General features: G+C 43.2%; 2 protein-coding genes and 1 long non-coding RNA gene across 3 annotated transcripts; 2 read left to right on the top strand and 1 right to left on the bottom strand.

The window, feature by feature from the left end:
• The first annotated feature begins 10,912 nt into the window (after nucleotides 1–10,912).
• On the top strand, nucleotides 10,913–42,557 carry C1H14orf180 (chromosome 1 C14orf180 homolog). Its single transcript, XM_072986735.2, has 6 exons — nucleotides 10,913–15,658; nucleotides 16,927–17,102; nucleotides 20,185–20,275; nucleotides 22,896–23,003; nucleotides 27,524–27,650; nucleotides 42,277–42,557. Exons 4-6 carry the CDS (start codon nucleotides 22,986–22,988, stop codon nucleotides 42,477–42,479), a joined length of 348 nt encoding a protein of 115 aa, XP_072842836.1. The 5' UTR covers nucleotides 10,913–15,658; nucleotides 16,927–17,102; nucleotides 20,185–20,275; nucleotides 22,896–22,985; the 3' UTR covers nucleotides 42,480–42,557.
• Nucleotides 42,558–46,065: 3,508 nt separating this feature from the next.
• On the bottom strand, nucleotides 46,066–69,435 carry TMEM179 (transmembrane protein 179). Its single transcript, XM_072986736.2, has 4 exons — nucleotides 68,887–69,435; nucleotides 62,706–62,843; nucleotides 56,738–56,816; nucleotides 46,066–54,031 (listed from the first exon to the last, which is right to left on the bottom strand). The coding sequence occupies exons 1-4, from the start codon at nucleotides 69,186–69,188 to the stop codon at nucleotides 53,852–53,854; spliced, it is 699 nt and encodes a 232-aa protein (XP_072842837.1). The 5' UTR covers nucleotides 69,189–69,435; the 3' UTR covers nucleotides 46,066–53,851.
• Nucleotides 69,436–96,774: 27,339 nt separating this feature from the next.
• LOC144589160 (uncharacterized) lies at nucleotides 96,775–99,567 on the top strand. Its single transcript, XR_013545093.1, has 2 exons — nucleotides 96,775–96,882; nucleotides 99,372–99,567. It is a non-coding gene; the product is annotated as an uncharacterized LOC144589160 (long non-coding RNA).
• Nucleotides 99,568–144,179: the final 44,612 nt, after the last annotated feature.

Below are 144,179 nucleotides of genomic sequence, written 5' to 3' on the forward strand. Positions count from 1 at the left end.
CAGGAGAAGGAGGAGTCAGATAGGGCTGGTTAGTCAGAGAAAGAGGGAACAGATACTGAGAGAGATAAATTGGTTAAGAAATTAGGTAGAGAAGATGGTAATGATATAGCAAGAGAAAAAAAGTATGTACTAAGAGAACTGTTGATGAATTGCTTAGGTACAATGTGTATCTGAAGAATTTCGGTTATTATTCAATCTGCTTCACTTCAATAAATAAGTTCTGTTCCTGTTTACAAGACAAGCGTTCTGATATACGTCATTTGTATTGTGGATTGAAGTAATTCAGTGGTGGCAACAAGAAGAGAAAGCGACTTGAGCCTTCATGAAGGAAAAAACAAGCAGGGGCCACAAGGGCAAAGTTTTCTCATTTTTCAGGGTTTTCCAAATCTTATCAGGGCAGAATTCTGTACGGAGACATCAGATACGTCTCCTGTGTTGTCATCTTTGTCTTTTTTTTTCACTCCTTTCCTCATGGGATAGGAGTCGGGAGAAAGTTCATGATCCCCCTAAAAGCAAAACATAGTTGTCTGTGTCTGTTTGTGTGTATATGTGTGTGACCTTTGTATTACCATCACATCAGCACCTTGGCTTCTGTTGGCCTTTAAAAATAAGCTAGCGAAGGTCGAGAGGACGTTGGGGAGAACAGATGGTTGAACAAGTGGGACAATAAAGTAAGTGTTTTTAAACTCTGAACTTTTCTAAGATGAACAGACATTAATCTCAGAGAGACTTTGGCAGTAATAGATGGGAGTACATGCTTTGTACCTCAGTGGTACATGCTTTGAGTTCCAACTTACCAGCTGGTGAAGTCAATTGCTAATCCCTTCTTAAGTTAGAGGGTAGCCATGTCATCCTGACAGAGCATATATTTTCCACTCACAGGAAGCTTTGATCCCAGGCATTTCCTGTTAAAAGCATCTTTCAAAGAAGGTGCCGATAAGGACCTTTCTCCATGACCCGAAAGAGCCGATAGGAAGAATGTGGTCAACTCTAAGGGTGATCGATAATCCTCCGAAAATAGCAAAAATCTCCCCACATGACCATTAAGAGCACAGGAAGGACTTTTTCAACATTTTTAAAAAGCAAATAAAAAATGGAATGTGTGAGGCTGCTGAAAGCGTTATATGTTGCTCCCCTGGTATCATTTTTAAGTAACCATCTTGGATCGTGCAAGGGAGAAAAATAGGCGTCTGGAAACCTCACTTTGAAAAGGATGTCAACAAACTGGAGCAAGTTCAAAGGAGGGCAACAAAGATAGTCAGGGGGCTGGAAACCAGCCCTATGAGGAAAGACTGAAAGAAGTGGGCATGTTTAGCCTTGAGAAAAGAGGACTGAGGAGAGATAAGACAGCACACTTCCAATATTTGAAAGGCTGTCATACAGAGGAGGGTCAGGATCTGTCCTCCATCATCCCAGAGTACAGGAAATGGAATAGCGAGCTCAAGCTATAGGAAGGAAGATTTAGGCTGAATATCAAGAACAACCTTCTAACTGTTAGAGCAGTACGACAATGGAACCAATGACCTCAGGTGGTGTTGAGTGCTCCAGCACTGGAGGCGTTCAATAGAAAACTGGACAACCATGTCAGGTCTGCTTTGATTTGGATTGCTGCCTTGAGCAGGTGGTTGGACTCCATGGCCTCATAGGCCCCTTCCAGCTCAATTATTTTACATTCTGGGGGGGGGGGATGAACATATTTAGAAATAAATTGCTGGTGGTTATTTCTGAGCTCTGGCTCTCTGCAAATGTCAGTAGCATTTTATGATAGAAGTAGAAAATGTATGTCCCTCTGCAGGTTGCTGGATTGCAGCTTTCAACAGTACAGTCAATACTGAGTGATGATCAAAGTATAGCCAATACTGAGTGATGATGGAAGTTACAATTCAACAATTTCTAGGTCTCAGATTTCCCTATCTTTTGTCTTAGAGATTGATTTCTGCTAAGTTCCACAAGAATTCTTACCTCAACTGCTATGAGATATTTAAAGACCTGATTTTGCACAGCATTTTCAGCACAAAATACATTTTTGTGTGTGCAAAATTCAAGGTTTTATTTTAAAGAAAACACCTTCACAAATATTTCACCAAAAAGTGCCAACACATGAAAAATACCCCCCAAAAAGCATAATCTTATCTTTCCCAAAGAAATGTTTGAATTCTCTTATTACTTTTTAATAAAGGTGGCTTTACATCAATAAAAACACAATATTCAAAGCTAAAAACAGTAAGTTATTCAAATATTTTAAAAGAATCAATAACATTATATTTTTTAAAATGTTAGGTAAAAGTATTACCAAAAACAGATTTAGAAGCAACAAAATACAAACCATCCCATTTAAAAAACCTCTCCTAGACAGCCAGTCACTAAGGGGAAGCCTATCTGAAGAGAAAGGTCTTTGTCTGTTTGCGGAAGGACAGCAGAGATGGGGCCAGTCTGGCCTCCTGTGGGAGGGAGTTCCAGATGCACCTGTGACGATGGTTGGATCAAGGCCTCCTCTGAAGATGTTAAAACCTGAGCAGGCTCATAGAGTGAGAATGATCTAAGCAAAGATTCACTGTATGGCCCCACTGCAACACAGTTTTTGTTAAATTATTCTCATAAATGAAGGGATGGGCATGAAGCAATTTGTATGGAGCTGGCAGTTCATCACCATAGGTGTCACATGGACCCATCTACAACCCACCCTGGCCAACTGGCCCGCTAACCATTCTTCACACGACAACAGGGTATGTCTTCTCCAGCTGTGCTCTAATATGGGCAGGAGCTCTGTTGGCCCATCCCCACCTCCTCCACCATCCAACCACTCATTAGCAGTACAGGGAGAATCCCCATCCTGCCTCCTTGTCAGAGTTTTCAGCTGCTGGAGGAGACAAAGATTGGGGGGGGGAGGGGAATGGGCCCGTGTGGCAGCTGTGGTGATTCATACAAAACTCTTCCTAGCGCTTCGTGCCCATGTAGAGACTTGAGTCAAAGTGAATCAAGACCATCTCTTGAGGTGAAAATGAAGGGAAAATATGAGGGGAGGGGAATGGTTTCTTATTCTGTCATGTGAGAACAAAACAGGCAACGATTTACCTGACACCTCTTTTATCATAGCTTCTATTAGAGATGGGGACGAAGTGCCAAAACCTGACAACCCACAAACCACGAATTGCCCCCCTGTGACCCAATGAACAACAAATCAATTCGTCATTCTTTGGGTCATTTCTTTTTTGCTTTCCTTCCTCTTACTTTGCCCCATGGGGCATAGCAAGAGGAGGGGGAAAGGGATCAAAGGGATCCCTCACCCACACTGTTCCCCCCCGTGACCCAACAAACGACGAATCAATTCATCAGGTCTTCATTGGGTCACGGGGGGGGCAATTTGTGGGTCGTCAAGTTTGGCGCTTCGTCCCCATCACTAGTGTAGAGAATTGAACGAAAGAATATTCCTTCAGCAGAGCAATGAAATCTCCTGGGAGATATGCTTCCTTCCTCGCTCCTAATCAGATTGTGGCCATTTTACGTTTTATAATCCGCACCAACTACATCCTTATGGCTAATCATACTTGTTTGCTTTGATATGCCACTTCTGCCCTTCTTACAATGACAATAATCATCATCATTATAAAACAGCAGCATCCCTAAGAATTCCATGTAAGATTATTATACTTATTATAACCACTACACTATTTTAGTAGCAATTAACTCATAATGGGAACGGATATTAAATTTGAAGCAGTAAGGCTATAAACCCTGGAGCATAATAGAAACCACATCGTTTCACAGGCCATTTTCACAAGTGAGGCTTCAATCGCTTTTTTAAAAAAAATATTCACAGTGGTAAATAGTGCGAAACCCTTCATTGGATAAAATGCACATTCAAAGCGAAAACCACTTTCCTACATTCCATACTACACTATTAATTAAAAAGCATTGAAACCTCATTCAAGTCAGTTGATGCCCTAGATTTATGATCATCAGCTGCCTTTCCAACCCAACTGTAGAACCATGACCCTATAAGCCACTATCATCACCCCGCTTCGGTCATGCACGCAGTTCTGTCTGGTGATACTCCATCCATGAGCCTGTGTTTCTGGCATTTGATAATATCAAAGATAATACAATATCTCCATGCTGTGTCTGATTTGTGGCCCTGTCAGTAGGAGGTGTCACTCGCACGAGTCAGGAGGTGAGGCTGAGGAGCCTAACGCCGAGGGAGCCCTGGAAAGAAAAGACAAGAAATCGGGCCTTCTCAGCGGTGGCTCCTCGCCTCTGGAATAACCTTCCCCCTGACATCCGCGCGGCTCCCTAGCTGGGTATTTTTTAAAATCAATTAAAAACACTGATGTTTTGGCAGGCCTTCCCCGCCAATTCCTGATCTTTCCTCTTTTTTCTCTCCCCTCGTCTTTGTCCCACCTTGTCTAAGTTTTTCCCCTTATTTAAAATTGTTTTATTCATATTGTAATTACGCTTGTTGTAAGCCACCTAGAGTGGTCTTAAGTGGCTAGATAGGCGGGATATAAATAAAATAAAATAAAATAAAATAAAATAAAATAAAATAAAATAAAATAAATAAATAAACAAAGTTCTCTGCATAGCCTGAAATATGGGTTTGAGTTTTGGGAGCTCCCTCTCTTTGGACCCCAAGATTCAAAGCCCATTACCCCGAGATTCAAAAAACATTGGTATGTTCGCCTACAACTTTCTCACCCCTTTGTATAAATGAAGGCCTGCTGAGGCTCGCATTCCCACCTAATATTCGTCTGATATTCCCACCTCCTATTTCTCTACTTGGTGTTTTGCAGTCAGACACTAAAAGCTAATGCTGTTCACCACTTGGCTATAACAGCCTCTTGCTGAACATAAACCATTTCCAACTCTATTATTCTATTATGATATTGTGAACGCTCCTCTTGATAGCTTGCGAAGCAAAATTATATTTCCTTCCTTGCACATAGCCTAGGAGTGGGCTAAGTATTTGTTTCAGTTCTGCTGTAAAAAATAGTTTTCCAGGATTTGCACATTTCTCGAGATGTGGAATGGAAAGAATACAAAAGTTTTGGGTAGAGATGGGGGTATTAATATACAAATGTCCCCAGATAACAAGGTGCAGATAACGAGGGTCCAGCCCCCTAGAGCCCGACCGACCACTCGCGATTCCACCGCTGCCATGAGCTCCATGGTCTCTTCCTATTGCTCCGTTGCTCGTGATGGATTAGCCACTCTGCGACTTAGCAGAGAGGCTCATCTTCCCGTGTCCTGTACCCTAATCCATCGTGAGCAACAGAGAGATAAGAAGGGACTGCAGAGCTCACAGCAGCGGCAGAATCGTGAGTGGTCGGTCTGGCCTCAGGAGGCCAGACCCTCGTTATCTGCACCTGTTGGGGGATATTCGTATTTGTATATCTATCTATCTATCTATCTATCTATCTATCTATCTATCTATCTATCTATCTATCTATCTATCTACCTATCTATCTATCTATCTATCTATCTATCTATCTATCTATCTATCTATCTATCTATCTATCTATCTATCTATCTATCTATCTATCTATCTATCTATCTATCTATCTATCTATCTATCTATCTATCTATCTAGTTGCTGAATGAGGACACTTTCCCCCTAAAAGGCTCATTATTTTTTATCTAATATCTGACAGGCAGATATGGTACAGTCCTCTTATGGGAACAGCTGTACCTATGGAATACTGTACAGTGGTGCCTCACTTGACGACGTTAATCCATTCCAGCGAAATCGATGTAGAGCGAAATTGTCGTCAAGCGGGGGGAAAACCCACTGAAATGCATTGAAAACCACTCGATGCGTTCCAATGGGCTAAATGTCTAATTGTCCAGCAAAGATCTTTCATAGGGTGGCCATTTTCCGGTGCCTGTCTTGCGAAAAATCAGTTCTAAAAACAGCAGGGAGCCATTTTGCACAGCGGGCGGCCATTTTGAAAGCTGCCGATCAGTTGTTTTAAAATCGTCATTTAGTGAAAAAACGGTTCCCGAAGCAGGGAACCAATCATCGTAAAGCGTTTTTTCCCATAAAAACATCGTTTTCAGAACGCAAAAACCTCATCATCAAGCGGATTCATTGTTTAACAAGGTAATTGTTAAGCGAGGCACCATTGTGCAAGTGGATATACAGTACTCAGTTCATTTTTGAAGGATTTGCCAAAAATTTTAAATCATATATTCAGGTTGGGAAGACCTCTGGATTTAAAACATTTCAGTGTAAGGGAAACAGATTGTACTTGTCTTCAGTGTGGAAGGGATGGTCACTCTTGAATTGGCCTTCTCAGCCACACTAGATGCTGTTCCAAGACCTTCATACAGAGCACGTTACCATAGTCTCTCAAGACTGAAGGATGCTGAATCTAATCTACGGGAAAGCATACGTGATTTTCTCATTCCCAGTGTAAGATTACAAGGGCCTCTTCTGGTTGATTCTAAAGGTTAATAATTAACTATACACAAAATACAAAAGATCAGTTTTTACATAGCTGACGGTCTCGTCATGGTGGCTAAGAGGGCTTCCATGAGCCACTACCATAGTCACATTTCAACTTGTCATGTGGCCAATCCATCCAAATATATGGAGGCATCAATGGTGTGATTTGCTCTCTTTCCTTCCCTTATAGTCGCAATAGTAAGAAGATCTTAAGTCCGGTAAGTTCCTGATTCAGAACTGTGTTCATACAGGCCAAAGTTCTACTGAAGATTTCAATATGTATTCCTGGAGGGTTTTCATCGTGTCCCGGGATGTCTTAAGAATATCTGGACATACAACTAAACACATTTGAGGGAAGACTGGCCATGCAACAGTCTCTGAAACACCATCACCACTTGTGTGATTGTAGGGTGACAAGATTCTGACCACTGGGTATAGGTTGTAGAGGGCTGTATATAGTTTCACCAGCAGTATTTCTTTCTGTTTAAAGTTGGGCTGAAATGTCTCTATCCTTCAATTTATGTCTTGGCACTTAATCCATATTCCTCCCTTTTAAGGGTTAAAGATCTGTGGTTCGATTTATGGCTGTGTTTCCCCTTCACCTACTCCTCAAGGCTGCAGTGATTGAGCCAGGGACTTGTAAAGCTGCTCCCTATATTTCTTGTGTCATTACACAGTCAGATGTTGGTGATTCCCTAATGCCTTCAAAGCATCCATCATCGGAGCTGGGAAATAACCATCAATTTGGATATTTTTTATTAAAGACTTGCATGACCTGACATTGCAATTATAGGGGCCAATGAAAGGGATTTTGGTTATTTGTCAGGTGGGTGAGAGGAGATGGACACAGAAATGTCCTCGCTCACCATGCAGGATTATTAAGCTGTCAAAGCTAAACCGAGGTTGGCAAATCATGGTGAGTGGTATTGTGGTGCATATCCTCCATTTTTTTTTAAGTGTGTTGAAAAAACTTATTCCGGTAGTACATAAATCTTGCCACACAACAGTTTTGCTATGTGCAAAAGTTTATCTTTCTTCAATCCCACTTAGCGTGTTGACTATGCAAAATCCCATCCCTCAGCTGTGACAGTGGAGGATGGCAGGGACAAAGATCCGTCATGGTTTTTCAGTCCAAACTTTAAAGGAACTGTCTAAGGTGCTGAACCTATTATGGGGGTGAAGTGGACAGCTCCTGTAAAATGAGGACTAAAAGCTGGAGAACATTCAGTTCCCCCTGCGAAATGAGTCACCATCAATCTCCACTTTTTTTCTTGACATATATTACACAGGTAATCTCAGACAAGGGGAATTCTATACTAAGCAGGATGGCACTGTGATGCTACAGCACTGACCAGACTTGTCTATCTAACCATGCTATGAAGGCAAATGGGGTATAGCAGCAATATGGGATTAGCCAATCAGGGATCCAATCAGGAGAAGGATAATAGAATACAGTGGTGCCTCGCTAGACGATGATAATCCATTCTACTGAAATTGCTGTTTAGCGGAATCATTGTCTAGTGAAAAGCATTTCCCTATTGGAATGCATTTAAACCTGTTTAATGTGTTCCAATGGGGAAGAATCGTCATTGTCTAGTGAAGATCGGCCACAGGAAAGCTGCTTTGCGAACCGCTGATCAGCTCTTTAAATCACTGTCTTGCGAAGCTTAGGTCCCGAAAACACCTGTTTTGCGAGCGCGGAGGGAGCTGTCAAAATTGTTGTCTAGTGAAAATTGGTTTGCAAAGCAGGGACCAAACATTGTCCAGCGAAATTCCCCCATAGGAATCACTGTTTTGCGAATCGCTATAGCGATCGCAAAAAGTCAATGTCAAGCGAAAAAACTGTCATGCAGGGTAACTGTCTAATGAGGCACCACTGTATAGCCTATCAGGCCCGGCAATGCAATTACATGACAGAAAGCTAATGAAAACATTTAAAAATAAGAACAACTGATGGCAATGAATTGTGGGGAATAGAAAAAATAATTTTCTGAATGCCCCAGATGTTTTCAAGACTATTGAAAATTTCCCTCCCCGTACCAACATTTAAGGCTGAACTTGGAAGAGAACAAAAAGGGGGAAATACATAGAGAACAACTGTGCAGACTCTGTTGCTAGGGATGCATAACGTGCAAAAATCCTGCAGAAGGAAACTACTTGACCATCATTCAATGCAATGGATCTCGTAGCTCGGAATCGCATCAGTCAGAAGCATTACAATCCATTACAGTTTTAGAACCACTGGGAAATAACTGTAGCGAGGGAGAAACAGGCTTAGTAAATAAAATTTGACGAAGTCCTCAGGACTGTAAATGGCTTTCCCCCCTGTGGAATTTCACAGGGTGGGGCCTAGTTGCACCAGCTGACTCATCATCTTGATTAAGCATCATCAGGGGTAGCAGTGGTTGCCTTTTATCTGCTGCTCATAGCCTAGCAAACTTGACTTACTGGCTTAAAAAACCCTGTGATTGCATCAATTATGCAGTTCATTATATTACGTTTTATAGGAGATGGAGGGAAACAGCCACCAGACAAGTTAGCAATCAAATTCGTTCAGCCTGTCTCCTCTCCACTGTGCTCCTTCTGCATCAACAGCTTCTAATACATTTACATTTACATTGAATTATTTTGATGGTTCTACCAGGAGCCTTGTGGTGCAGTGGTTAAACTGCAGTACTGCACTGAAGAGTCTGCTCACAACCTGAGTTCAATCCTAATAGGCTCAGATTACTGGCTCAAGATTGAATCAGCCTTCTATCCTTCCAAGGTCAGTAAAATAAGTACCCAGCTCACTGGAGGAGAAGGGAAGGAAGGAGGGAGGCCAATTGTAGCCTGCAAAATAAAATTGCAAGCCACCCAGGGAGAGCTTGAAGCGCTATGGGATTCTTCAGTGGTATATAGCAGCATGCTTTCCTTTACCATATTAGTGATTTGGTTTAGGCCAATATCACTTCCTCCCAGCAACTCACCATGGCAATTAATGGTGATAACCAGTACCTTGAAGGGTAATTAGGCAAACAGTATCAATTCTAAAGGAAATCAACCCTGAGTGCTCACTGGAAGGACAGATCCTGAAGCTGAGGCTCCAATACTTTGGCCATCTCATGAGAAGAGATGACTCCCTGGAAAAGACCTTAATGTTGGGAAAGTGTGAAGGCAAGAGGAGAAGGGGACGACAGAGGATGAGATGGTTGGACAGTGTCACCGAAGCAACCAACATGAATCTGACCCAACTCCGGGAGGCAGTGGAAGATAGGGGGGCCTGGCGTGCTCTGGTCCATGGGGTCACGAAGAGTCGGACACGACTAAATGACTAAACGAACGACCATGGAAGACCTCGCCACCTATGACCACCAGCCACACCAACTATCACCTATATCTTAGATCCTGTTTTGTTGTTCCCCAAACCCTAGGGGCAAATCAATGGTGACAGTGGGCGGGTGTCTATGCCTGCATATTTTCTCAAAAGCATCCAGCCTTCTCTGGCATTTCAACATTTAGATCAGTGCATCTTCAAAATTATATCAATAGGAGACAGGCAAATTGTATCATTGCAGTAGCCATCCTTCCCCAGTAAGGGGAGTTGAGGCCCCTCGTAAAGCATTTCTCCGTGAGCTCCTCAAACCAGTTTTGACAAGGTCACGTCAAAGGCTGTCCCTTCAAAAAGAGAAAGAAAGAAAGAAAGTCAGGAATTAAATACTGTTGGATACACAAAGACATTTTTCCTGCACGGTCAATCAAGCAGCATCTCTCCGTCTGAGGGAGGCGAGGTGGAGCGAGAGGGAATTTCTGCCTCTGTGATCATTAGGTCCTCCTGCTCTGTTTAGAAGCAAAGCAAATGAGGCGGGCTTTTTGGAGTCAGAAGGTCTCCTGCCCTTTTCCACCTGACTGGCGCATCTTTAGAGACGAGTTGCCTCTAATGGACATCTCGGCTTGGCTTCACACACTCACAGGCCTCCTCCCCGCCCATTAGTACCGGATGGCAGGAGCAGAGATTGCTTGAAAGAGAGAAAGTGATAAAAAGGTTGGAACAGAGAGAATGGACTCTTAAGTCTTTGCAGTGCACGATGGTCACAATCATCACAACGCACTGACCTCAGGGACCAGGAGAAAGGCCCCCAGCTAAGATAATCATGAAACTCTCAGACAACGATAGACGTGTACAAGGCAAAAGTCTGTGAGGCCTGAGCATATGCTATGCAACTTTAGCATTAACAGGCATAATCAGGTTCATGACCATGAAACAATTATTGTTGAGGGAATTTTTATTTCTTATTTCTCAGGCAGGAGATTTAAATTTAGAATCATCACCATCGCTACCATCATCGCCTTAGAACTGCAGAGCTGGAAGGGCCCCTATGGTTCATCAAGTCCAGCCCCATCAAGGAGGCACAGTGGGGAATTGAACTCCCAACCTCTGGTTCCACAGCCAGATGCCTAAACCAGTGAGCTATCCAGCAGTGGGGTGTTGCATGTCTCATGCTCACAGATAAGAAGTCACAAAAGTATTCTCCCCCACATGGTATTCTGTAGTATTCTCAGTGATAGAAAAGGGTGGAAATGAAAGCTTCTCTTTTCTTTCTTTCTTTTTTTCAAATTGAGGGAAATTGGGCAAAATTGCGCTGTAGCGCACATAACGCTTTAGCACAAGCAATGCAATTTGTGCAAAATGAGGATGGTTGCTGTTTTATTGTACTTAAAGGGTACTTTTTCTTTTCAAAAAACACTATTAGCCAGTCTTCCTGTATTTGTTTCCTCTCTCTCTCTCTCTCTCTCTCTGTGTGTGTGTGTGTTTGCGTGTGTTTATGTTGTGTGTGCATTGTGCGTGTGTGTGTGCATGTGTTTCTCCAAGACAGAGGACTCTAGACTTGCACAGAGATAATTTATGCAAATTACAGAGACTTGCAAACATCTTTTTCTTGCTTGTAGACATGGATGTTTATAGGGGTTGAAAATTCCAGTAGAGGTGTTTCCTGACATCTGTACATCCTAAAATGATGAGAAAGAAAAATTAAGCAGCTTTTTTTTAAAAAAAAAGAAATCTCTAGTGTTGTGAAAGGCAAATAAACAGTTACATGCTTGTAACTTCAGATTTTTGTGGAGTTTTCTGACTCAGGTACCACAATTACTTTGGTTGCTATGCACCTTGATTTCAGTGGGAAGCAAGTAATACTTGTTATTCTCCCTCAGGTGGCAAAAACATCTTAGGATGCGGGCAGTGATTTCACTTTTGAAGCTCCTGTGAGTCCCAGGACTTGTGCTGTTTCATGTTTTTGGACTCCACCTCCCAGAATTCTCCAATAATTCCCCAACCAGAATTCTGGGGATTCTAACCACAAACACAAATCAGCAGACCCCTAGATTTTGCCCCCAGAGAGAAGGGCTTGCTTTCAATGCTGCATCAGCTTTTCAGACCTTTTAAAAACAAGAAAGCTGTCACAGTGCTTCCTGGGAGTCACAGTTCTTCGGTAGGCACCTTCTACTGAGCCTGATGGGCAGCTTAAATGGAGAAAGCAGCGTTCTGGTATCTGGGTGAATTTCGTTGTATGGGTATACTATCTATATACTTACAATGACAATACATTTATATGATTTGATTTGATTCTCCTTGCTCACGAGGTCAACCACCCTGCTGTCACATGTGGAGGATGCCGGGAGTGGTAGTTTTGCTACTTCGATAGAGGGCACCTCTGAAAGAAGTATGATGCTCAAGAAGTACAGTGGTGCCTTGCTTAACGACAATAGTTTGTTCCAGGAAAATTGCCATTAAGCGAAAACATTATAAAGCGAAAATAAAAACCCAACTGAAACGCATTGAAACCCGTTCCAATGGGGTAAAAACTCACTGTCCAGCGAAGATCCTCCATATAGCAGCCATTTTCGCTGCCTGTATAGCGAAGAATCCGTCCCTAAACACAGCGGGGAGCCATTTTAATCACCCGGCAGCCATTTTGAAACCGCCGATCAGCTGTTCAAAAAACATCATTTTGCGAAGAATCGGTTCCTGAAGCAGGGAACCGATCATCGCAAAGTGAAATTCCCCTATTTAGACCATCATTTTGCCATCGCAATTGCGATCACAAAAAGATCGCCGTAAAGTGGTTTCGTCGTAATGCGGGGCAATCGTTAAGTGACACACCACTGTACTGCAGCAGCTTGCTTATGCTTTTTCACTGAACACAGTAGGCAAAGGCTGGAGATGTTGATACAGAATCTGAAGTATGTTCTTCCTGGATGGGTGGAGGAGGACAAAAATGTAAGGATCTGCCCATTTGCATTTGTGAGCTGCTAATCCCAGAATTCTAGGTGGGGAATTCTTGGAGAATTCCGGAGATTGGAGTCCAAAACATGAAAGAACCCATCCTGGGCTTTAGGTTACACTTTACAATAGTGTTCCAACATGCTGAACCCGTTTTGGGCAGAGGACCCAGCAGTTGGATAAGACTCCTAAAATACAAAATGGCTACACAGCACCCCAAAGGAGAGTCACCAGCTACTTCTGCCTGGGGCTTGAAAAAAATCCTCCACAGCAGTGGTTCCCAACCTTGAGATGTTCCGATGTAGCCCAGATGTTCTTGGACTACAGCTGACATAAATTCTGGCCAGCACAGCTAGTGATGAAGACTTCTGGGAGTTTTCGTCCAAGAACATCTGGGCAGCCAGTGTTGGAAACCATGCTAGAGTATTATTCTCTTATGGTACCCAACATTGGTCCATGTATATCAACAGTGTGGGTTATTGTATTGCACCTTGAGATCAGTCACTCCCTTTTGTAATTTGACTTTATGGACACATTCACAGTCTTCCATGCACGAGAAATCCAGCCGCTTCCTTGCTTGAGGCGAGGTGGTAGAGAGAATGGAGATGAGGAGGCATGCAAAAAAGACGCTATATGCCCACATACAGAAGTTCTGTCTTTGAGGTTTATATATAGATAGATAGATAATTCCTTCAAATTTCTATCCAGCTGTTCACATTTATGATTTTTTTTCCAGCACAGGGACTCCACGGAGTTCTCCATATATTCCCTATCTGCAAATAGCAGCACAGAACAATTTACACTACACAGACCTGCGTGGAATTTCGAGGAAGTTGTTAATATCACCATTTCTGTGTGGGCCTGATAGAGTTCGGACTTCAAACTTCCCAGAGGAACAATAACAACAGACTCCCTGTGTTGCCCGCTCACTATCTGTACTCACAGCCAACCGGCTGCCCGCTGTTTCATGTTTATTAATCGAGGGGGGGGGAACATGGGCAAATCGCCACAAGAACGAGTGCCTCTGAAAAAATCAGCAGGTGCAACTGCCTCGGGAATGTGGAGAAGAAGCTGCAGCATGTCAGTTACCACATCAGTGCCTGCTTTCATGCCCCAAGGTAGACTGGGAGGTTTGTCTCTCCAATAGACTTCTAAGCCTTAATTTATTAGGTACAGCTCTAAAATGACAACAACCAGCCAGGGAAAGTACAGGGATTTGTAAAACAAAGACAATGGCATTTCCAAAATGCCATCTCTCTTTTATGGAAGTCGCACATGACATCTGGAGTTTGGCAAAGTATTATCCTCCAGATGTTGCTGGACTACAGATCCCAAGATTCCTCGCCATTAGCTATGTTGAGTTTAGGCTAAAGGGAGTGGCAGTTCAAGACACCTGGAAGTCTCCACCTCATAGGTTCCTGCATTGAAGAGACGGAACAAGTGGCATGAGGTGCCTTCTGTGGAGGGACATGCCTAGTTATGCCCAGCTGTGTGACTATGTGTGACATAGGCATTAGTAAGAGTCTCAGTCAGTCATGAAACTCATTGGGTGGTTTATGCTAGTCATTTTTGCTAAGACAAAAGTATATTTGTATTGTTTTACAAATTCATTGGTTTTCTTCTGATTTCTTTTATATTTTGCTTCCATTTCATGGATCTTATTCCTTGTGTATCTGCTGTGATTTAAATAAATCTTTAAATTAATGGCACCTATGAATAGCCTGAGATCATCTCTGGTTACCCCTTGGGGCAAATAAAAGACCACGTTTTCAACCTTGGGCAAATCACTGTTTCTCAGGCTGCCCTGATTCATAAGGTTGTTGTCAAGCTGGAGAGGAAAAGAACCACATATGCCACTTTGACCTCACTGGAGGAAAGGTGGGATAAAAAAAATGTAACATATAAATAGGAGTTGATGTGCATTTTCAAGAACTCCCTTCTGTTTATCTTTCTGATAATTCTTCATTTTTAATGAAGACCTGGATGGGACAATCCTTCACATAGAGCAGTGGTTCCCAGCCTTGGGTCCCTAGATGTTCTTGGACTAAAACTCCCAGAAGCCTTCACCACTAGGTGTGCTGATCAGGATTTCTGATAGTTGTAGGGATGCAGTGTATTTTTCCATGTATAAGACTATACTTTTGTCTAAAATCTTTAGACTAAAAATTGACGGTCGTCTTATACATGGAAGTAAGCTGACGAGAGAACAAAAACAAATGGAGGGGAAAGCAGGGATCCCTTTCCCCCTACACTTGCTAAGCCCCACTTAGATTTCTTAATTTTGGATTAGAAAAATGGGGGGGGCTCCTTATACATGGAAAAATATGGTTCTGATGTAGAGGATGCCTTCAGAAAAAGGACTGTCCAACTACATAACAGAGACAGCTTATAACCAGAGCAAAATAACACCTCTCTAAAATATTGTGGTATTGAGGTAGCCCCTCCAAAGCCACAAGCTAGATAATACTGTGGGCACCTTAGAGAAATCCTTCTACCCCTTCATTGTGTTTATAATACTGTTCGAAAAGCCTATATGTTGTTGGCTTGGACACCACAATCATTCATTTATGGCCAAATATAGAAGCCAGCCTTTTAAAAGAGCATCAGAAGAGTGGCTTTGATTGTTCAAATCTTCCACATAGACCTCTTTCAAGGCATGAGGGCTGTGGGTTCAAAAAGCAAAACTCCATTTCAGGAGCTGTGAGAGGAAGAGAGGAAGCTATCCATTCGGAACACAAATCAATTAAAGCTTCCACCAGTTGAGAGAAGCCAGCATTTATTCCACCAGCTATAGCACTGTTTTGCTTCTTGGCACAGACGCTAACCTCACTTGATCTTCAGACAAAAGACAGGAACATTAAACATCCTTCTGCAGTATAAACACATGGGAAGGCTCAGCCTACAGCTTACTTGCCGATGGGGCCTCGAGCAAGCAGCAACACCGAGAGAATCTCAGGCAAGTAAGTGCCTTTATAGATGCGTAGATGACTTTTGCTCCACTTCTTGTGTTGTTTGCTTCGACACACTGGAAGTAAAAAATATGCATGCTAAACTAGCCCGCCATGGTGTGAGCCTCTTCTGAATCTCTCTCTCTGCTCTCTGGATCCAGATGAACTGGGACTGACATTTCCTCCTTGGCTCTGTTTGCCTATTTCTTGTTTATTTTTTTTAACCCTTGTTATTACAATACCCCGTCTTTTCCCTACCAAGCTCCAAGTGGCATACGTGCTTCTCCTCCTCCTTTCCTGTTATCTTCATGGCCATCTGTGAAATAGGAGGGCAGAAAGAAAGCCATGGACCCAACCCTACCCAGTGAGTTTCAAGGTTCACTGGGACTGGGACTCTTGAGTTCCAGTTCAACACACTGGCCATTGCACCCTGCTGGTAGTGGCCTCTCCTACTGCTCCTCCACCACGCTGGTCACCAGAAGACTCCATGTGGCCCACAGGCCTTAAATCAACAGTGGCTTTCCACCAACAGGCTACAGAAACTCCATCCCATTTTGCCAAGAACAGCATTCTCTCTTACGGTATACATACTCTCACCCAGATGGAAGACTGATTTCAGCCTTGATCCTGATTAGTACGTAGATAAGTGTAGCCTGTATTTCATTGTCCATTAATAGACATCTGTTTTCAGGAGCCAAGCCACAAAACGAGACTCATTCCAATATGGTTACAAGAATTGGAGCCCTTTCTAGACTCTACAGATCAAATATCCTAGGCTCCTCTTTTGGAATACACTCCCTGAAGAAAGAAAGAAAAAACGAAAAGCCGTAAGGCTTGTCACTTCCTGATCCGTTCAGCTTATTTCAGTGGCATTCGCATGTTCAGATTTGGCAAGCTGAAAAGAAGAATCACTTTCTCCGTTTCTTTGCCACTTCTTTTTCTCCTTAATTTGATCCCATAACAAAACTACTCAACCGTAGGAAGAAAATCTAGATTTGCCAGGAAAATTGTATCCCACTAAATGCTCCAGCCATTTTGCAAAGCCTGCTTCCCTAAGTGAGTGTTCTGTTCTGCTATCAGATTCTATTATGACCCGCAGAGCGGCTTGTGCCTCATCAATTCAAGTGGCGGCCCAAAGCTCTTGGCCTGCTGGTCTTACTGAAGCTTTCGCTTCTCACTCTCCAAGCAATTCAAGACTCTTTGTTTAATTTCAATGGAAACTTCAGTGTTTCGGTCTGATCCCTCTTGCAGCTGAACAACTCTCTGGATCTTATTTCCAGGTCTCAGGATGACTCATCTGATCACCACGTCTGATTGCAACATCTTTTGACAGCTTTCAAGAATTTGCACCAAGAGGACGGAGAGAAGCAGCTGTTCTTCTGAAGGATTTCCAAGCTTCTCGAGTTAGTTGTATCTCTGCAAGACTTCGGAGTATGCCTTTCGTCACAAAGAGCAGGTATGTGTTGATCGAATTTGCCGCCCTTGTCTGGAGTCAACCAGTCAGTCTGTTCTGTGTTTCTGCTACAGTATTCATCTTCATACCTTGCCTTGAAAAAAATGTGGGGTGGAGAGCTTACAGTAGAAACCTCAGGTCTCTGAGATGCTTCAGTACTGTAGATCAGATCCAGCTTCAGCCTAAACTCTTGCCTTTTATATAATAAAGCATATGCTGGTATTTTTATGAATACCTATAATCTTACTGAAAATCTGTTGGAAGGTATGCTTTGCTCACCTGCTCTAAGGTACCAAATCTTAACAAGCCACTCTCTTGTTTGCAAGCATGCCCCATGCCCCCAAGCCTCAATCCTTTGCACACATCCTAGCTTTGTGCATCTGATTTTTCCTGCTGAAAGGCAGAACTTCGAGTTTGTGTTTGAAGACAGCGGGACTTATTGAACTGCACATTTAAATCAGTGCAATAGATATGCTTTCAAAGTGAGGAGGCCACCTCACACAGAAGAGGCCAGAGACAGCGGTGGCAAATTCCCAGTTGTTGGCCCTGGGCTCTCTGTGTCATTCCTGGAAATCACCAAATGAGACTGAAAACGTAGACATAATAAAACAAAAAGAGGTGACCAGATGCAAACTTTTAGCATTGACGTTTGGCATGTATTCATTCATTCATTCATGCTTGCTTCCTTGCTTGTTTTGCTTTGCTTTTTTGGAGTAGGGAGACTTGAGGGACCCATTGTGATCAAAAAGCAGCTGCTTCATGAGTCTTCCGGGAATAGAAAAAACCCTTGATACTATAGAGGCATAGGTATAGATAAAAATACAGATATAATGCCATAACAAGGAGCTCTGTGGCGGCTTTGTGGGCTTTAATAATATCCCTTGGGGCCACATGTAGCCGGTCCTAAACTGTCTTGTTGCTGTCAGAGGCAGTAGAGGATGCCGGCTTTTTGCTGGCGCTGAAGTATGATTCAACTGCAATCCTTTGCCTCAGGCAGCAGAATGTCTTGGACTATCCCTGCCTCATACTGTAGCTGTCACAGCTAGACTAGAGAGCACAATGGCCAGCTTCAATATGAAATGCCTGGACATCTTAGAATCATAGAATAATAGAGTTGGAAAGGGCCTATAAGGCCATCAAGTCCAACCCCCTGCTCAATGCAGGAATACAAATCATAGCAGATCTGCCAGGTGGTTGTCCGATTTGCTCTTTAATGCTTCCTGTGTTGGAATGCTCACCACCACCCAACCATACCAGTTTGCTTAACAAAGAGATACTCTCTGTGAGATGCCTCAGAGAACAATAAAATCCTCCACATGGTCTCCAGTTCAGTGCCCACCCATCCCACCCAACTGTGAATCTGTCGGTGGAAAATCATGTTCCGCTTACCCAGAACTAGATTGTTTGCCATTCCCTGCTACTCAGGTTGCTATGGGACATGGTGTTTGTGATTGTTTTACACGGCTGTGAATAATTGTACTTGAGAAAGGGGAACCCCATCTCTCTCTCTCTCTCTGGTTGCAAACGGATGTTCTACCCTATTATTTACCAAACATGTCCCGAACAGAAAAGCTGGGAAGTTGAATGGAGGATCGGTTGATGCGTGGGAAGCCAAAGGAACGGTGCAAGTTCCTTCCTGATTTATTCATTATCCGTCTGTTCTGTAAGCCCGAGATGCTAGCTTCCAGTTACACCGGCACGCTTGGCGGCCTGCTATTACATGATTTTGTTTTCAGATTGCACGGGATAAGGTTTCTTCATTATTAATATATGCGCAACCGCCCACATATATATATACATAAATGTTGTATCTATGCAGGCACGCACAGCCTCTGGAAGTGTTAATAGTTAAGATAAACTAAGTCCATTATCACCGGGAATGACTATTTCTATGACCCTATTTGCAATAAAACCAGATTCAATGATATGAGAAAATTGCTAGGTTTTGGAATAATTGAACCAGGCAGTAAGAAGCTATACAAAAGCATCATTTACAAAGTACTTTGCTTGTCTTGAGTATTTATTCCTGCAGAAGGAACGGAGGGGGTGGAGAGTTCATAGCCACTTTTTTTGTGTGCATAAAAGAATGTATATTGCATAATGTTTACTGCTCAGCTTCCCTGCAGTCAGGAAGCGTAAGAAGGAATGGAGGACTTCTGTGTATTCACAGTCCTTTTTTTTCCCCCTGCAAAATTATTGTTAGTGATTTGTGAATACTGCAGTGGTTAGTGAATAACAGATTATGCATAAGAAGATTCCAGGTCTCCTCTTCTGTGGCAGAACTGTGGGAAGAGTTGATCCGTGTTAATATTTCAGTGAATTGCCCTGCATGCATAGCTGCTGATCCAGAATCCTGAACCAGCCCAGTCTGATCAAGATGAGATCTGGATTGAAATAGAAGAGGCAGATTCTGTTCCTGTCAAAAAGCAAAAGCTACTTGAGCAGATTCAGTAATATGTACATCTAAAACAAGGAGATAAAAGCCAGACCAGATTCCTGAGTTTCCTAGGTATATGAGGACTCAGAAGCGGTTTACCATTCCCTTCTTCAGGGAGCACTCTGGCCCTGTGCAGCTTGCCTGGATTTCCCCCTAGAAGGCCCAGGGGCAATTGAACTGCCATCCGGTCCCACCGGTAGATGCTCCAACTTACTGAGTTATACAAACAGTAATGTATGTGCAAAAAACCTGAATCAAACTCACTGCCCCTACAGAATAGGAGCCAAGAGCTCTCTCCAGAAACGTCTTGAGTCCTATTCTTGTCTCCATTTCGTCCCGGTTTATCCTTAACAGATCTGCTCGAGAGCTCAGTGGCTTGGGCAGAATACTGTGCATGGAGAATACTTTTGTGGTTTCTCGTTCTTTTATTTGAGGATGAGACATGCAACAGCCTATTGCTGGATAGCTCAGTGTTTTAGACATCAGAGGTTGGGCGTTGGATTCCCCACTGGGCCAGCAGCTGGCCTTGAGGATCCATAGGATTCCTTCCAGTATTGCAGTTCTAAGATGTTTATTAGATCACTGCTGCATAGTCTTTCTGATCCATCACAAGTCTTACTTGATTATTAGAACTCGCTCTTCCTTCAGGTTTGCTCAAGTCCATTAAGCAGTGAAATGTGGCTGTGACAGCTGTGATGAAACATCGTTTTCTTTGCCCACGGAGTCAGGAAGAGCCAAGGTAAGTCCCGAAAATTCAGAATTTTGGTATAGTGAGATTTCCAGCATCTGTGTATATAGTTGTAAATAAAGCATGTAACAATCGTCTTTGAATACATGTTCACGGCAGGTTAAGAAGTGCTTCTTTCCCTAAATCCAGATCTTAAAACCCCTACAGAACTCACACATTCTCCATATGATGCTTTAGTTTTGTGTCAGAATTCTGGGCTGTGTTACTCGATAAATTATATGTTCCATATTGTCAAAGCTTATTCAAAATAGGTAATTCCAGAATGTATTCGCGAAGGCTTTCACGGCCGGGATCTAATGGTTGTTGTGGGTTTTTCGGGCTTCTTGGCCGTGTTCTGAAAGTGGTTCTTCCTAATGTTTCGCCAGTCTCTGTGGCCAGCATCTTCAGAGGACAGCATCTTCAGAGGACAGTTTGCTGTCCTCTGAAGATGCTGGCCACAGAGACTGGCGAAACGTTAGGAAGAACCACTTTCAGAACACAGCCAAGAAGCCCGAAAAACCCACAACAACCAATTCCAGAATGATCACTGAAAACCAACAGTGGAACTCTTGGGTCAGCCAGATGGCTAACTGGGGTTTGGTCATGGGAATCACATAACTCCCCTGTTACAGAAGCTTCCCTGGCTGCCAATCCATTTCTGGGCACAATTCAACATGTGGATCCTAACTTATAAAGCCCTAAGCAGCCTGGGTCCAAAACTGTCTTGAGGACCACATCTGCCTCTATGAGCCTACACGGCTGTTAAGATCATCGGGAGAGGCCTTTCTCTCAGTCCCACCACCTTTACAGGTGTGTTTGCTGAGGTGGGAGAAGGTCTTCTCTGTCGCTGCTCTCAGACTCTGGAACTCCCTCCCACTGGAGGCCAAGTTCGCCCCATCTTGGCTGTCCTTCCTCAAGCAGGCAAAGATCTTTCTCTTCAGGCAGGCTTTCCCTGAGGGACTGGCTGCCTGAATAAAGTTTTTGAAATGGATTGTTCTACCTTACCTCTTTGAGTGTGGTTTTGGTGTGGCCTTTGTTTACATTTTTTTGGAGTGGCATTTGTTTGATCCTTTTCAGTATGTGTATACTTACTGCTTTTCATTTTAAATATTGACTTTAAATGACGTAAGCTGCCTCAGATTTTTTTTTTTCAAAGGAGGAAGGCGGGATGAAAATATTTTTAATGAATTAATGCCATGTCAGGCTCATGACATCATCAACTGCAGAGGTTTTTTGAGCATTAAAAATTTCCTATCTCCCCTCCTTCCTGGGCCCCAAATGTCTCGCAATCCCTTTCATTGTGGAGAAGACAGTGGAGGCTGTCTTGCTGGCACTTAATTTTACCATTATTTTTATCATTGGCCATGATGTTCAGATATTCTAGAATTCCCCCAGCAGCTTCTCCATGGTAAAAGGGATCCCAAGGAGCTGGCGGGAGGAATTGGAATGTTTTTTATTTTTTAAAAAAAACACCACAGCTAATCTCATCACCCTTAAATGGCATAAGTGCCCTTACTAGGTTTCAGTTTTCTTTTTTGCAATAGCCAGAACTTGGAAAAGTCTACATTTGTGAAGTACAACTCCTAAAATGAAGCCGCTGATATTATCTGTCATTCAAACAAAAAGAGCTCAGTATCCACAGCTCTGTGCAACAGGAATGACATCACAGTCAACAGCAGATTGACGCTGATTACAGAGTTCAGATTTGGAGTGTGCATAACTCACATACAATGAGACAAAGTTGTACGTGCCCTGAAACTCAAAAATGAAGTCTCTAATTAGCAGAAATCTACCAGCAACAATGTTGCCATCCCTGTTATGCAGGCGGAGCTACACAACAGAATACTGGCCCATGTTTCAAAGCTCTTGAATAATTCTCTGGAACTCCCTCCCACGAGAGGTTAGACTGACTCCATCTTTACTATCCTTCCTCAACCAGGTGAAGACCTTCCTCTTCAGGCAAGCTTTCCTTGATTGAATGGCTGCCGAGTGGGGTTTTAAAATGGGTAGTTGTACCTTAATGCACTGAATGTGTTTTGGCTTTGCTTATGTTTTTTGGTACTGTATTTATTGATCCTTTTAGTATTGTATACTCATTATAACTAACTTAAATACAGTCTTTTAATTGTTGTAAACTGCCCTGGGTCCTTTTTAAGGAGAACGGCGGGTTAAAGGTATTTAAAATAAATAAAATAATAGTTGTTCTGGGTTTTTCGGGCTCTTTGGCCGTGTTCTGAAGGTTGTTCTTCCTGACGTTTCGCCAGTCTCTGTGGCCGGCATCTTCAGAGGACAGCAACCTCTGCTCTGGTTGCTGTCCTCTGTTCTGGTAAATGGTCACCAGAGCACAGGTTGCTGTCCTCTGAAGATGCCGGCCACAGAGAATGGCAAACGTCAGGAAGAACAACCTTCAGAACACGTCCAAAGAGCCCGAAAAACCCAGAACAACCATTAGATCCCGGCCGTGAAAGCCTTCACAAATAAATAAAATAATAATTCAGACTTGACTAAGTCATGTTCTTGTAATGTTGGGATGTGTGCAGTGGAAGATCTTCATGGCTTTGACTGTTCAGTTTGTATTTCAGGAGTTATTTTCCCTCTGCCATTCTCTGACTGCATTGTGTCATCACTACAGGCACCATGAAAAGCCAGTGTTCCCAAGGCTTTCAGAAATCCTTCAAATGTCCACTTTTTGCAGCATGAAGACGTTCCTTCAGATTTTCCAATGTACATGAAAGAGAAGGTAAGACTGAATACAGGGATGCTTCTAGCAGAGATATGACCATGGTGGCTGGGTGGATCTGGGAGCTGCAGTCCATTTGCCATCCATGCAGAAATTCTACCACTCATTCCCTAGCATGGTCACCACCCACTGTGACTCTGAGTGTAATAGGACAGTTCTGGTAAATGGTGAATTTGGTTTGGTGATCCAGGGCGTGCATTCCCTGTATGATTGGCTTGACTGCAGTGACATCACAGAAGAGGTGGGCAACCTAGAATGCAGGGAGCAGGGAATGCACCTGCAGATCTTACTATGTGGATCCCAAAGAGGGTCACAAACAGGTTGTGTAGGCAACGATTTGTTTCTGTTGTTATTGTCTTCTCACTATTCTTGTGTGTGGTCAAAAGTAGAGATTCTGTGGCCCTTCAGATGCTGGGAATGATGGCCCAAATGAAATCCTCAGGTGTTCTGGTGTAGAAGCACCTAACCCCTATTTCGAAAGCCTCTTAAATGCTTTGATGCTAAAGGGCTGTGGCCAATTAACTTTGGAGGAGACCCTGTAGAGTTACAGAGATCTCGAAAAACAGTGGTGCCATTAAAGGTTGGCATGAACTGGTTTGTCCTGTTTTGTAAAGGAGGCAGAACAAATGGTGATGCTCCCCTCCCCCAGCTCCTCCACCTCGCCAGGCCCAACTTGCTTGTTTTTTCCATCTCAAATGATCTTCCACTCCTGGCAAGAGCTCAGGCTTCTCTGCCCCGCCTTCTTGGCTGATCTGTCACTCAGAGAAAAGGGCGGGGCAGAGATGTCTGAGCTCCTGCTCCTGACTGGGGGATCAGCTGAGGAGGTGGACAAAGGAAGCAAACTGGGCCTGATGAGTAGCTGTTTGAGTAAGAAGAGGCAGGGAGAAAGAGCAGCACCTGTGCTGCCATCTTTACGAACTGGGATGAACTAGGATGAACTGGGATGAACCAGTTCGTGCCCATTTCTAACTACCATCTTTAGGTCTATAGTCCCTGAGGACTACCTTGCAACCCTTTTTTGTCCAGATTAGTACCTGTTTCCCTGAAAATAAGCCTTAGCCTGAAAATAAGGCCTAGTATGATTTTTTAGGATGCTCGTAATATAAGCCCTGCCCCAAAAATAAGCTCCAGTTAAGTGAAACCCCGCCCTCCACCATTGTGCAGCAACCAGAGGAAGATGACATGACTGTATTTGAATAAATGTAGATTGTTGTACATGAAAAAAAAATAAAACATCCCCTGAAAATAAGCCCTAAAGCATTTTTGGAGCAAAAATTAATATAAGACCCTGTCTTATTTTTGGGGAAACAGGGTATATCCCATAAATAGGAGGCTTTGTGTTAATTATTAAGGACAGCATTAGCCTTCTTCATCCCACAGAACCATAAAAAGGCCTCTCGTACCCGAGAAGCCTTTATAGGGCTCAGTTTTCTTCTACATCCAAAAAGATGTACAACAAGAACTTGATCTACAAATAGCCCTAGGAAAACAAAGGAATAAACTCTTCCTCATGCTATTGACATGGCAGGGACAATAAAAAAACCACATATTTCAGCTATCCATGCTGAGCCGTCTTGACTGAAATATCTATATTTAATGATGGCAAGTCTCCAGAGTTTTACCATTGCCTTTAAACTGCTACGGAACAGTAAATCTTGGCTCTTCCCAACTAAAATTCTATCAATAATTTCATTGTAATATCAGTAAGAAATTCTAATGTTCAGATCCCGCTTTATTACTCTAATAATGGATCTAATTTGTAAAACATATAAAATATGGCCATAACGATATTGGCATGGGAGAGATATACGATTGCTCCACAGCCAGATTGTTTTCTGAGGGCTTTAATCCACCCAATAAAAGTCACATGGCGTGGCCAACAGAAGTTATGTGCCTCAGAGCACTGGACAGTGAAATAATGTTGTGAACTTGGATCCCTAGAGTTGAACTAACTTCTCTGTTCACTCAAAAACACTCATTATGTGGCTTTGGGCCTTTACCTATCTGTTGGTAAAAGGGAAGCTGCAGTCCGTTCTCATCTAAAACGAGAAGCTGAGGTTCATGGATTCCCTCATGTTTCCACAAAAAGCTTCCCCAGGGAAAGCTTGAGATGTTTAAATTTAATTTTATTTAACTTTTTGCAGCTGCTGAAAGAATGTAGGGGACACATGACTTCTCTCACAGCAGTTAGGGTTCTAAGGTTTCAGGAGGCCAGTCAGACTCGGGGAATAGCTATCCTTCTTTGGTTCTCCAGACGGGGACACGCATCTCCAGGCGAGTGGAGGAGGAAAATAAAATCTTTGTTTTGTTGCATGAAATGGATTTAAAGCCAGTGCACTTACCTTCTTGCTCTAAGTTGGCTCCATCTTTCATGGCCTCAGCACTAAAGCATTTGTATGCAAGGGACTAAATAGAGATCCAGGCTTCCCTAGTGCATCACGCACATTAATAACCAAGGTTTCACTAATGTCCTAAAGGAGTAAAATAGTTATCTTGCTTGACAGACTCAAACATCTCTGCCACTAACAACTCTTAGCATTCCTGTAACAGCCAAATCTACTTGGCATATGGCTTGCTACCCTGCCTAGGATCTGCTGATTAACAACTTGATAATTAACTAATTAACACAACCATTCTGGTGCCAACAAACACAAGAATTGCGTTTGTCACTGTGTCTGTTATCTGTATCCCCACCTAGAAATTATTTCACCACAACAAGAATAAATACATGGGACATGTATTTGCTTTCACTGTGTCTGAAGAAGTGAATTTTTAATCCACAATAGCTCGCACTGAATTAAATCTGTTTGCTAAAAATATTTTGCCTTTTCTCCCCTTTCCTTTTTCTCCTTTATGTTTGCCAACAGGGTGCATACATAGCCAGCTTGAATCCTTTTTTAGGAGAAAGGCGGGATGGAACTATTTTTGAATGAATGAATGAATGAATGAATGAATGAATGAATGAATGAATGAATGAATGAATGAATGAATGAATGAATGAATGAATGAATGAATGAACAACTGTTTAGGAGACAGCAGGGATCTTAGCAAATCTTTCTGCCTGAGTCCCAAGTCTGAGTCTGAGTCCCCAAGTCCCAATTAAAAACAAACTTTTCCACAGAAAAAAAGTGAGGGTGGGTGTGTTCTGAGTTGCGATTCAAGTCTGAGTAACTGAAAAACAACATATTGAGTCTGAGTTGAGTCTCCAGTGAGTCCCACGTCTTGAGTCTCCATTCCTGGGAGGTAGTGCAGGAGATGTATACTGTCCATCTCTCTTACAGTCTGTTACTCATGCAAGTGTGCATGTTATAATTTGTTGTACAAGAACCGACCCTCTTGTCACACCACGAGGGCCTCTCTTGTGGCCTCAGATTTGGGGTCCAAAATGTCAGGGAAAGGAAAGCAGTTAACCTAATGTCAAGATCACATCTCCCTAAATCCATCTTACACAGAACCTAATAGACTCCATCTTTGTATGACTACAAATCCCAGTGTCCTCCTATTTTCTCACATCTAACAATGCTACACACCTTCCAAGATGATGGCAATGGGACTACTTCACTTAACTCCCAAGTCACGTTACCAGATACCCAGATTAGATTGGCTATACTGTGACATGAAATTCACTATGTAGACATTGGCTGGTTGGGATCACACAGCAGTGAGAAAGGACCCTTAACACAGGGAACAAAACTATTGTAAAGGAAAGAACATTTTCACCCTTCACAGATACAATTTTCCCTAAACAATGGTAAAGATATGCTGCACATCACGTAGCTCTCACAAAGACAGCATCTCCCTTTAGATGCCTGCCTGGGTGTTAAGATCATCAAGAGAGGCCTTTTCTCGGTCCCACCACCTTCACAAGTGTGTCTGATGGGGACACAGGGGAGGGCCTTCTCTGCTGCTGCTCCAAGACTCTGGAACTCCCTCCCACAGGAGGCCAGGCTGGCCCCATCTTTGCTTTCTTTCCACAAGCAGGCAAAGACCTTCATCTTCAGGCAGGCCTTTTCTCAGTGACTGGCCGCCTACCGGTAAGAGGAGGTTCTTAAAACAGGACTCTTGTGTTTTTCTTGTTTTTAATGTGTTTTTAGAATTGTTTTTACCTACAGTTTTAATATTATATTTGTGTTATGTTTTTTTAGGCTTGTAATACCATACTGGTTTTAGCTTTAGTATTGTTTGTTTTTAATACTGCAAGCTGCCTTGGGCACTTTTTAGGAGAGACTACATACTGACATAATCTTCACCATCATCATCATCATTGCATTCTCACTCATGGTTATCCTTTACAGAGTTTTCTAGGTAAAGAGTACTCAGAAGTCGTTGGCTATTCCCTTATTCTAGGGGCATCCTGAGACTGTATAGCTTGCCCAAAGCCATACACGTTGTTTCTTCTCCCAAGAATTGAACTTCCAATCTCTGGCTCAGCAGGCAGATACCTAAAACCAATGAGCTATCCAGCCTGGGTACCTCTGCAGGAGAAAATAAACATTTAAGATCTTTTTATCCCTCTCTAGACTCACTATGCCAAATGCCCTCCTTCCATACTGAGAAAAAGACCACCCTTCAACCAAGATCTCAGCAAAACACGAAAAGCAGAGCGGCGTGTTCGGTTCCAGGAACCAGAAGAGATCATTAGACGTGGTATGTTTGGGATATGACACTAATGATCCAAAATACCTTCTGTCTGTCGCATGCTGTCTCACAACCAATCTTTTGGAGGGGGTTCTTCTCACATTTCTTCCACCAGGTGTCCATCTATGTCCGAGTAACTTTTCCAAAGTTCTCAGAGTTATGTAGCCATCGGAGCCTTTCTAAAAAACCTTCCAGGATTATTGTTTCAGTGCATGGAACCCTCCGTCATTCAAATCTAGTCTGGCCTGAACACCGTTTCCCTCAGAATCATTCTGTGTAAAAATGGATGTGTAAAAATACAGTGTGTTGGTCTGTTAGAGCAACAGGACTGCCTACTAGGTGCATTTCCAGTTTTCAAAAAACCTTAATTTTTATGGGATTTTGCCCTCCCACTTTGTGGACCCCAAACTCCCCCACCCCACCCCACCCCAGCCCCAATTTAGGGAAAGAAGACTGGATGCCTCAACTTCCTTCTCCAAAGTCCTGATCACCTGTCATTCTGGCGGCTGTCCACACTTCTAAACCTTGTTTGTGTTGTGCAGGGAGGCAGATGTCAGACCGAGAGGCCATGAGGGGGAAAACGTGTGGCTTGACTGTTGGCCACCCTCTGTGGCGGATCGGTCTTACATTCTGAGGTTGCACAAAGGAATAGAGCCAGACAGGGGACACCGTCTGCCTATGCTATCACTTTGGTGATACCATTGCTTTGTTCAGAGGCTGGAAATTTGCTCTCCCCCGACCTCAGCTTGGACCACAGATTCCAGACTTCCACGGCCAGCACAGTCAGTGTCCATGTTTGCCAAAAGGTTCCCAGCTACATTAAAAAAAACTTTTGGAAACTCTGAGTTTCAACCTCTGAGCCCAACAACTTCAGCACACAAACTCTCCTGCAGATGTATCTTAGTAATAGAACATGAGCTTTGTAGGCTAAAGTTCCCAAATTTGGCAGTAGCATTTCTGTAAGAAGCTGATAAAAATGCTCCCTCCAGAGATGCATTCTTCAAAGCCCTTGTGTTGGAAGATCAACACAGAAATGAAAAATATTGCTCACATCCTAATCACCAGACAAAAACTAACCTGAAAGGTCTGGAGGGTTTTTCTTTTAAAAAAATTGCACATCTTGTTGGAGGATGTGCAGATATCCTTTAGTTCTTAAGGCAGTTCTGCTGCTAAATGCAAAACTACCATCTTGTTTAGTTTGGCTGCAAGAGATGAGCTTCTAACAGCTCTAGAGGGATTAACTCAGGATTCAGTAATCTAAAACAAATGCTTCTTTGGAGATGAGAAAGCAGGATATTGCAAGAATAGCACTGAGCTCAGGGGCCAAGCCGTAGTCCTGTAGATTACTACAGAGGGTGACTTTTTGCCAAAAGTATGTTTTATGACCCATAAATGCTATTTAAGTCAGAGGAGCTCCCACATCCACAGTATCTTGGGCACAGATATGGCTGTCACTTTACCCCTGAATCCAGAGACTCCTGTTGAAAAATAATTCCCTGCCACTGTGAAAATTAAAAGGGATGCTGAGTTTGGAATGCTTTTTGGATTACAATTACCAATACGGTTACTGGAATTCCAAATGTTGTTTATCTTCAAGGTCTGGTCATGACGTGTCCGGTTCATGAGTCTCGTCCTATAAAAGGTGCAAAAAGAGGTAAAAACCCACTGAATTTCATGAAACATAGCTCCTGGCCCCTGGCCCCTGGATCTGATGGAGATAATATTTGCACTCATGCCTTCTCTCCCATTTACACCAGTTGTTATAGCAGGCTCTCTATCCCAAAGTCAAAAATGAAAACTTATTATTGGAATATCCCCGAAAGGACCTGAAATAGGCAGAAGGGAGGGGATCTGAAAAGACAAGGAGTCTTCGTTTCCCACTGTTAGCTCGGCCGCCTGTATCCTATCAAGTGGCCTCTGAAAAATTCTGTTTTGCCAAGTGTCAAAACAAACCGTCAACGGGGCTCAGCCTGAGAAATGAAAAAGCTTTCTGGCAGGGTAGACATTTTTCCATTCGCTGAAAATTTCTCCCTGAGACAAGGTCTGAATCTTTTGTGAGTTTTTTTTTTAAATCAAACAAATACCATTCCAAGACATTATTGGATATTATTCCCACTGTGCAATAAGAGTGGCTTAAAAGGGGAGAAAAAGTTTTGCTCTTCCTCAGCATTTTATTGTGTGCATTTTCTTTTGGGAAATAATGCAGAAGCATGGTTATTCGGGAAGATCCCTGTTCCCTTACTGTGGACTTTATTTCTGCAATAAACACATATATGCCCTCATTCGTCCTAGAGCTGAAAAATACATATATATTAAGCCTTCAGGCCAGCATATTGTGTAAGCCCCTCTATTCCATGCATCAGGTACAGCAGGGGTCTCAAATTCAATTTACCTGGGGGCTGCTAGAGGCAGAGTCTGGGTGAGTCTGGGCCGCATCAGATTTTCCACCAAGCAGAGCAAGAGCCCGAGGAAGCTGCCCAGGAGTTTCCTTACCTCGGCTGGGGCTCGGAGGAGGAGCGCATGAGCCCTCATCGCCGGCCACGACCCTCTCCAGCTCCTTCTTCACTATCACCACCAGCAGCAGCAGGACGAAGAAGCAGAGAAGGGAGGGAGCTTTGGCGACCGCCTAGTGGGGGGGAGGAGGGCACGACATAAAAAAATTTTTTAAGCCTCCCATAATCGCGTTGCCAAAGGAGAAAAGCCCCCATCGGTTCCCATGAAATTAAACAGAACAGGGGCGGGCCCCCCACAGGTGCGTGCACGCACATACACACACACACATACATGCATGGAGGTCCAGCAACCTTCCTCTGAAGACCCCCCTCAAAAAAAAGGCACACTCAGGTGGGCGGGCTGGCAGGCTGCAGTTCCAGATGGAGGGTGCAAGAGGCACTATCTTCAAAGACAGCCGGCGAGCGAGGCGAGGCTTTTTTTTACTCTTGACAGCAGAGGACGCGTGGGCGCTTCAGGGGGGCAGGCAAGGCGGGGGCCACAAACTATCATCCGGCGGGCCGCAAATGGCCCCCGGGCTGCATGTTTGAGACCCCTGAGGTACAGTCAGATTGTTTTAAACACTGGGACCCAGTTTCAAGTGAAACCATGTAGATATGTCCGATTGAAGTCGACGTGTCCATGAAAGCTCACGTTAAAAAATATAAAGGTCAGTCATGAAAGTGCCACCCTATTTTTGTCTTTTTTTACTTCTTATTTCTATCCTCTTCAAATTTGAAGAGACCCTTGTCCAGCAGGCTGAGGCAAAGAGGCCGTCACGAAAGCAGCAAAATCAGGGAGCTGGACGGGGTACAGATTGTATTTGTCTTCAGTGTGGAAGGGATGGTCCCTCTCGAATTGGCCTCCTCAGCCACACTAGATGCTGTTCCAAGTCCTCCATACAGAGCACGTTACCATAGTCTCTCAGGACTGAAGGATGCCTAATCGAAATTTCTATCCTTCTAGTCTTCTTTTTCCTATAATGCTTGCACAGACTGACATGGCCTATATCCCTCCTACAACCATGGAAATACATATAACCTAGGCACTACAGCTAGAGTGAAGAAATCAGAAGAAGATTGAGATTTGGAAGGGCAAGAATGGAGGAAATAGAAAAGTTCATCCAATGTAAGGATGTGTCACTGGAGACCAAGATCAGCTGCACTCTTGTATTCTCAATCAACATGTATGGGTGTGAAAGTTGGACAGTAAATAAAGCTGACAGGTAAAAAATTGATTCGTTTGGAATGTAGTGCTGAAGGAGAACATTGTGGATACCCTGGACTGCCAGAAGGACGAACAAATGGGTCTTAAATCAAATCAACCCTAAACTATCTCTGGAAACAAAAATGATGAAATTGAGGCTGTCCTCAGGACATGAGAACGTAGGATTGATTCTCTGAGAATCATGAGAAGGCAGGACTCTCTGGGAAAGACAACAATGCTGGGAAAGGTGGAAGGCAGCAGGAAATGAGGAAGAACAGATATGAAATGGACTGACTCGCTAAAGGAACCACAGGTTTAATTTTGTAAGAGTTTAGCAGATGCAGTTGGGGACAAGGATATTTTGGAGGTCACTCATTCATTGGGTCGCCCAATGGATTACTGTTGCCCATACAGTTTTTCTCAGCAGAAGTCTGTCCTTTAGGGTCTGTGTCGCTGCTGTGTGCTGTCAAAACACCTCTGATATCAGAGATGTTTTGACAGCACACAACAGCAACACAGACCATAAAGGACAGACTCCTGCTGAGAAAAACTGTATGGGCAACAGTAATCCATTGCGTGTCGCCACCCTTTTTCCATTGTGTCCGTCACACAATTGGTCATGCAAATAATACTGTAACCAATCTGGCAAAGAAAAGAGGGCACTTCTGCATGATTTCCTCAGAAGAATTCTCAGTTCACCTATGAGTTAAAATCATGTAATTTATTTGCATGGGGAAAAAACACACACAAATTCTCTTGTCAAATCAGTCAGTCAATCCATCTTATATTGTCTGATATTCCCAGTACCAGAAATGGTTAATTCATTTGACGAATATTCTGCTTTCCAGAACAATCCAGATTAATTTAGATTACAGAGGATTGTATGCCACATTTATTATTTTATAAAAAACACAATTCATTATATTTTTATCCCACCTTCCTACCAAAAATGGCCCCTCAGAACAGCAAAGCAAAATTAGCGCCAATGCAAACAAACCTTTGTTATGAAACAATCCATTTAAAACACAATCAGGGAGAGAAAGAAAGAGCATTAAATAAAGGCATGTTCTTAGAAGTCAGTCAATGGCTTGACATTTGGAGAACCCTCATAATGCCCCTCAAAGCATTTCGCCCCCCCAAAAGTAAGTCATGAGTTACACGAAAAGATAACAGCTGGAAAAGAGATTCAGATATCACATCATTCTGCAGAAACAATTACAAATTCACAAATACACACATACAAGTAGAGTTTACCTTTTTGGCATTCTGGAAAAATAAACTGCTAGCCACCTTAAACAATCAGGAAAATCCGCTCTGCTCTGGCTCCCAATGGTAGCAAAATCAGTAATAACTGCTGTGGTCATGAGAACAATATGGGAATGATGTTGCCAATGTGAGTACCCCCAAATAAATTATGGAAAGGGGGGATCTAAGGAAGTGGGACTCTGATGGTGCTGAAGAAGTGAGCTGTAGTTCTTGAAAGCGAAGGCCGAATGAAACTGGTTAGCTGCTGGTCAGTACATGGCTCCTTTGTGAGAATCCTGTTATGGGGGAAACCCTGTATGCAGGCATAAGCACACAAAACAGCCCTCACCCAATTGGTTATGCCTTGGTTGTAAAGAAGAAGAGAAATACTTCTTTGATAGAATCATAGAATATTTGCATTAGAAGGGCCATCAAGTCCATTCCCCCTGTTCAAGGCAGGAATACAAAATCATAGTAGAACTGACAGATGGTTGTCTGATTTTCTCTTGAATACCCCCAGCATTAGAGTGCTCACCACCTCCCGAGGTCATTGATTCCATTGTTGTACTGCTCTAACAGTTAATAAGTTTTTCTGATATCCAGACTAAATTTGACTTCCTATAGCTTGAGCCCATTAATTTGTGTCCTGCACTCTGGGATGATAGAGAACAGATCCTACCCCTCTTCTGTAGGACTACTTTCCATATATTTGAAAAAATGCTATCATTTCTCCCTCAGTCTTCTTTTTTCAAGGCTAAACATACCCAGTTCTTTCAGTCTTTCCCTCTAGGGCTTGGTTTCCCATCCCCTGATCATCCTTGTTGCCCTCCTCTGAACTTTCTGAGGCACAAACTGGTTGGGGGGGCAGGATCCGTGAGAGGGGGCGGGGCACCCCTGCACTCACGGATGGGCGGGGCTCGTGCGCACGCGTGGATGGGCGGGGCATGCTCACAAATGGGTGGGGTGCGCTTGCAGGTGGGCAGGCCGGGTGTGCCAGTGGCATGCGTGGGGGGAGTGCATGCAGGGCGGGACAGGAGAGCTGTCTCCATGTCCCAGTCCTGCTAAGGCTACAGACTGGCACTGGGCTATGGACCAGAGGTTGGGGACCCCTCCTCTAGATAAGGCCTAACCAGTGCTAAATAGAGAGGGACTAGTACCTCACGTCCCACAGGAACGTGGTGACGCTGCATTTTAAACCACAGAAGCCTCTGTGATGCAAGGTCGGAAGACCAGCAGTCGTAAGATCAAATCCACGTGATGGAATGAGCTCCCGTCGCTTGTCCGAGCTCCTGCCAACCTAGCAGTTCGAAAGCATGCAAATGCAAGTAGATAAATAGGTACCACTTCGGTAGGAAGGTAACAGCATTCCGTGTCTAGTCGCACTGGCCACGTGAACACAGAAACTGTCATCAGACAAACACTGGTTCTATGGCTTGGAAACGGGGATGAGCGCCGTGCCCTAGAGTTCAACACAACTGGACTAAATGTCAAGGGGAACCTTTATCTTTAGTAACTCATAGGATTTGGAGACTATAATTCTGTTAATGCAGTCTAAAATCACAAATCAAAATTTACCACTGCATGCATGATTTATTCCTAGAGGATTCTGGACTCAGTGGTTTTGGCTTCAAGTCTGATAGGACTACCTCAAGAAATATATGGAAATGTATAGTTTATAACAAAACAAAGGCACTTTTTCAAGTTTCGCCCTAAGTGGATCAGTGCCATAGCCACTATTTGGGTTCTGCACCTCACAGTCATCAAGTTTGAGCTACGTCCGTATGTGGATAAATGCAGACCACCTTCATCAAGAACCTGGCGCCCTCTAGAGGAGCCGGACTACCACTCCCATCCGCTCTAAATGACGCTGGCCAAGGTAAATGGCATTTGTAATCCAACACATCTGGAGAGCGCCAGGTTCTTGGCGAAGGCTGAACTGGGGTGGCTTAACAGAAAGAAAGCCAGATCGCCTGAAACGAGCATGCATTGCTTTCTCAGTCAAAAAAAATCTACCTTATTATTTTTGTAATTGAACCATGTGCATTAGCATTTGCCTGGGAACTGCAGTTTCCAAGCTGCAGCTCGGTTCTCTGCCAAATGTCCCCTTTTCTTATTATTGTTATTAAGCAAGAGAGGTCATTCGTAGCAATGTTATTAATGGAATCCTTTTCATTCCGTCTCCTAGACGTCTCCTGCTGTGACTACATAGTTGGCGAGTTTAAATCTCTGACTTGTTACTGCGGGGCCGTTTTGGAACTGGCTGATGATGGCTTAGAGCTACAATTACTGATCGCACAGATTTGTTATTGGAATAAAGATTAATGCAAATGAGGGCATGGCGTACTAGCCACGGAGCTACGAATCTGGAAATCTCTTGCTTGCTTGCCACTCTGACATGAATTCATTGGATGGCGGCCTCACGCAACCAAACATTAGAACTTAGCCGGGCTCCCGCTCTGCCTGTTGTGTCCCTGGGGCTTGGAAACATTGGCCAAAATCCTGTCACTCATTTATACAAAGGGTACACCTTTTGGAAGCAAACGGCCAGGAGTTCAGAAACCTGAATAGACATTATTTGTTGCATATAGTTATCTGCTGTCAGGTTGCCCCCAACTTACAGCCATCCCATGAAAGCGTGATCTGCAAAATGTCCTGCCCTCAACAGCCCTGCCCATCTCTTGTAAACTCAAACTTGTGGCTTCCTTTAGGAAGGCAGTCCATCTCATATTTGGTCTTCCTCTTTTCCTGCCGCCTTCTCTCACTCCAAGCATTATTGTCTTTTCCAGAGAACCTTGCCTTCACGTGAGGTGCCCAAAGTAGGACAACCTCGTTTTCAACAATTTTGCCTCCAGAGCCAGTTCAGGCTTGATTTGACCTAGGATCCACTTGTTCGTCTTTCTGGAACTCCAAGTTATCCACAAAGTTCTCCTCCAGCACCACATTTGCTTTTAACTTTTGAGGACAGTTAGGACGTTTTCTAACTTGCAGCAATTTGCCTCTTAAAATTAGGTCTTCGTGGATCATGACGCAACAGGATTTTGGCCCTTACCCTCTGGGGTTACAATTCCCAAAATCCCCCAGGCAAGCTTTTCAAACTCTGAGCATTCCCTCGCATGCCATTTTGATACGGCTACTCTAGGAGGGGGAACAGTATGGCTTTTCTTTGCTCGGTTAAAAGACAGAAGCAATTTCACGCCTGTTTGTGGTGAGACGCTCCCAGAGCCCAGAACAAAAAAGATCAGACCGTACAAATGGAATAACATGTGAATCAGCTGTCACAGGGAGGCGTTAGCGAGCGCAAGCCACCGGTTGACATTTATTCACAGAAGGCACAAAGAGAGTAATTTTAAATCGCAATCGATTTAACAAAGAAAATGGAAGCCTGTTCAGAGATAATTTGGAAACGGAAAGAAAGGCTTCATTCAAGATGAATAAATCATTGCCTGCAAATAGTTCCTCCTGACTCTATTAGAGAACATTGATTCAGTTTCTCGGCTGCTTTAAAATGATTTGCTCTTAGCATTCTGCCTTTTTTCCCTTGCAGGTTTTTTTTGTGGGTTTTTTGATACATTGTTATGGGTTGGTTGCTGGCCTTTATGACTACTACTTTCCTCCATGTTCCTTTAGTATGACAGCTTAATTGTTTACCATGAAAACCCAGCACTAGTAATAGCAACTAATTTAAATAAGCCCAGAGTGAGCGGTGGACCTTCACCCATAATGATACAGGCCACGGCATTCCCGTTCCGTTGCTTTGTGGTGTTTTAACATCTTTTCCCGAGTAGACATATACGAGACAAACGGTGACACTCTGCACTGTATTTTTTAAAAAATAGTTATTATCCAAGGCAGGCGTCAGGCATTCGGGAGTGCTTTCCATACTGAAATAGCTTTATATATTTAAAAGATTGTTGTTATAAAATAATAACAAAGGGACTTGCACAAAAATTGCCACGCTGGTTCAGCCCAGCAGTCTGTCACACTCAGCAAGCTGTCAGAAGACACTGACTCAATCGTGCGTCTCATGTAAATTCACTCAGTGGACATTTCCTCTATTTATTTGTTTGTTTTTTAGCATGACGGGAACCTACAGAGCTGCTTTATAAACAGCCAGACTGTCACGGGCTACCTAACGCATTGCTGTCCCTACCAGTTGTTATCTGCCTTGAATTCCAAAATATGGGAAGATCACACAATCTGGACATCAAGTCTGTAACTAGGATAGGGGAACCTGGGCTTTGCCCCAGGGCACCAACATTTAGAGGGCACCAAACTCTAAAGCTGGCTGGATAGCTCTACAGTATGAGTTGGGCATCTGGCCGCAGAGCCAGCGGTTGGGCGTTTGATTCCCCACTGTGCCTTCCGGGAGAAGAGCCAACCTATGTGGCCTTGGGCAAACTGTATAGTCCCAGGATATCCCCAGAAGAAGGGAATGGTAAACCTAAGTAGGTTTTCTACCTAGAAAATCTTGGAAATTGTTGCCATAAATCAGGGATGTTGGGCCCAAGTCCCAAGTCTGTGGTACCAAGTCCGAGTCTGAGTCTTTGGTATCAAGACCTACTGTAAGTCCCAAGTCCAAGAACTAGCATTTTTCCTAGAAAAAAAGAGAGAGGTGGGTGGGTTCCAAGTCATGAGTTGATTCCACGTCATTGGGGGAAAAAAACCTGAATTGAGTCCAATTTGAGGACAGTGTGACTTAAGTCCAACTTGACAGCAAGTCCCATGACTCAAGTCCCCATCCCTGCCATAAATTGGACTTGATGGCACATAAGGTAAAGGTTCCCCTTGACATTTAGTCCAGTCATGTCTGACTCTAGGGCGCGATGCTCATCCCCATTTCTAAGCCATAGAGCCAGTGTTTGTCTGAAGACAGTTCAAATGGTCATGTGGCCAGCACAACTAGACACAGAACACCGTTACCTTCCCACCGAGGTGGTACCTATTTATCTACTCGCATTTTTACATGCTTTCGAACTACTAGGTTGGCAGGAGCTGGGACAAGCGACGGGAGCTCACTCCGTCACGTGGATTCGATCTTACGACGGCTAGTCTTCTGGCCTTGCAGCACAGAGGCTTCTACGGTTTAACCTGCAGCACCACCACATCCCTTTGTGATGGCACATAGTTTTTATTAAAATCTAGATGTGAGTTTTCTGATGAGTCTTAAGGAAACAAATAACAATGCCTCCCACCCCATTCCCTTTTTCCCTCCTCCTTTCTTTTAGAGAGTATCACATTCTGCTCCTGGTATTTTGCTGGTGTAGCATGCCTATGTCTCGGAGCTGAGTAAATGAGAAACAGGGTCATTAGTCCCAAGTCACACACTTCGAGTAATAGCTGTAGTCCAACCATGTGTTCAGGGTACACATTTTTCTTTCTCTCAGCCTCCTGAGGTCTCTCACCAGCAGGTTTGATGAAAAGGGATAGCATTCGAAAATTAGAATGAAGACTTCTGAACCTAGGAATTTGACTATGGAACTCTAAAATAGTGCACGTCGTCGTCGTTTAGTCATTTAGTCGTGTCCAACTCTTCGTAACCCCATGGACCAGAGCACACCAGGCCCTCCTATCTTCCACTGCCTCCCGGAGTTCTGTCAATTTCATGTTGGTTGCTTCGCAGACACTGTCCAGCCATCTCATCCTCTGTCATCCCCTTCTCCTCTTGCCATCATACTGGGTGCCATTTTAAAACACAGCAGGGCTTCAGCTGGGTGAGGGAGCCCTTTCTCGTTCTCAGAACTTGCTTGATCTGCAGGTGACTGGATAGCAGTGGGAAGTTGTTCAGCCAGCCTGCTGCACCTGGACATCATATGAACAAGGCAAAGTATCAAGTAGCTCTGAGGGTGCATCTCTAGAGCCTCAAGGTACAGTGGTTAAACTGCAGTACTGCAGCCAAAACCCTGCTCATAACCTGGGTTCAATCCCAGGTAGATGGCTCAAGGTTCACTCAGCCTTCCATCTTTCTCAGGGCAGCAAACTGAATATCCAGCTTGCGGCAAGGGTAAATGTGTAGCCCAAATAATTAAATTGTAAGCTGCCCAGAGAGTGCTTTAAGCACTGTGGGGTGGTATATAACCAGCACACTTTGCTTTGCTTATAGTGAGGAAGGGATTTGAAAGTCCTTATAGCCCTGGAATGATTTCCCAGAGATCACAGAACCACAGTCCAACTCACTTACATTTTATTTTCCAGATTGAAAGGCCAAGCTATCACTTGCTCACATTACAGGTAGGAGGTCGGGAAATCTAGTCTCCTAATAGGTGTCAGAAAGTCTTAAATAATTTTCCAGAGCTGCCTGGCATTTAAAAGTATTTAAGCTCTCTCGTTTTACTGAAATGGATTTTGGAGGGGGGGGGGGGAGAGAAAGTACAGCAGGGAGAATATCAAAGAACATGCATTAATTATGGTAATCCTCTTCTTGTTGTATATAATCACATCCTTTTAACGCTCCATTAGATTTCATCATTGTTATTCACTCTTCCTTCGGAGGGAGGTGTATGTTGTTGCTGTTTAAGCAGCATGTGCCAAACAGCTATACTGAAGGGCATAAGGCTGGAACAAGACATTCAGATGTCTGGGAACTTGAACTGCTGCCACACTTGTAAAGCGGCAGTGTGAGGGGGCAGTCAGTAGCAGAGACGTGACTCACACCAGAAAGATTGTGGGTATTTAACACTCCCCCGCCTGCCATCTCCTACCTCTCCTTCCCTAACAGGTTGTGAGACTTTGGCTGAAATCCTCTTGCGGTTACACAAATAGCATCGCTTATAGACACGAATTGCCATAAGAAATCTCCATAGACTTTATCTGTTGCCTGCCAGGTCATCTGATTCACTGTGCAACAGTTGATGATTTGCTTGGAGCCATATTACAACTGGATAGCTCAGTAGTTTAGCTGGTTAAGAGTTTGATTCCTCACTATGCCTCCTTGAGAAGGGCTGGACTTGATGACCCATAGAGTCCCTTCTAGCTCTGCAGTTCTAAGATGATGATGATGATGATTCCTGTTTGTACATTATGCCTTTTCAATAACTGTACAACAGGATTGCAGCCATTATTTTTCATTGACTGATTGACTGTGATATACCACCTCTCCAGTGGGCACACAACTCGGGCAGGTTTACAAATTAAAACCCCCGAACCCAACACAACCCCTATAGTGATACGTAAGTAAGGCAGCTCAATGATTTAGATCTCAAATTAAAACAAAAAAGCACGAGAAAAGTAAAACATTAACAATTAATATTAACAGCATCTGTAGGATAGGTTAGTGAAGCTAAATACCAATAAGTTAACTTATCCATTGTATGTTATTGTATATTATTGTCCTCACTAATTTCCTGAATGTCAGGAGAGACAAAGCCTGGCAGACCTCAACTGGGAGCTTCTTCCACAGATTAGGGGCCACCACAAAGAAGGCCTGATTCCTTATAGTCACCTGTAGAAACTGTTTTAATCCAATATTGAAATTCATACACATTTTCCAACATTTTACCCTAATATGAGCATTTATTTACATACAGGAACTCCTCATTTAATGACCTACCTTTTTAATGACCACTTGGACTTACTCCTATCTCAGTCCCTCATAAATGTGTGCTTCTGTCTTTGCCACACCTGTTCTCGACAGCACATGACTTGTTATTCCTGTATTGCTTCTCGCTTATCGACCAATTCGCTTAACAACCTTGTCATAGGAATGGAACTCAAATCATTAATTGAGGAGTGCCTTATTTACTTACTTATGTTGCCTTTCTCTGAGAACACAAGCATGATTTCTAATACAATTAAAACATTAAAAAAAGTAAAGTACAATAGAGTTGCATATATTAAAATACAATACGATTGCATGTTAAAATAGAATTAAATCCATTATGTTGTAACAATACATTAGAAATAAAAATACTCTTAAAATCTCTCAATAAAAACAATAATACCATGTATATATCGTGTGCTGTCATCTGACTGATAGCAAGCTTAATAGGATGTTCAAGGTAAGTGAGAACAGAATGATTTTTACCAGTGCCAAACCACCACTACCCCCATGTTTACAAGGATGATGTGTGCGCAAAAATCTATGCAGAATTAGAATGATTGCTCCTTAAATAATAATCACGTGTCATCAAGTCAGTTCTGACTTATGGCAATCCTTTTCAGGGTTTTCTAGGTAGAAACTACCCAGAAGTGATTTATCACTCCCTTCTTCTGGAACTGCCCCGGAACTGAGCAACTTGCCCATGGCCATGCAGCCTGGCTCTTCTCCCGGGAGACACAGTGGGGGAATTGAACTGTCACCCTCTGGCTCTGTAGCCAGATACCTAACTCACTATCCAGCCAGCTGATTGCTCCTTAGATTTGTGGAAATATAAAGCCTCGGATGGGTTGTTTGCCTCTTCCTTAACTATCAGGCAGTCTTTCTGTATTGATGTGTGTAAGTACAGTGGTGCCTCGACTTACGAACGTCCCTACTTATGACCATTTTGAGTTACAACCAGCTCCAGCCGCAAAATTTTGCTTCTACTTGTGGCCGGAACTTCCAGTTACGAACGGAAAAAGGCAGGGGGAAAAGGCGGGAAATTTAAATTTCTAACTCTAGGTGGCAAGGAGGCTGCTTCTTTGTAGCTCTTTCACCCCAGCAGTTAGGAAGTGTGCGTCGGAGGAGGCTTGGGACTGCCTCGCTTCTGCTTCTGAGTGAGCATGTCTGTGTGTGTGTTTGCAGGGAGTCTTTGGGCATTCCTATGGGAAATGGTGCTTCGACTTACGGCCATTTTGAGTTACATCCATCTTCTGGAGCAGATTATGGTCGTGAGTCAAGGCACCGCTGTATCTATATATGTGTGCATGCTTTGGTTGTCAAGGGAAAGGGAAACTATCTTTTCCATACATTTGACACAAATTAAGGAGGCAGCGTATTATTGGAATCCAAATCCCAGAATTCTCCATACTGAGAGTTCCACCGACCAGACAAACTCATCTGGAGAAAGGCTGAGTGGTTTCATAGCCTAGGGCAGATGAACATCTAGTTTAGTTGCCTGGTAGAAAAAGAAGTCGCCTCAGTGCTTGCTTGGAACTCCCAGCAAGCCCTGGGGACAGCTTCCTTTTCCAACAGGAAACCAAGCTCAGCAAAATCTAGGCCATTCTGCCTTCTGGCCAGGTTCAATCTATCCTAGGCTGTGAAGCTCTCCAGGAGAGCACATGTTAGGTATAGAACTCCCAGAATGGAAAATTCTGGGATCAGAACTTGAAAAAAAAATCTTGAATATTCATGCTTACCAAGGAGATCTTTATAAATGAGAAGAAAACGTCTAGCATTTTCTCACTCAGTGGGTTTTCAAAATCCCTGTAGAGGTGTCTCACTGGATGATCCATCGTGTCCTTTCCTGCTCTGCAGTTCTAAGGTTTTTATTATCAAGTTGAATCAGCCTAATGCAACGAGCATAAGCAATATAGTAACTACAGTGGTGCCTCGCATTATGACGTTAATTCGTTCCAGCGAAATCACTGTAGAATGAAAACATCGTAATGCGAAAAGAAAAAACCCAGTGGTGCCTTTAATGCGTTTACTGTGTTCCAATGGGCTTAAAACTCACCGTCCAGTGAAGATCCTCCATAGGAAATGGTTTAAATATGTTTCGGGGGGAAAGCCCATTTCTCCCCTCTTCTTTCTTTCAACTCTTCCATTTCTATGTTGCAGCTCGCCAGAGGACGGCAAACACCATGCCTTTGTTCCTGTGGATTTTCCTTTGTCTGGCCCTGTTTTTGGCTCTAAGTCTATATTGCAGTAGCGTGAGGCAAGATTTCAAAGTCCTGGAAGACTTTCGCTCCCAGCTTGTTATCGCCTTTCTTCAGATCAGACATGTTGCTCTGAAATGCTGGACCTGGTTTACGAGTCAATAAGCAGCAATGCATAGGAAGCCAAACAGAGCTGGAGACAATGGGTGGTTTCCTTCAGGACCTCTGAATGCATTTGGGGGGGGGGAATAAAGCCCTTTTTAGAAAGAACTCAGCTGAGAATGAGCCTCTTCTTGTTGAACAATGGAGCTGTTCCTGGTGATCGCTTCACTTTTCCTGCTGTCGTTCTGTAGTACCTTCTGTAACATGCTTATCGTATCCTTGCGAGCTCAATAACAATTAAAGGCCTACTGAATATGATAGTAAAAGCATTAGTAATATTATTGTTTAACTCCTGGCATGAGGCGAACCACGAACAGGGTAATGAAGAGTTCCCAGTCAGCTTCTTAAACAATTACAACATGTAGCAGCTATCGCACAAAAGGTGCTTCCAAAATTGCTAAACTGGGATCTCTAGATGTTGGTATTTGTTAACTGAGGGAACAAGGGGTAGAGGCACATGGGTATGTATGTGTATGGGTACACACCCACACACCCATACACACCCACCCACCCACACCTACCTATTAATCTCATTAGATTGTTTTGCTTCCCAGGAAATTCCTGATCAATTTTCCAGAGCAGGTATCTCTAGGTTTAGCCCATCTTTCCATCGCTGAGGTTACTCAGGTGTTAAATTAAGGGCAATAAGAAAGAAAAAATCCAGACACAAAGAGGGCTAATACAATGTCCTCTGTGTTTTATGCCTGTCCCCTTGGTGATACGAGTCACAACTAGCTGAAGATACAGATAACAGATGTGAGTGATGACATTTTGTTGTAGCTTCACCTGCTCATGACTTTCATGGGGTTATGTACAAATAGAGGATTTACACAAGAGGATAGAAAGTTTGGGATCTCCAGATATAATCACCTTGATAACTTAATTGTCCCTCCCACCCCATCCCCGCCTCCTATCATGGGAGATGTAGGTAGGAAAAGGTTTGATTTGATCTCATTAACATCCCCTTTTAGAAGGCCTGATTGATTACAAGATGATGTGATATCATGGTGTCTCTTGAGCTAAATAGGAACCCTGCTCTGGAAACTGGGGGGGGGGGGGGGATAACAAAAATCTTCAAAGAGAAGGACATCCACAGTCTTTAAATGAGTTTGCTGGTATATTTCAATGTGGGGTGATTCATATTCATCCATCCATCCATCCATCCATCCATTCATTCTATTTATATCCCGCCTTTCTGGTCATTGTGACCACTCTAGGCGGCTGTAATTCTCACTTTAGCAGTAATTCAGCAGTAATTCTCTTTACTTTAGCAGCAAAACTAGGTTTCTACTGTATTCCGTCATTCCGCTGGTGGATTGCAAAAGTCCCAAAAGATACAGGTTTCCAAACGCAGACTGGCATTCTTCAGCACAGCTCTACAAGGGAATCCTGCTGGTGAAGGTGAGAAGCAAATTGAATATGTCGTACAAAGAGCCAAGAAGACGTTGGCTGGCTGTTTGTTTGTTTTTTTAAAAAAACAGCAGCTTTGAACAGAAGCAGCGTGCTTTAAAAAGTATTTTCAATAGCAGCACTCTGAAGAGATCCATGAACATCACTCACCCTAGTAAATTATTCCCCAGAAGCAGTCAGAAAAGGAACTGCAACACTAGAAATGTATTTTTACATAAATATCACTTGTTATCCCATTTTTTACCCCATCAGCATCAAAGCATGGTAGAAAGGAGGCTGAGGTCAACAGATATTAGGGTCGACAGACCAGCTGAGAGATACATTATATGAATCGTGAGTCTACCACCACAAACATCAGCATATGGTGAAGTCCTGACCTCTCCATGATTCACGTGCTGCACAGGCAAATATTCTATGGGTACAGCTTCCAACCTTTGCTGGTAGTATCTGATGACGCAGAGTGGGCAGGGGAAAACCAGTACATATTGAAATCAAAACATGAATCATGCCACAATATATTTTATGGAGCAACAGAAAATTCATCACCAGACTTCAGCAAAGTCAGAGATCCTCCAACCTATTGTTTGTTTGAAATACTGATGGCTTTTATCCCCCCTAGGATGAGGCTATAGTGACAATCCTTGCTTGGAATGTTGACTTGGGACTTTGGACTTCTCTGGTCTACTCCCTACTGAACCATGAAACCCACTGGATGACCTTGGCCAAATCACACTCAACCCACCTGGTCTACCTTGCAAGGCTGCTGTGAAGACAAGAATAGTGAAAAGGAGAGTCATATAAAGTTCAATGAAAGGAAGGTTAGATATAAATGTAAAGTGTTCTGCTTATATACCACCCTGCAGCACTTCAAGCAATCTCTGGGCATTAATTATGCAGGCTATGCATTGCCCCCCCCCCGTAAGTTCGATACTCGTTTTACCAACCTCGGAAGGATAGAAGGCTGAGTCAACCTTGAGCTCTACCTTTTGGCTGCAGTACAGCAGTTTAACCACTACGCCACGAGGCTCCAATACACACATACAGTGGGGACTTGACTTGAGAACTTAATCTGTATTGGAAGGCAGTTCTCAAGTCAAAAAGTTCTCAGGTCAAATCTGCATTTCCCATAGGAATGCATTGAAAACCATTTGATCCGTATCTGCTCTTTTCCGTCCATAGAAACTAATGGGAAGCTGCTATTCCGCCTTCGACCACTAGAGGGGGATATTTTGTTTCTTTTTTTCTTGGGTCAAGAAAGATTCAGGGAAGGCAGGGAAAATACAGTCCAGGCAGTCCAGTACCAGGCAGTCTGAAGACTGTCTCCCAATCCACTCTCTAAACGCTGGGAGGAGTGAGGAAGCAGACATGCACCCTTTTCACTGGCCAACAGTTAACTGAAAGTTCACATTTTGCACTTTCCCTGTCTCCCACATGGGTTTTTTTCAGTTCTTAACTCAAATCTAAGTATGTAAGTCAAGTCAATATTTTCCTATGAGAGCGGTTCTTAAGTCAAAATGTTCTTAACTCGAGCTGTTCTTAAGTCAAGACCCCACTGTACATTTCAAAACAGTTTTTGAAACCAAAAGAGAATTGAATCTTTCTCTCTAGAAGACAAGAAGAGGCGATGGAGGGAAAATCACTCTCTGCAGTTTTCTTGTTGGTACCCACATCATTGTTGTTGAGCACCCTTCCCCCCAAGCCCCCGCTACTTACAAAATTCCAAGTCTTTGATTTTGCTTTATGAATCATCCTGCCACATCTCCTTGGCTATGTGAAACTGCTATGGACTCAAATGACAGAAAGGAATTATTTTGTCCCTCTCTCTAGACGCTTCAGTAGGAAAAATAAGAAGCAGGAAGAAAATACTCGTATATTCCCTAGCAGGAACAAAGAGAGACCACGTTCACCACTGCTGGTGAGAAAAATAATGCACTACTGCTCCCAGAGAGCTACCAGAAGATCGGAAAAGGGAATCCCACTTCGAACATACTGTATATGGCAAATTCAATGTAGCTTTTGGCTGAGTTGTATGCAAGAATGCCACTTATGGTACCAGTGTTATGCTTCTTACATCAAGCAGAACCACTTGTAAGAACAAGAAAGAGGAGTTGGAGAAAACAGAAGTCCTAAAAATCTGTGATGCTTCCATTTCGAGTTAAATGAAAAGCAAAGACACACATATTTTCCACACAGTTTATTATATATGGCACCAGATCAGAAGCCCAATATGCTGTTTGGAAGAGGGCAGAGAGAAGCATTTGAGGTAAAACATGTTCATTAAGAATCAACAATAATATGCTATTTTAGGCAACTTCCCCCACCCCCATACATACATACATACACCCATACATCACATACAATGCAATTTGGCTATAGGTTCAGAGTACAGGCCAAGCGACCTTAGTTTTGCTTGAGGAGACAAAGCATCACAGCAAAAAGAGAGCATTTTTTTTCTTTTCTGCACTTTAGAAAACAACTCGGTGTTCAGTTCTGCATGAGTCAAGTAACACTGTGCAATTTTTAAGTACACTGCATGCAATTCATGGCCAATGAAATAGCGAATAAAGACCTTGGAAGACAATGCAAGGCATACTGATAAGTTCTGAAATGGACTTTTAACAAATGCTGGAAGAAATGCAGAATGCACTTTTTCAATCCCAAATTCTTATACATTTTGAATTTGACATTTTAAATAGGTTGATGATTAATTGAGTTATGTTCATTACAAGTACAGATTCTAACCCTAAGGACCACACCCAGCCTAGAGATGCCTGAACACTGTCACTTTGTGTGTGTCTGGTTTTTTTAAAATATAACAGGAAGTTCCCAGATGAATAGTTGCAGTTTTGGTTTTTGAGGGGGGGTTATAGCGGGTGGGGGAACCTCCCCCTCCCCCAAAAAATCCTTAAGAAAAATGAAAAATTCATAATCAAAAACATTTTTGAATTTTTAAATGGGTCTGTGGAGTTGTCTTCAGGGCCACCCAGAGTGGCCTTGGTAGCCAGATGGGTGGTATAAAAATAAAATACCATATTTTTCCATGTATAAGACACCCCCATGTATAAGACGCCCCCACTTTTCTAATCCAAAATTAAGAAAAATAAGTGGAGCTTAGCAAGTGTACGGGAAAAGGGATCAAAGCGCTGCAGGATCGCTTTGATCCCTGCTTTCCCCTCCACTTGTTTTTGTTCTCTCCTCAGCTTACTTCTGTGTATAAGATGACCCTCAATTTTTAGTCTAAAGATTTTAGACAAAAGTATAGTCTTATACATGGAAAAATACAGTAAAATAAATGCCCCTGAAGAGGTCACCTGAGGAGCTGCATTCGGTCACCCATGTCCCATAGAAATTAAGTTGGTAGGTAGTCAGGCAGGGCCATGATTATATAACTCCATCCCTAGAGAGATGAGCCCCTCTTTCTTAGGCTTTAGGGAAGCAGAGAACGCTTGATCGTTCTCCTAAACTTTCAACATCTGTTTGATGTTGTTCCCTTATTTCATCATGAAGGATGGTCCACCTTCTGTTTTAATTGAATTGTGATGAGGTATTTGTTTCATTGCCCTTTCATTGGAAATCTGTGTATCACCTTGAGCGTCCAGTGGGCTGGGGGTGATTTACAAATGTTTAATATTTATTCAGAACGCGGCCAAAGAGCCTGAAAAACCCACAACAACCATTAGATCCTGGCCGTGAAAACTTTCATGAATACATTTAATATTTATATTAATATGTATATTAAATAAATATGTGCCAAAGGAAATGAACAGAGGAAAAAGCCACAGATGGCACTGAGACATACAGCCTTGGTCAAGTCAGTCTGCAAAAACTAGGAATTTACTAAAATGGTGCAGATCCATCACAATCCTGGGAGAAAATCAGCATATAAATGAAATAAATAAATAAATAAAAACAAATTAATTCCAGAAGAGAAGAAAACCTTTTCACAAAAAGATCTTTGGTTTGGACACACAGGCGATCAGTGTAAACAATGTACAGGAGTAGATGAAAGCATTTAAAACACGTGTAGAGTCAAATGAGAAACAGATAATAGCATTATGTTTTGGCATATGAAGTATCTTTGCAGGGTGATCCTATAGCTTATAAACAGTAATGGCCAGAATCCTATCAGCTACTTACACAAACATAAATGTAATGGCAAAAAAGTACAGTGGCAAATTGCCACTAGTTAACAAGTCATCATCGCACCTCGCTCACATGAGGAGGTGCACATGAGGAGGTGCAACAAACGATACAAGTGGCAACTCATACATTATAGGCAATTCACCAATGCAATTTATGCCACTTTGTGCCAGAGTAACTAACCGATAGGATCCTGGCCAATATCAGAAAGCTGCTCTTGAAAATCTGATAGAAATACATTTCTTGTGCCAGCACACAATATCGTACCTCTTTTTCTCACTTTGGAATTTTTCTGCCCTAGTTAACATGTCAGGCTTGAAGGCTTATTTATGGAAAAAGCAAGAGCAGGAGAGAATTTCGCCAGATCATAGCAGTGTAATACATAAATAATGTGACACTCTCAGTAGTTGACTCCTTAATTTGAAGTGAACATTTACAAGAAGTCTCAAGGCTCTATGACATCAAAAAAAATGGGAAACCTCTCAACCTGATCCAGCTGCACCAGTGAGCAACTAGATATTGGCAGGCAATACAGGATCGTGGTCAGAGTGTTGGGCCAAGGTGTGGGAGATGCAGGTTTTAGCCAGCTATGAAATTCATCAAGTGAACCCTAAGATTGTTACGAAGATTAAGTGGAGAAGAAGGGAGCCATGTATACTAGCCTGAGCCATTTGAGGAAAGCTGGGATGTAACTGACACAAGACATACACATATACATACACGCACATTGAAATTACTAACTTGTAGCTCTAAATACGAATGCACACTCCCCATGCCACTCAAAACAAACATCCAGACCATTTAATAGGTCTTGGGTGAGCCTCGCAGTGGGAGTGTCTATGCAGGCATGCTTCTGCATCAGCACTGGCAAAACACGCAGACGTTCACTTACACCCATGGATGTCTCTTGCTGTGGCATGATGGCTTTGGTTGTAGGAAACTCTTCGCTCATTTAGGAAACACACTAGGTGCCATTTGCTAATCCAATCCAAACTCAACCTTAGGAATGGCAGGAGCTTGTTCATGGAAACTGAAAATGGCTGCTTGAAGAAAAGGGCATATAAAGCAGTATATATCTACTGTATAAAGCAGCCCAATTGATAACCTGTGGCTGGGAAGGGAAGATCCTATTTTTGGTCATATTAAGATAGAATGATGGGATTTGGGAAGCAGGTTGTTTTAGATTTATTGTTGTTTAGTCGTGTCCGACTCTTCGTGACCCCATGGACCAGAGCACGCCAGGCCCTCCTGTCTTCCACTGCTTCCCAGAGTTGGGTCAAATTCATGTTGGTCGCAATGATGACACTGTCCAACCATCTCATCCTCTGTCGTCCCCTTCTCCTCCTGCCTTCACACTTTCCTAACAGACCTGCTAGTAATATGTCCATTGTTCTGGTTTACATAAGTACAAGCTCTCCTAAAGACCGAACCCAGACTCACACCAACCAAAAAAGCTTCCTTTTTTGGACTACAGTTGCCAGAATCCGCTAACCAGCTTGGCCACTGGCCGTACAGGTCAGGAGATTCTGGGAGTCTAAAAAAAATTAACTTCTTGAAGCTCTGGACTCATGTTTCACACCGGCCTTGTGGTCATATCAGTGAGGACACCCATCATTTCAGAAAAGGGAAAAAGCAGGCACTCAGTATAGGAACAATGGATTTTATCCGTGCTTTAATCCTGCATTCACCAAATATGGCCAGGTGTAATCTCCACAGTTAGAAATCCTGGATCCCAGAACATATCTTGAAAGAAATTCTAACCCATCATTCTCATGCATGCAAATTGCTTGGATTGCAATTTCTATCTCTAAACATTTGGTTAAAAGAAGGGATATGGCCTATTGTTTATTTCACACACACACACACACACAGAGAGAGAGAGAGAGAGAGAGACAGACAGAGAGAGAGAGAGAGGTAGCTGCACACTGTATAATTACACAAAATCTAGGAGAGCCATATCACAAATGAGCTACTAGCACTGTAGAAAATATTACTGAGATTCTAGTTGCATATCTATAGAAGCAAGTATTATATATTAATTGATTACAAGGCAAGCTGTTAATGGTTGCCTATTTCACTACGTTTTACTAAGCTATAATAATATATTTCACATGCCAACTTCAAAGTTGAAGCTAAAAAAAATGCACTCAGCAGCCTCTCAAAGGGTGCACTTAAATAGAATGTAATGGCTGATACTCTCCACACTAACCCCCATCATTGGGACAGTAGAAACAAGTTTCTAGTCAAACCTTCTGTCTTCACATCTTTTCAGTTAAATCCCACCAGAAGCAGCTTTCCTAAAAAGTATATATGTGTGTGTACACACATATGCACACACATTTTGTGAGTTTGGCAAGTGATCAAAATACAGTAGGACCCTCGTATCCACAGGATCGGTATCCATGATTTCATTTACCCATGGTCTGAAATATTATAAATATTAAATGAAAAAAAAAAACAGAAATACGTATTTCCATGATGTAATTACCAGACCTGGCCACGAGAGGGAACCAGAGACACTATATATAGCAGTGGTCCCCAACCTTTAGCCCTGTGGACTGGCTGGGGAAGGCGGGGCACCCCGCTGCGCGAGGGTTGGGGACATCTGATATATAGGATTCACTATTATCAGCAGTTTTTGGCATCCACGGGAGAGGACTGATCCTCCTCAGATGCCGTCGTCCTAATGCAAATTAAATCTGGAAAACAATGCATCAAAACTATTGAAGGGTGGTTTTAGGGACAGTTTCATTTTTGAGAGAGAGAACGCACAGCTTTTTAGTTGCAAGTTTTCAATATTTCTAAATCCTCCGTTCAGATCTGGAGTATTTCCAGCCACGTAGGAGTGAGGCATCGTAGTTCAGTTCTGCTAAAAATGTCTCAGCGACAATGTTCAGATTGAACCACTGAATAGCATATGCAAAAACTCTTGCTAGATCATGATCATACTGACAGCCTGGAAGACCAGGATTTCTGATTCACATCATTGGCGCAACATCTGGTCATCTTCAGCATGTCACTTTCCGATGCTTCTGTTAAGGACTTATGCTACTTTTAGTATAGAACCTCAATTTTCAGTTCTCAAGAGATTGTGGTAGGTCTGGTTGAAAGCTGAATCTTGTGTAGGAGAATGCTATGAACGACATAATGCTCGTAACACACACTGGGGTGCTAAATGGTGAAGTACTCTTCTAGTTCCCACAGCTACCAAATGCAGGACAACTGTGCGATCTGGCCCACAGATGTCCTATGGGTCACAGCTGTGCAATCTGGCCCATAGATGTAGGGTTAAATCCAGGTGTTAATTCTAACTACAGGCAGAAATATTACTTTCTAAATGCTTTGTTCTTGTCCGCATAAGCTGTCTTGACAAGGAACATTAAAAATCATGTGAAATTTATCATCCCCAGCTGAGAACAAGGCAAAGAGTTCTCCTCCTGCTTCAATTATCTGTAATTTGTGCAAATTGTCTATATTGTACTTTGTCTCTGAGAAGCAAAGCACACACATATACACCCACACATGCACACACATATATACACCACATTCACACAGACAAAGAGTAAGCATAGAAGGATTGGCTAATTGTTGAGAAAGACAGCAACACCCCATGAAAGTGCATGGACTGTGTAATTTTGCTGGGAGAAATGGTACAAAATGTCACTCTCACCAATGTAAACACTATGGAATTATCTAGAATATAAGAACATAAGAAAAGCCCTGCTGGATCAGGCCAAGGGCCCATCTAGTCCAGTTTCCTGTATCTCACAGTGGCCCCACCAGATGCTTCTGGGAGCACACGAGACAACAGGACATTTGTCTCCTGACACCCCTCCCCTGCATCTGGCATTTTGAGGTACCTTTCTTTTAAGCCTGGAATTATCCACCCCCATCATGTAACCTGTAATGGACTTTTCCTCCAGAAATCTGTTCAATCCCCCTTTAAAGGAATCTAGACATCCTGTGGCAAGGGGTTCCACAGACTAATTTCTGTTGGATACAGAAATCTTTTCTTTTGTCTGTTCTCACTCTCCCAACACTCAATTGGAATGGATGTCCCCTGGTTCTGGCATTGCGTGAGAGGGAAAACAGCTTCCCTCTGTCCAATTTATCCATCCTCTGCATCATTTTAGACCACTCAATCATGTCCCTCCTCAGGCGCCTTGTCTCTGGACAAAAGAGCCCAAACGCTGTAGCCTTTCCTCATAAGGGAGGTACCCCAGCCCAGTCATCATTTTAGTTGCTCTCTTCTGCATCTTTTCTAGTTCCACAATGTCTTTTTTGAGTTGCGGCAACCAGAACTGTACACAATACTCCAGGTGCGGCCTTACCAGAGTTTTGCACAATGGCATTATAATGTTTGCTGTTTTATTTTCACTACCATGTTTCCAGAGAGGAGGAGAATGTCACAGCTCTTCTTATGTGAGGACAAGAGACATAAGAACTGACATTTCTAGTCCCAACTGGAAACAAGCCATTGAATCAATAGGACCTACACATATGTTGACTTAACAAACCTGATTCAATGGGTCTACTCTAGTTGGCATTGTGCCACAGAAAAAGTAAGGCTACATCTAAGGTAAATAACCAATAAAGATGTTCTCTACTGGGCCATAGGGTAGGTACAACTTTAGCATGAGCTTGGAACGTTTTCAGCCTCCAGTTCATCCATTTATTGAATCATCCAGAGCCTTCAAGTGGGGAAAAAGACCACACAAGTCCTATAAAAATATCTTCACCTATGCCATGGCCACTTTAACACTACCTAGTTTTGTACACACACGTGCAATTTCCAGTCCTCATACCTGCACTCCCAGGCAAAAGGAATTCACTAAAAGTGCCTCCACATAATTAAGCCCAAGTCATGCATAACGTTGGGTTGGATCCAGACTTAGGACAGAAAGTGATGTTATAAACATTTCATTATCAGTTGAAAGCACATTAGTGTTGGAGAGACGTGATTCAGACAAACATTTCTATTTGAGAAATCAGGCTTCCACTGAATCTTTTGCTTATGTTCCCAAGATCAATCATAAAAGAAAGCCAGTTAATTTGCCAACTCTGAGAGATGAAATAAGCGCCTGGCATGATACTCACAAACAATCAGCCCTTAAGGATTCACATCTTCTAATACCAAGTTGTCTTTCATGTCTTTTTCTGTCCTTAGTCTGGTGGCAGAAATCGGGTGAAATCAGCAATTCAGATAGCCATGACTTACTTGTTGCAGCAATTTCATTGGATTTCTTCTAAACATGACTAAGTCTGTATCCAACACAATATCTCTGAGATGGCATGGACACCAGTTAAGGAAGAATATATGTTGCTATTCCCAAGTCTAAAGCTAATTGTATGTTCAACAGAAAATATGTTGTAGGTGACAACTTGACTAAACCTGTATCAAGGAAATGGCACAAAGTTTATTGTCTATGGGTCGGTTCACACATGCATGTCTATCAGGTACAAATACAAGCAAAAAGGGATGATTTGCAGGTGTGAATTAATCTCCAAAGATGGACTTTCAATATCACACCAACTCTAACAGAATCCTTACAATGGAGAGAGTTTGCAAATCTAACTGACATTCACCCGTTGTTGAGTAATTCACAGACAAGAGACCATGATGAACACATATGTGTGAACTAGCCTGTTAGCAGGGATATTTTTGCGGACAAAGATATCCTTAATGGGCTGCTTAATTCCAGATTTGCTTTCTTTCTGGAAAAAAAAATTGCATGGATTACAACAATTCCTTTCACGGTCCTCGAAACAGAGATGCCAACGTAAAAACCCACAACCTGCTGAGCAGATTCAGCTCAGCCTTCCCATTAAATCATGCCACTTTTCTCCTCCTGAAAGGAAGTTCGTGAAGAGGATCGTCCTAGCAAAAGCTCCTTCTCATGAATCAGGCTGTCCAGGAGGTCTTCCTGCCGATAGTTCTGATAAACCTTCAAAAAGGCCAAGATGGTAATTCCTAGCCAGGTCACCCAGGCAGCCCAGAGACCAAACTAGACAAGACAAAATAGGAGAGAGGAGAAAGATTTGAGAAATGCAGAGATGACGGAGGCACATGATTCCTAATATTACTTTCTATACCAATGGCAGGGAATCGCTCTCAACCCAAGAGGCAACCTCCGTTTCAGAGAAACTTTATGGGTGATGAACAATGACAGAGGGGAAAAAAGTAGGACCCAAATATCAGTGTAAAAAGGTAAAGGTAAAGGTTCCCCTTGACAATTTTTGTCCAGTCATGTTCGCCTCTAGGGGGCGGTGCTCATCCCCGTTTCCAAGCCATAGAGCCAGCGTTTTGTCCGAAGACAATCTTCCATGGTCACATGGCAAGTGCGACTTAGACACGGAACGCTGTTACCTTCCCACCAAGGTGGTCCCTATTTATCTACTTGCATTTGCATGCTTTCGAACCGCTAGGTTGGCGGGAGCTGGGACAAGCGACGGGCGCGCACTCCATTGCGTGGATTCGATCTTACGACTGCTTGGTCTTCTGACCCTGCAGCACAGGCTTCTGCGATTTAGCCCGCAGCGCCACCACTCATACTGCTGGTGATTAAGCTATAGGAGAGACAGCCCAGCCTTTTAGAACTGTACAAAACTTGGAAATCCAGCAAATAATGGTGTCACCAGAAAAAAACCAACATATCTTTCTAGGAGCCCTTGCAGGGTAGACTAGGACCTCAGGAAAGCTGGGTTTGGTTCCTTAGCATGAGTTTCTGTATTCCCATTCTATACCATCTACAGTACAATCTCGAACAACATTTACAAAACAATCTAAAACAGAGCAAATAGGTGAAAAACGTTTCAACGAAAAAATGTTTAAGGCTTGGGAGGGATGCATTTTCCAGATTACTTTATTTCTTGAAGTATTCTCCTGATTCTACTTCTGTCCTAGACTGCCAATTCTAAAAGTTTGGTTACACCCATTGGGTGAAATCATGTTTCTTTCTAACGTAGGTGGAAGGCAAATTACAGCATATTCACTCACATCCAGCTGACAATTAAAGAGCCAATTAAGTGATTCTTGAGGTGGGCATGCCTGCAGGCTTGGCATGTGCGTGAGAATACCAGTAAAAAGGTAAAGGTTCCCCTTGACAATTTGTCCAGTCATGTCTGACTCTAGGGGCGGTGCTCATCTCCGTTTCCAACCCATAGAGCCAGCGTTTGTCCGAAGACAATCTTCCGTGGTCACGTGGCCAGCGCGACTAGACACGGAACTCCATTTCCTTCCCACCCATGGTCGTACCTATTTATCTACTTGCATTTTGCATTTTGCATGCTTTCGAACTGCTAGGTTGTCGGGAGCTGGGACAAGTGACTAGAGCTCACTCCGTCATGTGGTTTCGATCTTACGACTGCAGGTCTTCTGACCTTGCAGCACAGAGGCTTCTACGGTTTAACGCGCAGCGCCACCACATCCCATCATGAAAGACAATATTTAAAACAATGAGTATACAACGATGGTGTACCTCATGAAAAGACAATATTAAAGCTAAAATAATAAGTGTACAAATATTAAAAAAGGAACAAACAAACACCACCACCACCACCACCACCACCAACAACAACAACAACAACAACAACAACAACCCTTCCCAAAGCCCAACTTCACTATCTGAGAATAACAGGACATACCCTACAATGCTATTGGAGCATAGCTTGCCTTGGCCCACACTAAATTCACATTTCATAGCCTCTAAGCCCTTCCCTGTATCATACTATGGGCCTTTTCAAGAAATAGTAGAACTTCAGTTCTAAGAACAAATGCCCACATCTAATGGTACCATTAAGAGAAACACATCTTTCTGTCCTCACCTAGATACTGACCACCAGGACATACTGCTTCATTCCTGCTGTTGGAATCCTAAGTCAGAGAAACCAACATTGTTGCCTATATATGTTTTCATCTGATTTCAAAAGCCTTGAGGTGAGCTCACACATGCAAGTCCATCACCTGATGACTGAAGTAATGCCACAGAACAACAGAATTTAAAGTAGTCTCGGAAATCATCTAGTCCCGAATCAGTGCTCAAGGTAGGCTCTGCCGGCATCTACAGCAGCGCTCACGCATGACTATCTAGCCTGTATCTTAAAAACTCAAACAAGAAAAGCATACCATTTCCTACAGCTAGCTATCCCAATGATCAGCTAGCTGTTCTTACCATCAGGAAATTTCTCCTAGCATTTACTCAAAATCTGCTCTCCTGTAATTTCCACCCACTGCTTTCAATCCTGCCTTCTGAAGCAACAGAGATTCAGGCTGCCCTATCTTCTGTACGATAATCCTTCATGTAGTTGAAGCCCATTACCCCAACTCTTCTACTCCAGGCAGGTATTTTAACCATTTTTCATGGTGTACAGTTTTCAGACGGCACACCGACCTGGTTGCCCTGCTCTAAAATGCCCCAGATGGGCACAAACATATGAACGAAACCACTCCAGACACATCATGACAGAGAAGATAGTCATTTCATTGGAGCACATTGCTTTCCACTTGCCTCTGTTCATAGATGTGGCATCACATCATCAAACACTGGATGAGGAAACAATGATATAGGCTGTGTTTATGCATGTGTAAACTGATTCCAGGTAACCTCAGGTGAGGAGGATGCTACTTCGGGAGATCTCCCAAAGTCATTTCCACAGTTACAAGTCATCTGTTCGATGATGAGAGAGGCTCTGGTCAATAGCTGTTCACTCACCTGTGTGATGGCAAACTGGTCATAGAATGATGAGTTTTCTAAATTCAGCTCAAGATCTATATCCTGCAGTTCTTCACAGCTAGAGGGAGAAGATATTTTGGACGAAAGGGAAAGAAACAAAAATCAACATCTTCTTTACAAAGCAATCATCCCACTATCCTTGAGGACAAAGATAAACTTTTACATGGCAGCCTCTCTCAGGGCATGCTGTTGAGCCAGTTTTAGTTTATTGATCTCAGACAAAAAAAATAACAGAACAACGGCCAAAATGTCAAGTTTTCTTCTAAGACTTTGCCATTTGTTCCTGTTCTGATTAATGCCCTGCAGATTGCGAGGAAGAAAGAAGCTCCATGAATGTTCCATTGGACTCTATATTACAGAATTCTGCTGCATTCTTAATCTGACAGGGCCCTTCCACATGATTGTTAAAAAAAGTGTTGTACCTATATTTTGATCATACAATCACAAGGGATTGTTCAAATGTGCAAAGCTCCCTATCTCTACAGGCTAGTGTTGACAGAAAGGCTTCCTTACGAGGGAAAGAAAATATTTTTGCTAGGATCAAGTCCGAACCAATGTGGCCGTGCACCTCCCAAGTTCTGTGGCAAGACATACTTTGTCTTTAAAATTCACTGCTTTGTGAGGCTTGCCATGCATCTCAGAGAGATAAAAAAAATATGCAAGGTCATGGGTACATTTTTAATAACGTGAATGGATAAAATTGTCTGCAATTATAAAATATGCATCCATTTTAATCAATGGGAAAATGTGCACAGATACGAATACATTAAAATGGGAAAATGTGCACAATGGGAAAATGTGCACAATTGGGCATACCTTAAAATGTTTACTATATAAGTGCAAAAAAAAACCCACAACAAGCAAACCACCAATCATAAATTCCTTTGCAATCAGGAAAAAAAAATCAAAGCCCTGCAATTTAATTCAAACCAAAGATGGGATGAGGATACAGATGTGAGATAAAGAAATGTAATGAAATCAAAACTGAGGATTCCCCCCCACACACACACACGTGTCCTTCTGTTGCTAAAGGAAGAGCTGTTTTGTCTGTTTCTGTAGAAAAACACCATGTCCCTGAGTGCTAGATGTCATCAGTGCTTTTCATAGACTTCACAAAACATCTTGCAAGCCTTTCACAAAAAACAGATGCAGAGGGCAAATCTGCCACATTTCAGGCTTCTATTGAGCTAGTACGAGTGCACTTGCACTCTCCTCACAAGGGCATTCCTGGGGATCAGTGGAATAGTTGGTGTAGACTGTGTAGAAGGAGACGCAAGGGCTGTGTTCACTAGTTATGCAGAACTGATGGGGCTAAAGAAATCTGAATCCCAGCCGGAATGTTGGACTAGATGGCTCCTTGATAAGACCCAGCAGCTTTGCTCTTCTTTCTAAGTTTAGATGTTCTACTATGTGGGCAGTACAGCAAAGGCCACATTCTGTCTCTTCTTTGCAGGAAAATGGTGTAGGCTTGCAATAAATAAATTCAATTCCCACTAGGAAAGGCTATTGTGATACTCAGGACTAAGAACATTTAAAAAAAACAATATAACTACTGCCTGTCACACAAACCGACTGCAGTCCATCCAGCAAACTCAGCAACAATCTCATTTCCCCAACTATAGCACCTTGAACAGTCAGAATATCTCATATTTTAGCAATAAAAGCAAATACAAACTGCATATTGTCCATAGATTGTGGTCAAGGGCACCGATTTCCTCAAGACACATTCCAGGTTCAACCTCTGGCAGTGCTTACAAAGTTGCTGCTGGTCAGTCTAGAGGAGCTAACCTAAATTGACCAATGGTGTGATCCAGTATACAGTGGTACCTCGCTAGACGATGACTCACAAAATGACAAATCCGCATGATGATGAGGTTTTGTGATCGCTATAGCGATTCACAAAACAGTGATTCCAAAGGGCAATTTTCACTGGACAATGTTTGGGTCCCTGCTTTGCAAACCGATTTTCGCAAGACGACAATTTTGCCACTGATCGGAGCTTTGCAATCGGGTGTTTTCGGGACCGATGCTTCGCAGTGCAGCCATTTTAACAGATGATCAGCACTTCGCAAAATGGCTTCCCTATGGGCGATCTTCACAGAACGACAAGGATTTTTCCCCATTGGAATGCATTAAACGGGTTTAAATGCATTCCAATGGGTAAACGGTTTTTGCTAGACGAATGCTTTCGCTAAACAGCTGTTTCAATGGGACGGATTATCGTCGTGATGCGGGGCACCACTGTAAAGCCATTTCTATGTCTGTAGTGTCTAAAAGACAAAATGTGCCTGCCTGTTTCCACCACAGATCCACAACAGTGAAGTCCATGTACCTGGCATGGATACCTGGAGGATCCCAGGATCTCTGCACTTCAGGTCCTTCAAATCTGTGTGTATACAACCCAAACAGTATCATCTTTAAGCATGATAAGGCAGATTTCCTTAAGCATAGATTGTCCTGAAACCCAGAAGTAAGTTGCAACTAGAAAAGGACCATCCATGGAATGTACAGAGGAGCTGATTTATCCAATCTCCACTGATTCAGTGGGCCTACTGTGGTTGTGCTTGGACTGCAGCCAATGTATCTTATTAGAAGAAAAGGAATCTATAAGAGACAAGCATGGAAAAAAAAATACAGCAAGCAAACATTCAGAATGACTGACTCCACAGAGCAGCGGACAGAATAGGAAAGGCTAGATCTAGCACCACTGCCATTCTAGAGCAGTAATTTGAAAGACTAACATCCTACAGGAGAGAAAGAAACACAACTTGCAAGCAAACAAAGTAGGAAAGCTTGCATCCACTGACAGCTGAACCTCCCAAGCTGAATCACACAAGACAAATAACAGAGGGGCAATGGATGGAACCAGAAACCATCTCTGGAGAGAAGAAAGAAGTTTGTGTTTTCCTACAATCTGGCCTTAGACAATGGTTCTGATCCATCAATTACAATTAATTGAATTGCAACTTTTTTCATACTCACAATGCAATCAGAGAGAACCTCACGGACATGTTGCTATGTAGTAAGGTTCAAGCTGCCTCAAATCAATGATTAAATGAGCTAAGAATGCCTTATGAGAAGGCAGGAAACAGGCCTATGGATCCCACAATCTACGATTTAGCGAACACACAACAGAGGCAATGTGTACGCCATTGACAACTCCATAACATTTCTGGAAGTCTTACATATATCACATTAATCTAACAGTTCGGAGTCATGTACTTTTGTTGGATATTATAAATGCCTTAGGATTCTTTCGTGCCATGGTGTTCTTGTTCTTGTGTAAATAACTGCACTGATGTTGCTCCCAAACTTAGAAAGAACAGTATGAGTCAGGAAAGAGGGATGCACAGAACAGAACAGAACAAAAGAAAAATGCATGGAAAGACCCTAGATTTTAGCTTTTTAAGACACAGATAAAACGGATTAAAATTGATAGAATTGAAAAGCACCTTCACTTTTATTATATCCCAACCACTAAACCACCCAAACAGACATACACCCCAATTTTGGCACCACCCCACCACTCTGCTTTCTTCCCCAAGTGAAACCCATCTTATGAGCCTCTATTACCTTATGACATCATCAGAGAAGACTTCAGAAGAGGGTGTTTGCATGTTTTTGTTTCAGATGCTCCAGACAAACAAGTTGGTAAGATAGCTTGCCTACAGATTTTTTTTTAACCAATTAACTTGGATTTCTACGTGGCGCTGTGAAAAAATTCCAGGGGTTTTGTGGTTTCGGAAAGCCTCTTCTCTCTCTTTCTTGCCCTTCCAGTGTGGTCAGCCATCTTGGATGCTTATCCGAATATTCGATTCTTAAGTCAGGGTTTTTTTCCCCAAAAAACCCAGAGAGAATTTTAACCGAATATTCGAATAATCGTTGCAACCCTAAACAGAACATTCACTAATGGCATTTTACAACATATGACAAGGTAAAACATAAAATTAACTCTGTAACAGTGCCTTTGATCTATTATCATATGACATAAAATGTCACAATTTTATCTGCAACTTCATTATTATCCAGCAGACATTTGCATTTTCGAAAAGATACTAGCAGATCTTTTGTTCCTAACACCAAACCGAAGGACTGGTAGAGCACACTGAATAATTGCTTACTTCTCTATTATAACCAGTGTTATGTAATGGGTGTTACAATTACATAACACTAGTAAATTTAGCTCACAGGCTGGAAGCATATTAGATACGCATAACTAATTCGTACTGGATATTCCTTTAGCCTTATTCAAATACTGTATAAGATAGGACAAGCACACATACTTCAGTCAAAAGTCAGTTCCATTCCATTAACAAAGAGTTTTGTCTTCTATTATGAGGGAAAAAATTAAATATCACGATTTCTATGTTGCATTTTCAGAGTTTTTAGAAATCATCTCCAGGGAAGAGACAAGCAACTTTCAGAAATTCGGGGGGGGGGGGGCTGCAGTCACCTTATGCCTCCTCCACCTTTTCCCCTGTACCCATTTTTAAAATTAATTCAAAACAGTGCCAGTAAGGGATACAGGGGGCAAATCTGTCACATTTCAGGCTTCTATTGAGCTATTTTAGGCCTAGGCCTGCATGAGTCGCTTCTGGATTTGCATGCAGCTTGGGTAGGGAACAAAACTCGTCAAAAGTTTTGCTCATGCGACATATAGCATCCACATTTTAAGGCCTTCTTAAGTGATTTTAGGCTCCTAAAGGCATATTTTTAAAGCCAGACGTGATTAGAAGTCACTCCCACCGCCACCTTCCCTAGAGAGGCCCAAAACATGGCAAAATGACCTCCTGGTCTCTTACAGAGTAAAAAGGATAATTTTTAAGTGATTCTTTTCCAAATAAAAAAGGGAGGGAAATGTGAGGGGGCCGCACTTGGGCCCTGAAGATCTCAGGGTGCACTCTGTCTACCCCAGTCTGGGGCTGTTTGCAATTTTCAGCTTTCCAATTGGTGTGGAAGAACAGCCTAATCATTAACCAATAAATCTCATGTCTCCTTATATTCAACGTAGGTCTATACATGCGCTCCTTTAGGGTCTTAAATGGTATTTTGTAACCGAATCCTGCACCAACATCAGTGGCTACAGCTGGGGGGGGGGGTTTCCCAAAATGTCGCTCTCATCAAAATATAGCAACAAATCTGGAATTAAAACTCAGAAACCCAAAATTCCATGTTATAGTTAAAAGCCTTGAAACAAGGGACTATACAGCCCTTGTTGGACTACAATCCCCATCAGCCGTGGCCAGTAAAGCTAGTGGCGAGAGACTGAGCAAGCTGTAGTCCAGCAACATTTGTAGGGTTGGAAGCTGAGTAGATTCTGGGAGCTGTAGCCCAAAAGCAGAATGCTTCCAATAAGAAAGTTCATTCATTGGCCTTGCTTTAACTGCTCTTTAACAAAACAATATCCAGAATACAGTGGTGCCCCGTTTGACGATTATCTCGTTATACGATGAAATTGCTTCACGATGATGCTTTTGCAATGGCTATTGCAAGCGCAAAACGATGTTTCAAAGGGCTTTTTTCACTTGATGATGATCGGTTCCTTGCTTCGGGAACCGATTTTTCGCTTAACAACAATCAGAAAACAGCTGATCGTCGGGTTTCAAAATGGCCACCCATTGTGCAAAATGGCTCCCAGCTGTGTTTAGGAGGGCTTTTTCGCTTTAGAGGCACCGGAAAATGGCCACCCTATGGAGGATCTTCGCTGGACAATGAGGTATTTTGCCCATTAGAACGCATTAAACGGTTTTTAATGCATTCTAATGGGTTTTTTACTTTCGCTTGACAATGATTTTGCTGGAATGGATTATCGTCGTCAAGTGAGGCACCACTGTATATCTCCTCTTGTTTGTTTCCCTTTCTTTGACATTCTCTGCATTTTGTTCCTTGCCTCCAAGTTATCTGTTTCTGTGACTGAACACTTAAAAAAATCCTTTTTCATACTCACCTATTTGGCATGCTTCCTTTTTCAGTAATAGCTTCACACCACATGTTGAAGCCGACACTCACGATAGTGCTGGCAATAAAGATGACAAAAACCACAAAGGCGCTGATCAGCAGATTCAGGAAGGCATAAAAAAAGGAGCTGTTGTGAAAGATGGGAATGGGGAGAGAAGCAGATAGAAAAACATAAGTCATCAGCAATTTAAGATTCTCTTTAAATTATGGATAGGGGGGCACGTGGCTATACAGAACTTGTTAGACTGCTGCTCCCATCATCCTTCATTGCTGATGAGGCTGGGTAGGGCTGGAGGGAGTTACAGCACAGGAACACTCTTGCCATAAGCTATATCAATGGCAGGCTGTACAATGTATGCAATGAATGCCCCATCAATTAAGAATTACACATAATGTTATCTGAGCAAACCCTTAGCAGCCCTCATTCCAAGCAGATCTATCTGCAAGGCTCAGAGAGGTTGGTTTCAAGGACTCACAAATGAAACAAAGCAGGCCCCTTTGCACAGCTCCTTGCCCTCGGAAAATAATCACAACTATCGTATTTTTTCATGTATAAGACTATACTTTTGTCTAAAATCTTTAGACTAAAAATTGAGGGTCGTCTTATACATGGAAGTAAGCTGAGGAGAGAACAAAAACAAGTGGAGGGATAAGCAGGGATCAAAGTGATCCTGCAGCACTTTGATCCCTTTCCCCCTACACTTTCTAAGCCCCACTTGGATTTCTTAATTTTGGATTAGAAAAGTGGGGGCGTCTTATACACTGAAAAATAAGGTATGTGCCATCAAAGTGATTCCAACTGGTGGTGACATTTCATAGGGTTTTCTAGCTGTACAGGATTCAGAAATGGTTTACCATTTCCTTCTTCTGAATGTGTGCTGCACAGTCTGCTGAAGGCTATCTGGGCTGTCTCTTCCTGCCAGTAGCCACAGTGAAGAATCAAACTCCCAACCTCTGATTCTGTAGCCAGCTGCCCAACTCACTGTGCTATCTAGCCAGCTCCTGCCCTGGGAGACACAGATTTAAGTAGTACTTTTGGCAACCAAGACTTCACTGCTTTACTAATAGTAAAGACAGTCATGTGAGATTGGTATACACAGAGAGACGGCAGAGGGACAGAGAGGAACATCTGTGTCTGAGAAAAGAACAGCCATATATCTTTTGGGCTAAGTTCCTCTGTTTCGTTTCTCCTTCCACCCAAGGAAGAGCTGCTGAAAACTGTATAGGATAGACAGGATCATGGCCTTTCAGCAGCAAATGCCAAAGAGGACACTTGTTTCTGACATCCTGGGTCAAAGACCCGGTTGCCTACTCTAGTTATGGCTCCGCTAGGAAGAACCGAAATGCTGTACATCCCAAGGAGATCCAGTTGAGCTACTGGTGGTGAGCCTAGGCCTCAAGACATCTGCCTGCACATGTGACGGCTTGCACATAAACAAGCTACACTCACTGTGAACACAACAGCAAAAACACCTGGAATTATTCCTGGACCACATCTGAGAAACAAGGAAGGTACATAGATATTGGGATGATATGCTCCTGTTAATGATGAATGTGTTTCCCCCTTTTCATTCCTGTTTTCCCTTCCTTGCAGGTTTTTCCAGAATGGCAGCAGCATGGACTACAAGAACTTTTAAAACTATTTTCCAAACTGGAACAATTGCTACACCTTTCTCTTCCCAGCATCATAGATAATAGAATTGGAAGGGATCTATAAGGCCATCAAGTCTAACCCCTTGTTCAATGCAGGAATACAAATCAAAGTTTAAGTGACCAATGGCTGCCCAATTTTTTCTTGAATGCCTCCCATGCTGAAGCACTCACCACCTCCCAAGTTAATTGGTTCCATTATTGTACTGCTCTAACAATTAAGAAGTTTTTCAGTCTCAATCTGGCTTCTTGTAGTTTGACCCCATTATTACGTGTCCTGCACACTACATGATCTAGAACAGATCCTGTCCCTCCTCTGTATGATGTCCTTTCAAGTCTTTCGGAAATGCTATTCCATCTCCCCTCTGTCTTCTTTTCTAAAGGCTAAACATGCCCAATTCTTTCAGTCTTTCCTCTTAGGGCTTGGTTTCTAGTCCCCTGATCATCCTTGTTGCCCTCCACTGAACTTGTCCTAATTTCTCAATATCCTTTTTGAAGCGTGGTCTCCAGAACCAGATACAATACTCAAAATGAGGCCTAACCAGTGCTGAATAGAGGGAGACTATTGTCTTCCTTCCTTTCATCTATATTCCTACCCCATATAAACCATTACTGTTGTGCCTGATAAAATACTGGGACTGCAGGGGAAAAAATGCAAGACAGTTGTATGGATGAACAATGGTATCAAGAACCTTTTGGTGTATAGTTCTACTGATGCATATATCTGCTCCTCTGTGCTGGGGGAAAATCCACAGAAAAGAATAATGATTTTCTGTCTTTGTTGTACAGTGGTGCCTCGCTTAACGAGTGCACCGTTTAACGACGAATCCGCATAGCAACGTGTTTTTTGCGATCACTAATGTGATCGCATTGCAATGTTTTAAATAGGGAAAACATCGCATTGCGATGATTGGTAAGCGTTTCGCTTACCAATCTTCGCATTGCGATGTTTTACAAACAGCTGATCGGCAGTTCCAAAATGGCCACCCGGTCAACAAAATGGCCGCCCGCAGCGTTTTTGCGCCCTGCTCTTGCTTACCGGATGGCGAAAATGGTGGCCGGATGAAGGATTCCCCGCATAGCGGTGAGTTTTTCCCCAATAGGAATGCATTAAACGGAGTTTAATGTGTTCCTATGGGTTCCCCCCCGCGCATAGCGACGAATCCAGATAGCGATATTAATCCTGGAACGGATTAACGTCGCTATGCGGGGCACCACTGTATTGTGTCAGCAAATCTATCTGCATAGGTTGGATGGGAGGGGGGACACTAATGAGCCAATGAAATCAAACAGTAGAGAAGTGGTTCTCAACCTTGGATCCCCAGGTGTTCCAGGACTGCAACTCCAAGGAGTCCTGGCCAGCGGAGCAAGTGGTGAAGGCCTTTGGGAGTTTTAGTCCAAGAACATCAGGGGGCCCAAGTCTTCTCTCTTTCTTCAGCCAACAGGGTCACTGGCCATACAACCTATTGAATTCTGGGAACTATAGCGCGAAAATTTACTTTTCTAAGCTCTGCCAAAATCCATTAAAAATATGGATTATATATTTTTTAAGTGGAACAATGAAGGACTTCCTAAATTAGCTGCTCCATTTCAGCAAGATGGCAGTTTCCACTAATTTATTCCGGCAAGAAAGCAGGCCAATTGTTGAGACATGAAAAATGGGAGACCTGGAAAAAGAAGTGAATTATTGTGTGTACAGAGTCCTGAGGATGGACTACTTTGTAAGATAATTTCCGGTCCAGCCTACACATGGCACAGTAAGGCTGTACCATGTCAGGTTTCAAGTAGGTGATATTTCGGAACACAAGGCCCTCTAAACTCACCTGATGCTCACAACAACTCTGTGAGGGAGGCCATGCTCAAAGAGTAGGAGCTGGCCAAAATCACACAGTGAGTTTCATAGTTCAGAAAGGACTATGATCTTCGTAGTCTAAATGCAATGCACTCTAACCGCTATACCACATCTTATTTTATTATTTGTGTCATTTACATTTTCTACAGTTGGCTGTGACCAGTGAGCTCCATCACCTGGCTGTTGCCCTGGAGTTGGGCGTTTGATTCCTCACTGGATTGCCACCTTGGAGTAGAGCCAACCCTTATAGTTTTGGGCAAGCTGCACATTTCCAGAGCACTACCGGGAATTCGTGCGGCCCCTACGCTGGGCATCTTCAAAACCCAATTAAAAACATGGTTATTCATTCAGGCCTTCCCTCCAGCCAATTCTTGATTTTCTTCTTATTATTATTATTATTCCTATTTTTTAGTTTATTCTAGTTGTTTTGTATTAGCCATGTATTTGTTGTGTTTTATTGTTTAATTTTATATTGGAAGCCACCTAGAGTGGTCCATCGGTCCAGATAGGCGGGGTATAAATCAAATAAATAAATAAATAAATAAATAAATAAATAAATAAATAAATAAATAAATAAATAAATAAATAAATAAATAAATAAATAAATACCTGAGGAGAGGAATAGTAAAACATTTCTCAGTACTGTATACCGGGGAAACCCTGGAACGAGTGGTATCCATTGGAATCAACTTTACGACACATCGTTTTAAAAAATATATATTACGTATATCTATACAATATCCCAGGTGCCCATTCAGTAAAGAGGTGATCATACATATACTATTCATGTACTGAAAGGCTAATATTGTCTTTTACTGATATAAGCTGCTTTGGCACCTTTCTAAGGGGAACAGAGGGATGAACATATTTTTAAAAACTGAAATAAATAAATGCTAAGTAAACAAACTGCTCAACGATTTAGGTCTCTGACTGTTCCAGAGGTTAGGAGTTCCGATTCTTCCTTGACAAAAGCTGGACTCAATGAAACCTGAGGAATTTTTTTAGCTCTGCAGTTCTAAGAGTATTGTTATTAACAATAAATATGTTAAATGATCCATTTCATTTTCTCTCTTCCCTTTCGCCATCACCCACCTGCCCACTAAGAATAAGCTTCGTTGCCCACTGTGGTTGGTGCAGCAGCAGGCCCAGCGCAGATGGGGGAATCCACAATCACGGGCAGAGTTGGGGGCAAAGGTAAGTACAGTGGAGCCTTGACTGGCAACCATAATCCATTCCAGAAGATGGACATAACTTGAAATGGTTGTAAGTCAAAGCACCATTTCCCATTGAAATGCATTGGAACACAATTAATCCGTTCCGGCAAAAAAATAAAAATAAAAAAATAAAGGACACAGCACTGGGGCTTTAAAAAAACAACAAAAAACCCCACCAAAAATAAACAGCAAAGCAAGCTCCGTCACTGGGATTTTAAAAAAAAAAGCACACAGCAAGCTCAGTCGCTGGGGCTTTTTAAAAAAATCACAACCAAAAATAAAGCACACAGCAAGCTCCGTCACTGGGGCTTAAAAAAAACCCAAACCAAAAATAAACAGCAAAGCAAGCCCCGAAGGTGCTGGGGCTGCAAAAAAATCACCAAAAAACAAAACAACAATACAGCACAGAAACATACCCCCCAGCCCAAAACCACACTGCAAAAACACCCAGAACAGTTTTTGAAAAGCAGAAAACAGCACCTTACCTTACCAGACAGCCTCCTCCAATTGCACACTCTCTAACTGCTGGGGTGAAAGAGCTGCAAAGAAGCAGCCTCTTCACCACCAACAGTTAGCAATTTGAATTTCTTGCCTTTCCCCCCTGCCTTTTTGTGTTGGTAACTGGAAGCTACGGCTGCAAGTCAAAGCAAAATTTTGCCGCCGGAGCTGGTCATAACTGGAAATGGCCATAAGTGGGGACATTCATAAGTTGAGGCACCACTGTATTCCTCCCCATGCATTTGGGCAAGCCAGCGTTCACACATACATGTAGCAGAGGAGGGAAACTAGCTAGACAAGGCCTGATTCTCTGCCAGCGGCTAGAGGACCCTAGGAGAGGGCTGGCTGGGAGGAGGGGTAGCACTCCAGTTTCCCTCCTGGATGACCCATCACTTCCCCCTCCAACACAGTAGGGCTCAGGACAGTAGGTCCCCAGATGTTCCTGGACTACAACTCCCAGAACCCCTGGCCAGCACATCCAGCACTGAAGGCTTCTGGGAGTGGCAGTCCAAGAGCACCTGGGTTACCCAAGGCTGGGAACCACTGGCTTAGGATCAGGGGCAATAGGGGATGAAAAACAGAGAACCCCTATTGATGAAGAGCCCAGAAGCGCTGCTTTTTTGGGGGGGGGTGGAGAACTACAGATCCCAGAATCTTTCATAGCAGAACTGGGGGGGGGGGTGTTTAACTTTTGGCGATTTAAAAAAAATCCCCCTGGCTGGAGGATTGTGGGGGATGTAGTCCGCAAAAGCGACGTTTCCGAGAATTGGGCTCTCCCTCCGTGCTCTCCCCCAGCCATGAGATCCGTGCTCCCCAACGGACGGCTTATATGTCTGGGGTGTTCCCCCATCTTTGCCTTCATCCCTCTCTCCTCCTCCTCCTCCTCTCCGCTTTCCCCGCTCGCCGCCCCCCGCCTCCCCCCCCATCATCCCCTGGCGCGCTGGGGGGGCACTTACTCCTCGTGTCCTTTGCAGAGAAAGAAGAGGGTCCGCCAGGCCTGGACGGCGGCAAGGAGGAGGGAGAGGAGGCCGGCGAAGAGGCTGAAGCGGCAGGCGGACTCGGGCCCCCACTCCTGGACGGTGAAGCGCTGCCGCTCGGCCGTCAGGTTGGCGTTGAGCCACATGCCCTCGGTGAAGAGGAGGCAGCGCCCGTGGAAGTCGTTGCTGTTCTCCGAGAGCGGCACCACCACAATGAAGCTGAAGAGGAAGGCGAAGAAGTAGCCCAGGCACTGGGCGAAGAGGAAATTGCTCAGCGCCATGATCGCGCCCCGGCCCCGGCCCCGGCCAGCCCGCCCGAGAGGATGCGCAGTGCCGAGCGCGCTCCCGTCGCCGCCGCCGCCGCCTCCCCCGCCCCGGCGGCCTTCCCAGCTCCCGTGACGCCGACAGGGGCGCGGGGGCGGTGGTCGGAGGGGGTAGTCCTCCGTGTCCCTTGCAGGCGCCCGGGAGGGTTGTGATGATGTCTAGAGAGATCTGTGCCCTTACACACATCTGGCAGGGAGCTGAAAGGTGGCCACAGAAGATTTTGCACCTTCCTATACAGCTATTCAGTTCTTCCTTCCCGAATACCCATCAAGGTTATTCTTTAAAAAGTTCCAAAAGGAATGCTCCTCTTCTTCTTTAAAAGATTTCTTATTTGGCTCTGATTTGGGTAGATCAGAGTCAACAATGAAAAGCATTTGAGAATACATAAATACTAAGTGAGTGTATATGACAAACACGACTGCCCCAGGGTCATCTAGTAGCAGTGGTCCCCAACCTTGGGACTCCAGAGGTTTTTCAACTTACAACGCCCAGAAGCCTCCACCACCACCTCTACTGGCCAGGATTTCTGGGAGTTGAAGTCCAAGAACATCTGGAGGCCCAAGGTTGGGGACCACTGATCTAGTGAGCTTCTTGACCAAGTAGGGATTAGAACCCAGGTCTTCTCTCTCACAGCCCAACGCTCTTACAGCTACACCGTGCTGTCTAACCTGCTGCCCTCTGGAGCAGTGAGGGGGGGGGGTCCTGTCTACTTGCATGTCTTGAAATACGATTTGTTCTATGCAGTTCTCTGGTAAGCAAAATTTCCTAGTTCTTATATGCAAATAATATTTCTTCTATACAAAATTTAGGTTTTGCTAAAGTATGAATTTGAGTAGTGCTCTCCCAACTTTCCCCCCTGAGCCGACGTGGATATCTACTTTGCAACAATCATGTGAACTACACTAGGCTGACAGAGAGAGGGACCCAATGTTACGCCTCATTGAGGACTAGAACCCAGATCCCCACAGCTGCTGTCCAGAATTCTAACTCCTGCTCCTATCCTACATTTCATTTTCATTTTTTTTAAAAAAATTATAAATCACCACAAGTGCTCTGTGAAAAGAGAGTTAGTCCAAAATGGTGCTCAATCTATCTCTATTCCACCTTTTCTCCAATGAATCTCATCCTGCCCTTTTTCCCTACCTTATTCTCATAACCATCCTGTGATGGTTATAAGGCCACACAATGAGTTTTGTGGCTCAGTGGAGGTTTGGAAGTCAATCTCTCCAGTTCCAGTCAAATATTCCAACCTGTCCATCAGGTTGATTGTGCTTCATGTGTGTCCAGCCTTTGGAGGCTTTGTTCCATGGTCCACTGGAAATGGAAACCATGGCCTCCTAAAACCCCATCTCTGGGATAGCCAACTTACAATCACTTGCTCTTTTGAATCAGTAGACCTTCTTCAGCCCATCTTTAGCAAACCAAGACCTGGCTCTGTGAAGCCAAGACCTTTTGAGAGAAGTCAATCCACTATTCAGAAAGAGGAGGGTGTCTCCGAGCATGTAAAGAGTGTTATCTTTGCCGAGTCACCCCAAGAATTTTCCCTATTCCCAATCCATAGCCTAAGATTAAGATAAGGGTATTCAACTTTGATAATCTGTGAACTCAGTATTCTGTGTAGGTTGTTACTCCTACTCCTGAATATTTGCAAATATGGCAGTCCAGTCCTGCACTGCTGTGAGAGCCTTCAAGACTGAACAGCAATCTAAACATGAATTAATGAATGAGTATGGACATACGAATGACAAGATCACCTTTATATTGTGGTGTTATGTTTTATCAATAGTGCTTTTCTCAGATCATTTCTGCTGCTCCTGCCAACCCTTATTCCAGATTGAAAATGGGCTCCTCCACTTCAAAGTGCTTCCCAGCCTCTAATTTTGGTTTGAAGCTACAAATGAATCCTCAGTTTCCATGTGAGCAGTGCTTGAAGATAATTATGGACAATTATGACTTCAAGGTTTTACTTCTTGCCTGGAAGGATCAGGGGCATTCATTAAATGTGTCTAATTCCCCATCTAGCCCTGCCAAAAATCCTCATACAAATGTACTCTAATTCTGAATACCAATATCACACAGAGGAAAGAACTCTGTACAAACACACACATGAATACACACTGCATATTCTCAGGGGGCAGGGGTATGCATGGAAGCACTAAACAATAAATATATTGCATTAGGATCTCGTATTTTTATTTCCAGGGCATTTATACAACAGTGCAAAATATCACAGTGATTTTAGTAATAATTATTATAATAAAAACAAAAATTATTATTATTGATTTATTTTGGCAGAAACATAATTATAGCAGCTACAATTTTCTACTTTAAGCATAAACAGAAATGCAGGTATTGAAGATCATTCACCAGCACCATGGACAGCTCAGTGTCTCTGATTGCAATTGTCTACTTTTTTCTGCATAATGCTGTCCATGGTCCTGAATTCCGGATACTACTATTAAACGCGTGATGATTTGTCAATGAATTCAGGGGAATTGACTTACTGGTTTGTTCTGTACAAATGGGCTGTTAATATCAACTCAGAATACTTATAGAGGACTTTCTCTAGGCTGCTCCCAAGCATCTGCATTCTCTACCAAAAAAAGCTAGAAGCTTCCCTTGTTGTCATCTTTCTGCCAGCAGACATCTTTTTAATATGTGGGCTTTCGGCACTTGAAAAATAAGTATTTAAAGGACTCTTAACTATTTGTATGCTGAATTTTCCTTTAATTAATTAATTAATTCCACTTCTATACTGTCCCAGTAGTGTGATCACTCTCTCGGTGATTCATAATATACAATAAAATCATGCAAGAAAAATGCAATAAAATACAATAAACCCTGTCAGTTGCTAAAACAATGAGCCAACCTTTAAATATAAAACAAAAATCAATTTAAGCATTTCAGGACAGGTGTGTTTTTAAAAGTGAGTTTTAAAATATTGTATGTTTTTATTTGCTACTTCGTATTTTATTCATCACTTGTATTTTTACTACTCACCTTGAATCCCATCTGTGGAAGAAAAGTGGGATATAAATTGAATAAGTAAATAAGTAAATAAAATGAAATATAGATAGATGTAGATATATAGATACAGTGGTGCCTCGCTTTACGATTGCCCCACATTATGATGAAACCGCTTAACGACGATCTTTTTGCGATTGCAAAACAATGGTCTGAATGGGGGAATTTCACTTTGAACAGCTGATCGGTGGTTTCAAAATGGCTGCTGGGTGATTAAAATGGCTCCCGCTGTGTTTAGGAACAGATTCCTCGCTATACAAGCAGCGAAAATGGCCACCGTATGGAGGATCTTCACTGGATGGTGAATTTTTACCCCATTGGAACGCATTGAACGGGTTTCAATGGGGTTTTTATTTTCGCTTTACGATGTTTTCGCTTAACAGTGATTTTCCTGGAATGGGTTATCATCGTTAAGCGAGGCACCACTGTATAAAGAGTACACTATGCATACATTGATTTGTGTGTGTGTGTGAGAGAGTGTATGTATACCAGAATTCACAGAGTTCTTTCATTCACAGTATTTGTATGAAATGTCCTATTCTGTTATGTGTTGTCAAGTCAGAATTGACTTATACTGAGCTAAGAGGGCTTTCAAGCTAAGCAAGAAATTTAAGGAGGGGTTATATCAGCTCCACGCCCTCAGTGAGTTTCCATCGTAGAGGAGACCCAGGCCTCCTGAGCCATAGTCCCTCACACAGGCTATCACGTAAAATGTCCTACTCCTCTTTCTCGGTGGAGGAGTGATAAAAGAGACCCCGGGGGACTGGCTGTGAAAGAACGGCCCAGTTCTCTGGGGCTTCTCCTGTTGCTGTGACTGTGGTTGTCCGTACAGAGCCTGCCCTAATCATTATATTCATATTTTCTCAATTCAGATCAGCTCCTAAAATCCTCTAACCAGCATGCTAGACAGGGTGTTTTGGGAGTGGTGGTCTAAAAAGCTACCGCATTTCCCCGAAAATAAGACAGGGTCTTATATTAATTTTTGCTCCAAAAAAAAAAAAAAAAACCCACATTAGGGCTTATTTTCTGGAGATGTTTTATTTTACAGTCATGTTGCCCAGAGTAGACCTTTGGTCTAGATGGGTGGGGTAGAAATCCAATTAATTAATTAATTAATTAATTAATTAATTAATTAATTAAAATTTAATGATCTTTCACCTTAACACAACTAATTAAAGACATACTTTAATTGTGGTTGCTGCACAATGCTGCACAATGGAGGAGGGCAGGGTTTCACTTAACTAGGGCTTACTTTTGGGGCTAGGGCTTATATTACAAGCATCTTGAAAAATCATACTAGGACTTATTTTCAGGTCTTATTTTTGGGGAAACACAGTACTTTTCCAGACTTTGCTTCAAATAGTCTTCCAGGGTAGAGCAGAATAGATATCACCAGAGAACATCTGAAACTGTTCCCTCAACCCTTGTGCATGATGTGATTTCCCACTGCCATGAACTTGATTTAATTTCTGTAGAGGTCCTGCCAGTTTTTCAAAGCATGAAAAGACATTAGCACCCTGGGCGAAATGATTTTGCCAATAATTCAGAGTTTTAAGCATGAAGAAAAACACAGATAGCAACTGCTCTTGCACTTGATTCCTAGAGGTTTTATATTATTTCACGCTTGGAAGACTGGAGGGAAGGCTGGCATCGAAGTCTGCAGAATTTTAGCAAATGCTTCACTTTCAAACCTAATGCTTTATGTCTCCTCAGTATTTTCAAAAAAGCAAGATGGGAATCGATGCAGAGATGGTACTCAATTTGTTGCTTGCTACAGGGGATACTGGAGACGGAAAATGAAAATCTGGCTGATTTCATGTCACTGACAGCTTCTTCCGTCATGAACCATCGTGGATCCTCTTTTCTAATTTCGTAGGAATTCTTAGGACCATACATTACTTAGAACCATCTCAGTCACTGCTGTTTCTTATACAAAGAAGGAGAAATGCACACCTTCTTCTCGGCAATCCTCTACAAACCTTAATCTAGCAACATACTGGGAAGATGATTCAGCTCGCCTGAATCATTTTGGGAGGGGCAATTTATTTATTTATTTATTTATTTATTTATTTATTTATTTATTTATTTATTTATTTATTTATTTATTTATTTATTTATTTATTTATTTATTTGCCCCCAGCTTTCACCTTAAAAAGAACCCAAAGCAGCTTACAACCTCAAAAAGACATTTAAAAGCTAAAAGCAGTGAATATATAAATATTTTTAAAGAATCAAACAAATGCTGCACTAAAATATGAGAAGCAAAAGCAACACCTAAACGCATTCAAAGCAGTAAAGTACAACAATCAATTTAATTTAAAAAAAAGGACTCACTCAGCCAGTAGTCACTAAGGAAAAGCCTGTCTAAAAAGAAAGGTATTTGCCTGCTTGCAAAAGGACAGCAAAGATGGGGCCAGTCTGGCTTCCTGTGGAAGGGAGTTCTAGAGTCTCTGGGAGCAGCGACAGAGAAGGCCCTCTCCTGTGTCTCCACCAAACACACCTGTGAAGGTGCTGAGACTGAGAGCAAAGCCTCCCCTGATGATCTGAACACCCAGGTAGGCTCCTAAAGGGAGACACGGTCCTTGAGAGAGGTTGGACCCAAGCTTTTTAGGGCTTCATGGGTTAAGACCAGCACTTTGAATTGTGCCTGGAAATGGATCAACAGCCAGTGGAGCTGCTATAGCAGGGGGTTATGTGATCCCTACAAATGATCATTGAGTGTAGAGGCAGTGTAACTTTCAAAAGCAGGAGGAAGTTGTACTTGGCCAGCTGATGGAGGGAAAACCCTCTGTCGTCTCTTGTTTCTAGATGATCTCAAAATTTTTACTTTTTAGACTAGAACTCTCAGAATCCCCCAGACAGCATGAACACTGGGAACTGGAATCCAGGAAAGTAATTTTGCAAAACTGAATTTTCAAAGGACTCTGAATGCATACTGCATTTTTAAAGGCCTAATTACTTGTCTCCAAAAGTGTCTGCTCTTTATTTTCCTGCCCACAGAAACTAGGGGATTCTGGAAACTAATCTGAAAAAGTAATATGCCCAAGCTCTACTTTTCAAGAGCATGCATGACAATCCAAACAATCAAATATTCAAGGAAAGTCCCAGACTGAAGATAGCTATGATCACCCACATCAGGGGATCCTCTCACACACTCCTGCTCTGCTTGTGTGGATTTAGTGGATACCAGCTTCGGTATCCACAGAGCAGACCCAGTGAAATCAGTAGAGAGAAGTTAACTATGACCAACTTGCCCTATTTATTCCTGTGGATCTGCTCAAAACATTCCGAAATCTAAATTCAGAGTGAACCAGACCATAGATACAGTAAATTATAGAAGTGAGTACACCCCCTCACATTTCATAAATATTTTAGTATATCTTTTCATGTGACAACACTGAAGAAATGACACTTGGCAACAATATAAAGTATACAGCTTGTATCACAGTGTAAATGTGCTGTCCCCTCAAAATAACACAACACACTGCCATTAATGTCTAAACCGCTGGCAACAAAAGTGAGTGCACCCCTAAGTGGCAACATCCATATTGGGCCCAAGTAGCCGTTTTCCCTCTCTGGTGTCATGAGACCTGTTAGTGTCACAAGTCCCAGGTGTGAGGGGGGAGCAAGTGTTATCACTCTCACTCTCTCAGGCTGGTCACTGGAAGTTCCACATGGCACCTCATGGTAATGAACTATCTGAAGATCTGAAAAAATGCATTGTTGCTCTACATAAAGATGATCTAGGCCACTGATTCTTAACCTTTGTTACTCAGATGTTTTTGGACTGCAACTCCCAGAAGCCTTCACCATCAGCTCTGCTGGCTGAGGTTTCTGGGAGTTGCAGTTCAAAAACACCTGAATAACAAAGGTTAAGAACCACTGATCTAGGCTATAAGAAGACTGCAAAAACTGAGCTGCAGCATGGTGGCCAAGACCATACAACGGTTGAACAGGGCAGGTACCACTCAGAACAGGCCTCGCTATGGCGAAACAAAGAAATTTATTTATTTATTTATTCTTATTTATTTATTCTATTTATATCCCGCCCATCTGGTCAGTTATGACCACTCTAGGCGAAACTGAGTGTACGTGCTCAGCGTCATATCCAGAGGTTGGCTTTGGCAAATAGACAGATGAGCGCTGCCAGCATTGCTGCAGAGATTGAAGAGGTGGGGGTGGGGTTAGCCTGTCAGTTCTCTGACCATATGCCGCACACTGTATCAAATTGGTCTCCAAGGCTGTCGTCCCAAATATAATGATGAAGGCCAAATTGAGAGCCTGTGGAAGACTCAACATTCCAAGCTAGCTCAAGAAGAGATAACACCTGGACTCTCATGGGAATAAGGGAAGGAGAGAGATGGTGCAGCCTCTTAAAGTTAATTGGTTAACAGCCAGAAAGGTCAAGAAGAAGGGAGGAGTTTGGGAAAGTAGAAAATGGGTGATGGGTTAAGGGGGAAACAATTCAATTCAATTCAACTGAAAGCAACAGTATGTGATTCAAAAGGTTTGTGTGTTGTTCTGATCTGGATTTGTTTCCATGAAGGAGAAAGGATGTAAGTAAGGAGAAAGAAGGAGGTGGGGCTACCCCATTATAGCCCACCTTAGTTAGCCAACTTAGTAGTTTGTTATTTTGAATAGGAAATTTAAAATATTTTATTTTATTTAACTGCAGTGATCTTTGGATATGTTCTTTATGCTAAGGCTCGTGCAATATAAACTGATTCTATGAAACTATATTTTTCTAATAAAATTAATTATAAAAATTCTTACAAAAGGACTGGTCTCTTGAATAGCAGGGTATGGCTAAATCCAGGAGGTGGAGAGGGCCACAAACTAGCTATCTTTTAAGAGTCCTGCCTAACTGAGCTGTTGTGAGCTCTAAGGAATCACAAAGCCCATGTGCCTGTACTTGCAAAGTACTAGTTAAGAGTAAAGTGTTCTTTTAACATCAGACTTGTTCAAAGGGCTTACGCTATGCACTGCTGAGGTCTTGGGAGGTAAGTGGCCTGTTGAACTCTCTGACCGAATGCCAGTGTCCCTTTAGGGGATCCGGTGCATCACAGCTCAGTGAGTCAGGTACTGTATTTGGCTGCAGAATTAGAGGTTGGGAGTTCAAATCTCCACTGTGCCTCCAGGGAGACAAGCTGGCCTGAGTGGCCTTGTCCGAGGACAATCTTAGAAGAAGGGATGAGCATCAGCCTACAAACAGCTTTGTGTTTCAATCTCAAGCAAAGCAGAGGTTCTTTAATTAATTAATTTTTTTCCATAAAGGTAAATGAATCATGCAGCTTCTTGAATTAGTACCTGGCTTCTTGTGTTCTTGTATCTTTAGTGGGGGAGGGCAGTTGAACAGCAAATTTCAGCCAGGGCAGCTTCCCCACCCATGCCCCCAAACTCTTGCACCACTGTGCAATTCACCGTCCTCCATTTATTTATTTATTTATTTATTTATTTATTTATTTATTTATTTATTTATTTATTTATTTATTTATTTATTTATTTATTTACTTACTTACTTACTTACTTACTTACTTACTTACTTACTTACTTACTTACTTTCTTACTTACTTACTTACTTATTTATTTACACCCTGCCTATCTGGCCTAATAGACCACTCTAGGCGGCTTCCACTATAGTATAAACAATAAAATAAAGCCAAAAAAATTTACATAAATCATACTATAACACACACAACCCTTTGCTGCTCTTGTGGAACATTTAAATACTTAAGAAAATTCCTTCACCTTTCCCCCTTTCTTTTACAGAGGCAAGAGGTTAAGAGACAAGAATGTTCCTTGCTGTCACAGCAGACTTTTTTTTTCCTGTTCTGTCCAGGGTGACCTTTTTAGCCCCTAAAATGAGATTTTTTTCACACACTCTGGCTGATAGTAGCAGAGAGGGGTTTCTTTCATTTTCTTCCAACTGTTTCTGCTCCCTCAGACGGCATTACCTATTCCACAATCCTGCTGACACCAGCTTTTCTCTGCAAGGTTGTGCACCACCTCGCGTTTGACTTCTCAGGTCTAATAAAACCAGGCCTCATGTCAACAGCGACAGGAGAACCACTGTAATTTGGGAATGTCACTGCGATCCTCGGCAATCTTTTGTGGTAATTTTAGCAGAGGACAGTGTCATGGTGAGGCAGGCTCAGAGCAATCAGAAAGGTTTAGACCTACAATAAATTTATTTCTCTTGTAGCTACCCTTTCTCCGATGACGACTTGATCATGGATAGCCTGTTTTTAGAAGAGAATATCAAACTCAAATTAGAGACCAAAACACCAAAACACACATAAAAGATTTCTATTTTACAAATAAATGTATGAACTCAAAAAGAAATTTGGTTTAGACAGAAATTAGATAGCATTTAGAACTGAACTTGCAATGCCTTTTGCTATCTGATAGCACAGGCTGGCTAACGCACAACAGGTGGAAATCCTGTTGCTTAGCAACTAGAGGAGGCCCATTGAATCAGTGGGAATTTGGTGAGTCAGCTGCTCTGTAAATTCCACTGATTCATTTGGCCCACTCCGGTTGCAACTTGTCGAAAGGCCAAAGGAGAACTGCAGTTGAACATGAAGAACATGACTACAGAAGAACTACACTTTAGCACTGGCAATGAAGAAACTGAAATAGTTTGAGATTTTGTCTACCTTGATTCGACCATCAATCCCAATGCAGCCAAGAAATCAGAAGAAAACTGAGACTTGGAAGGACAAGAATCAAGGAATTAGAAAACATCATCCAGTGTCAGGCTGTGTCACTGGAGACCAAGACCACGATCATCCACACGCTTGTATTTCTGATCACCATCTATAGGTGTGAAAGCTGAACCATTAAGAGAGCTGACAGGGAAACGATTGATTTGTTTGAAATGTGGTGCCGTAGGAGAGCTTTGTGGATACCCTGGACTTCCAGAAAGACAAACAAGTGGGTCCTAGATCAAATCAAGCCGGAACTATCTCTGGAGTCAAGAATGATGCAACTGGTGGCTGTCCTCCTTCGGGCACATCATGAGATGGCAGGATTCTTTGGAAAAGACAAGAATGCTGGGAAACGTAAGAAGGAACAGGAAAAGAGGAAGACAAAATACAAGATGGGCTGACTCCTTAAGCTTGGTTGTACAAGAGGTGGGCATGGTGGTTGAGGACAGGATATTTTGGAGATTGTTCATTCATAGGGTCACTCTCAGTCAGAAATGACTTGACAGCACATAACAAGAAGTTGCAACTTTCTATGCTAAGCAACAAGATTTCAGCAATATATATTTACTAGGTGAAATTTAATGGCATAATCTCTAACCATATTTATTGTTTTTCTTTTTTCCTTTTTTTTTTTACTTTATGCACCTCTTACCAGTCTCCCATCATGAACTCAAAGGGACTGTGACCTCCTCCACCACCACCACCCATAGGTAGGTGCTATTGAAAAGTCCCTGAGGAACAGACATATAAGAGTCCATTTGAAGCATTCATTCAGCAAACCACTACTTTATTTTACACCATGCATACAAGTTGTCCAGCTGGGCACCTCCTCAGTTCCACTTAATTCAATATGCCTGCTGCTGGGTCTTCTCAGTCTTCCAGAGTTGACCCCAGTCTCTATTAGTCCCCATCACCTGCAGCTGTGTCTACACCTCTGGCCTTAAACCCTTGGCTACAAGTGTTCACGTATTAATTTATTTATTTAGCCCACCATTCTCCTTAAAAAAGACTCCAGGTGGCTTCCATCATGAAAGTAAAGTAAAGGTAAAGATTCCTCTTGACAATTTGTCCAGTCATGTCCAACTCTAGGGGGCGGTGCTCATCTCCGTTTCCAACCCACAGAGCCAGTGTTTGCCTGAAGACAATCTTCCATGGTCACGTGGCCAGCGCAACTAGACACGGAACGCCGTTACCTTCCCACTGTGGTGGCACCTGTTTATCTACTCGCATTTTTGCATGCTTTCAAACCGCTAGGTTGGCAGGAGCTGGGACAAGCGACGGGCGCTCACTCCGTCGAGTAGATTTGATCTTACGACTGCAGGTCTTCTGACCTTGCAGCCCAGAGGCTTCTGTGGTTTAACCCGCAGCGCCACCACGTCCCATCATGAAAGACAATATTTAAAACAATGAGTATACAACGATGGTGTACCTCATGAAAAGACAATATTAAAGCTAAAATAATAAGTGTACAAATATTTAAAAAGGAACAAACAAACACCATTCTGAAAGACGGCAAACACAAATCATCTTCTGTATGTCATGGAGGCTACCACGGGCTCTTTCTTCACCGCCACCTCACAATCTGTAACATGGGCAAGAATGTAGGCAAGTAAGGTCTCTGGAGCAGGATGCCGAGGAAGATCAGCTAAGGCAGTGGTCCCCAACCTTGGGCCCCCAGATGTTCTTGGGCTTCAACTCCCAGAAATCCTGGCCAGCAGAGGTGCTGGTGAAGGCTTCTGGGAGTTGTAGTCCAAGAACATCTGGAGGCCCAAGGTTGGGGACCACTGAGCTAAGGCACCAACTGTGTTCTGAACCCATTCCTCTGTGGATCAGCCCCTCCTCAGCCTCCGGCCACTCCTCCTCATCCTGGTCTGCTTTGATCTCTCTGCCTGCCCTCCTTTTAGCCTCTTGCTGTCATGCCACCCTGGCACCTCCCATTCACCTGACCCCCTTCTGGGTCCTACATGAGTGGTGGGTGGCTCTTCTTTCTTTGTCCCTGCCACCACAGAGCCATGTAGTGGGGGTGGGCCTCCTTTAGCCTGTGTAATGGCTGGGCCAGGCCCTTCTTCCCCATCTGGCTACATCAAATGCCAGTACCAGGGCACTGGTGGCTCACTTCTCTACAAGACAGGAGGCATAGTGGTAAGCCCAGTCAAGGGAACCGCCATGGCACTGCCACAGATACATACATAAGGCTCTGAGGTAATCTATCACCCATCCCATTATCCTAGCCTAAACTTCCATGGTTTCTATTTTTTTCCAGGCCATATACTGGGATTAATGTATTGCCTGTAGTACTTTTGCAACAGTATTTAATGGTTGACATACTTTTATGTCAAGGTGCGGCTCCCCCACAATGTGTGTGTGTTTAGTCGTTTAGTCGTGTCCGACTCTTCGTGACCCCATGGACCAGAGCACGCCAGGCCCTCCTGTCTTCTGCTGCCTCCCGGAGTTGTGTCAGGTTCATGTTGGTTGCTTCGCAGACACTGTCCAGCCATCTCATCCTCAGTCGTCCCCTTCTCCTCTTGCCATCACACTTTCCCAACATCAGGGTCTTTTCCAGGGAGTCTTTTCTTCTCATTAGATGGCCAAAGTACTGGAGCCTCAGCTTCAGGATCTGTCCTTCCAGTGAGCACTCAGGGTTGATTTCCTTTAGAACTGATAGGTTTGTTCTCCTTGCAGTCCAGGGGATTCTCAAGAGCCTCCTCCAGCACCACAATTCAAAGGCATCAATTCTTCGGCGGTCTGCTTTCTTTATGGTCCAGCTCTCACTTCCATACATCACGACAGGAAAAACCATAGCTTTGACTATTCGGACTTTTGTTGGCAAGGTGATGTCTCTGCTTTTCAAGATGCTGTCAAGATTTGTCATCGCTTTCCTCCCAAGAAGAAGGCGCCTTTTAATTTCAGGGCTGCTGTCTCCATCTGCAGTGATCATGGAGCCCAGGAAGATAAAATTTGACACTGCCTCCATATCTTCCCCTTCTATTTCCCAGGAGGTGATGGGACCAGTGGCCATGATCTTAGTTTTTTTGATGTTGAGTTTCAGACCGTTTTTTGCACTCTCCTCTTTCACTCTCATTACAAGGTTCTTTAATTCCTCCTCACTTTCTGCCATCAGAGTGGTATCATCTGCATATCGGAGGTTGTTGATATTTCTTCCGGCAATCTTAATTCCGGCTTGGGTTTCTTCCAGTCCAGCCTTCCGCATGATGTATTCTGCATATAAGTTAAATAAGCTGGGGGACAATATACAGCCTTGCCGTACTCCTTTCCCAATTTTGAACCACTCAGTTGTTCCAAGACCAGTTCTAACTGTTGCTTCCTGTCCCACATATAGGTTTCTCAGGAGACAGATAAAGTGGTCAGGCACTCCCATTTCTTTAAGAACTTGCCATAGTTTGCTGTGGTCCACACAGTCAAAGGCTTTCGCATAGTCAATGAAGCAGAAGTAGATATTTTTCTGGAACTCTCTGGCTTTCTCCATAATCCAGCGCAAGTTAGCAATTTGGTCTCGAGTTCCTCTGCCTCTTCGGAATCCAGCTTGTACTTCTGGGAGTTCTCGGTCCACATACTGCTGAAGCCTACCTTGTAGGATTTTGAGCATAACCTTGCTAGCGTGCGAAATGAGTGCAATTGTACGGTAGTTGGAGCATTCTTTGGCACTGCCTTTCTTTGGGATTGGGATGTAGACTGATCTTTTCCAATCCTCTGGCCACTGTTGAGTTTTCCAAACTTGCTGGCATATTGAATGTAGCACCTTAACAGCATCATCTTTCAAGATTTTAGCTGCATGGTTCCAGAAAGCCTCCAGAAGGGACTAGTAAGCTACTTTTACGTAATGGTTGTTGTGGGGTTTTCAGGCTCTTTGGCCGTGTTCTGAAGGTTGTTCTTCCTAACGTTTCGCCAGTCTCGGTGGCCGGCATCTTCAGAGGCAGGAGTAGCACTCTGTGCTCTGGTGCAGTTTATTTGGGAGTTAAGTATTTATAGCTGTGGGATCAGCTTTTGTCCTTTTCAGGAGATGGGTGATTATGGTGATCAGTGTGTTTCTGTTGTGGGGGTATTGTTGTGATAAAGAGGAGAGATTATCTGTCACTGTGATTGATGGGTGTTGTTAGCTGGTCTTTTGTGTGTAGTGATCACCGGTCCTTGTGGCTGGGTAGAGTTTGTTGACCTTTTGCATGCTGTAGTTTTCAGTGCTGGGATCCAAGCTTTGTTGATCCTTTGTTTAAACTTTTTTGTTGTTGTTGAAGCTCTGCTGGTGTTTGTGGATTTCAATGGCTTCCCTGTGCAGTCTAACGTAATGATTGCTGGTGTTGTTCAGTATTTCAGTATTTTGAAATAGAATCTCATGTCCAGCTTGATTTTAGGGCATGTTCAGCTACTGCCCGGCATGTTCAGCTTCATACTTTTATGTACTTCTTAGAAAACTCTGGGAAAGATCTTTGTAGTAGGCATCCTTCAGTCTCGAGAGACTATGGTAACATGCTCTGAATTGAGGACTTGGAACAGAATCTAGTGTGGCTGAGAAGGCCAATTCGAGAGTGATAATCCTTTCCACACTGAAGACAAATACAATCTGTCCCCTGTCCAGCTCCCTAATTTTGCTGGTTTTGGGACTGCCTCTTTGCCTTGGCCTGCTGGACAAGGGCCTCTTCAAATTGGGAGAGGGCATTCTACACTGCCTGCCTCCAGGCTGAAGCAATTAATATATTCTTTGTAGTAAGAATCTATTAATCTGACATGAGATGACTCAATAAAGGAGGTCATGTCCCTTAGCCTTCACAACAGGTCTTAATGATAGGACTTTATGGAAGCCACTTATTCATAGGGTCATCATAGATCAAAAATGAATCGATGGCACATAACACAGAGAGTAGGATTTTGTTCCTGACTGCTTATACAATTTCACATAGCACAACTGCTTTACACCCTCAAAATTACCCTAAAGATCTAAATATTAAAACACTGCATCCATTTCTATTTGCATTTATTGAAGTTGTTGGGATCCTCTGTCCACTTGTGTGTCCTGGAATGAATTCAAATTTTGAAAACATAACTGTTGAAACTGGAAAATCCAACAAGCTTGAGATATTTATGAATATACTAGTAATATTTAAGAGCAAAGTTTATATCAGGAATGACAAATTGGCAGACCAAAGCCTAGGTCAAGTTCCCAGAAAACACCCATCTTTGTACATGTTGTGACAGTTCTCCTACAGTTTCATTATCAGAAATTAATGTTTTCAAGTACTGAGAAGTTGAGGTATTCCATAATCAATTAATTCTATTTTTAAGATTAATTATAAAAAGGAACATATCTCTAAGTAGCCCTTCCATAACTATTCAACCCTTTGGGGAAGCATAACAGTGTTAGGGTTTTGGAATAAGACTAAGAGACAGTGATACAGTAGTAAGGATTGAAATGCAAGGGCTGTGCATAACCATGCCCAGGAGAGTCCAAAAATGTAGGTAGATCTGTTGATTCATATCCACAACCCAGTTCTAGCTGCTTTACCCAATGTGAGTCTTTTGTAAAGTTAGTGGCTCTTAACTGCTTATTCAAAACCAGATCATTCCAATATTTAAGATCATTTTTTAAATGTTTCTATCCTTTTGGAGGGATTTTTTATGTCTGTACATTGCTTCGTTTCATCAGCTGAGAAGCAACAAATATATACAGTAATTTAAATGAATAAAGTGAATGTATATATGTATATAGACACTTGTTACTAGGTTTTATTATGTATGTTATTTTATTCTGTTTATTACTCATGTAAGCCGCCCCGAGTAGACTTTGTCTAGAGGGGTGGGGTATAAGTTCAATAAAAGTAAAAAAAAGAAAGAAAGTAAAAAGTAAAGAACAAATGAATTCTTTGGATAATGACATAGACAACTTGTAACAATATTTGCTAGGAAAATCCTTCTCGTCACCATCAGCCACTGTGAGGACTTCGACTAAGCTCAGAAGGAACTGTAAAACTTCAGAGGAGGTGAAGTCATCAAGCCTGCTAATCAAAAAAATGTCCCAACAACATCAACGCTCTGAGCCCTGATTCCACTGCAACACTACTACGAAAACCTGGATTCAAATAACCACTCAGTCTTGGGGCTTACTGGATAGCTTTCAGGCAGATAGTAGTACCTCTCAGTCTAACTCAATTTTAAGTTGCTGTGAGTATAGCACAGATTTTGGAGAAGTTACTTGGTTGGACCAGAACACCCAGAATTCCTCACTGCTATAGACAATCTTTTTCAAGATGTGGTCCCCAGCCATGGCGCCGGCCCAGTGAATGGGGCTTCTCATGTAACTTTTCAAAATTCTGAGCTAAAATCGAGAGAGTGGGAGCAGTATCACCCTAAGGTCCTCAAGAGTAGCAGATTTTTTAAACAAGTGTAAACAACAACAATGGCCATTAACTTTATTACATAGTTGCACTATGTATGAGATAGGTAAAGGTAAAGGTTCCCCTTGACAATTTTTGTCCAGTCGTGTTCGACTCTAGGGGGCGGTGCTCATCCCCGTTTCCAAGCCATAGAGCCAGCGTTTTGTCCGAAGACAATCTTCCGTGGTCACATGGCCAGTGTGACTTAGACACGGAACGCTGTTACCTTCCCACCGAGGTGGTCCCTATTTATCTACTTGCATTTGCATGCTTTCGAACCGCTAGGTTGGCGGGAGCTGGGACAAGCGGCGGAAGCTCACTCCGTCGCGTGGATTCGATCTTACGACTGCTTGGTCTTCTGACCCTGCAGCACAGGCTTCTGCGGTTTAGCCCACAGCGCCACCACGTCCCTATGTATGAGATAGTTTCCATTTATATGAGAAGCAATAACTCTGTTCTTTCGGCCACTGTCAGGTGCATGGATTAGCTCCAGAGTGTAAACACAGGGAATGTGCCTTGACTTACACAGGATAATCCGAAAGGCACAGGGATAAATTACAATGGGCATGATACACAAGCTCTGATGCTATTCCCCCTTCCCTCATATCTCTGTCTAACCACCTCTCCCAGATTCCCTGCAGGGTAAGGAAGATTGTATTTGCTGGGGTTTTTGCACAGAATGACGGATGAGCGAGTACATTTTTAGCCACTGCTTCCTGATCCCTCTCAGGCCATTAATTATTCTGTCTGACATCAGCAAGGTTCTCAGGTTGATTGTTGTACAATAAATGATAGATTTCTTCTCCTCCAAAGAGCTCATTAAGACATGCTTTATTAGGAGGGGATGTGCTGATTAATCGACCATCCATTTTGTTTTAAGAACATCGTTTTCCCCTAAGATGCTTGGCTGCTCTGATCTGTTTCCCCTACGCCTAGCCCCAACTCCAAATATTACCGTGTATTCTAAGCACAGGCCACTCTGATGTCAAAGATGATTTTTCTAATTTATTAAAGCATGCTGAAATGTCAGCTAAATCCTGGGATTCAAAATAATTGTATGCAAACCGCTCTGATGTATCGCTGCCACAATTAGAAAGCATAAAACTAGGCTGAAATAAATAGCAGCTCTGTAACCGGAGATGTGTTCAGTTGTAAAATTCCATATATAATGCCCTTCAGTAGGAAAAGTCCTCTTGTCCATAGTTCAAACAAAGAAGGAATACGAAGTACACAGTTCTGTTACCAGGAGCGTTATCAGCTGTTGATTCCAAACATGCATTTTCGCGATGGGAGCAACACTGGCTAGCTGTCAGGCAGGTCAGGGGTCAGAATGGCATAGGATTTCATTTGAGTGCTGGCACAGTCCACAAAGAGGGATGTGGTGGCGCTGTGGGCTAAACCGCAGAAGCCTGTGCTGCAGGGTCAGAAGACCAAGCAGTCGTAAGATCGAATCCACGCGACGGAGTGAGCACCCGTCACTTGTCCCAGCTCCCGCCAACCTAGCGGGAAATGCAAGTAGATAAATAGGGACCACCTCGGTGGGAAGGTAACAGCGTTCCGTGTCTAAGTCGCACTGGCCATGTGACCACGGAAGATTGTCTTCAGACAAAACGCTGGCTCTATGGCTTGGAAACAGGGATGAGCACCACCCCCTAGAGTCGAACACGACTGGACAAAAATTGTCAAGGGGAACCTTTACCTTTACAGTCCACAAATGTCTTTACAAGCTCAAGGTGAAATAACCTGGGCTTACCAAACTACCATCCACCATGCCAACTTGAACATACCTGTGCTCTTCTGATTGCAGAAGTTCAGCAAGGTCACACTTGGCCAGAGCTTGGGCGTGGGGACCATCTGGGAATATTAGTGATCTCCAGGTAGGCTGGAGCTGCTGCCAGTCAGTGTTGATAATGCTGGGCTATATGGGCCAATGGTCTGATCAATACGAAGTCATTTCCTAGACTGTTAAAACTATCAATGTAGGAGAAAGCAGTCTTCCAATGAGAGCTGAGAGCCTCATCCCAAAGTGACACTGTAAATCCAGTTCAGAGCATGGCATGCTGATCCCAAGCTGATGGATTCACCTCTCCAAGCAGAAGGCTTTGACTCTTGGAAGTCTGGCTTTGAGTCCCTGGGGATCTTATGGTGCTGAATTAAAACATCCCTTCCCTTTTTCTGATAGACTCATCCTCTTTAATCACCATTGATTGAAATTTCAGTAACCCCAAGATGCATGTCTTGTTGCAGAACTAAACCTATAAAGGAGGCATGTTACAACATAGCCTCAATAAGTCACAGTGTACACAGTGCCACAGCTATTTGCCAGGGACAGGTTTTGGATGGATGGATGGATGGATGGATGGATGGATGGATGGATGGATGGATGGATGGATTGGATTGGATTGGATTGGATTGGATTGGATTGGATTGGATGGATGGATGGATGGATGGATGGATGGATGGATGGATGGATGGATGGATGGATGGATTGGATTGGATTGGATTGGATTGGATTGGATGGATTGGATTGGACTGGATTGGATTGGATTGGATTGAATATCCCCCCCCAAAAAAAAATCTGTCACACAAGTTTTCCCAACAAATCAATGGCATTTCCCCAGTGGGGTTCTTTTTTGTCCCTTATAATGTACTGCTACAAAGAAAGTGTGCCATGCTACTTTGTAGACAAGACATGAGGCAGAAAAGCTGGTGTGAGTGCTCTAATGAGCAACAAATGCTCCCACTGTCAAGGCAGAGACCGAGAGAGCTGTAGCCCCAACCTTTGCCACTTGCACAAACAAAATATTGTTTACCAAGGTAGTGCTGGGGCCTCAGGACTGATGCAAGCTCTCTCATACTCTGAGACAAGAAGAGAAGCAATCAGTGTGGCCCTCACAAGACTCATAAAGAGAGAAGTGGGTTTTTCTCCTCTCCAGCCCTCAGTCAGCTCTGTGAATAAAGGCTTAGCCCCAAGTGTTCCCAAGGGTAAGGCATTATTTAGCTAGCAAACCAAGGATTGGCTCATGTATGCAACTGGTGGGTGGCAATGAGGAGGAGGAGGCCAAACAAGAGAGAAACTGGCTCAGTTCCTGCCTCCATGTCCCGCTACCTGAAAGGATTGCCTGGAATTACCTTCTGACTAATGAGTGGGCCAGCCCTAAGCGTCCGGTTCATGAAAGTAAAAATATGCAACTGGATGCTGGGGAGCCAGTTGGTCAGGAAACCCACAAAGAGTTAGAATCTACTGAGGAATAAATCCCTCACTGAGCTGATAAGAGGATATGTGTTTCGGTACAGAATTCTGAATTGTTTCGCTGGCGGGCAATGAAACCACCTTATTGTGTGTGGGAGAAGTCAGTCCCCACTGGTAAAAAGGAAAGATGGATGAAAGTACATCCAGCCATAACTGCTTCTGTGTTGCATGTTCTGTAATCTGTAAATAGAGATGGGCATAAATCAGTCCATCTCAGTTTGTTCCATCTTATAAAGGCGGCAGCACAGGTGCTGCTGCTCCCCTCCCCCACCTCCTCTGGCTCAATCAGCCACTCACCAGGCCCAGCTTGCTTGCTTTTCCCACCTCCTGGGCTAATCTCCCAGTCAGGAGCAAGAGCACAGACTTCTCTGCCCCGCCCTTTTGTCTGAGTGGCAGATCAGCGAAGAGGGTGGGGCGGAGAAGTCCGAGCTCTTGCTGGGACTGGAAGATCAGCTGAGGAGGGGCTGGAAGCTAGCACATGAGTGGCTGGTTGAGCCAGAGGAGGTGAGGGAGAGGAGCGTGCTGCTGCCTTCATGAACTTGGACAAACTGGGACAAACCGGTTCATGCACATCTCTATCTTTTAAGTACAATGGTGCCCCGCATAGCGACGTTAATCCGTTCCAGGATTAACGTCGCTAATCGGATTCGTCGCTATGTGGGGGGGAACCCATAGGAACGCATTAAACCCCATTTAATGCATTCCTATGGGGCGAAAACTCACCGCTATGCGCAGATTCCCCCATCCTGCCGCCATTTTTGCCGTCCAGTAAGCGAGGGCAGGGCGCGAAAACGGAGCGGGCGGCCATTTTTTCTTCCGGCGGCCATTTTGGAACCGCCGATCAGCTGTTTTTATTACATTGCAATGCGAAGATCGGTAAGCAAAACGCTTACCGATCATCACAATGCGATGTTTTGCCATTCAAAACGTTGCAACGCGATCGCATTAGCAATCGCAAGAAACGCGTCGCTATGCGGATTCGTCGTTAAACGGTGCGCTCGTTAAGCGAGGCACCACTGTACAAAGAAATATGGAAGCTCTGATGGACAGTTCCTGGCAAGTTCTGGAATGTTTCTTTCAGATTGCCTCTGAGAACATTTTCTGCACTTCTGAAGATAAAAGCATTGTCCTGCCAGCTGAAAGCTGCTCAGCCTCTGAAGACAATGTTCTCTTTGAGCTTTTTACAGGTACCTCAGAGTATTCCTCAAGCGCAAGGGCAGCTAAGGAGTCTTACAGTGTCTCCAGGTGCATACAGGAGGGATGGATCCCATGGCCATAGCTGTCCAAATGGCAGAAGAATTTACTGAAGAATAAATTTACCTGGAGGTGGATGAGCAGTGGGGATGTGAAGAGTCCTTCCAGAATTTTTGTTCTTCGCAGTTTTCAGAGTCTTGCCATGCATATGAGAGGTACTGTATTATGGAAAGAATCCTTGTTATATTTTGTCAAGTCACTTCTGAATTAGAGCAACCCTTTCTGGGGTTTTCCAGGTAGAAAATACTTAGCAATGGTTGACCATTCTCTTCTTCTGGGGGATCCCTGGGACTATGCAGCTTGCCCAAAGCCACACAGGCTGGCTCTGCTCACAGCAGGCATAGTCAGATACCTAAACTACTGAGCTGGGGGATATAAAAACATGAAGATTCAAAAACTGTTAAGCAGCTTCAATTTTATGCCAAAGAACAGATTTTATTGGTCTTAGAAGCCCTACGCAGAAGAATGGAAGGAAAACAAGCAGTTCAAAGGGTTAAGCCTCCCCTACCCATGTATTTTACATCTCTCAGGTTGGAGTAGATGGACTTGAACCACACAGGCGTGCACACATACAGCTCTAGGGTCTTATGATGGCTTCTCACTGGGGAATTTGCTCATTTCTGCAGCCTGCACAGAGCCATTTTTGCATGGCTAGCACTCTATAAATGTTAAATACTAGCATCAGTAGTAACTCTGCCAACTTTGCACCATTTGGGGATCCGTGTGAACGAGAAGGAAATTCCCTGTGGTCTGTTTAAGGCAGCTTTCCAGTTATTTGAGCTACACAAAGCATGGCCATCTGGGGACCCGAGAGCTCAGCTCTCTGAGATGATTGAAACTGACCCATAATTCAAGTAGTAACTCACAAGCCTAGGACAGAAAGATTCATGAACTCAGTGACATTTCATTACATTTCACAAGCTAGTAAACAGCACCGGAGGTGGGAAGGATGAGGGCGGAGGGGAGAGCAATGATGGCTCAATAGGCTTAGAACGTGTATCTCCATGTAAATAGAAGAAAACCAGTGACACTTTGAGAGCTGCTGTAGTTGTGGGCAGAACCAGCAACATGGGCTCCGTTGTGCATCTGCATGTCTTGATCAATTATCTAGTCTTTGGTGTAGAGCTTAAGTATGTTCCTTTCTTGGAGCGCATCTCTCAGAATTGTCTAGCTGGCATCAGCCGTCCGAAAAAAGTAGCATGCCCAACTTCTGTTCTAGTGGCACGCATAACAAGGGCTGGTCATCTCTGCAGATGGACCAGTCACACTGTAGGTCAAGAAGCATGGTTTGTTTTTGGTAGCAACCTTTCAAGATTTGGCAAAAGTCTTCATAAATGGGGCGGAAAGAACACCTTGCAAACTTTGAAAAGTGATTGCCAGAAATGAACCAAACTTCCCCATCATCTACAATGGTTACATTCAGTATCTACAGTTTGGAAATAATCATCCTGTACCTGACCACGATAGAGCTGTTAAGGTGAAGAACCTTTCAAAAAGAAGAGGTGAAGACAATAACCCTACTGCAGTACCTTAAACATGGATGACGGCCGAGAAATCCAGAGAAGGTTTCCGCAGGGACATTCTATGCAGTTTTTAAGCCTTCATCCCGAAACACACTGGTCCAAATCAGCATAGATATAAGAGATTTGGGGCAGAAACCTACTGAAGATGCCGGCCACGGAGACTGGCGAAACGTTAGGAAGAACAACCTTCAGAACACGTCCAAAGAGCCCAAAAAACCCACAACAACCATTAGATCCCGGTCGTGAAAGCCTTCACGAATACTTTGTAGACAACTTGAAGGTTTAAGACTGTGTGTAAGCATAGAGTAAGCTGGCTTGTTGGTCTATCTAGCCCAGACGTTCAAGCAGGATCTCTACCTAGACATCCCTAGGCTTTTCCTGGTGGTCTCCCATCCATGTACTAACCAGGCCTAACCCTTTAGCTTTCTATGTCAGATAAGATATGGGGTGTTTGGATGATGTAGTGCTAACCAAATGTTGGGAGAGAATATTTGTTTAGGGTGAACATATTTGCCACCCTTAAAAGAGATGTATGAATTCCCAAAAGAGGTGGATTGCAATCCGTCTCACCATTCCATTAGGTGCTATTCCATTTCACCCTGTCTAACTTACTACTGCCACAATAGCTCGTGAAATATAGGGCAACTCCAGTGCTGTCTATGGTACAGAACGAAACCACAGAGTCTTCCTGAACCATAGAGCCTGGTGGGACTGCAAGTTAGACTAGCACTCTTCTCCCTTCCAGAAATGACAGGAAGGGAAGTACAGGGAGAAAGTAGCTGTGATTTAGGTAGCACAGATGATGGCTGTAGGTCAAGGGCCACATGTATCTCTCTCTCTCCCTCTCTCTCTTGTTCTTGTTTTTTATATTCTGTCTTTTGTTCTCAAGTGGGCTCCCAAGGGAGTCTCCAAGAACTCTCCTACTCAGGCATTGGCCCAATGCAAATCTGTTTAGCTTCAGCAAAGTGATTTTATTAAATACTTGTAGACCAGTATATTTTATTTTAATGTTTGTTAAAGAAAGAACATCTATAGCAGTGTGCAAATCAAAGACAACGTTATACTAGGTGTGGGCCGAGCAAGCTAGCAGCAGCAGGGAAGAGAACAATTCAGGGAAAAGGTGACTGGAGCAGAAATACCCTAAATCTTTGAGACCCAACTGGGCTCAATAGATCTCTGTTGATTTATGCAAGCCGATAATCAGTCTCCTTGCCTGTCTCAATAGTTTTCTGCACTACAGCCATAGACCTGTACACTAATAGCAACTAATGGATGACCTGTCAATTAACTGCATGTACTTGCTTTTATGTATGACATATTGTACCATGGATTGACTTTTAATCTGCCGAAGCAAGCATTTGTCATGGGAGGGCAAGAAGTCTGATGTGAGAAACGGCCTCTTCATTTTTCCAGACAATTATTAGCGCCGATGTGGTCTTCGCAGCTTTTCTGTTGCAGGCAATGACTCATGCTGAAACAGAATAGACTAGAAAGTGAAAACAGAAAGTGAAAAAGGACAGAATAAGCTTGCAAAATTAAGCAGAGCCTTCAAAATGTTTCTAATTTGTAATGGCTGTGGCACCACCACATCACAGAGAGAGAGAGAGAGAGAGAGAGAGAGAGAGAGAGTAAGTTGAGGTACACTTTGAGGTGCTACATTCCCAGTACTGAGCCTTGTGGCGCAGTGGTTAAACCGCTGTACTGCAGCTAAAACTGTGCTCACGACCTGGGGTTCAAATCCCAGGTAGCCGGCTCAAGGTTGACTCAGCCTTCCATCCTTCCGAGGTCAGTAAAATGAGTACCCAGCTTGCTGGGGATGCAATGTGTAGCCTGCATAATTAAATTGTAAACCGCCCAGAGAGTGCTTGAAGCACTATGGGGCGGTATATAAGCAGCACAGTTTGCTTTGCTTTTGCTTTTGCTGTTTGTCCTACAGTTGATATGACTTGGTATTGCTGCATCATGGAACACATCCTTCAGCTGCTGGAGTTCAAGTATCCAAGGTTTCATCTTCAATCTTGCCTCTCCAGTAAAAGAAGGAAAGTAGAACCATACACTCATAGGAGTCAGAAGGGGCCTATAAGGCCATCAAGTCCAACCCTCAGGAGTCCAAACTATATCTGACAGATGATTTTCTTGAAAGCCTCCAGCACTGGGGCACTCACCACCTCCACAGGTAATTGGTTCCATTGTTGTAGTGCTCTAAAAGTTATGTTTTCCCTGCTGTTCAGTCTAAATCTGGCTTCTTATAACTTGAGGCCATTATTATGTATCCTGCACTATGGGATGATCAAGAACCTCCTCTGTATGACAACCTTTCCAAGTATTTGAAAAGTGCTATTATACCTCCCCTCCGTCTTATTTTCTCAAGGCTAAACATACCCAGTTCTTCCAGTCTTTCCTCTTAGGGCTTAGTTTCCAACCACCTGACTATCTCCTCTGAAGATGCCCCAGTTTGTTTGCATCCTTCTTAAAGTGGAGTGTCCAGAACTGATCACAAGGTGACACCTAACCAGGGCAAAACAGAGGGAGACTAGTCTGTGAGAGACTATACTTTTGTAGCACTAGGAAACTTATTTCTAAAGACTGGAGATCTTGGGAGAGCCACTGCATCACTCTATAGATCAGGGACAGGCAAGCCGTCACTTGCAGGTCCCATCAGCAGAGCCATAAATAGGAGAGGGCAACCAAGACTTTGATCCAGGACACCAAAGTTTTAGAAGATGCAAAGCTATCATCTCTGCAGTTCAACCCATCTACACAACAAGGTTCATGAAGACTACAATAAAACTGTCCCATTTTCCCCCATCTTCCTCAGGTGTTCCTAATGTGTAGTGTGAAAGAACTGCAGCAGGGGACTTTCTGTTGCAGAGTTTTAAAGTTTTGGTTAAATTCTTCTAGCTGTGCCGCAGAAGTGCAGAGATTTCAAGTACCCCCCCCCCAAGTAATTCCAGCCCTTTTCCTTATTAACTGGCACTTGCAATCTCAATAACTCACTCTGAGCCATTACTAGGAGAAAGAATAAAAATGTTTCATTTACCTACAGGGAACAGATAACAGCAAGCTAAAAATGTGACTGCTTTGAACAACAGGCCTCAATAGCCTCACTGACTTCCAACATACAAAAGAAAGGGAAAGAGCTCTTGGCAGAGAGACATGACACCCTTTGAATTCAGAGGCAGGGAAGGAACAATTGGTTACTGCTGGGCAGACTGACAGTCACTCCAGCCCAGAAAGGTCCCTGCCAGCCACACCTACTAGAGGCAGAAATAGTGGTGCCTCAACTTACGACCATAATATGTTCCAGAAGATGGACGTAACTCGAAATGATCATAAGTCAAAGCACCATTTCCCATAGGAATGCATTGAAATGTAATTAATCCGTTCCAGCTGAAGAAAAAATCACCAAGAAAAAATCACTGCAAGATGCATTGGAAACACAGTTAATCCCTTCTGGCCGAAGGGGGAACAATCAAGCATGCAAGACCCATTGGAAAAGTACAGGAAACAAATGGAGCAAATCGGAAATGCACAGAGAACAAAGGGGGCAGGTCGGAAATGCAAAGAAAACAAAGCAAAAAGCAAGGGAAGCATGCAGGACCCATTGGAAATGGGGGAAAAACCCTAGAAGCAACCAAAACCCCTAAGACCCATTGGAAATGGGGGAGAACTAAAAAAACAAACTCACCAAGACCCATCACAGCACAGAAATATAACCCCCCCAGCCCAAAACCACGCTGCAAAAACACCCAGAACAATTTTTTAAAAGCAGAAAACAGCATCTTACCTTACCAGGCACCCCGAAGCCTCCCTGCGCGCGCACACACACACACACACACACTCACTCAGAAGCAGAAGGAGGCAGTCCCAAGCCTCCTCCAACGCACACTCTCTAACTGCGGGGGCGAAAGAGCAACAAATAAGCAGCCTCGTCGTCCCCCACCGTTCCGCCTTTTCCCCCTGCCTTTTTGTTTTTGTAAGTGGGAGCTCCTTTTGCAAGTCGAAGCAAAATTTTGCGGCCAGAGCTGGTCGTAACTCGAAATGGTCATAAGTAGGGACGTTTGTAAGTTGAGGCACCACTGTAACTCCAACACTGTTTTCTGCTTGATCAGTTCTGCGAGGGCAGGGAAGACTGAGAGAGTACACAGAACAAGTGAAGCTTTCAGCCAGAGAGTTGAAGCACTGCAGATATTCTTGTCCTTCCCCCTCTCTTCCAACTCACTTTGACTTGTCCTCATCTCCCAGAATTTGGCTAGTGAACGAAGGTTAGAGTCAGACACACACACACACCCAGCAGAGGAAGGAAGGATATAAGCCAGAGCTGCCTTCTCAGTCATCTTCCATGACCCTCCAAACTTAGGCCCAGTGTGAAAGAGAAAGACACAAACACACCAAACTCTCAGGCACCAAAATCTCTAGTTATGGCTCTGCCCATCAGACCTAGGCAGCTCAGCCAATGATGTGTCCGATTATAGTAGCTGTGGGCCAACAACATGTGGAAGGCTGGTTGTAGACAATAGAGAGTCTCAGGGTCAAACTCAGCATTACAGATAAACTGTCCTTACTGCTGAAATCCCATTAGAGTTCAAGAGTTATGACTGAGGCACTCTGAGAATTCACACTTAATACAGGACAAACGTGCTTCTAAACATGGCCATGTTCTTCTGGGTGATGTTTTCCAAGCCCTGCACCGTTTGTGCAGCAGCATTTTCCTTCTATCACCCCCACTCAGTCTTTCCATAAAGAAAAGAAAAGGCAGCACACTTGACACTTGTCATGCAGCACACATAATAATGGGCTCAAGTTACAGGAAGCTAAATTTAGACTGACTACCAGGAAATTTTTCTTAACTGATAGAGCGGTATGACAATGGAACCAATGACCTTGGAAGGTGGTGAATGCTCCCAGTGCTGGAGGCATTCGAGAGAAAATTGGACAACCATCTGCCAAATCCGTTTTGACTTGGGTTCCTGCCTTGAGCAGCAGATTGGGCTCGATAACCTTTGTAGGCCCCTTCTATGAATCTATGATCTGTGTCAGGTCATGGCAATGATGAAAGTAACAGCTGGTGAATTTACTTGGCCTAGAAACTCCTTATCATATGATCTGCTGGGAAACTCCCATGTTCTAGCTAGGGAGCCCCTGACTCGCCACGATAGACAAAGGTGTTCATTCCATTACAGGAATACACAACACATCACCCACTAGCCAGGGATCCTCGAACTGTCTGCTTCTTACTTATTACAGTATCATGAGCGTGGTTTTTGGTTTTCAGACCATGTTTATCATTTACATCAGTGGTTCCCAATCTTGGGTAACCCATGTGTACAGCAGGAATTACATCTGAGCAAACATGTATAAGCTTGCTTTGTAAACCTTTCTAGACCTACATGCAACTGGTGATGTCGTTCTTTGCTTATTCCAGCATCTCTCTTCTCACTGACAAAGACAGCAATATCCTTCTACTCACTGGCATGATGCTATTAATGAGAGTCCTCACACTGGTAAGAATTATTTTGGTGCAGATTTCATAAAAGTGAGGCAGTTGCACAAAGCTATGCTTGCTTCTCCTGTGTTTCACGTGTTTTCAAGAAAAGGAAGTGCTGGACTTCTTGACGACATCTTTTTGAAAAATCACCCAGACTTTTTCCACTTGCTTTGTGTGTGTGCGCCCGCACTGCTTCACAAAGGGAACCGGCATTAGTGTCTGCACAGAGGTCTTCTGCACAAATGGCAGAGATCTTGTTGGAAAAAAAGAGCATCTTACCCTTCACTGGAGGTGAGGAACCTCATAGGACTTCAAAATTCCTTACCAGGGAGTCTCATGGTGTCCAGGCAAACTGAGAACAAAGAAATTAATGGGTTGGGGCACCCAGACATCTGCTATCCTAAGGGTAAGTCCCAGACCCTGCCCTGCATTTTCTGGCTCTTGATGGTCTTCATTTTCATGGTCTTCTCTCTCCAGATTGAGTTACCATACAGCTGTAGCTAAGCTATACATTTTCAATGACTGCCATCATGGGTATTTGGCCTACGGGCCTGCATCTTTTTATAATTAACCCAAGAAGAAACTGAACACTGCTCTCTCTCTTTGCCTGCACAATTCCAAAGAAGTATGTGCTTTCTAAACACTCCATCCCTCCAAGAGCAACACAGATGTCCAGAAAAGCAATGATGACATGAGACATTGGAGAATCGGCTGACTGTCGGAAAGCCCCCGAAGCGTATTGATTTAAAACCCAATAGGACTGCCCAATTTCCTGTTGCTTTTCCTATAACTAGATTCAATGACACCAGCTGACGCATAAGCAGTGGCCGGAACAGAACAGATGATCTGATCAGCCACTAAAGGAAGGGAGTAAGGGAGACCGGGTGGAGAGCTCAGATATAATCATCCTCACCAGAATGCTCCACCAAGAAGCAACAATGAATCTGACTTTTTCATCTAAAATGAGAAGGCTAATTTTAAGGTTTGCAAAACATCCACTCTACAGTGAGGAACACTTGCAATGTTTGGGATAGTTTAGCTTACCCCAAAGAAAAAGCTAGTGAGAAGAGACCTGATGAAGAAATAGTGAAGAAAGTAAACAGGGACAACCTCTCCTAGTATTAGAACTTGCGGTCATGGAGGGAGAGCCTAATCAGATAGAAGGGAGACTTTTTCATGCAACAGAGAAAAATTCATTGCCACACGATGTAGTGATGGCTGCAACTTGGATGGCTTTAAAAGGACACTGAATAAATTCCATAGGATATGGCCTTCACTAGCTACTATCCAGGAAGGCTATATATCTCATCCAGAATTATTGGCCTCTCTACCTTATTTGCCAGATAACATGGGACAGAAGATGCAGTTCCACTCATATCCTTCTGGTGGGCTCTTCATAGGTAACTGGTTAGTATGTGAGCAGAATGTGGGACTCGATAAAGCTTCCTCCTGATCCAAAATGGCATGTTCTCATATGCTTAACCTTGCATAGCTGCAAGGTTAAGAGCATTTCAGAGTAGTTTCCTTCCCACCCAATAAAATTTGCAAAGTTTGTCAAATGTGAAGAACCATCTTATGAGAGCTTTCTAAATTTTGATATTGCATAGCTCGTTGATCACTCTGATAACACTAGTAATGAATGGCATGTAAATTATTACATGCACGATGCTTTATCTTGTCCTGATTGCTTCCACAAATGAACACTTCCCTTGCATAAAGATAATATTAATGCTCAGAAACAGAATGCTGTTGGAAGTACCGGTCTTTGTAGATGGCTCTTCAGGATATTTGTAGTTCTGTTTCGGAAATTTCATACCACAGTCAGAGATGGAAAAATTATCTTCTTTGGATTTACTAGTCTCAGAAAGCCAGAAAGTAGATTTGCTATCTTTGGACACAATCTGTGTAAAATGCTTTGAGCCAGAGCCATCCCTATCAGGTTACAGTGACAGCTTCTGGCTATTCTCCTCTGTTGAAAGACAGTTTTTCTTTCCTTCCTTTTCATTTCTATGATGCCTTTCTGCTGTAAAGGGATTCACGGTGGCTCACATTAATTAAAATGCAAACAAGGATTTTAAAAAAATATTCAGCTAGAAAACAACTAAGCATACAACAGTATAAACATTCAAAAACACTAGCTGAGATAAAATAGATACGTATGCTAGACACACATATCAATGGACTTAATATAAGCCAAGGCTTTTTGGGACACTACTAGATATAAGCACTACAAATATTTTACTGTACTACATCTCCCAGATGTTTTCCCCCCTTAAGGGATCTACCTTAGAACATTCTAAAGTAAAACAGATTCTTTACTCTGCTCTTGTGGTCATTCATTGTCTGGGGTAATTCACATATGGCAAATCATTACAAAGAAAAGCTTGTAGAGGGATAAAGTTCACCAATTACTGTAAATAGTCCATCTAATTAAGATTTGTATTACTCTACCATTCTTATCTTATCATTGTTAATTTCTGACAGAGGTTCTCGCATTCTTTACAGTACAAGCTTCTATGAACGACCTGCATAACAAAGACACTATCACTCCAACGTTTAATACCCACCGACTGACTTACCAACCAACCACCATCTCTGCCATGTATAAATATTTGCGATGTTATATTTCCTTCTTTTATGTCTGATGAAGTGGACTTGTGCACGAAAGCTCAAATAATAAAATATAAAAGTTAGTCTTTAAGGTGCTACATTTTTGACTTTTTATATTGTATTCACCTATAATGCTTGCACAGTCTAACACGGCTACCCCTTCTACATCTTCAGAAACACCAAAGAATCTTTAAAAAAACACTTTTAAAAAATACAGACATAAAAGATCTCCGGTTTGAATTCTAAGGTGCTTTAGCTCCTGTCGAGCACCTCTATAATAAATTGTTGCTATTCAAACATTGCCTTGAGAAAAGAAGACTTAGGAGAGATATGATAGCACTTTTCAAGTACTTGAAAGGCAGTCATGCAGAGGAGGGGCAGGATCTGTTCCCAAACATCCCAGAGGACAGGACACATAATAATGGGCTCAAGTTACAGGAAGCCAGATTTAGGCTGAATATCAGGAAAAACTTCTTAACTGTTAGAGCAGTACGACAATGGAACCAATTACCTTGGGAAGTGGTGAGCACTCCAATACTGGAGGCATTCAAGAGAAAGTTAGACAACCATCTGTTGGATCTGCTTTGATTTGGATTCCTGCACTAAGAAAGGCGTTGGCCTCGGTGGCCTTAAAGGTCCCTTCCAACTCAATTATTCCATGATTACAGTATAAGGGGAACATTGTTGCATCACTCATTGAAAAAGCACAATCCGGCTTGGTTGGCATCTATAAAGGGAATGCCATCTTGTCATTTGCCTCAGGCAGTAAACTGTCATGGGCTGCTTTGAGCTTTGAATTCAGAAAGGCTAAGTGTTGTTATTAATTGCTGTGATCATCTGTGCCTAACCCACTAGTTGCACTATCAAAACGTTGATTGGTGTTTGCGGTCGTAATAACGTGTTATCTTCCTGGCAAAGCAATTCATTCAGCTCAGGATAAACATTCTGCATGCATCAAATACAAAATGTGAGTATTTTATATTAAAGCAGAGCAGCTTTAAAAAAATTATGATTGATTGGAATTTTTGCTTTCAACTACTAAGTGGTACAAAATCAAAACATCAGCTACCTGAATCAATATTTCAGCAGATGCTGACACCAGCTTTTGAAATGATCTATTAGCATCTTTTTATTAGTGTGTCAAATGCAATGCATCAGGTTTGTGCACACGGGTGAAGAAATTGTTCGGTTAAGGTAGGGGGCTAAAATGTGCAAATTACTACTTTGCTATATGTAAATGAGGTGCTAATTGCTCTTTGCAAACAATATTTATGCAAATGACCACTTCTGCTAGGTTGATGGAGGAGAATTGTACATGTTTCGTGTAGTTCTAAAATTGCTGGTTGTTAAAGTGGAGGAAGTCTTTAAACCAATTGGCTGGCATTTGCTTTTATACCACAGATAATGTATTCTCTCTCTCTCTCCCTCTCTCTCTCTCTCTCTCTCTCTCTCTGTGTTTTAAATCATTGCATTTTAATCCCACCTATTCCATAGCTTTTTAGAAGGGCAGCAATTTGAAATATTAAACCAGGGGTCTCAAACATGCGGCCCGGGGGCCATTTGCGGCCCACTGGATAATAGTTTGTGGCCCCTGCCTTGCCTGCCCCCCTGAAGCGCCCACGCGTCCTCTGCTGTCAAGAATTTTTCAAAAGCCTCGCCTTGCTCGTCGGCTGTCTTTGAAGACAGTGCCTCTTGCACCCTCCATCTGGAACTGCAGCCTGCCAGCCCGCCCGCCTGAGTGTGCCTTTTTTTGAGAGGGGTCTTCAGAGGAAGGTTGCTGCACCTCCATGCATGTGCGTGTGTGTATGTGTGTGTGTGTGCACGCACCTGTGGGGCCCCCGCCCCCGTTCTGCTTAATTTCATGGGAAACGATGGGAGCTTTTCTCCTTTGGCAAGGCGATTCTGGGAGGCTTTTAAAAAAATTTATGTCGTGTCCTCCTCCCCCCCACGAGGCGGTCGCCAAAGCTCCCTCCTTTCTCTGCTTCTTCGTCCTGCTGCTGCTGCTGGTGATAGTGAAGAAGGAGCTGGAGAGGATAATGGCCGGCGACGAGGACTCACCCGCTCCTTCTCCAAGCCCAGCCGGGCAAAGGAAACTCCTGGGCAGCTTCCTCGGGCTCTTGATCTGCTTGGTGGAAAATCTGATGCGGTCCAGCCTCACCCAGACACTGCCTCCAGCAGCCCCCAGGTAAGTTGAGTTTGAGACCCCTGTATTAAACATTACCAACACTGTTTAGCAAAGCTGTCATTAAAATCATTAAGTACTTTGCCAACTTTTGCACTGTTTGTTTTTGTCTTTCCAAAATTGAAAATGCATTGATAAGCGGATAGTTCTTTGTGGTCTGTATTATAAACCTAGGCAACGGTGGTTATTTAAACGTTATTTCAAAATCTGCAAAATCTCTGTTTTTGATTAAATTCTTCTAGCTGTGCAGCAGAGGTGCAAGGATTAACAAAGCAAAATAGCTTCAACTTCCCCATATTAGTCTATGTCCTTTTCTCATCAACTGGCATTTACAATCTTTTACATTTGTAAGAGAAAGAATAAAAGTGTTTCATTGACTTATATTTGGATGGATCAAACAACAAACTGATAAACATGGCTGCTTTCAGCAACAGCCGTCTACAGACTCACTGCTTCTACAGACTCTCTGCTTTCAACAGACTCAAGGGAGTGGGGGAAAGACCTAAACAGAAAGGCACGGCTCTCTTTGAATTCAGGAGCAGGAGAGAACAGTTGGTTAATGCTGGACAGATTGACAGCCCAGCCGGGAAAGGTCCCTCCCAGCCAAACCTCTTATATAAAGGCAGGATGCAAGGTTGCAAAAACTCCAACATGGTGTGTATGGGAAAGCTGAGTCAGTCTCAGACCATTTTCTGTTCTCTTCAAGTATCACTTGCCTTTTCTTTTCCTCCTACAGCTTTCCCAGGATTGCAGGGTGAGAAAGCAGAATTCTGGACGATACCATTTCAGATGGCAGAATGGGTAGAGGGAGGTGGTATAAATAAAAGTATCCCCACAAGAAAAGCTGCTCATGCCAACATAAATAGCTCCTTGGTGGAAGAGGAATGACAAGTTCTGAAGAAAATGCCTATAGTCCAGCTGCCTTGAGCCAGCAACACTATAAAGATGAAAATGGGGATCTGTGGGCTACAACTAGGAAAATAGATACTTGGGGGTTACAGTCTTAGAAGCCCCCAGCCAGCTCCTGTCTAACTCTCAGAACCTCCCAGCCACCAAAGCTTGGAAACATTACTTTTCCAAAAATGAGCATTTCCCCCCTAAAATTCTGATCACTGCCCATGACAGAGAATACTAAAGTACTGGGCAACACCAGCAATCATTATGTTAGACTGCACAGGGAAGCCAATGAAATCCATAAACATCAACAGAACTTCAACAAAAAAGAGGAAAGTCTGAAACGGAAGAAGGCCTGGCTTCCAATACTGAATAATACAGCCTGCAAAAGGTCAACGAACTCTACTCAGCCACAAGGACCAGGGGTCATTGCACAAAAAAGACCAGCTAACGACACCCATCAATTCAGAGTAACAGATAATCTCTCCCCCTTATCACAACAAAAACATGCTGATCACCCTATCTCCTGAAAAGAAAAGAACAAAAACTGTTTCCCATAGCTATAAATACTCAACTATCCAACAAACAGTAACAGAGCATGGACAGAGGTCCTATTCCAGTTATCTGAAGATGCCAGCCACAGAGACTGGCAAAACGTCAGGAACAACAACCTTCAGAACACGGCCAAAGAGCCCGAAAAATCCACAGCAACCAATGAAAATGTTCTCATGTGGAGCTGCTCCTTGGTTTCTCTGGGGGGTTTGGTTCCTCTTAACTGACTTTCCTGATACATCCCACACCTGGTAGGTCTTTCTCCAAGCAATTTTACTGTGTTCCCAATATCTTGCTTCTTTTTCCTTTTATGAATGTTTCCAAGCAGTTTCCACTGCTGGCTCGAGAGGCAGAGAGCCATGCTGAGCGATCCTGACACTGCCATATGTCCTGCATTACCCTTTCTAGTTTCGTGTCTATTATTGATATTCCTTGGACACGCTGTCCATGCCCATGGGATGCAATGTCAAATCTCTCCTCCCTGAATGACATTTATAGTCTGCACTGTTTCCTGCAGCCAAATGATTCATCTGCTTGCTAAGCAGCTAAACCAGCTTCTCTTTCACAGGGTCATTAAAAAGAGCAGCATCTTTTTTCTATTTCTTTTGTCTCTTTCTGAATAGCAGAGTTTCAGGAAAGGCCATGAGGGGGGGGGGGAGTACAACCCCCAGAATCCCCTATCTAGCCCTGGATCATGCTCTCTGGGGAGTCTGAGGATTCTCATTCAAAGAGTGACATCTCCAAACTCTGGGGGGAAAGTCTAAGATGCACCATTCTAGTGGCTGACAAGTTCTACTAGGCTCAATCTCATGTTTTCTTGGTTAACTGCAAGCTTCCTCAAAACTCCCTCCCAATCTATAATTTTGGTGCAGGTGTGCAGTGACTCTGTCACATACAATCATTTTCTTATATGTACTGCTCTTCGGAAATGGGTGTTTCCAGAACCTGCTTGGTAATTCAGCCAGCACTACCGTGATAAACCCAAAAGAGAGAGGTGTTTTTTAGATCCGGATGTAGGAGAGCAACCATACAAACCAACACGGAAGCAGACAGATAAAGAGGTGAGGGTTCTTGAGAGTCCCCTGGACTGCAAGGAGAACAAACCTATCCATTCTGAAGGAAATCAACCCTGAGTGCTCATTGGAAGGACAGACCCTCAAGCTGAGTCTACAATACTTTGGCCATCTCATGAGAAGACTCCCTGGAAAAGACCCTGATGTTGGGAAAGTGTGAAGGCAAGAGGAGAAGGGGATGACAGAGGACGAGATGGTTGGACAATGTCATCGAAGTGACCAACATTAATTTGACCCAAGTCTGGGAGGCAGTGGAAGACAGGAGGGCCTGGCGTGCTCTGGTCCATGGGGTCACAAAGAGTCGGACATGACTAAATGACTAAACAACAATAATGTATAACAAAGAGTAAGACCCATGAGCAGATAAGAAGGAAGTAATCTGTAACAGACAAAAGCTGATCTACGAACAAATATCTGATTTTGTAAGAGCCTTGGTTGAAGTAACTGTTTAACTGGCTACTGGGCTTAATTGAAAGGACATAAAAAGATCCAGTAAACATCCAAAGCAGGGTGGGGGAGAGGCAGTTCACTTTATCCAGTGGTTCTGTTTTGTGGGTCACATTGGCAATAAACTGCCCTTCCCATTTTTGCATTTGGTGTCAACTTCTACACCACGGGATGAGGAACATTTGGTCCTCCAGATGTTAATCAGCTTACCTCTTGCCATCATGTCACTGTCTGGCCCTGGGTGGAGTTAAATCACATAGAGAGGACCACAGATTCTTCAACCAGATGTATAAATTTGCAAGGAAGTATGAATAGATAGACTCCAGATGGGATAAGCCAAATCTCAGTGTGAGCTCGCTAGAGGATGAGAAATATGTTTTTATTGTGTGTGTGATGGATCTCCATCGCCACCCATTCCGTGCAACTGCCAGGACTCACTTGTTCTACACAAGGGTGCTCATATGCGTGTTGTGCCTGCTTCCCCCCACAGCCCCTGCCTGTCTTGCTTCTGTAGTATCACAAGGGCCACCACCATCTTAGCTTTTAAGCCTGAAATAACACATAGTGGGATACTTTTTGCCTAAGCCAGTGGTTCCCAACCTTGAGATCCCAGATGTTTTTGGACTGCAACTCCCAGAAGTCCTGGCCAGCACAGCTGGTGATGAAGGCATCTGGAAGTTTTAGTACAAGAACATCTGGGGACCCAATGTCGGGAACCATTGGCCTTAGTAATCCTGCATCCCTGAACAAAATGTTACTTAATTTGATGGCTCACTCATATCTTTCACAGCAGCAAGAGCCTCGCTGAGTGTCCCCTGGCCTTAGGCTTCACTAACTATTGATAGGATGAGGCCAGCACCAGGGTGTTTTCTACTGTCCACTGTGTTAAGAAGCAACTAGGCCCAAAAACCAAGTTCTAGCACCAGGCGGTATATGAGCACTCTACAAAATAAAAGTACAGTGGTGCTTCGCTAGACGATGATAATCTGTTCCACTGAAATCGCTGTTTAGCGAAATCATTGCCTAGCGAAAATCATTTCCCCGTTGGAATGCATTGAAACCTGTTTAATGTGTTCCAATGGGGAAGAATCGTCGTTGTCTAGCGAAGATCGGCCATAGGAAAGCCGTTTTGCGAACTGCCGATCAGCTGTTTAAATCACTGTCTTGCGAAGCTTAGGTCCCGAAAACACCCATTTTGCGAGCATGGAGGGAGCTGTCAAAATCGTTGTCTAGCGAAAATTGGTTTGCAAAAAGTCAATGTCTAGCGAAAAAACTGTCATGCGGGGTAACTGTCTAGTGAGGCACCACTGTATGGATGGTGCAGTATCTCCAGTATTGGTCTTGACATTCTGGGAATTGGAACCCCCAAAAGTAACATCTTCCATCTTTGTATCTGGCTACCACATGAGGTAACAACTACCCTTTCTCCAAGGAGCAATCAATACTAACCAGGCGTTCAGATGTTCTGCCATGAAGAGGAAATGCTATATCAAATTGCTGGGCATATCAGTGTCTTCTAAAATGGTGGGCAGGGGGGGGTTTGACAGTCTAGCAATTGCAATCTCTATGGTGCAGAATGATGGCTTAAAAAAACACACCCAAAAAACACCCACACAAATGCACCCAGAAAGAGGCAGTTGAACAGAAAGCAGGGGGACCTTTAAAGAAGCATCAAGTCAACAGGAGGGATGATCAATATCTGAAAGAGGGTTAGTGGAGCAAGGTAATTCCATGACTGATCTCTGATATAAAACAGTAGGAAAAAAACAACAACAGTTATACTCCCAGGAAAAAATATTGCAAACTATCCAAGCTTCAGGAGAATAAAATTAGATTAAAGCTGGAGGTAACGAACCTACAGAATTCACTTAACCCATGTTTGATGGGATGGAAACGAAAAATTAGAGGGTTCGGAGGGGAACACGGAAGCGCCAGAATGTGAAAATGATTAAAGAGACCATTTCACTTTAAAAACCAGTCACTCCCCAGAATGATTTAAAATTAACAGATTGCACATCTCCAGGTGGACGATTTGCAGGGAAATGAACTTACCATACACAGGTTCAGAAGATGAGCCTTGGCAGCAAAACAGAAAGAGCATAAAAGAGAAAGAGAAATTAAAAATAAAGAGGAAAAAGAAGAAATGCAAAGGGCATTCTTAAAAACAGCATTTCAAAACCGATTCCTCCGTCTTGCAGACTGACATCCCCATCCTCAGCCAATGGATAAGAGTTTGGTTGGATGATTCTTAAGATACCTTCCTACTCTATGGCGGAAATCCTGTTGCACAATTGCACAAATGAAAACAATCAACACATTTTAATCAATGCACTGTATTGTTATTATAAAGGAAGGAATGTTGTTTTCAGTGTTTCCTACCTTGGGTTCTCAGATGCTCTTGGACTACAACTCCCAGAAATCCTGGCCACTACAGATAGTGGTGAAGGCTTCTGGGACTTTTAGTCCAAGAACATCCGGGGACCCAAAGCTGGGAACTACTGCGCTAAACGATAAATTATACGCCAGATAGACAGGTGCTTTATTTGTGTCCCTGCCTATATCCCCATTTTGTGGTTATGTGTAAAGCAATCATTCATTGTTGTGTCAAGAGGGCACTTTTTTTAGCAGTGTACAAAATACTAGGTCAGGCTTTATAGCCTTTGTAGGCTATGTTAAACAAGACATACCAATACATCATTCCAATTTTTTATGCCAAGGAAATAGGAATGCCTTTGGTTCAGCGGGCGCTTCTGTTCGTAACAGCCTGCATCCTGCATTTCCTGAGCAAATCAGAACTGACAGACACATTCTGCAAAATGAGGCAATAGACATCCAGACAGTGCTACCTCCAGCATGGATTATTGTTTTGAACAGGGATGAATGGGAATTTCATTTTAAGATTTTTATACTGAGAATTAGAATTAGGACTATGAAGAATGCACACAAAATTTCTCGGTCTCAGCAAAGCAAGCTGACCCAACACGAAGTGAAACCAGGTTGTCTCACTATGGAGAAATAACTACATAGCCCCCATGATAATTCTCATCTCCAACAGGAGAGCAAGGCAATAAGCATCTTTTGTTCATCATCAAGAGCCTGGGCATTTACACTGATTATGTTGTGAACTGCTCAGAGAGTGTTTGCACTATGGCAGTATACAAGTTGGAGAGAGAGAGAGAGAGAGAGAGAGAGAGATCCTTTGATTGAGCAGAGGGGTGGACTCAGTGGCCTCATAGGCCCCTTCCAACTTCATTATTCTATGATTCTATGAAATAAATTGTCTGTGAGACTGGTCTCACTACCCCTACCTGAGAGAAGGGCTTTCCACCTCCCCGAGAGTAAGGGTGAGATTCCCGACCCACAGTTCGCCTATGGGCTGGGGTGGGTGGTGACGTGGCTGATGCCCTGGAGGTAGTACATGTGGCCATAGAGGGCTGGGGATTAAAAGAAGGAAGGAAGGAAGAAGAGGAGGGCCGCTGGGTGGAGGGTGTCAACTGAGAGGTGTTCAGGGCCCAGGAGGTGTCAACACGGCCAGAACGCTCAACGGCCAGTTGGAAGACAATCCATTGCCGGAACCCAGACACCAGGCGTCGGAAGAGGTTCTTTGTGCCACTGGAGGAAGCAGACCGAAGAGACAAGGCGAGACAGCAAAAGGCGAGGTGACTGGAAAATCAGGGCAGGGCATGCCACCGGCAGAAGAAGAAGCAGGAGCAAGCAACCCCATCACCAACCTCCCGAAGGTAGTACTCCCAGCATCAGTCAGCCGGTCCTCCTCCTCCTCCTCCTCCTATCCAGCCTCCTGTCACACCTTGTTTTTTGGGTGAGCTCAATCCACACAGATTTTGAGTGTGCCTCCAAGGAGAAGTACTGCACATATGGTGCAGCTGCTGCTAACGGCGTCTACCAAGGAGTAAATGTGGAAGACACTCTGCCAATTCGACTCCAGCGACAGCTGAGTGCCTGCATTTGTTTCTGAACAGAAAACTAGGTAGAACTAGGCCTAGCTAGGCCACAAAGCAGTCCAGCTTAGGCCTTTCTCCCACACTTAGGTGTCTTATCAGTTGGGTAGAACTCCCAGAATGGAGAATTATGAAATCTGCAGCCCAAAAATCCCATGCCTAATCATGGCAAATAGGAGGCCAGCTTGGCTAAACTGTCAAGTCAGTAGTACTCCTTTCCTGGAGATTTCAGAACCAAAATCAATTAACATGGCAAATGAAAATGTCATGTTCTGGTGGCCAGAAAAGCAGCAGAATGTATCCAGCATCTGCGGTGTTGCTGGCCTTCCTGCTAGGCTCCCATTGTGCTTGGTTTGATTTATAGCACATCCAACAGCACGGTGCTTCTTAGATTTGTGCTCCTGTGGCCATAGCTTCTGCAGCAAGAAGGCTCACAAGTCCTGGTGCTGGTGCTCAACTCCCTGCTTAGCTCCATATAGCACAATGGACCCAAGGGCACAATCCTCTCCCTGTCCCCACTTCTCTCTCCTGCCTTTACTGGTATTGCGCAAGTGCTATACAAATACGGTAAAAACACCTTTGCATTGAGAATGGGTGGAAATGGGTATCCAGGTTTAAAAGGCTCCTCACATTCACAAACCAAACTTGCTTCTCCTCCAGGACTGCTCACCCTGAGATCTCTCTCCTCTGTCTGGAGACCTGGAAAGGCAAAACACTTCCCTAAACCTGGCCCTGTAAATTATCCAAAGAAGGGGTGCCTGGAGAGAGCAGATATCCACCTTCAGACAGAAACAACATGTAACTCCAGACAGAACCAATTATTCTCATGGAACTATACAGTGCATTCCTTGATTGCTACACCCATTCCTGCATTGAGCAGGGGGGGGGTTGAACCCAATGGCCTTATAGGCCCCTTCCAACTCAAATATTCTAGGATTCTCTGTTAATCCCATTTCATTTTGAACATGTACCCATTGCCCACTCTGAAATAAAACCTGAGTAATTCAAGTCAAAATGCCCCTGAAATGCCCTCTAACAGTGACCTTTTAAAATAAAAAGAGTTAAAAATTAAAAGGAAAGGAATATTGCTCAACATACCTAGGTAATTTTCATATTCCTCATTATACTTCGGAATTAACTTTGAAGTATAGCTAGTTAAATTATCCAAAAAGTAACTATTTAATCTAGTTGTTTCCAAGCTCCATGCGAACCATATCACAAGTTGCAAATATGTGAGTTTTTCAGGCAAGGAGCATGTCTGCCCTTCAACAAGTAGACAAAGTAGGGCAAAATGGGTAATTTTAGCAATAATGTCAAGCCCATCAAAATGCTTTCCCCTCCCTAACCAGACAGCAATGGGGACAGCAGTGGCATCCTGCCTCCAACCAATTAAACTTTTCCACTCTTCATTTAGAGGGACGTGGTGGCGCTGTGGGCTAAACCGCAGAAGCCTGTGCTGCAGGATCAGAAGACCAAGCAGTTGTAAGATCGAATCCACGTGACGGAGTGAGCTCCCGTTGCTTTGTCCCAGTTCCCGCCAACCTAGCGGTTCGAAAGCATTTAAATGCAAGTAGATAAATAGGGACCACCTCGGTGGGAAGGTAACAGCGTTCCGTGTCTAAGTCGCACTGGCCATGTGACCACGGAAGATTGTCTTTGGACAAAACGCTGGCTCTATGGCTTGGAAACGGGGATGAGCACCGCCCCCTAGAGTCGAACATGACTGGACAAAATTGTCAAGGGGAACCTTTACCTTACTCTTCATTCATTTATTCCTTTTATTTATATCCTTCCTCTCTTGCAATAAAGGAACTCAAAAGAGTTCCTTTATTGCAAGAACTCAAGAGAGCTTCCAAAATATTTAAATGACAAGAAGAGCTTTAAAAAATACAGTAAGACCAAAATATACACATTGGCACATTAAAACGAATCAATAAATAACATTTAAATGAATTGATATGCTTATTGAAAAGGTTAAAAAGTACAGTATCCACCATTAAAGCTCCTTTCTTGGCACTCTGTTGATTTGAGGAGACTAGATTATATGGGCTTGTACATGTACATTGAAATAATTAATATAATATGTTAGAAGCCGCTTTGAAGAGAGTAGTATGAAAAATGGTGAAATGTAAATCTAAACTGATGAAAAATATTTCCATTCATTTCAATACAAACAATATTTATCAGATTTATCAACGCCTCAAATTTCTGTTATCATGCACTGATCCACCCTCAGAAGAGTTATTTATTTTTCCACTCTTGGAGAACACTCCTCATTTTGCATTCCGGAGCCCTTTTTGCCCTTTTGAGTATGAATTAAAAGTTGCAGGTAATTAAGATGGCAATTAATTCCTTCATTTTAATCTGCAGGGCAATCATGCTTCTCTGATTAGCAAGGGCAGCAAAAGATCTTAGCTAGCATGAAATACTGTAAAACATATCCTCTTTTAAGTATAGTTACAAATCTAAATTTAAGGAGGAGCTATAAAGCCATTGATCCAAGGGGAGAAAAGAATTTGCCATAAATGAATAACCCTGCAAGCATATCGAGTCCTCTAACTGATTGAAAGAAAACTCTATTCTGTGCTGATAGATTCTATCACATCCCCAAAGCTGTCTCTGATCAATGAAAGGAAATAACATGGAAAGAAGAAATTAACACTAATTGACATTAAGAACATTGCAAACATAACACTTAGAAACTTCAGTCTCCCTGGACACTCTCTGATTTTGGAGGGACTATCCTTTGGGAAAGAAACAAGAGGATTCCACAGGGAAAACACCATATATATGATCAGTTCAACCATGTAGTTTTGTCTGTATCACTACATGACCCCATGATGGGCCTGAGAACTATGACAAAAGTTTTGGCCCAAGACAAAAGCCAAAAATAAAAGAAAAAAGTTAAAGAAGACAAAAACATTGTGGCATCTTAAGAACTAACTTCTATATTTTAATATGAGCTGTCATAGATACGCCCACTTCTTAAGATTTAAGAGTTGGGCTACATGGCGAATGTTTATACATTTGTACATGGCCTCAGAACAAAAAGCCTGTTTGTTTCCCGGGCACAAGTTGTTGATAGTGTGGCATTTCACACCTGACATCCTGTTGACATTCACTTCAACATTCACTTCTACTCCTGGGAAACATTGTTTTGTAAGCAATGAAAATTATTGGTGTTGGGCACCTCCCCCCCTGTCATGAACCCAAAAAACCAACTGCAAAGTGGTTCATGGGGGGGGGGTTCATAGTTGTGAGTAGCCATGAACCACCAGTTTTCAGTTTTGTCCCCATCTCTGTTTGTCTTTCCTCATCCCTACCTCCACCTTTTTTTTCTTCTGTGTGGTGTGGAAAATAACACTGGCTTTTGATCTCGATGCAATCATTACAAAGGTGACAGTAGGCAGAAGTAAAGTCTCCCTGTCCACCACTTCCTCTTAGATATATAGTGTTGGGTAGCTCCCACTACAGGTCACAGATGCCTGCATTTGCTTTTTTTTTATTGCTTTTAGTGTTTCTAGCTAACCTCAGCTCATTCTCAGCTTTTGCCCTCCTAATGACCTTCTTGCAATTCTTTGCTACTTCTGTATTCTGCTTTGTGGTCTGGTCTTCTTTCCACTTCCTATGTGTGTCCTCTTTTTTTCAGATCCTTTCTGAGCTTTTTTGTGAAGACACACTGGCCTTTTTTGCTGTCTCCCACCATTTTTTTTGTTGTAATTGTTTGTAAAAGTGCCTTTAGAATTTCCTTTTGTAGAAACTCCCATCTTCTTTGACTCCTTTTCTTGTTAGGATCTCCTACCATGGGATCTTATTTACCCTTGTTCTGAGTCTATTAAAACTGGCTTTTTAAAAAATCCAGCATATATGTGTGGCTACATTCTGCTTTAGTTTCCTTTGAAATCAAGAATTCTAGTAGAACATGGTCACTCTCATGGCTGGTTAAAATCAAGTCAATATAGCTAGTCCTCTAGTTTCCTTTTCCACTTTTCATAGGATAAAATTATCAGCTACACCACCCAGGAATTTCTTGGAAGGGCCATGCTTGGCAGAATTTCCCTCACAACAGATAGCAGGATAATTGAAATATTTCATCACTACTACATTGTGGCTGTGGTCACACCAGCGAAATGTCCCTCTGCGGTTACGGAACTTTTAATTGAGTTCCTGTTATGCTTTGAGGTCATGTGGTATTTCTTCCAGGGTGTGCTCCCCAATGAGGTTTTGAGTTACCGAGTTATTTCCTTCCAATTCAATAAGTGCCTAGAGCTTCTTATTGAGACCATTTGACAGAAGTTAACCAACACATCAACACAAACACCGCAGACAGATGGCCTGGATCCATTCCAGTCAGGCTTCAGGCCACGCCACAGTACAGAGACGGCATTGGTCGCCCTGTATGATGACCTGTTAAGGGAGGCTGACGGGGCAAAGTGTCTCTGTTGGTTCTCCTCGACATCTCGGCGGCCTTTGATACCGTCGACCACAGTATCCTTCTGGGGAGGCTCTCCGAGTTGGGAATTGGTGGCTTGGTGTCAGCCTGGCTCCGTTCCTTCCTGGAGGACCGACCCCAGAGAGTACAGCTTGGGGGGAATGTCTCGGCCCCGTGGAATCTCAATTGTAGCATCCCACAGGGGCTGATTATCTCCCCAATGCTGTTTAACATCTATATGAGACCACTGGGTGGGGTAATCAGGGAGTGTGGAGCCTCATGTCATCAGTATGCTGATGACACCCAGCTCTACATCTCCTTTTCACCAACTGCAGATGATGCCGTCCTGTCCGTCCAGTGCTGCCTGGGAGCCGTACTGCAGTGGATGCAGGAAAATGGGCTGAGGCTGAACCCGGACAAGATGGAAGTTCTGAGGGTGGACGCCCTTGGAGTTGGTGGCCTGGGTGGCTCTCTCACATTGGGGGGGGGGTGACCCTGGCTGCTAAGAGTGGGGTTCGCAGCCTGGGGGTACACCTGGACCTGATGCTCACCATGGAAACCCAGGTGGCGTCGGTAGTTCACACCGCCTTTTTCCACCTTTGGCGGATTGCCCGGCTGCAACCCTACCTTGACATGGGGGCGCTCACTACCTTGGTACATGCACTCGTAATCTCTAGATTAGACCACTGTAATGTGCTGTACGTGGGGCTGCCTTTGAGGCTGATGTGGAAACTTCAAGTGGTGCAGAATGCAGCGGCCAGACTCCTTACTGGAGTGAGAAAACATCAACATATCTCTCCTACTCTGGCCATGCTGCACTGGCTGCCCATCCAATTCCGCATTGAATTCAAAGTTCTAATGTTACCTATAAGGCCCTAAACAGTTTAGGACCTCGATACTTGGCGAGCGCCTGCTCCCATCAAGATCTACTCGGATCACCCGCACGAGTCAGGAGGTGAGGCTGAGGAGCCTGACACTGAAGGAGGCCCGGAGAGAAAAGACGAGAAGCCAGGCCTTCTCGGTGGTGGCTCCTTGCCTTTGGAACAACCTTCCTCCAGAGATTTGCAAGGCCCGTACACTGGGTACTTTCAAATGCCAGCTGAAAACATGGATGTACATTCAGGCCTTCCCTCCTGTCAACTACTGATTTCTTTTGCTTTGCTATTTATTATTTGTTTATTCCTGCACTGTTATTGTTGTATGCTAATGTTTTTATTTACATTATTTACATTAATGTTTTTATTTACCTTTGCAATTTTTCCCCATAGCCCCATTTCCCCCCAGCTGAGTGGCGGGAGCTTCGAAGCCCCCGCCGCTCAGCTGGGGGGAAATGCCAGCGGTGGCTTCGGAAGGACCGCGGGGAGCCCTCCCCCGCGGTCCTCCCAAAGGCCCCATTTTCTGCCAGCTGATCGGTGGTTCCAAAATGGCCGCCCACTGTGTTGCCCCGCTTTAGAGGCACCGAAAATGGCTGCCCCATGGAGGATTTCCGCTTAGCGGTGAGTTTTCCCCCCATAGGAACCCTGTTTAATGCATTCCTATGGGTTTTTTTTGCCCCGTATAGCGACGAATTCGGATAGCGACGGTTTATCCGGAACGGATTATCATCGCTATGCGGGGCACCACTGTATTTAGTGTTGCCCTATTCACAATTTTCGGCATCCGCAAAGAGGGCTTGCAACCACTCCCCCGTGGACACCTACTGTAGGTCCAAACAACAACAAGAAAAAAGATTTCAATGAAACCTTAGGAAGAATTTCCTGGCACTAAAAGCTGCCCAATGATGGACTGAACTATGTTGAATAGTGGTGGACTTTCCTTTATTGGAGGTTTATTGGGTGGCCATTTGTCAGGGATGCTTTAGCTGCTAATTTCCGCCTTAGGTAGGATGTTGGACTAGATGACCCTTGGGGTTCTTTCCAATTCTACACTTCTATGATCCTATGAAGCCAGGGTTCTTCCATCTTCAGCTTCCACACTTCACATGCCCCACTGTGCTTTCAGCCTTCCTCCCACCGCCCGGATGCAGGCGATGTAGAAGAAAGAGAGAGATTATGACAACAGGAGAACAAATTACACAGGAAAGCTTTTTTAAAAAAGGCTTTGCTTTTCTTTGTTTTCCTTGCCTTTCCTCCAAGGAGCTGCTGTGAATTGAGGAGTTACTTTTTCAGCAGCGCTAACGACACAATTAATTCACACATTTCACTTTTGCGGACCTGACAGCCAACCTCTTGGGGTTTCCTTTTGAAAGCAGCGCATGCTAAATTGCAGCGCTAAAGGTACCATTAAGAAGATTTCAATAGAGCACAAGAAAAAGTTCCCACAAGCCCCAAATTAACTTTTCAACGTGTTTTTTTACCTGTGAATCATTGGCCTCGGTCCCTGTAATTGTTCCATTTCCTTTAAGCCTCCTTTCAAAGTTAGGGAGATATTGTTATAGGCTTCCACCTCTTCCTCCCAAGAGTTGCTCCAGCCTTGTCCAAGAAGACAATAAAATCCTGCTGCTTCCTATCTAGACATTCTGAAGCAGTGACATGATCTTTCCAGTACTTATTAAGCAGATCGCTTGATGGAGAAACCCTCAAACACACTGTATTTTTTTTTCTTTTTGCCTTATTACAAGGGACTGAATCCAGGAGCTCGGAGTAAAAGGAGCGGTCTCATTAAATTAGCTGCTGAACGGTACGATAACACGTACATAAATCCCACTGATTCGGTAGGTCGATCCAAATGGGGACAAGCAATTTCGCCTCACTGGGAGAATTATATATATATTTTTTGCATTTTGTTTTCTTTCAATGGGTTTTCTTCAAAAAGGTCTCGCATTACAAAATATTGGGAGTGTAACACTCCTCTCCCCACCCCTAGCCTGCCAATATGCAATTTCAGCATTGTTCAGACAGCATATTTGTGGGGAAAATTTATGCTGTTATGCATACATTTTCCCCACACATATTCATGCAGATTGCATATGTACCCCTGTTATCCCCCAGCCCCAGTCTCCATAATGTGCACCCTGAAGGTGTGAATCTATGCTTTACTCTGTAGACACCTGTATCTGCATAGACTGGGGTGGGCAAAGTGCCTTCTTCCAGAGACTGCTGGACTGCATCAGTCCTTGCTAGCATGGTCAATTGTGAAGAATGCTGGGAATTGTAGATTACTGGCATCTGAAGGGTCTTATTTATTTATTTATTTATTTATTTATTTATTTATTTATTTATTGGTTGGTTGGTTGGTTGGTTGGTTGGTTGGTTGGTTGGTTGGTTGGTTGGTTGGTTGGTTGGTTGGTTGGTTGGTTGGTTGGTTGGTTGGTTGGTTGGTTGGTTGGTTGGTTGGTTGGTTGGTTGGTTGGTTGGTTGGTTGGTTGGTTGGTTGGTTTGATTTGATTTATATCCCGCCCATCTGGTATATTCGTCCTTAATACAACTGCTAGATAGCTCAGTGGTTGATCTGGCTGTGGAGCCAGAGGTTGGGAGTTAAATTCCCCACAGTGCCTTCTGGACTTGATGATCAATAGGATCCCTTCCAGCTCTAAAGTTCTAAGATGATGATGATGATATGCACCCCAGCATAGGCTCTGTCTCTGTTTTCCCAGCTTAGACCATTAGATGTTGCTGAGTGACAGCTCCCATCATCTCCAGCCATAGTGGTCAGGCAAGAGCCACCATGAGCCCAGTCTTATGTTACTGCTGCTGCTCTCACTGACGCGATGTGTGTATTTGTTGTTATGTGTTGTCAGGTTGGAACCAACTTATAGTGACTCTAATAGGGCTTTTAAGCTAAGTGAGATATTTAAGGAGTGGCTTTACCAGTTCCGCACCCCCAGTGAGTTGTCATGGCTGAGCAGGGATTCAAACCCAGCCTTTCTGAGTCTAGTCTGTCACTCTATCCATTACACCACATTGAGGATCCTATATGTATACAGTTGTGTGCATATAGATGGTTATAAATGCAAGTTCCCCCCTTCTTTTCTTTTCTTCTTTTCTTTTTTTAGAATCTCTAAACCACCTTGTGAAAAGCAGGATTTTAAAAAGTGTTTTAAAGATGTCAGGAAGATGACTCTTAGACCAAGTGACACTGTAGGAGAAGTTTGGCTTTTCTGTCTGACATGGCTTTAAGCTTGGGTACCCTTCTCCGTTCATTCTGAGCTGAAGCATGAGCTCACTGCCTCAGTATGAGGGTGTTTGTGTACATATTGGCATCAGGGACGTGCTCCTACTACCTCTCTCTCCAGTCCTCACACCTGGCCCATAATGCAATTTGATGGAGGGGGGTGGAAGAAGAGGATCGTGACTCATAAGCCTTCTTGTCCACAAGTCCTGGCAGCATCAGCACAAAAGTCTGGGGGAAATTCCCATCTACCAATCCTTTACTGCCTCATTCTATGACATCACATGATATCTGTCTCCCTCACCTCTGGGTCTGGGGTCCTGAAATTTCAGAGAATGGAATACTGGCAATCCTGAGTGTGTATAAACCATGTCTGCTTAGAGGACATGGTGGGTCCTTAAGTATAGGATTGTGTTCTCAGCCTAAAATCTATTCAAAAGGTAGATTGAACAGAGGCGTTTGCAACTTTCCTATAAGGGTATTAAACCTACAGAGTACATATTATTTCATATTCTCATGTCCAACTCCCTCTACTACACTTTTATTCAAAGCCCCAGTACCAACATGATGTCACCCACAGGGCTCCGAGACACTGACAGAGCCACCAAATATCAACTGCAGCTGAGAAGTCCAACGTTGGAAGTAGAGAATCAGCTCCATATTTTACTCTGAACTTTAAAGGAGCTGGAAAAGACCCTGATGTTGGGAAAGTGTGAAAGCAAGAGGAGAAGGGGACGACAGAGGATGAGATGGTTGGACAGTGTCATTGAAGCGACCAACATGAATTTGACCCAGCTCTGGGAGGCAGTGGAAGACAGGAGGGCCTGCCGTGCTCTGGTCCATGGGGTCACAAAGAGTCGGACATGCCTTAACAACTAAACAACAACAATTAAGGAGCTGCCTCAGCCTTTTGGCTAAGATCAAGTCTAGTCTTGCTTAAAGGACCTATCCAAAGGGCTGAGGGCATTTTGGAGACAGAGTACAGAACTGTGGGGTCGCACCTGCAACGTTCAGGATGAAACCTGTGAGGTCAGGGTCTCCCGCTCCTTCTGCCAGGTGGCTGACTAAAGAACTTTCCATCGGCCCTCGCTGATTTTCCACTGCCAAGAGAATTAGCCTCCTGAGGCAAAATCCAATCACTCTTTCCCCCAGTTCCACACTGGGAACCTGATGGTACCGAGAATTAACTCGTACCTCAGCTCTGGCAAAAGGCCAGCAACCTCCCCTGCGCTCCCTCCCTCATCCCCCACCCTCCAGAGCAGGAGCCTATTTTAGTTAGAAAAGAACAGATCTTTTAAATAGCACTGTTTTTTTTTTCCTCCCAGGATTTTGCCACCCACATCTCACTCACTACCCAGCACTTTCTGCTTGTGGCAGCTGCCTCCCTTTTTTTAACTAGTAGTGCCGGCCAGGTCCTTTCATCAGCTGCAGCATCCCAAAGCTGGAATACTCTCCTCAACAAGGTCACTCTGCCCCATTTGAAGGCTAGTGGCCTCTCTGTTTCCGAACTGAGCCCTCTAATTCTTCTCTAAAGCCCTTTAAAATGCACCAGAATTCCTTTTTTTTTCTGCATCGTGACTTGGTTTATATTTAAACAGCTGTTCTAATTTATATGGCTTGCATTTATTCACTTGAATTCAGCCATTCTGGAAACAATAATAATACAGGGTGGGATCGCGAGATACAAAATGCATCCTTTATATCGACACATAACATACCATTGATTCTGAATACATCATTTGAGTTTCCTTGACAACCACTTTCAGGTGGGGAAATATAAATGCATATGTCTTGAATACATCGGACTGGCATTTCCTTCCTGCCTCTTACATATTCCTGACAGTGCACAGTGTTTGGCTGCAGAAGAAATTTCATTTTTATCCTCTGCTGCAACTATAGAGGTGGAAAGAAGGTGATGGGAGTCAGGAATCTGAAGTTTCTGGAGGAGGGCTGCTGTCTTAGTCTGTTGTAAAAGAAACCACAGAGACTCTTGGGGTCACTTAAGGACCTAGCAGATGGAAAGCAGTTGTGCATGGAAGATTATAACCAATAAAACTTGCTGGTAGAGGTGGACACAAATCACTGTTTTGGCAGTTCATGCCAAGTCATCTGTCAGTACAACAAGTGTTGGTCCAAGCCCTGCTTCCTCTGGTGGGCACCGACTCAGAGGCAGCACCCTGGCTTCCCTGCCCTGCCTCCTCTGGTCGCTGCTTATGAGTGGGTGGCTGCTGGAGGAGGCAGGGCTCATAACTTCCAAATACCTGTTGGACTAATGATCGAACCAGCATGAACCACCAAAACAGCAGTCCGTGCCCATCTCTGCTTGCTAGCCTTTAAGGTAAAAGAAAACACTAATCCAGATTCTCCATTAGTCCAATAAAAGCAGAGTTTTGTAAAGTTCACCCTCTGGACGACAGCTCCCACCATCCCCTGACATGAGATAACATTAGGAACTGTAGTCCAAAAAACAGCAATAGAATGCAAAATGTTTTCCAAGCTTCAAACGACCGTGCCATTACTCATACAAACAGCATTGTAATTGTAGTGCTATCCTATTAGAAGGAATGGAACTCATCCTCAAGGGAGCTCAAGAGTCACAACCAATTTGATGTACATGAACCTCAAGTTTTATATCTTCTTTGCCTGATGAAGAGTTCAGGAAAACTGAAAAGCTCATCTTACATGTCACACTGTGATTCAATAAAGGTACTAGATAACCCGGAATGTTGCTTCTATGAATTGGTCTCATGTCTCATGTCTACACCACCAGTAGGATAACTTCTGTGCTATAGACCTTCCCTGACGTCTGGCTGGCATAAAAGTTGTGACACCCTTGACAGTAAGGTTATCACCCTACCAGCTTAACTTTTCTGCCAGTGTCATGTTGTGCTCAGCCGAGGGATTCAATAGCGACCTCACTATTTATTATTACCCTGCCAAGGTGGCTTATGTACAAGACAACAGCTGAAAACAGAAGGTCTAAGAATATTTTTTAAAGAACCAACAATTACCACATTAAAATGGAAAACAAAATCAACACTAAAAAGACATTGAAAGCAACAAGGCACAGCAATCCATTTAGAAATCTCTCTCAGAAGGATACTCACTGAGAGAAAGTGTGCCTGAAGAGAAAGGTCTTTGCCTGCTTGCAGAAGGACAGAAGAGATGGGAATCACCCTGGCCTCCGGTGGGAGGGAGTTCCAAAGTCAGAGCAGCAACGGTTAAAGGCACTCTCCTGTGTTGCCACTAAACACACCTGTGAAGATGTTGGGGCTGAGAGAAAGGCCTCTTCTGGTGATCTTAATACCCAGATATAGGGAGACACCGTCCTTGAAACAGCTTCGACCCACGAGTGGACATTAAGTTACAGCAGGGCCTGCTCTACCATTGGGTACAATGTGGCAATTGCCTCAGGTGGAGATGTTCAGACTTAGCAGTGGCAGCCCCACAGGTTGTCTCCAGAGCCCCAGCCCAGCCCTTTCCTTTATCTTGAACGATACAGCAGTGCCTCTTTTATAAACTGGCCTGCATCGAAGAATGTCAGTCCTGATTTGGTTTTGTCCTTGGACGCAGGGAATGAGACAACCCAAAAAAATTCTAGTGAAAAGCACAAACAACCCATCCCGGGCTAGTAAAGCTGTAGCACGGGATGGGTTGTTTGTGCTTTTGGAATCAATCACCAGTCCTTTTGGGCCGGGCATGTGTGTGCATGAACTTAACTTTACAAAGGGGAAAATAGACACTAGAGGCATGTAGAGACATTTTGGGCAAATTACACAAAATCCATTTTATAAAAAAAGCACCTAGCATCTCACACTTGAGTTGACGTCTCTTGCAGGGCTTAGAAAATCTGTGACAGGGTGTCTCCCCAGAATCAGGACCATGTTGAGAGGTTTTCACATCCCTTCCCACACTGCAGAAACTAATCTACTGTTCTCCCATGTCATGTTATGTCTCTCTAAGTCAGAACTGTGACCCCTTACAGTGACCATAATAGGACTTTCAGGATGCGTGAGATATTTAAGGAGGGGTTTTACCAACTTTCCCATCCACTTCCACAAATTTCCATGGCCAACCAAGGATTCAAACCTAGATCTTCTCAATCCCAGTCCATCACTCCACTAGGTATCTCACTCTAATGACTATCCTATAAGGTAAATGTTTCCCTTGACATTTAGTCCAGTCGTGTCCGACTCTAGGGTGCAGTGCTCATCCTCGTCTCCAAGCCATAGAGCCCACGTTTGTCTGAAGATAGTTTCTGTGGTCACGTGGCCAGCGTGACGAGACATGGAATGCCATTACCTTCCCACCGAGGTGGTACCTATTTATCTACTCGCATTTTTGCATGCTTCTGAACTGCTAGGATAGCAGAAGCTGGGACAAGCAATGGGAGCTCACTCTGTCTCATGCATTCGATCTTACCACTGCTGGTCTTCTGACCTTGCAGCACAGAGGCTTCTGCAGTTTAACCGGCAGCACCACCACGTCCCTGACTAGCTTATTAGCACTATTGAAATCAGATTCCAATGAAATCCAGTTAGTCTTCTATACAGTAAATTGGTGAGTATGTCCTGGGGCAGCCCTGATCCACAGAGAGGATAACTCTGGGTGATAACCTCCCTTTGTTTCTGATTCCAGATCCTGGACCACAGCAACAGCTTATATATTATTTTGGCGTTCAAGAATCTACAATCATGCATTTATTTATTTATTTATTTATTTATTTATTGGACTTATATACCGCCCCCTAGCGCTACAAGCACTCTCCGGGCGGTTTACAATTTTAATTATAAAGGCTACACATTGCCCCCCCAGGGTGCACTGGAAGTCACAAGTTAACAACCAACACCTTTGGCCACTATGACTGGAATGCCACCATCACCCAGCCCCTCTGCTTCAGCTATACATATTTTATTTCACCCAGTTTTATTCCCATCATTATTTTTGTTATTTCATGTTTTAGTGCTATGTAATTAAGCCAGAAGCTGTGACAGGGTTTGACAAACGGCTGTGGCGAGTCACGCCTTGTGTGCTGTTAAGCGCTGCTCCGAAGGCCAAAGTATACCAAGGCTGGATTTACTATGCCATAAATGATACCCTTGTGTGCCTTACTGGAAAAGTAAACCTGCACGCGAACACAAAAGCCATGGATTTCAGAACTAAAGGCATCTCTTTGTGCTGCTTTCCCACCGTCTTGAACTTACATTTTTTAAGAACCTGGTCATAAGTATTTGCCTTCTGAGCGTCCTGCAGGACCTGTTGGTCTGCGGACATTGCTTATGAACCCCCTGGAGCTACGAGGACCTCTCACTGTTGGAACAAAGCACTAACTTGCGAAGCAAATAGGCTTCAAAAAGGAGCCTATTATGTATAACTAAAAAGGAGAAAAGAGGGTACTGATTGGGGGAGGGGCTAATTTAGATGATGATGATGATGATGATTGATGATGATGATGATGATCTCCCATCAAGTCAATTCTGACTTACGGCAACCATTTGCAAGGATTTCCAGGTAGATAATACTCAGAAGGGGTTTACCTTTCCCTTCCTCTAGGGGGCACTTCTGGGACTGTGCAGCTTGCCCAAAGCCACACAGGCTGGTTCTTCTAAAGATGCACAGTGGGGAACTGAACTTTCAGTCTCTGGCTCTGCAGCCAGATGCCTAACCCACTGAGCTATCCAGCCAACTAATCAACCAATGAAAATGTGAATTTTTTTAAAACAATTTTTTTAATGATTTACATTAATACCAGTACAACAGCATAAAAAGTGGTGGCAAATTGCTGCTAGTTAATATGTCATACTCCTCGTTTTGTGCCAGACTTGGTGCCTGATGAGGAATACGAGCAACAGCTTGTTACCAAGCAGCAATCCACCCCTGTAAGTTATGTCATTGCACTTAATGTTAGCATAAATGACTCATAGGATTCTGGCCGTTGACTGAACAGAACTTCAATACATCTCACTGAAGAAGGGAAGACATTGACCAGGTGACCTAAATGCCTCCTGAGTTTGCTGTCTAGGTGCTACTCACTGTGGATGGGTAACTGGCAGGTCTCTGATCTCCCTCTTCCTATTTCATTATCTTTAAATCAGACAGCTTTTGGAATAGAAGATACCTTCAGAAGAAGGATGGCCCTACGGCATCCCTTTGAATGAGAACTATCCTCCTCTAAGGAGGGCAGGTAGCCACTCTGGGGAGGAGAACAGGCAGATGGATAACTGTGTTTTTCACACAAACACACACTCACATCTAATCTTGCGTAGATTGTTTCTCTCTGGCTCTTTTCCTTCCTCCTTCTCTCTCTGAGGCTGCTCCCTCTTCTTTTCATTAAAGAAATGTCTGCCTGCATGCACACCTAGACACTGACTCTAGGCATTTGTGAAATTAAGTGTAACACTCCACTGTTCTTCAAATTGATTTCTGAAGACAATAACAAGTACATTTCCTTTTTGCTCCAGTAACAGTCTCCATGGTGATATTATCCTCTCCTCCTGCCACAAACTAGCACTAGGCTGCTGCATTTGGCTAGTTAATGGCAACTAATTCTAACACTCACCATGTGAGGTTCACCCAGAATCTATCGTTCTATAACTTAAACCCATTAGCCCTCTTTTTTTTTTTTTTTTTTTTTGAGACAGCAGAGAGGAAATCTTTGTACAATTTTTGCAACAAGCATATGGAAGTGAGACTAAGAAAGACACATAGCTGAGACCTTGAAGCAGAGCTGTGAAAAGTCACTTCTTTTTTAAACCACAAATCCAGCCACTATGACTTTTTGGGATTGTAGTTCAATTGGGTTCCAAAAAAGTAAATTTTCTCAGCTCAGCCTTTTAAGGTATCTGATGATCCTCTTTTTTTTTCCCTGTTAGGAGCTATCCTTTGATATGTGATTTGAGATCCTCTAATACTGCCCACCTCACAATTCCCAGCTCTCTTTCTTATCTTTTTGTTTGTCTATGCAAAAGTGATCCAGCGCTAAACGAATGCATCAGTGTAGTGATAAGGTGATCTAGCGCTGAACTTGGTTAAAAAAAAATTGAAAAAAACTTTTTAAAAACACTCCAGGGGAACTGGGGAGAAAGATCACTAGGACAGGTATTCCTGCCGTGCCAAAGCATCACTCCTCAGCTTAATACATCACCATAACACCACTCAGAATTGCACTTCCCATCCTTTTGTAGAACAAAACAAACACACAAGGAAAACACTCTTCAAATCACTCCAGCTTTGAAAAAGTAGAAGCCCCCCAGGAGCAGGGGGGAAACTCAGAATCGGAAGCAAAAAGGGTTGGGTTGATTTGCACTGGCCTTTGCATCATGTGATACATTTAATTCACCCATGCTAAATGCGGAGGAAATGCTTCAGTATTTATCAATATAGTCTCAGAAGGAATGAATCTGATTCAATTCTGAGTTTATGGTTTATTCAAATCTGACACGCAGACCAATAAAAAAAATATAACAACTACTTTTGTCTATCTCTATTTTATCCTTGGTTAAAATAAAGTCTAATAAAGTCTAAGAAAAATCATTTTTTATTTATTTATTTATTTATTTATTTATTTATTTATTTATTTATTTATTTATTTATTGTCATTGTAAGTATATACACAGTATATCCATACAATGAAATTCACAGACACCCAGAAACCAGACACATGCACACACATAAAATTCCCCAAACACTCCCCACCCACTAAAAGTCCCCACTAAAAATACAAACATCTACACCGCACGCCAAGTAACACAGTCCAACTAACTAAATAACTATTCACTACTGGTGGTCTTTAAGCTCATTATTAAGTGCAATTATAGCTCTGGGAAAAAAACTATTCAGAAAACCTGTGGTCCGAGTCTTAATTGTTCTATATCTTCTGCCAGACAGTAACAGTTCAAAAAAGTTATAAGCAGGATGGGAAGAGTCTCTCAGGATGCTGTGTGACTTCCTTAGACAGCGGGATGTGAAGATGTCATCCAGGGTTGGTAGCTGGAGCCCGATGATATTCTGGGGAATTTTAATGGTTCTCTGTAGAGCTTTTTTGTCCGCTACAGAGCTACTCCCAAACCATGCCAGAATGCCATAGGTTAGGACACTCTCAATGGTGCTACGATAGTATGACAGAAGTAAATGCTGAGATAAATTTAACTTGCCGAGCATTCTCAGGAAATACAGCCTCATTTTGTTCAGGGCTTACTTATTTCGCATTTACATGATTTTATTCTTTTTGTATTTCCTCGTGAAAGGATGACATACAGATACTTGACATTTTTAGAAACAGTGGTTGAAATTAGAGATGGGGACGAATATAAAAATGGATCGGTTTTTCTGATGAATATAGCCAATTTATTAAATATTTGTCAATCCGTATTTGTGGGTTCCAGAGACCCCCACGAATATGAAGGGATGAATATTTACCCGTTTTTATTCATCCTTCATATTAAAAATTTTTTTAAAAAAACATTCTGCCTGCCAGCCACCGATTAGCTGATCAGTGGCAGAAAGGCAGCCTCCACCCCACATAGCCACCCAATACCACAGCCTACTCCCACCCCCTTCCTTTCCCTACATTAGGCCCCATGCCACCCCACCCCCACCAACACCCTCTTACCGTAGTATTTGCTGCCGCGGTCTTCTGGTCTCGCAGCCATGGCGTGTAAAAATGGAGACTGGCTGCCCTTTGCAAAGATGGCAGCTGCAGCTTCCCTACCCTGAATGAAGCCACAGCCACCATCTTTGCAAAGGGCAGCCAATCTCCCTTTTTGCACGCCACAGCTGCAAAGGCCCGATGGAGACCTGGCAGCAGCTATTAAGGTAAGGGAGTGGGGGCTAAGGTAGGGAAAGGAAGGGGGCATGGGGGTAGGCTGTTGGGGTGGCTGGCTGTGTGTGGGGGTGGCTGCCTATCGGCTTCTGATCAGCTGATAGGCGCCCGGTAGGCAGAATGGGCTTCTGTGCCGTGTGGTAAACTGTCCTGAGGGGACCCAATTTGTGGGTGAATAACTCAGATGTCCAATATCCAATCTTCACCAAAGTTGGAAGGCGTGTTGGGAAAAGACATAGGAAGCTCCTTTGTGATTCTGGAGTCTCTAAGTACCTGGAGGGAGCTTTTTGTAACTATATAACTCAAGGATCTGTGATCCAACGTTCACCAAACTTTCATGAGTTGTAGAAATGCATCTGAGGAAGCTTCCCTGCAAATTTGGTGTCTCTACGTCATCGGGGGCCAGTGTTATAGCCATTTAAATTGCAGATGGATTGATTGTTGAAGAATATTTGTATATTCATATTTGTTGATCCGTTAATCTTGACGAATAATGGATCAAAACAAATCACCATTTCTTTTATTTGTCCCCCTCTCTAGCCATAATCCTATCATTTATTCCCATTGGTCTAAGTCTGTTGGTGTAAATCTCAGCAGCAAATGGACACTAGTTACAAAGTCTGTGTGCCCATTTCATGGTGCAGACCAGTTGCATGAGTTGGCACCCCAAACCTGTCCCGACTTCTTCAATATCATCACGCTATGCTGAAATTTACAGCAATGGAGGTACACTGGCGCAATTCTTGAAGCAGTTTCCAGAAACCAAAACGAAGACCAAGCAACTCCCCTTGCCCTGCCTTGTCTTAACATAACAGTTGCAAATGAATTGATCATGTGGCTACGAAAGCAAAGCAAAGGAATTAAATAACTAACCAGGCGTCTTCTGTCCTAGGGGAATTCTAAGCACCTGTACAAATGCTGAAAGCTAATTTCATAACATTATAACAGCTGAGCAGTTAGACGGATGCATACTGAGCACAGTGTGAGTATTGGCATTTCAGTAGAAACTCAGTGTCTCCTTCAAATGAAATACTGTGCATTCCTTTATTAAAGAGCTAATGGGATTTCAATACATTTTCCCTTGGTGGCTTCTTCTACCCCCTCCCCCTAGCCAACAGATAGATGCACACACATCCTTTATTTTGCCCTGCTGATTGCAATCTTGCCCATACCTCTACTGGCTATACAACTCCAGTTGTAGGAAACCAAATATGTCAGGCCCGTTGTTATGAAGTTAGCATTCTAATTTTGTAGACATGATGTATTTGGGTCCATCCATCTTCTATCTCTATAGTGTATTTAGAAGCTGGCACTGATTAAATGCCCATAATAGAGAACATTAATTTCCCCGTCAGATGAAAAATCACCATTGTAAATTTTTCCTAGTCACTTTGTATACACTGCTGAATGATGTTCTATAATGTACTGAGAACTCTCTCCTTGTGTGTGTGTGTCTGTGTGTGTGTCTGTGTTAGTTATTTCTTCACACTGGGGTTGCATTCAGATTTGGGTGGCCCCGAGGAAACAGAAATGGAGACTTCCAAGGAAGCCAGTCTGAGCCATCTTGAGACCTCAACTCTATTAATTTTTGTCCCTGGGGAACTCAAAAGCGAAAGATTATAGGAAGCTGCTTTATATGTCTATCTAGACTGGTGTTTTCTATTCTAAAAGGAAGTAGCTTTCCTGAGTCTTTCCACTGCTGTGCTGGCCAAGAAATACTGGGAGTCACAGACCCACCCACCCCTTGGAACTTTTTTCAAACAGTAGAAACACTGCTTGCATAAATGTTGTATTTCACCTCTCAGTGGTCTTGCTTTCATCAAAAAGCTATAGGTCCTTTCTCTCTGAAACCTAAACTAGATAGACAAGATAATCACTTCTACATTTAGAAACAATGCTTATTTATTTATTTATTTATTTATTTATTTATTTATTTATTTATTTATTTATTTATTTAGTTAGTTAGTTAGTTAGTTAGTTAGTTAGTTAGTTAGTTAGTTAGTTAGTTAGTTATATTTATATTTTATTTTATTTTATTTATACCCCGCCTATCTAGTCTTGCAACCACTCTAGGCGGCTTCCAAATACATACATAAAAACAACAAATAAATATAACAGAAAAATTATTACATTAAATGACAAATTCTACAAGATGGGGAAAAATAAAAATAGAGAATAAATAAATAAATAAATAAATAAATAAATAAATAAATAAATAAATAAATAAATAAATAAATAAATAAATAAATAAATAAATAAATGGAAAAGATCAAGTATTGACTGGAGGGAAGGCCTGCATAAACATCCATGTTTTAAATTGGTTTTTAAAGATACCCAGCGTAGGGGCCGCACGAATCTCCGGAGGAAGATTGTTCCAGAGGGGAGGAGCTTCCGTCAAGAAGGCCCGGTTTCTTGTTTTCTCCTTCCGGGCCTCCCTTGGTGTCAACCTCCTTATTGAGGTGATAAAAGACATTTGATACTCCTAGCATACAATCATCTCACTTACTCATCTTGCAAATTTACCCTCTTTCATTTTGTGATTGGTCATCAGGAGGTAAACATGGCCTTCATTTTTCAAATCTGATGGCTGAGAAATGAAGCTCTGAAGGAACTGCACTGCTGGAGGGAAAACATGCCTTCAGTTTATAAGCTCAGTGTAGTTTGCCCTGTAGAGAAAGAGAGAAAGCTCTATACTATATAGAATAAGATTGGATCCATATTGCAGATCTGTCCAAGCCAACACAGACGTCGCACATCATAAGTGTAAAAATATAAAAGATTATTATGATTACTTCACAGTGTCCATCTTTTGGTTTGCTGCAAAAAATGATCTTTTGTGTCATGTGAAGCAGGGTAGATTAGAAATGGGAAGATTTTGGTTCAGTTCATTTTTTAATAAGACTTTTCAAAAAATTAATGTCTATCTCCGTATTCAATATGAAAAGAACTGGATTTTTTTTTAAAAAAAAATTCAAATGCAGGAACAATTGAATGTGAAAGATACATCAATCAACAATGTGGGATTGATTATTAAACATATGATTTTCAATACTTCTGTACTGAACCGTTCTAGGGTTAAATTAGAGCTGCCACCTTTTTTCATTTCTGAAAGGCTGCCGTCTTCAACAGCCAAACAGCAAGCTGATAAAACATAATCATCTCCTTGCTAGGGTTATTGTAAGGGTTGGATTTGACTGGTACAACTACAGGATAATTTCATTTCAGTTTATTTTTGAAGTATTTATCACAATTTGTATTACATTTTTCATTTACACGTTCAAGATAGAAGGAACCTGTTTAAAAAAAATGTGCTGAAGCAAAATAGCAAGTAAAGTTTAAAAAAGAAGTTTAAAAGACAGATTTTCTATTTTTTTTTCCTCTCTGGTCCAGAGGTCTCCAACTTTTTGGAGAAACCTGGGGTTTCATTTCTCCCCTCCTCCTCCTCCTTTCTCTTTTTACTTATGAGGATTAGAGATGGGCATGAACCGCCTGAACTGCTGATCCGCAGTTCAGCATCCAGCTCCCTCCAGGGGGTGCCCTCTCATCATCAGCACCCCACCTCACTTCTTCTGGATGCTGCTGCCGAGTGGGTGCCCGTTGGACAGGGAAGGGCAATGAACCACGGATCCGCTGTGCAGCCAATAAATGAACTGTGTCAAACTGCCAAACTACCGGTTCGTGCCCATCTCTAGACAGGATTACAAAATGTGAATTTAAATATACAGGTCGCCTCCTCCCATTTTTCTGTTACTGCTTTTTTAACTGCCGTAGACTAACAATGACCACTTTACAAAGTGCCAGAAGGTAGCTACCTGGGAAGGAAGGAAGGAAGGAAGGAAGGAAGGAAGGAAGGAAGGAAGGAAGGAAGGAAGGAAGGAAGGAAGGAAGGAAGGAAGGAAGGAAGGAAGGAAGGAACGTAGATCTTGGTGCAAAGCCTAATGAAGATAGATTCCCATTGAAAGCTATCTATCTACTGGATTTTTTCAGTAGTCTATTAAAGCCTGCTCTGGTATTTGTATTTCGGTTGGGTGAATGGTGTGGCGATCCTCTCTGAAGCCCCTACCCCCTCAGGTCTTCACGAGGTTCTCGCTCTTCTTCTTTCTTCGCTGCCACCAGGTATTGCTGCTTCAATACCATTCAATCAAGGAGACACGTGTGCTTTTAAAACTTAAGTTATTTATTAGATCAGGGAAGTTCATATAGGATTGTTACTCAATAGGTAAATCCCAGGTTGCTAATCACTTGTATCTAAGTCAATCCTACTTTAACTTTAAAACTCTGTCAACTCTCTGTTCCATTCAGTGTTCTTACAGCCTCTAACTCACTCTAAGTTCACTTTTAAGTTTCACACTGTCTCTCGCTCACAGAATCTCTCCCATCATACTCCATACACCAGCCTTTATATCCAGCCCCCTCCCCCCTTGGCACCGCCTTCCATCCACTCATTGGCTCCTTCTGCACTGCTCAGCTGTGACGGACAGGTGAGTGCAGGGCTGTTTGCTACAAATGGGAACAGCCTTTTTCTGATTTCCTCCCCCCAAACTATGGAGAATCAAATATGCTATTTATTTACCACCCCATAGCACTTAAAGCACTCCCTGGGTGGTTTACAACATACTTATGCAGGCTACACCTTGCGTCTCACCCCCAGCGATCTGGGTGTTCAATTTACTGACCTCAGAATGATGGAAAGCTGAAGGAACCTCGATCCAGCTACCTGGGATTGAACCGGTTCATGAGAAGAGTTTTGGCTGCAGTACTGCACTCTAAGCACTGCGCCATGAGGCTCCCTTGAATAGTCGCCCAGGACACTGACTGGAGAACCATGAGGACTTTTAACACCGTCCAAGCAGTACTGCACGAGGAAGAAAACATACACCAGATAATCGAACTATGATTGGACTAAAATGGTCCTTCTCTGGTGGTTGGACTCAAATTTTTAATCCCAGCTTTCTGATGAAGGACTGCCATGTGGCTGTGTTGCCTCTCCCACCCAGCCAAATAGAAACCATTGAGTTTCAGAAGAAGGCAATTGAGTGGGGAGAGACAGGGGGGGGATGCAGATTGCTTGGTGGTTCTTTCTTTGAAGAGATGGGAGATAAATCCCAAGATGCCACTTAAGGAGGAGTTGCCAACCCCCCACATTGTTTGCCTACTGCAATCCACTTTCAGAAAACCTGCCTCGCACGAACAGCCATGCCATTAAACTTTGGGCTTTCATACGCGATGTTTCTGAACTATACACAAGATTTTGGTGCAGACCCTGATGAGGATGGATTACCATCAAAAGCTAGCTATCTACTTGATTTTTTCAATGGTCCAATAAAGGTATCACCTGCTTTGGCATTTGCATTGGCTTTAATTTAGGGGAGGAGGAACACACAGTCTTTTTCTGATTTTCTTTTTTCTTTTTTTATAATCAGCTTATTTTATGATATACTTATTTTCAACACTGCTGGATTTGCTGGAGAACCAGAATTGCTTTTCTTGGTGTGTGGGTGGGTGTTTTCTTTTTCCTTCCTTACTCCATCTCCTCGGCGATTTTTCAAAGGCTCAACGCTTTCAACATGAAAGAGCTGCCACAATAGCGACCATCAAAGGTTTTGTATATATGTATTGCGAATCAAGACATTTCCCCCCACCCCTAAAAAAAAAAAAACCCACACACACATAACCTGTCAATGCTACTGCAAATACAATTGGGAGTATAAAAGAAGAAATCAATCTGCCACTTATCACCAGTAGCAAAGGTCTTTCTGTCAAAACCTGGCTGACAATTTGTGCATCTGAAAAACAGGGCAGCTTAAAACCCAGACGGTTCGTTCTTCCGTAACTCTGGCAACACAAAGTAATGCTAGGTTGTTATGGGTTTGAAAAACACCTTATTTTCTCCAGAGAATGAAGGCAATATGACCTGACATTGCTCACTGAGATAAGAACGAAGTGGAAAAACCAAATCGAAGCGTAAGTTATAATGGCGAGCCCCTGGCCTTCCTTACAATACCGGACCTTCTTGCTGGAATTAGTTCTACTTCCCATTCCCTTTAGAGCAGTATGGGTGAACCAGAGCTTCAGCATAACTAATTATAAGCAGCGTTTTACATGTAACTAGTTACTTCCGGCCTAAACAAGTAAAATAGGTAGAAATTATAAAGCTACTTTTGACAAATAACACCTAAATTACATATGTATAGTGAGGAACACCTCCTTACTTTCCAAAGTTACTTTTAAAAGTGCTTTTACTGGGATTCTTCAGGCTTTAAACCATTCTGTTATCAATTCCAAGTGGCATGGGGTGTATTCCTTGGTTTTGTCTTTTGTAGTTTTACAAATTATGCCAAGATGAAATATCAGAATTGGCTACTAGAGGGCACCAGAGAGTATTTCCCATCATTTTTTCTGGTCTTTTGGTGATAAGAGTATTAATTAACATATTAATAATGTGGGAATGCAATGAAATACTTGTGCACTCAGAACAACAGTAACTATAACAGCATCCTAACTGCCAGGAAGTAATAGAAGTTCCTTTTTAAAAAATGTAACACTCTGACCTCTGGGGCAAACCTGTGGCTGAACTCCAATTCTCATTACCCCCTATCAGCGTAGTCCATTGTGAGATGTGATGGGGGGGGGATGCATTGCATTTGACAGTTAAAGACAATGCTACTAAGTCACTAACATAGGAAATTGCCTTACATTGAGTCCACTACTGTCAACTCTAAGCAGTAATGGGACTCAGAAAAATGGGTCAGAGTAGCAAGTTGCGTCCAATGCTTCTTAAAAAAATAACCCAAGGCCAGTCCAAGTAGAGTTCCTGGCATGACTTAAGTCAGACTTTACAGCGAGTTGCAAGTTGCAAGTCCCCATTCTTGTCAAAAACTCTAGAACCTGCCAGTTAGAGTTTGTTTATTTACTTATTTATTTATTTGTTTGTTTGTTTGTTTGATTTGTACCCCGCCTATCTGGACTACCAGACCACTGCTGCCTAGAGTGGTCTGGTAGTCCAGACAGGCGGGGTACAAATCAAATAAATAAATAAATAAATAAACAAACAAACTCTAACTGGCAGGTTCTAGGGTTTTTGACAAGAATGGGGACTTGCAACTTGCAACTCGCTGCCAAGTCTGACTTAAGTCACGCCAGGAACTCTGCTTGGACTGGCCTTGAGTTATTTTTTAAAGAAGCATTGGACGCAACTTGCTACTCTGACCCATTTTTCTGAGTCCCAAGTCCCCAGCAGCCTTTCTCTCTCTCCTTCCTTCCTTCCTTCCTTCCTTCCTTCCTTCCTTCCTTCCTTCCTTCCTTCCTTCCTTCCTTCCTTCCTTCCTTCCTTCCTTCCTTCCTGGCAATCAATAAACAATGTCTGTGAGGGAGGCACTGTGTGTATGGGGGGGGCATGCAGGGACGCACATCAACGTACTCCCATAGTCACCCTCCCTGCTCCGGAGCCCCTTGCCTATTTCCTGAGCAAGGCCCCTGGGCCCGGTTGCATGCGCACGACCACAGCTCAGGAGGCCTCTGCAGCAGCTGTGGAGGAACACATGCAACCAAGATGGTGGCTGCTGTTGCTGGCACCACCAGCAAGAGTGATTCTCCTGCTCCGCCGGGGCAGGGAGTAGAGCATGGAGGTGGTCTCAGCTCGTAAGGCGAGGCAGAGGGTGTCGCTGCCCCTGGGACAGCCAAGGTGAAATGGGGCACTGGTGGGTGGAACCTTACTGGCATTTGGGGGGGGGACTACAACTCCCAGAATTCCCCAGGCAGAGACTTGTGACTCGGACTTGAGACTTGGGATTCAGGACTCGGGCTCAAAGACTTGAACGTGGAATTTGGACTCGGAGCCAAAGGCTTGCCAATGTCCCTGGATTTTGGTAAGATTCTTTCCCACTTACTTGGATCCATTTTGAAGGGAATCAACCCTGAGGGTTCACTGGAAGGACAGATCGTGAAGCTGAGGCTCCAAAACTTTGGCCATCTCATGAGAAGAGAAGACTCCCTGGGAAAGACCTTGATGTTGGGGAAATGCGAGGGCAAGCGGAGAAGGGGACGACAGAGGACGAGATGGTTGGACAGTGTCATTGAAGTGACCAACATGACTTTGACCCAACTCCAGGAGGCAGTGGAAGACAGGAGGGCCTGGCATGCTCTGGTCCATGGGGTCACGAAGAGTCGGACACGACTAAATGATTAAACAACAACAACAACTGCCACCCCAGTCCTAAACTGCCCAGCTTCTGAATTTGCGAAATTCTTATTCGCAAATGGGGTGGATGAGTGTTTGGGGGTTCTTTCTGCCACAATCATGGAGTTGGCTCTATGTTGGCATAGTTGGGCAGAGGTGCCATTGGCCCCTCCAGCTCAGGCGGCGAAATGCCTTGAGCATGAAAAGCCAAGTGGATCTGCCTGACTTGAAAGATGCCCAGCTCTGCTCTCTTTAAAAGATTAAATTAAACGATTAAATGGCTTTTTAGTCTAGCGCTAGGCCCAGTTTAAAAATAAGGAACCACTAGAAGACAGAGCAGCCAGGTTCCTGCTCTGGCTATGTATAGGTCCTCCGATCCAATCTAATCTGGAGGGCAACATGGGGCTCATGAATCAGGCTGGAGCACTTTGTAACCTGTCCTGTTCAATTTGTGTCCTGGATTCAGTTCAATCTGAGTTAATTTATAAGTCTCCTGTTGATTTGCACTGGAAAACACAAGCAGATAGAACTCTCTTTCCCTCCCCCCACCCCCTACAGATGTACAGGAATCTGGCAACACCCTCAAAAGAGGAATAAACCACTGGCTTTAAGGGTTTGCAAGCGCCTTTCATTTTGTGCTGTAAAGAAACAAAAGCCTGAAGCAATTTGTGTTCCGTAGGATTCAATCTGTGCTCAGGACACAAATCAAGTCTGCAAATTCACTTTTATCCACCCCTTCAACTCCGATCCAGATCTCACACAAATCAGGCTAATCCAGTTAGCAATTTGGGATTTAACCAAATTCAGTGCACATCTTTGCTGTCAACAAGTGAGAGCCTCGACAGCAACTGAGCAGCAGCCGCCACACAGGTCCTGAGATCACTGCTTTCTTCCGGACAGTGGGATATTTTTGACTTCTATTTAAAAGATAGTAATGATGGCCAACTCTGTCTCTTTATGTATCAGTTAGCGATGTGCTGTCAAGTCAGAACTCATTCATAAGGCTTGCAAGTTAAGTGAGATGTTGTGGTTTTACGAGTTCCACAATCCCATCTTTAAGCCGGGATTCAGTGTCCTGAGTGACAGACTAGGGCGTCTAGTCTACTTATGTATCACTACATACTAATTAGCATATGCAAATTTATACCCATCTTTTTATGTCTTTTGCTGGAGGTTAATGCCTCCCCCCCCCCCGTTTTGCACTGAACTCTTTCTCTTCATGTTGAATAGTCTCTGCTTGCCACATTGTATGTCTCTGCCTTCAGGTTGAGAAAGGGTTCAATCAGCTGTGGTGCCATTCTTTTTTCACCCTCTTTGTTAGCAATTACAGTGGTGCCTCGCTTGACGAGGATAATCTGTTCCAGCGAAATCACTGTAGAGCGAAATCCTCGTCAAGCAAAATAAAAAAGCCCATTGAAATGCATTGAAAACCATTCAATGCATTCCAAAGGGCGAAATACCTCAGCGTCCAGTGAAGATCCTCCATAGGGCAGCCATTTTCTGCTCCCTGCATAGCGGGGAATCCGTCCCAAAACACATCGGGAGCCATTTTACACAGCGGGTGGCCATTTTGAGGACCCAACGATCAGCTGTTTTGATTGTCGTTAAGCGAAAAACCGGTTCCTGAAGCAGGGAACTGGTCATCATAAAGCAGTTTTTTCCTATGTAAACATTATTTTGCAATCGCTGAGTAACCTGCATAATTAACTTGTAAATCGCCCAGAGAGTGCTTGAAGTGCTAGGGGGCGGTATATAAGCAGCACACTTTAACCGTTTAGTGAGGCACCACTGTATGTGATTTACATTTTTATTCTCTCAGGAGTTCAGGACAGCAAGCACAGCTCCTCCTTGCCTTCTTTTTTCTTCTCACCAACCCTGCAAAGTGGATTAAATGCCTAAAAGGCATTTGATTGATTGATTGATTGATTGATTGATTGATTGATTGATTGATTGATTGATTGATTGATTGATTGATTGATTGATTGATTGATTGATTGATTGATTGATTGATTGATTGATTGGATTTCTATCCCACCCATCTAGACCAAAAGTCTACTCTGGAGGGTTTACAAATTTAAAAACAATAAAACCAATAAACATATATTATAAATTCAAGGTGGCGAAAGTATAAGAAATTAAGATATAGCAGGAGGGAAAGCCTGCCCAAATAGCCAGGTTTTAAGTTTGTTCCTGAAAACACCCAGAGAGGGAGCAAGGCGGATCTCCACTGGCGTTGTTCCAAAGGCGAGGGGCCACTGCCGAGAATGTTCCTCATTCTTTCCTTCTGGACCTCCCTCTACATTACGCCCCTCAGCCGCCCGGCCTGCCTGGAACGAGTGACTCTGACAGAACTGGGTGGGAGAAGGCACTCTGCCAGATATCAAGGTCCTAAACCATTTAGGGCTTTAAAATTGTAAAAACTTCGAAATCAACGCGGAAACAAATGGGCAGCCAATGCAAGGTGGCCAGAGTGGGGAAAACATGATGGTACCTTTTCACTCCGGTAAGAAGTCTGGCCGCCGCATTTTGTACCATCTGAAGTTTCCGCATCAGTCTCACAATTGAAATCGTTTTGAGACCACGGACAGATTGGGGGTGTGGGCTCCATTTGTGGGGGGCAACCCAGCGCTCTCAGGTCGGCGTGTCATGCTTATGGGTGGGCATGTTGCGCTTGTGGAGGACATGTTGTGTTCACGGATGGGCATGTCGTGGTCGCGTGCATGTGCGTGAGTACATCACACCCACCCACAACCACAACATGTGATGCTCCCACCGTGCATTCGTGCGGGGGAGCAGAGATCTGTGTCCACGGCTGAGTTCAAGGAAGCCCACAGACCGGCACCAAGCCACAGACCAGGGGTTGGGGATCCGTGCCCTAGCCCACCACTCTCCTCACCGTGGCTGATATCCTCTTGTTTCAAAGGAAAGTTGCAGTAGAGTATCTCATTGAATGAGTGGGGATTTGGCGAGTCAACTTCCTCATAACTTTCATTGATTCAAATGGGCCTATTTGTAATTTATTACCCAAAATAACTCCCGCCAACCTAGCAGTTCGAAAGCATGCAAAATGCAAAAATACGAGTAGATAAAAAGGTACCACCACATTGGGAAGGTAAATCATGTGGCCACGGAGGATTGTCTGCGGACAAACGCTAGCTCTATGGGTTGGAACCGGAGATGAGCACTGCCCCCTAGAGTCGGACACAACTGGACAAATTGTCAAGGGGAACCTTTACCTTTACCCAAAATGACATTGCAACTCGAGCAGTTTCCTTTAATCAATGGGACTTAGGGAGAAGTTGACTCAACAAATTTCCACTGATTCAGTGGGCCTACTCTAGTGCAACTTTCTACACAAAGTAACAGGATTTCCATTTGTATGTCTTAGAATCTTTCAAGGTCACTTTAGATAATGCATGAAACAGAGATAAGGAAGGCAGAAATAAACAGGTTTTAAAAATGTATAGTCTCTTTGAACAATTAAATTCAACATGCTTTTCTTTATCTTTTTTATTCTCTGTCTTGGAGTAGAGTGAGCCTTACCCAAATATTAGGCTACTGCTTGTTCTCTCTCCAGTGTCAAGAGAACCAGGAAAAGCTGTAAGAACCCAAGCTTAAGAATCTGTTGAAAGTTCAAACCAGAAGTAATAAAAACACTAGTACATAATGCCACCTTCTGGCTATATTTGAAGACACAATTATTATTATATTAAATGATCTGAACAGATAGTGCTGTTTCCCCAGAGCTTAGGGGCCAAAAGGATATATATTACTTGCCTGCCGAAGTCAACTTTCGTTTGCAGGCCTAATCCCAGAGCCGAAATTAATCAGACATCTCAGCTAACTGGATCATGAGAAGCTATAAATTATCCGGCCTCCAACTGAACGGCAACACTAATGGTGCAAAAGGAGGTGGAGCTTTGGGATGATTAATCACTGTTTAAATAGCCCAGAGGACGCATCAAGCTTTCTGCTGACTGCAGAGTGAGTTCCGTTTTACCTTCCGCAGTAACAAAAGTTTGCTTTAAAAAAAAACTGATTTGCCCATGCACAAACCTCACCAAAAAGGAGGCCATGTGTCACCACGTACATGGACCCTAGTATACTTAAACCTGCATATGCTTATTTATATTTTCTGAAGCAAAATTAGACATGCTTTTATAATTTAAACAGAAGTTACAGGGGATCACAAGTGGGAAGGACAACAGCATAATGCCTGCTGGTTCTGAAGGCTGGATTTCTAGAAATTATACTCCTGTGTGCCTTATTGGAAAAGCCAACCTGAGCACCCACAAAAAGGATCAGATTTTAGCATGGACAGCATTTCTCTGGGCTGATCTTCTATTGCCTTGAACTCACACTTTTTGGAACGTGGTTCTATTTGCCTTGTAAGGGGTGGGAGGTTTCTTGCACCAACAATGGCACAACTGCCCAGGTGTTCAGAGTTGAAGTCTTTCTCCCCCCCCCCCCCCCAGTTTACTTCACTGGGAGAGATTCCTTAATGTAGGCATCCTTCAGTCTTGAGAGACTATGGTAACATGCTCTGAATAGAGGTCTTGGAACAATGTCTAGTGTGGCTGAGGAGGCCAATGCGAGAGTGACAATCCCTTCCATACTAAAGACAAATACAATATGTTCCCTGTCCAGCTCCCTGATTTTACTGCTTTCATGACTGCCTCTTTGCCTTGGCCTGCTGGACAAGGATCTCTTCAAATCTGGGAGAGGCCGTGATGCAATGCCTGCCTCCAGGCTGAATGCTCAGGTGTCAGGGTTTCTCATCTGTTGAGATCCATTTCCAAGGCCTTCAGATCCCACTTGCAGATATCCTTGTATCGTAGCTGTGGTCTCCATCTGGGGTGATTTCGCTGCACTAATTCTCCATACAGGAGATCTTTTGGAATTTGACCATCAGCCATTTTCATGACATGCTCGAGCCAATGTAGACGCCAATGTTTCAATAATATATACAGTACATCCTCAACATTCCAGCTCATTCTAAGACTACTCTATTTGGAACTTTGTCCTGCCAGGTGATATCAAAAATGCATAAGAGACAATGCATATGGAACATGTTCAGCTTCCTCTCCTGCTGTGCACAAAGGGTCCAGGCTCTATAGACCTGGATCTTGGTATATGTTGTCAACTTCTTATTAAACCATAATCTCTTTGTGAGACTAAAGAACATGGTAGCTGCTTTACCAATGTGTTTATCCAGCTCAACATCTAGGGAGAGAATGTCAGAGATCGTTGAGCCAAGGTACACGAAGTCATGAACAACCCCCAATTCTTGTATAGAGATGGTAATTGAGGGAGGTGAGTCCACGCCCTGGCCCATGACTTGTGTTTTCTTCAGGCTGATTGATAGTCCAAAGTCTTGGCAGGCCTTGCTAAAACAATTCATGAGTTGTTGTAGGTCTTCAGCAGAATGGGCAACAACAGCTGTATCAGCTGCAAAGAGGAAGTCCCACATGCATTTCAGCTGGACTTTGGTCTTCGCTCTCAATCTAGAGAGATTAAAGAGCTTTCCATCTGATCTAGTCCGAGATAGACACCTTCTGTTGCAGTTCCAAAGGCGTGCTTCAGCATGACAGCAAAAAAGATCCCAAACAGGGTTGGCACGAGAACACCTGTTTCACTCCGCTTTGGATGGATGTCAAAGGGATCTGGTGTTGAGCCATCAAAAACTACAGTGCCTTTCATTCCCTCATGGAAGGACCTGATGATGTTAAGGAGTCAAAGTGGACATCCAATATTGGGAAGTATTTTAAAAAGGCCATCCCTGCTAACCAAATCAAAGGCCTTTGTGAGATCTATGAAGGCCACAAAGAGTGGCCGTCGTTGTTCCCTACAAGTCTGGGAGGGTACAAAAAGGATGGATGATATGCTCAAGCAGAGGGCAGTGGAGATGGTCCTTCAGTTTATTCCCCTCTGGTTCTATTTGTTTCCGAGCCTGTCATGCTCTTGGCCACTGCAGCTGCCAGCATCTCTGTTGAGTTGAAGTTGGCTCTCCCATGAATTTTGGTGTTGTTTACATTTTTTAAATTGTTACTAACTTAAATATTGTCTTTTAATTGCTCTAAGCAACAACAGATCCTTTTTAAGGAGAAGAGAGGGTTAAATAATCTATCTATCTATCTATCTATCTATCTATCTATCTATCTATCTATCTATCTATCTATCTTCTGTTGAAATTCTAAAAAGTGTTTCATTAATTTTGCATTTGTACATACAGGATAAAATCCTGCTGCTTAGTGTAGTAAGTGGCAGTAGAGTACGGACACTGAATCTGTGGGGACTGGTGAGTCAACTTCTCTGGACGCTCCATTGATTCAAATGGGCCTACTCTAGTTGCAATTTACTTTAGCATAGTTTTAGAAGAGGGGGCCGTGTTAGTTGCTGCTAGCATATCAGGCCAAAAACAAAAGATTTTTTTAAAAGAAATAAACAAAACAAAAACAAAAATATAACGAAGACAAAAATGTTGTGCCACCTTAAAAGACTACGTAACTGCTATATTTTAATGTGAGTTTTTGTAGACAAGTATACTTTCTCAGACAAATGAATGGGATTACATGGCAAATACTGATACATGGCCCCCAAACAAAGAGATTGTTTGTTTCCTGGGCATGCATTGTTGACCATATGACATTTAACACATGGCAATGAGTTTTAGGACCCCTGTTGATATTCAGTTCCATTCTCAGGAAGCATTGTTCTGTAAATAATGGCAATGATTGGTGGCTAATTTAATCCCAAACTATAGATAACATTGCAGGAACAACATGGTAATGAGAATCTCTGATTACTGTTGACACTTATAAGTTGGCTCTGGTTAGTTAGAAAGGAAATAGAATAGTTGCAACATTTTACATAAGAAACCTTGGCTGATATTGAGTCCATTGAGATGTGTTTTAAGCATAAGTATAGAGTTTCTCTCTGAATTCTTGACCTGCAATCTTTTTTCTTTGGAATGGCAATTTTCAGCTCTTGTGTAGAATGTCCGGATGAATTAAAATGATTTGAAACAGGTTCTGTATATTGCCATTCCTTATGCCCAAGCTTAATTCTTTTGTGCAGAGATTGTCCTGTTTCTCCTATGTAGCGTGTAGAGGAGCATTGTTGGCAAAAGATGGCATAGATAACATTGATATTGCTAGAATAAATGTGGGGATAGACCTGGCATCTGGGTTTATAGCAGGGTTTAGTCCCCATCTCTGTGTCAATTTTGTGTAGTCATTGTGTGTCAGTAGTTGCTAGAGACTGCAGGGTTGTCTCTAAGCAGGCAAGGTCTGTCACGAAAGGCTTTGGAGAATAAAGTATTCTTGTCAAGGATGCATTGGAGTTCAAGTATGACACATGTGAGTGATTTCAGTTGTGTATTGAAAGTGAAAACTAGCGAGGTTCATTTGTTTTCTCATCTGGGTCTTTCCTACAGTAAATTGCTCCTGAGTATTCATCTTGCATTGTTAATTTGTTCCTTAATCATATTGGGTCGGTATTGCAATCTGAAGAATGTATTTTGTAAATCCTTGAGTTTGGACTCTCTCTCTTAGAAGTCTGAGGAGATCTGATTGCATCTGAGGGCTTGGCTGTGAACAATAGATTTTGTTGTGTGTTTGGGATGGAAGCTGGAAGCATGCAAGTAGGAATACTGACCAGTGGGTTTTCAGTACAGCATGGTGCTGAGATGTCCATGTTGTAGTTTCACAGTGATGTCCAGAAAATGTACCTATTGTGTATATTGTTCCAGGCTGAGAATGATTTTTGGATGAAAGTTACTGAAATCCTGGTGGAATTTCTCTAGGAATTCCTTTCCATGGCTCCAGATCAGAAAGATATCATCACTGTACCTCAAATGGAGTAGTTGTTTCTGGGTGCAACAGTTTAGAAAGCATGTTCTATATTATCCATGAATATGTTTGCATATTGTTGGGCCATATTGTTTCTGCTTTTTATCTTTTGCCTGGAATTTAATTTAGCTACCAATCACTGCCATTGTTTACAGAACAATATTTCCTGGGAAGGGGAATGAATATCAACAGTATTGTATGTATTCTCGAAGGCTTTCACGGCTGGGATCCAATGGTTGTTGTAGGTTTTTCAGGCTGTTTGGCCGTGTTCTGAAGGTTTTTCTTCCTAACGTTTCACCAGTCTCTGAGGCTGGCATCTTCAGAGGACAGGAGTTTGAACTCTGTCTGTGTTCTGGTTTAGTATGTGGGATAGTTGAGTATTTGTAGCTGTGGGATCAGATTTTTGTCCTTTTTAGAAGATTGGGTGATTATGGTGATTAGAGTGTTCTTTGCTATGGGTGTATTCTTGTGATGGTGGTGAATGATCTGTCACTGTGATTGATGGGTGTCGTTAGCTAGTCTTTTCTGTGCAGTGATCACCGGTCCTTGTGGCTGGGTAGAGTTCGTTGACCTTTTTGCAGGCTGTATTTTTCAGTGTTGGGAGCCAGGCTTTGTTGAATTTTAGACTTTTTTTGGTTGAAGCTCTGCTGTTGTTTGTGGATTTCAATGGCTTCCCTGTGCAGTCTAACACAATGATTGCTGGTGTTGTTCAGTATTTCTGTGTTTTGAAATAGAATTTCATGTCCAGCTTGGTTCAGGACATGTTCATATTGGGACCACGAAACGCAGCATCCACACCAGAATCAAAGAACATGAGAGACACTACAGATTAAAACAATCGGAAAAATCGGCAGTAGCTGAACATGACCTGAAACAGAAAGCCTGAAACACAAGCTAATGTAATAAGCCTAGTGTGACTTACTGTATGTACTTCGTTTAGTCGTTTAGTTGTGTCCGACTCTTCGTGACCCCATGGACCAGAGCACGCCAGGCCCTCCTATCTTCCACTGCCTCCCGGAGTTGTGTCAAATTCATGTTGGTTGCTTCGTAGACACTGTCCAGCCATCTCATCCTTGGTCATCCCCTTCTCCTCTTGCCGTCGCACTTTCCTAACATCAAGTTTTTTTCCAGGGAGTCTTCTCTTCTCATGAGATGGCCAAAGTACTGGAGCCTCAGCTTCAGGATCTGTCCCTCCAGTGAGCACTCAGGGTTGATCTCCTTCAGAACTGATAGGTTAGTTCTCCTTGCAGAACAGGGGATTCTCAAGAGCTTCCTACAGCACCATAATTCAAAGGCATCAATTCTTCGGTGGTCTGCTTTCTTTATGGTCCAGCTCTCACTTCCATACATCACAACAGGAAAAACCATAGCTTTGACTATTCGGACTTTCGTTGGCAAGGTGATGTCTCTGCTTTTCAAGATGCTGTCAAAATTTGTCATCGCTTTCCTCCCAACAAGCAGGCGCCTTTTAATTTCAGGGCTGTTGTCTCCATCTGCAGTGATCATGGAGCCCAGGAAGATAAAATCTGACACTGCCTCCATATCTTCCCCCTCTATTTCCCAGGACGTGATGGGACCAGTGGCCATGATATTAGTTTGTACTAAGGAATAGGATTTCAGTTGCAAAATAGTATATGCAAATCAGAGTCCTCCCCCTGCTCTTTCTTGCTCTCTCCCTCTCTCCCCCTAGGTGATATGTAATCTGGAGCGTCTGCTGATATTTCTACATTTTCCCCATCCATTGCCCTATTTTGGCAAGCATTCCATTGTATGACATTTCCAGAAGAGACCCCATATTTCCTGCTGCTTCCCATCTCTCTTCAGCCTTACCGTTGATTATGACAGTGGACTATGAGGATATATCAATTATTGTCTCCAACAATAATGCCAAGCTGTCCCTAGGTTTTGCTTGCTGAGCTAATTGGTGCACAAAGGGGTATAATTAAATTGGGTTCCCCATTGCTGTGCAACCTTTTATAGTTGTTGGCTCTGGTGAGACCATGGCACGTGTCTGATTCACATCCTGTTGCCTTGATTTGATGCCCATCATTCATCACCCGCCCTTCTATCTCCAGGGTTCAGGAGGTATCTCCTGACGCTCTCTTAAGACCTCATTTAGTGAGTTAGGTTCACCTTCCAGCAAACATTTGTGTTCCAGCTGATCCAAAAGCAGCTAGCACCTATCTCTTCAGCATCTTAATGAT

Source organism: Pogona vitticeps, chromosome 1 (assembly GCF_051106095.1).
Source record: "Pogona vitticeps strain Pit_001003342236 chromosome 1, PviZW2.1, whole genome shotgun sequence".
In the NCBI taxonomy this organism is placed as follows: Eukaryota; Metazoa; Chordata; class Lepidosauria; order Squamata; family Agamidae; genus Pogona; species Pogona vitticeps.

What these genes read in the sequence shown, in the direction of transcription:
- C1H14orf180 (XM_072986735.2), top strand. An exon ending in AGAAGAGATCATTAGACGTG is followed by an intron (nt 27,651 to 42,276) that starts GTATGTTTGGGA and finishes TCTATGTTGCAG; the next exon opens with CTCGCCAGAGGACGGCAAAC.
- TMEM179 (XM_072986736.2), bottom strand. Translation starts at nt 69,188, where the DNA reads ATGGCGCTGAGCAATTTCCTCTTCGCCCAGTGCCTGGGCTACTTCTTC. An exon ending in CTCTGCAAAGGACACGAGGA is followed by an intron (nt 62,844 to 68,886) that starts GTAAGTGCCCCC and finishes CTTTCACAACAG; the next exon opens with CTCCTTTTTTTATGCCTTCC. An exon ending in ACCAGTTTGCCATCACACAG is followed by an intron (nt 54,032 to 56,737) that starts GTGAGTGAACAG and finishes TGTCTTGTCTAG; the next exon opens with TTTGGTCTCTGGGCTGCCTG.